At 34.5% G+C, this 126,226-nt stretch overlaps 12 protein-coding genes across 23 annotated transcripts in view; 5 read left to right on the top strand and 7 right to left on the bottom strand.

The window, feature by feature from the left end:
• The window catches only part of LOC108776442 (zinc finger protein Elbow), an 8,368-nt gene extending 3,378 nt beyond the window's left edge, over positions 1-4,990 (top strand). Inside the window, exon 2 of the mRNA XM_018543055.1 lies at positions 3,542-4,990. Within this exon, the coding sequence (XP_018398557.1) occupies positions 3,542-4,990 (1,449 nt within the window). The remainder of the gene's footprint in view (positions 1-3,541) is intronic.
• A 22,430-nt stretch (positions 4,991-27,420) lies between these two features.
• Positions 27,421-68,020, bottom strand: Tomosyn (syntaxin-binding protein tomosyn). The gene is given in 23 exon segments (XM_018543167.1): positions 27,421-28,445; positions 28,541-28,665; positions 28,796-28,891; positions 29,223-29,306; positions 31,421-31,529; positions 31,641-31,850; positions 32,000-32,125; positions 32,368-32,487; positions 32,768-32,893; positions 40,097-40,610; positions 41,036-41,338; positions 45,931-46,117; positions 46,270-46,526; positions 46,973-47,216; positions 47,420-47,705; positions 47,806-47,984; positions 48,089-48,164; positions 48,239-48,440; positions 50,157-50,220; positions 52,019-52,153; positions 52,376-52,558; positions 54,311-54,408; positions 67,511-68,020. Coding segments are annotated over 23 exon segments (4,098 nt in total). The 5' UTR covers positions 67,631-68,020; the 3' UTR covers positions 27,421-28,191.
• Positions 68,021-69,487: 1,467 nt separating this feature from the next.
• On the top strand, positions 69,488-70,120 carry Ggamma1 (guanine nucleotide-binding protein subunit gamma-1). Its single transcript, XM_018543082.1, has 2 exons — positions 69,488-69,704; positions 69,814-70,120. The coding sequence occupies exon 2, from the start codon at positions 69,819-69,821 to the stop codon at positions 70,029-70,031; it is 213 nt and encodes a 70-aa protein (XP_018398584.1). The 5' UTR covers positions 69,488-69,704; positions 69,814-69,818; the 3' UTR covers positions 70,032-70,120.
• A 778-nt stretch (positions 70,121-70,898) lies between these two features.
• LOC108776454 (ATP-dependent DNA helicase 2 subunit 1) lies at positions 70,899-74,484 on the bottom strand. Its single transcript, XM_018543070.1, has 9 exons — positions 74,383-74,484; positions 73,924-74,108; positions 73,554-73,725; positions 73,036-73,468; positions 72,838-72,946; positions 72,279-72,525; positions 71,724-71,885; positions 71,418-71,642; positions 70,899-71,055 (listed from the first exon to the last, which is right to left on the bottom strand). The coding sequence occupies exons 2-9, from the start codon at positions 74,104-74,106 to the stop codon at positions 70,946-70,948; spliced, it is 1,641 nt and encodes a 546-aa protein (XP_018398572.1). The 5' UTR covers positions 74,107-74,108; positions 74,383-74,484; the 3' UTR covers positions 70,899-70,945.
• A 604-nt stretch (positions 74,485-75,088) lies between these two features.
• Positions 75,089-78,953, bottom strand: MFS18 (major facilitator superfamily transporter 18). The gene is made up of 8 exons (XM_018543054.1): positions 78,628-78,953; positions 77,618-77,964; positions 77,376-77,549; positions 77,067-77,199; positions 76,526-76,622; positions 76,270-76,432; positions 75,285-75,443; positions 75,089-75,228 (listed from the first exon to the last, which is right to left on the bottom strand). The coding sequence occupies exons 1-8, from the start codon at positions 78,687-78,689 to the stop codon at positions 75,089-75,091; spliced, it is 1,275 nt and encodes a 424-aa protein (XP_018398556.1). The 5' UTR covers positions 78,690-78,953.
• A 154-nt stretch (positions 78,954-79,107) lies between these two features.
• Positions 79,108-81,237, top strand: LOC108776387 (uncharacterized). Its single transcript, XM_018542986.1, has 4 exons — positions 79,108-79,545; positions 80,652-80,691; positions 80,795-81,007; positions 81,086-81,237. The coding sequence occupies exons 1-4, from the start codon at positions 79,537-79,539 to the stop codon at positions 81,235-81,237; spliced, it is 414 nt and encodes a 137-aa protein (XP_018398488.1). The 5' UTR covers positions 79,108-79,536.
• A 206-nt stretch (positions 81,238-81,443) lies between these two features.
• Positions 81,444-82,754, bottom strand: LOC108776479 (uncharacterized). Of its 2 annotated transcripts, none has more exons than XM_018543097.1 (6): positions 82,666-82,754; positions 82,316-82,462; positions 82,061-82,182; positions 81,861-81,982; positions 81,714-81,790; positions 81,444-81,580 (listed from the first exon to the last, which is right to left on the bottom strand). In XM_018543097.1, exons 2-6 carry the CDS (start codon positions 82,446-82,448, stop codon positions 81,453-81,455), a joined length of 582 nt encoding a protein of 193 aa, XP_018398599.1. In that variant the 5' UTR covers positions 82,449-82,462; positions 82,666-82,754; the 3' UTR covers positions 81,444-81,452. The 2 variants fall into 2 exon arrangements, with proteins under 2 accessions (XP_018398599.1, XP_018398600.1); XM_018543098.1 differs by having other exon boundaries at positions 82,316-82,405; positions 82,666-82,753.
• Positions 82,755-83,979: 1,225 nt separating this feature from the next.
• Iru (E3 ubiquitin-protein ligase Iruka) lies at positions 83,980-88,930 on the top strand. Of its 4 annotated transcripts, XM_018543066.1 has the most exons (9): positions 83,980-84,146; positions 86,115-86,246; positions 86,338-86,513; positions 87,040-87,165; positions 87,544-87,716; positions 88,149-88,264; positions 88,355-88,479; positions 88,676-88,777; positions 88,909-88,930. In XM_018543066.1, exons 1-8 carry the CDS (start codon positions 84,063-84,065, stop codon positions 88,758-88,760), a joined length of 1,017 nt encoding a protein of 338 aa, XP_018398568.1. In that variant the 5' UTR covers positions 83,980-84,062; the 3' UTR covers positions 88,761-88,777; positions 88,909-88,930. The 4 variants fall into 4 exon arrangements, with proteins under 4 accessions (XP_018398568.1, XP_018398569.1, XP_018398571.1 ...); XM_018543067.1 differs by lacking the exon at positions 88,909-88,930 and having other exon boundaries at positions 87,043-87,165; positions 88,676-88,826; XM_018543069.1 differs by lacking the exon at positions 88,909-88,930 and having other exon boundaries at positions 87,556-87,716; positions 88,676-88,826.
• Positions 88,931-92,142: 3,212 nt separating this feature from the next.
• LOC108776408 (transcription factor Sp4) lies at positions 92,143-99,197 on the bottom strand. 3 transcript variants are annotated; one of them, XM_018543011.1, is made up of 11 exons: positions 99,151-99,197; positions 97,967-98,134; positions 97,484-97,810; positions 96,168-96,588; positions 95,669-95,853; positions 95,426-95,515; positions 94,851-95,138; positions 94,538-94,772; positions 93,717-94,215; positions 93,318-93,612; positions 92,143-93,257 (listed from the first exon to the last, which is right to left on the bottom strand). In XM_018543011.1, exons 2-11 carry the CDS (start codon positions 97,997-97,999, stop codon positions 93,096-93,098), a joined length of 2,535 nt encoding a protein of 844 aa, XP_018398513.1. In that variant the 5' UTR covers positions 98,000-98,134; positions 99,151-99,197; the 3' UTR covers positions 92,143-93,095. The 3 variants fall into 3 exon arrangements, with proteins under 3 accessions (XP_018398513.1, XP_018398515.1, XP_018398514.1); XM_018543013.1 differs by having other exon boundaries at positions 94,851-95,105; XM_018543012.1 differs by having other exon boundaries at positions 97,967-98,058; positions 99,153-99,171.
• A 2,836-nt stretch (positions 99,198-102,033) lies between these two features.
• Positions 102,034-108,785, bottom strand: Gpo1 (glycerophosphate oxidase 1). Of its 3 annotated transcripts, none has more exons than XM_018543005.1 (12): positions 108,684-108,785; positions 106,671-106,795; positions 106,073-106,229; positions 105,780-106,002; positions 105,536-105,699; positions 105,335-105,447; positions 105,065-105,258; positions 104,142-104,530; positions 103,832-104,082; positions 103,096-103,443; positions 102,893-102,991; positions 102,034-102,377 (listed from the first exon to the last, which is right to left on the bottom strand). In XM_018543005.1, the coding sequence occupies exons 2-12, from the start codon at positions 106,755-106,757 to the stop codon at positions 102,243-102,245; spliced, it is 2,160 nt and encodes a 719-aa protein (XP_018398507.1). In that variant the 5' UTR covers positions 106,758-106,795; positions 108,684-108,785; the 3' UTR covers positions 102,034-102,242. The 3 variants fall into 3 exon arrangements, with proteins under 3 accessions (XP_018398507.1, XP_018398505.1, XP_018398506.1); XM_018543003.1 differs by lacking the exon at positions 102,893-102,991 and adding an exon at positions 102,745-102,846; XM_018543004.1 differs by lacking the exons at positions 102,893-102,991; positions 108,684-108,785 and adding exons at positions 102,745-102,846; positions 108,160-108,181.
• A 1,112-nt stretch (positions 108,786-109,897) lies between these two features.
• Positions 109,898-116,723, bottom strand: coro (protein coronin). Of its 2 annotated transcripts, none has more exons than XM_018543032.1 (6): positions 116,666-116,723; positions 114,115-114,325; positions 113,271-113,752; positions 110,934-111,312; positions 110,597-110,839; positions 109,898-110,505 (listed from the first exon to the last, which is right to left on the bottom strand). In XM_018543032.1, the coding sequence occupies exons 2-6, from the start codon at positions 114,310-114,312 to the stop codon at positions 110,317-110,319; spliced, it is 1,491 nt and encodes a 496-aa protein (XP_018398534.1). In that variant the 5' UTR covers positions 114,313-114,325; positions 116,666-116,723; the 3' UTR covers positions 109,898-110,316. The 2 variants fall into 2 exon arrangements, with proteins under 2 accessions (XP_018398534.1, XP_018398535.1); XM_018543033.1 differs by having other exon boundaries at positions 114,115-114,320; positions 116,666-116,690.
• Positions 116,724-117,804: 1,081 nt separating this feature from the next.
• Positions 117,805-118,405, top strand: LOC108776482 (uncharacterized). Of its 3 annotated transcripts, none has more exons than XM_018543101.1 (3): positions 117,805-117,852; positions 117,944-118,123; positions 118,306-118,405. In XM_018543101.1, the coding sequence occupies exons 2-3, from the start codon at positions 117,952-117,954 to the stop codon at positions 118,374-118,376; spliced, it is 243 nt and encodes an 80-aa protein (XP_018398603.1). In that variant the 5' UTR covers positions 117,805-117,852; positions 117,944-117,951; the 3' UTR covers positions 118,377-118,405. The 3 variants fall into 3 exon arrangements, with proteins under 3 accessions (XP_018398603.1, XP_018398605.1, XP_018398604.1); XM_018543103.1 differs by lacking the exon at positions 117,805-117,852 and adding an exon at positions 117,859-117,910 and having other exon boundaries at positions 118,017-118,123; XM_018543102.1 differs by lacking the exon at positions 117,805-117,852 and having other exon boundaries at positions 117,919-118,123.
• Positions 118,406-126,226: the final 7,821 nt, after the last annotated feature.

Below are 126,226 nucleotides of genomic sequence, written 5' to 3'. Positions count from 1 at the left end.
GGGGGGGGGAGGGGGATGAGGGATGGAAAAGCGAGTGGAATAGAGCGTTCAATCGGCTTTTCGGTGCAGACGGCCACATTGACGGTGTTGTACTCTTATATTCAGCGGTTCAGATCTGTATAATATTTATAAGAGACGTAAAAATTTTTGTGCGCATGATTGAATTTGTAATGTAATGAATAAATAAATGAATTTGCAATTTCCGCTACGCGAAGAATATAAAGGACCGTAAAATCATTTATTATAAACTGTCTCGCGGTAGCTGGATCATTTAAATGCAGAACAAAGACAAAGCATTGCGGCGGTATTCTTCGACAGTTGGTGTAAAAAAATACCTTCTCTGGTTTTCCGTGATTATGTTTCGCGTAAGCAGTGCTTAAAATTTGTAAAAAATAATCAGGTCGACGATATAAAAAAATATGAGTCATATTCAGACGATTCGAGTCTCCCTAATGTTTATAAAAAAAAAACGTAAAAATAATGTGAATGTGTATATGTGTGTGGTGTGGTGCATGTAATTGAATTTGTAATGTAATGAATAAATAAATGAATGTGCAATCTCCGCTTCACAAAGAATATAAAAGATCATAAAATCATTTATTATAAATTGTTCCGCAGTAACTGGACTATTTAAATTCAGGAAAAGTAAAGCAGAGCGGTTATATTCGACATCTAATTTTCATGAAAGAAAAATACCTTCTGGTTTCCCATGTTGATTTTTTTCAGCATTTCGCGAAAGCAGTGCTCGCAGAAAAATCAGTTCGACAATGTAGAAAAATGCGAGCATATATTCAGACAATTTAAATCTCTAATATTTACAAGACGTAAAAGTTTTCTTGCGCCTGATTGACTTTGTAATGTAATGAATAAATAATTAAATTTGAAATATTGCTTCGCAAAGAACACAAAAGAATCGCAAAATCGTTTGTTCGTAAAATCGTTTTGTAAACTGTCCCGCAACAGCTGGACCACCGGTCAATTCAAAACAAAGGCAAAGCACCGGCTATTCTCTTCGACGTATCTAAATCTCACGAAAAAAAAATATATATATACATCTCCTGTTGTCCCACAACAATTTTTTCAGTTTTTGTGAAAGTGATGCTTCCTACTTGCAAAAAATTTGCAAGTAACTCGATCATAGAAAAAAAAAAAGGATACGCATTCGAAAGATTTCAGCAGTAGCCACGTAAAGCGTGAACAAAGGGAAGTTTCTCTTGTCTCGGAGGGCATAAATTAGCCACGACAATCAAAAGCCGGCGGGCGGAATTAGCGGATTAAAATATTACGTTCGAACGTTCCCGTTAACTTTCACGAGCGCAATTAATATATAGCCTCGCGTTGCCGTAATGGCCTGTTGCAATTCACGGCATTAATATCTGTCGGCGTCGCGCCATTAGTACAGAGACCCGACCGTGAGCGGCGACGGCGGGTTAGTGTTGCATGATCGTTGCATTTTAATTACGGCGGAACATCTGTTCGGTGGACGTATCAGTCGTCGAGAAATATCGCTTCTCTATACGTTAATTATAGCGAGTGCATCATCGTGACCACTTCGGGAGATGCGCGAAGGCGCCGATATTAAATTCCCCGCACTTACACGCTAATGACGTCTGTATCGGGCAATAGCACATTGATTATATCTCCCCCCCCCCTTCCTCTCCGGTGAATCTCGTTCTTAACAAAAAGATAAGAAAAGATTCCGCGCGGATGATCGTCGTTCCGCACCATTGACGTGTCATATTCCAGATTTATAGGAATCACGCGCACGCGAAAATATCTTCTCTTGTTTATCCGCTGATCATTAATATTTTTATTATAGAATTAACTTCAGTAGATGATTAAAACTAGTAAAATTAAAAATTAGTAAGCTATTAATAAAGTAGAAAATCACTTTAATCTCGGTATAATTTACTTTTTATCCTTTTCTATATTTTAATAATTAAAAAAAGATAACTGAAATTGAGCCTTCTATCAATACATACGGATCGAATTTTAAGGATATTACTAAATAATCATAGATTTGTCTACATTGTATTTGAAAGTAATACAAACAGTTTAGCAGTAATTTAAAACTTAGATAAAAAAAATGCTTCAATATTAAGTAGACATGTTTTTAAATAATAATTAAAATAAAATGAAAACATTTTCATTTAAACTAGAAAATTGCGTATTAAATATAAATGAACCTTATCGAACTATTTCATATGCACATAACATTTATTTTTATACAGAAAATTTTTTATTTTCAATTTAACACACGCAGTTACTGCAGTGCCTATATATCTGATATTTAAACAATAAATATTTTTATAATATTTTTGTTATTTCGTTACGGTCCTTTAAAAACCTCACCGTTTGAATAACAAAAAAAAAAACAGTTTTGATAGCATAGATTCTTTCTGGTTTTTACTTTTACATTTTTACCTGTAAAACATAATAGTGGAAAAGTGAAAAATTATGCATTGACAAAAGGGTTAAAATTAATCTACATCGATAGAAATGGACACAATCGCGATTTCACAAGTACATAAGTTCAGAATTAATATCTACGGGATTTATCATTGTTAGTGAAAGTAATTCAATTTCAACGTTGACAGGTCGTTAGGAAAAAATCTCGGGGACACGTCGCTCGCGTAAAAAATTTCTCAATAAATCAAAAGGGCGGGCGTTTCGTGGGATAAGTTTGTCCGACGCACCCTTTATCCACGTCACTTCTCGCTCGTCGAAAGAGTGACGCGGCGCTACAGATTGCGGTTTGCGCGTCATTAATTGGACTTGCCTTCATCCAGGCGCGTCACGCGCCAAGTTTCGAGGGTTGTCAGATCGTGTATTGCGGTGTAGCAGTCGGTCGAAAATCACTTAAATTACTAACGTTACGTATTTCGAAAACAGGTCGAACTCGTCAAACGATCAGATTCACAACCGACAAATATTAATTATTGCCGAGTCAATTGATATTAACGATTGTATTATCGTGTTTATAAACATAAGAAAGTTTTACATATCAATCAACGTTGACACGCTTTTTATTATTGAATTTCGAAATAATAAAACAGAGTGTCAAAATTATTATGTTGAAAAATTCGTTCTTTTTGAAATAATTAGTTCAGTTCTAAAAGGTAGTAAAGATATTGCAGCAATACATAATAAGTTTGTAAAAGTATTAAAAGATTATATTCTACATTCTACACTAACAGAAAAATATAATAGTAGCAACTATATAAATGATACCAATACAAAAATTTTATATGTAGAATTAATGTTGATATAGTTGAGAATACACCACTTAATAGATATTACAACTATGTATGTATATTAATTGTAGATGTAACCTTGTATAATTGTCATCTATTTAATTACTACTACTATGTCGTTTTTTCTAAGTGTAAGAAAAATAATTGTTCAACATGACATTTGTATCGAAGATCAGCAGAATATTCGAAAACTCAACTTGTCATTTTTCTCAATATATGTATATAAATATCCCTTCCAGAATTGCAAAACTTTTATTTTATAAACATCCTCCGTATTTTGATTTCAGCTGGATGCGAAGAAAAGTCCACTCGCACTGCTCGCACAGACCTGTAGTCAGATAGGAGCGGATCCACCGTCCAACAAATCATTACTAAGTTCCTTGGACAAGACATCGAGTAACAGATCATCCAAAACTGCGGAGCAGTCTCGCGAGAAATCCTCGCCAACGATAACAGTGTCAGCCACGGTGCCGACGTCGGCGAGCGAGTCCACGAAGACTAGTTTCAAGCCATACGAATCGTGCCTGGGACGTGAGAAGACGTGCACGCCGGACGAGTCGCGGTCGACGTCAAGCCACTCGACGTCCGGACGATCGAGGACGCCCGGTAACGGCGGCAAACGATGCCCGAGCAATCAAAGTGCCGCGTCAACGCGCGCGGTCACGCCGCAAGGTAGAAAAACAGCAACACCAAACGGCGAGGTTACGCGGGACTCGCCGGCTTCAAGAAGCTCGGCGCCTTCGGTGCCGTCGAGTACGGCGGACGCTTGCACGAGTCAGCCAACCGTGAGTAGTCCCTCGTTACAAGTGAAACCCGCCTACAGTCCCGTCAGCGTGCTCGCTATGGCCGATCCATCAATCAAGGATCTCCCATTGGGCACGTTTAAGCCTGGCGTCAGTCTACCAGTCTCCACCGCCGCCTACTTGGGCTACAGTCCCGGTCAGCTACCCATCGACGTGATGGCCAATTCGTTCATGTCCCATCACGCCGCCCTGAAGAACGGCATCAACCCCTATCTTTACGCACGATTGAAAAGTACCGGTGGACCAGCCGACAACCTGATGCCGATATGCCGTGATCCATTCTGCACCGGTTGCCAGCTCAACTCGCACCTCCTGTCGAACCCCGCGACGGCCGCAGCGGCAGTCGCCAGCATCGCCAATGGCAAATTGCCGTCGGGTGCGAGCGCGACGCCGGTTTCCTGTCCGGCCGGGTGCGCTCAATGTGATCACAAACCCGGCAGTGTTTCGCCCTACGGCTCCCTGGTTTACGCGCATGCGCAGCTGGCGGCACTGGCCGGCACGCAGCTACCCTACGTATGCAACTGGATCGCGGGTGATACCGCGTACTGCGGTAAGAGATTCGGTACGTCTGAAGAGTTGCTGCAGCATCTCAGAAGTCACACGAACGTGTCAGCGAGCGGCGCAACCGATCCCGCGAGCGCGGCCGCCGCGCTCTCCCTACTGCCTGGACCACCCCCGGCGCTGCACCCGACTCATCCTCTGTTCGCGAGATCTTACCCTACGCCGCCTTTAAGTCCGCTCGCTACCGCGCGCTACCATCCCTATGGGAAACCCTCGCCGCTCTTGACACCGTCTCTGTCGACGCTCGGGCTGCCGCTTCCACCGCCGCCACCGCCACCGCCGCATCCACACGCGACCGCCGGACTGGCGTATTTCTCGCCGTATTCTATCTACGGGTCCCGTCTAGGCGCTACCTCCGGGATGCACCAATGAGTTCTCGGCGATGAGCGTTCTCGCGAGCCAAACGCTTCCGAGACAAGTCGGCCGGCGAACTGTGATTCTGTTACGGATTCGAGTACGTGAACGAAGAGCATCGGTTCTACTATACGCGGTGCTTTTGTCGCACGGAATCTCGTGAAGAAATCTGGAGTCATAAAACGGATATCGAAGCGGTAGGAACGTTTTCTTTTCTCGATTATTACACTTGGAGAAAAACTTGCTGATAGCAACTACCTATACAGGTGACAACTATACACGTATTGTATGTAGAATTAATGTATATAGTTGAACAAATTATTTTACAGTTGTTACAATAACTATAGAATAGTTTTTTTTCACGCAACTATACATATTTATTTTGCGTACAAAAGTTATAATTATCACTTATACAGTTGCCATCACTCTTGTCTTTTTCTCTGGGTTTACGCGATAGTATACTCGGTGCGTCTTCCGCAAGCTGTACGCTAAGCTTTTTTTACCGTATGATTGAAAATCTAATAAATAGAATTTGAAAGTAATATGCACACGAAACATCCTCTACTTATCCTTAGGTGCGAATCATTACTGTTTCGATGTTGCCACGGACAAACTCGATATATTTTATAGATATTAAAATATATTTCAATAAATACTAATTTTTTTTTAAATATAACCCGATGGTATTGAAGCATTCTACTCCACGAGTGCTATTTTCGAGAAAAAGTGTTGTAATATATCTTTTCATCTGTTTTATTCTCAAAGAAATAAAACACTGTCGTTATCGCGTATGCCTACCTCAGCTTTGCAAGAGTAATGATTCAATCTTGTCGTTACATTTGAAATACTTTTAGGACGATTAACCCTCGTTCAGCAGTATCGATAATGCATGAGAAGCAACAATGAATTTATAAAATTCATTCGTGTTTAGAATTAATTGTAAAATGTATTAGAATTATATTTTATAGTCTTAAAGTCGTTAATTTTATTTTATTTTTCTATTCAATAATTGTATTCTTATTATTTTACGTAGCAAAGTAATTTAATTTTACAATAAAATCAAAATGTAAAAGAGATATATTTAAAATGAATGAACTTGTACTATACGGTTAAGCGGAAGGACTCAGGTAGCGCATTCCATGCAATTGTAAACATTCCGCTGTCCGAGGGTTAAACGCGCCTAATGCGAACATCGCCGAGTTGACTGCTTTCGTCTGCTATTCGACACTATCTTTCAGACTCGTAATTCTCTTATACTGTTTACTGCTGAAAGCATCGAGAACAAATCCCCGCGTATCAGCTTAGACCAGAAGCGACGAATTTATGACGAAAGCCCGCATTAAACGGCAATGCCGTCGGACAGGCCGTACCTTTGGATGTGTGCAATTTAACAGTGCTATTAAACTAATAAACTCTTTCAGAGAGCCGACAAGATTTTAATTTACGATTAAAAGTTGCGTGACGCGCGAGAGAGTAAATTTTTCGATATTTTATTCGTTCTCTGTCCATCTGCTCTGTCGGACGTACCTCTCAGTATCGGATGACGAGTGCCACACCAAACGTCGAAAAACCAATGTTTAACTGTGATTTCCGAGTGAGAAAGTTGCGAGAGAAAGAGAGGGAGAGAATGCGATGAGCCTCCGCGAAAAGAGATTATACGCGTGCGAATATGTGTGCGACTAGAATTTGTTAATGAACGCGCAATTACGGGGATTTTATTTCGAACGAAAGTAATCGTCGTAATCGGATAAATATACATTTTGTCATGTGTGTTTTACTTCAATCGTTTGGGGAAACGAAAAATCTGCTGCATACAAAAAGTTACGTTAATTTGGTGCAAAACAAACTTCGTAACGAGGTTTTCTTGCGTTTATGCTCTAAAAAAAAAAGAATGTATAAAATACATTCCGTATTTCAACGCGAAATTTATTTATAAATTATGTTTGAATTATATTGTTATTAGTATTATTATTGCGAGTTGTTAATCTTCAAACGTGATATAGATTTCCAAAATCTTATGTAAATATTGTCTTTTATTCTTTCTTATATATTTTATAGTATATATTTTCTTTTTGACGAGTCAATGTGTGCAAATTAATATTTATGTTCTTTTTTTCTTATTAAAAAATACGATTAATTGTTTCAAAATGTATATTCCATAACAATCCTTGTTTAAAGTAATCATTGTATTTTGCTTGGCATTCACACAGGTACAAATATTTGGATATCGAACAAACATAGAAATGAATATATGGAATATTTTTTAACGGTTTATTCATTCGCAAAATTGGTCGAGAAACTGCAGTGCAACAAAATTAGTTTTCATCACTTTCGACTGAAGTATTCTCCGTTTTTGCGATCGTGGGAAATAAATAATTGATATAATGTATCACTATATATGTACTATTTATAAATTATATCAATGTCCTACTTCCCTTGTAATTATTGTACATTTGTTTATAGGTATATAAACTCTAACAAATCCCTAATAAGGAGGCGAATATAGTTCGGATATACATATATACATACGTATATAAATATATATATATACATATGAATATATATATAAAAATATATATATATATCTGCGTCTATTTTTGCGTAACCAAAGTTTTAGTAACTATCGATATATTGTCGATATTACGTAGCGCATCGAACTTTACGTATGTACATGACATTATATTGAAGAGCGACGTGAATGACGATTATTACGAGGTATTGTAATTTGTAAATAGCTTTATTATAACGCAACGTTGGTAGTTACAATCGAAAGACATTGTGAATGTCGAGGAATTTGCTCACAATTCTACTCTAATTCTTACGTTGACTCTATGTATTTCTGATTTTTATATGTGGTTACAAAGCTTTGTATTTACACTTGGCACGCGTCAGTGTCATTATCTACATCAACTCGTCGTTATTCTATCATTGTTTTATTCTATGTTACTCAAGAGTTTGATTCTTTTCAAAACTGAAATACAGCAAATCGTTTCTTACAAAAAATAAGATTCTCGTATTTATTAATACCATCACTGCACCGTAACGTACGTTCTAGATTAGTAAATTATTAGACAATTCGCGAAATATACTTTATTCTTCTATTTTAATATATTTATTTTATTACAATATTTTATCTTATTTACGTAGCGTATCCAATATATGCATAACATTTATTTAAAACGTGATTTTATACGTAAAATGTATTTTAATGCTTATTATATCGAACACAAGTGTAAAAAGTATCGTTTAAAATTTCACGTTAAATATAATTAAATTGGAAATTTAAAATTGTGAATTCATTAATGCATAAAATGGTAAATATATTATACAATGTTTACTCGACGATATAAAAAATATGGCTTTATTATAACGTATAAATTGATATCTCTGTTCTCGTTATTCTGATTAATATTTAAATTATTGATATTTTATAACTGTGATTATACAAATAAATTGTTCTTTATAATTTTCGAAATTCAAGATTGAAGGATTCGTTCTAAAAATTCCAATAAATATTTGCACAAAATTTATATCATAAGAATCTTTCTACGACAGTGCTTTATCGTGTGCAAAATTACTACATGCGGATGTATAATGTACGACTGTATGTAAATTCACCTAATGTTCAACCGACTGCGTAAATTAATAATGTTCAGTCAAATGCTCCACTGGGAATTATAAATTATGGTCGTCATCGTTTCTGTCGTGTTACGGCGAATCAATATTAGCGCACTCGCATTTCCAGTGTAAGCACAACCTTAATCACCGTTGCTACATTGAAATAAATCATTTGCAATATAACAAACGATCGCGTGATAAAAGCATCGATTTTCCGATGACAATTGATGACAATTTACTGTCCCCCGAGAACTTAAATTATTTAAATTACGTCATAAAATTGATTTCTGGCTGGATAGCGTTTATATGCCGACTTTACGGACGGTGAAGCGTGTAACTGTTATTATATCGGGTGGATTTGAATTTCCTCTATAGAAGTACCGCGAAAACAGCAAAATACATAAACGATATCTGCGATTTGCATGTCGCGAGTTATTATCGCTATTCCATCGCACGAACGGGCATCGATGGCATGCGACACGCGACATCACGTATGTGCCGCGTGAATATGAGGACGATAAAAAAAAAAAACGCCAGAACGACGATAATTTTGCGACAAGTTGAATAAAAGATAAAGAACGAGGGGCATGTTCCTTCCGTCGATATCACGCTACGAAACAAAAAGCGGAAGCAGATGCACGAGAAGTCGAACCGGCTTGTGCACATGGGGTGATTTCGCTTGCCCTTTAAGTGATTTATGGACAGACGCTGCGACTCCATCTACTTGACCTATTCACCTCGTTAGAAAGGATAATGTATTCATGAGTGGCCAACCTTAGCCGCGTTATAGCTGCTATCAAACTGCGCGAAGCAAAAGCGAACGTAGAAAAATGGCCTCAAAGATCCCAGCTTTGAATAACAATTACACTTGTAGGCGCTGTCTGTTTTAAAGCGCGCTTTCTTTCATACAACTTTAGTTCGAAGAGAAAGCAAGAAATTTAGGAAGAAAAATTTCCTACCCGCGCTTTGTTACCAATCTTGTAAAGTTCGTGGTTGTATAGTGTCTGTTTCCACGTGTCAATTTTTATTATAATGTACGCGCGCATAATGTTTATCATTTCCTGTCGAAGTTGCTACTCGTGGCTACTAAAGTGTGTAACGTCTGTTCTTGGCCGTGACAAGAAAGTTACGCATCAAGTGCCTAGTCAAGAGTGTGCTCTTCCGGCAATGTTTTGCATCAGGAAAGGCATCGACGGCGGTAAAAGAAAGCGGCGGCACTTGCTGAAGAGTACTTCAAACGGATTAGTTGGCGCCAGTGAATTCAATGGTTTCCGTCCGCTGGTCGGTAAACCGGTTTTATCACGTCTTTTAGACATTATCTCGTCTATATATTTCGCTTGTTTATAGACATTTTTCAATATTATACATATCTTAATCGAATATATCAATTTCATTTTCTGCCCCATCTTTGAGATTCGACAAATACAATACACACACACACACAAGTGTAAATAAAAGAATGATAATCTCAGGTTCATAAATTTCTACTTTCGAAAATTTTCTTTTCGAATTTTTTCAATTTATTTCTCTATATTTGTTTCCTGCATATATTTCTAAAAAGAAACGATTTTGTTGTAGTGTTTAAAAATTTAGATAGGTACAGATCTGAAAATATTTTATTGTATCATCAAATAATTATATGGAACGTTCGAACATAATAAATTAATTGATGAGCAATGCTGCAAAAGAGCATTCCGGCAATCAGTTTGAGCGCCCTACATAACTGTTCCGTTAAGCTAACACAAAATTTTCAGATTCATATTTAGCTAAATTATTAAGTACTTCAGCAAAACCGTTCTTTCTGTGCAATGAAAAAATTCCGAATGAACACATTGAATAAATAGACACTAGAAGAGCTAAGAGTTAATTATGTAACAAAGAACTTTTAATTTAAAACATAGAAATAAAAACGTTTCGATGTCGATCGGGTCATTGTCGATCAACAATCAATGTTATAGTGAATAAATTATAATTGTAAAATTATTGAAATCTATAAAATATGATAATTTTTTCTCAGTAATCTCCATGTCTTGAATTGTAATGTTGCATATTGAATAATATTTAAATGCGGCAATAATCGAGACAACTCTTTCTCTCTCGAAACATTAAGATTCAAAATCGTGGAGATCATCAATTTGAACGGTCAACAGGGAACAAATAGAAGATTAACTGATCACGTGTATGTAGTATAACTACACACACACACACATATACTTGTCGATGCCAAAGCGATTACTATCCTACAGATCGACAGGTTTCACAATTGGAATTAGGGCAAATCGTATAAATGGAGTTATACGGAAAAGAATCCGAGTAATCCAGTGCTTCGATAAGAACCGAAGAGGGGTTAGGCCGATACAACATTGCCGCATAAACGAATTGGACAACGTAACGCAGTTAGGCTGATTGGTCGCGCGCGATTAGGAAGCAATTACCTCCGCTAAACGAGATTATGTGGCCGCAGGCTTCGTCATTTCGCATCACTCCCTCATTTTGGACTCCTCCGAAAACTATCATACAAATTGATCTGGTTTCACGCGAGCAAAGCTATTTGTGAAAATCTTTGATATAACAATTCAAGAAATATGGCGCGTTTTAGCGAAGCAGCATTAACACACAGTACGTATTGTATTTAATAAACTCATTAATAACTATATTTTAACTGTTTTAAATTTTTAATGCTCCATATATGCATCGACAAATATGACACGCATGAATCCTGCAATAAGAGAGTAATATTAAGCGTATATTATTTTCTGTAGAATTCTCTTCTATTATCACTGCCAGCTAAGAATTTTATTAACATTTGTGCAGGAGTTTTTAGGATCTCTGTAGGAACTTTTACAGAAATTTAACTATTATAAGAATTCATTTGTCTGCACAAACAACATTTGTTTGAACAAAAAAGGTATACATATTCAACAACTGAGAAGTATAAGCCTAAGATTTATTTCTCAAGGAAAACGTTCGTGTCTCTTCTAATTCTTTACGACGTTTAGATAAATTTGTACCGGTACTTGTATCGGCAATAAATAAAGAGCACTAAAAGATGGAAAACCACATTCTTATATGTTGTACTTGAAATATGAAATCAAAAGGTAAAGCTAAAATGCGACTGCATTTTATTCTGGGAACAATTGATTCGATTCGAGACAGACAAGCCCTCCGACTAAGGCTGTAAGACTCTACCTACTCTATGTTAAGGATAAGACAAACGATGCGTCAGTGCAGGCCAAGTAGAAGAGATTAGTCTCAGAATGATGAACGGCCAACGAAAAAGTACGGTGTGTGTGCTTCAACTGTATATTACACGACCGTAAAAGGTATGGATAGCCACGCGAAGACGATATCTTGACGAGAAGAAATGAGCAACGACGTCAGCGTGGTTACTTGCAATTAGTCAAGTTTTCCCGTGTCGCGAGCGACCATGTCCGGTGACCACGCTTATTTATAGCCTCCGGGATATGTGTGAACACGAAAGCGGACACGGACAGCCGGACAGGGGACGCTGAGACCGCGTTCTCTCGTATTGGGGAACTCGGGGCTAAATCTTCAGTCACACGAACAAAGAAATCGTCGAGGCGCGAAGAACGAGCTGTCGTCTAAAGTTGTAGAGCACAAAATTATAAACGCTCGGTAAGCACGACCAAATTCATATAATTTTGTAGTATTTCATTTCTGTGTACTGTGAGAGAAGGCAAGTGTGTTTGGTACTTGTGACTGTAATTGCACGATAAAATAATTATTGTTACGACCCCATTTTTATAGTTGCTACTTTATAATGTTAGTAATAATAATTACATTTGTAGTTCTATACATTAATACATCAAAAACAACTACAAAATTATCATTTTTGGAGGATATATTCTTTTCTTATTATACAACTATATAAACATGATTATTAATATTATGGAAGTAATAACTATAAAAACTGAGCAAATAACAATATTTATTTTACCATGCAATTATGACTTTATAGTCATTTTTGAGAATCATAATTTTTTGTAATATATAAAACTTTTTTTGAAAATGCGTCTTTTTTTCAGATATTGGAGGTGATGAATAATTAAAATGAGACACTGTTGTGTGAATATATATGTATACATATGTATAAACATTATACATATACATTTAGTAGAATTTATAACGATAAATTATACTGTATGTCAATAGTCACAAATTAAAAATTATAAGTATAACGACATTATTGTCATAGGCGGAAAACGTACTAACTTGTGGAAAAATTCTGTATTTAAATCGTTCATAATACGGCTAAAAAATAAGATACTAAAATTATAATCACAAATATCAAAATCTTTCTCAGTGCGAGCAAATAACACGCTGTTTAAATACGTCGACGATTGCGACGTAGCATCGCTGTACTTCCAAATTCGTGCATATTGGATTTTCTGAATATTGCCGAGTAATTGTCTACCTAATCTCGATGACGCAGCGTATATTGAAGTTTAGGACTTCCCTACAGGTAATATCTGTCCATGTGTGTGTATGTGTGTGCGTTACGCGTAACGAATCTCTCGATGATTTTTTCTCCTTTCACTCACCGGTAATCGATTATTATACGGCGGATATTTCCTTCGAGCCGAAATGACGGAGCCGTCGTACAACCGCCATTGTGGTTCGTTGCCCCGGGGCGAGATAAATTGTGTTGTACAAATACCCCATAACGACCGCGAAAAGCTTCAGAACTCGACTAGGGTGAGAATTGGCCCGTTGTAACGACGACCAACGAAGAGTAAAACCGATAGCATACAGAATCGCTCCGGGAAGCTAACTGTCCTTTGATTTCTTTGTTCGCCGCTATTTCTATTCAATTCTCGATCGTCACCGCGATATCCCGCTATTTTTTAGCGAGTGCGGTTGATAGAGCAACTCCCTTCGGCTCATTCAAACGAATTTTTCATCGATTAATATAACGTTGAAATATTGCCAATTAAAATTAACACAACCGTACGTATAACGAGACGACGCTATTGGTATGTAATATTACATACTAGAATATTTAATCAATGTTCGTTTGCGATTGCTTATTGAGCTGCTTGCTTTGATAAACAAAAGTGTGCTACATGTTGATACCATAAGTACAAAAAATATTTATACAGAGAAGATATTCCTTTGAAAAACGTTACTTGAGAAAATAAGTATCAATTAGCAGTTTATTAACACACATACAAGTAACAGAATAAATACAATATGTTACATACTGTATATTTATTAAAAATATTTTACTTAAAAAAAATTTAGCTTCTAGAAAATCATGAATAAATACAGTGATTACTTTCGCAAGGCTCTTTTTTTGTTTGTATTAAGATCAAATATACTTGTTGTTAAGAAATTACTAATTAATATATTTATATATTTTCTATAAATAAGATTTGTTTTTACAAAAATCTTCCTGTATATTTGGATACTTTTTGCGTTCACTGTATGTTATATGCTATCTTAATGATTTGATTGATTGTGATGATTTAATTTCTATTTTTATTTCATTATGCTCACCGAATTAAACATCATCAATATTCATACGATGTACAAGTTTATAAAACTCAACGTGTACATATAATATCTTCGAGAACGACCAAGAGCACATTTATATATACGTGACTTTAATATATAAAATAGTTCTGCATTATCATCTTTCCCTGACTCAGCGTTTTGCCATTTGCCCCGCTCGACCCTTCATAAGCATGCCTCCTCATTAATCTTTTTCTGACACAATTAATACTGAATGATTTGTCTACCCGACAGCCGTCATACTTATCGAAAACCGTAAAAGCAAGGATGACGTGTAAAATTTATCGTTTTCTTGTTTCGACTATTTTTCGATAGTATATGTTAAGACATGGTATTTGAAAATTAAATTTCTGAGAATTAAAACGCGGTCATAAAAGAAAATCTAATACGATAATATAAATGATAAACATTTGTTATTGTATATATTATATCTATTCCAATATAAGTTTCGTGTAAGTTAATTTTTATAACACTTATTAGAATTGATATTTCTAAAATAATTCTATTTAACGATTATATTTTTAAATGAGAGTAACGTTTAATACATCAGCATTATTACTTTCATCAGACTAAATACGTGAAGGACGTAGGTAGACAACCCGCGACATCTAGAAACTAGAACGAAAAATATGAGCTTTCAATAAAATCAGTCGATCATTTTCTTGCGTTTATATCAGAGACAATATTAAATGTATATTTGATTATTTTTATTAACTGCTTTAAAATAATAAGATTCACAAATAAAAAATAATAGTGATAATCAAATTTTAATTACAAATTAGTAATATTATGAAAATAATTTAAAGTACGCAAAAATATCGATTTTTATGTGTTGTGTGTATATTAGATACACATATTACAAAATAATAATTTGCTTCCTGCTCTCTGTTTTTAAGCCTCTTAATTAAGCCTCTGAGTTATTATATAATTATATAATGGATTTATGCAAAATATTATGAGAGAATAAGATTTATCTTTAATATCCTTATATTCTTTTAATTTAATTTTTAATGACTTTTCATATCATATGGTTGGAAGAAAAATAAGGTAGATTCAAACTTTTAGCAAATTAATTTAAATAGTTAATAGATAACATAAAATATCTTATTATCATATTTTGTTGTATATATATTATCTTACAAATATTTTTATACTATATCATTTTTTTATTTATTTAATTTTTATTACTAATTGTCTCTAAAATATAATTATTGTTTCAGAAAAACTTTTAATATTCTTTGAGTTTTTCACATTTCTTATATATATACATACGTATAGATTTTATTTGTACCATTTGGTACAAACTTTTATATATCCAATTCACAGTTTTCATCTTCATTTAGTATAATTCGAAGAATTTTGTTATTTATCTCAAACATTGAACATTTTACATTTATATATCATTGCAAATATAAACGATTACTTTTGTAAGTAGCAAATGATAAATAAATTTTATATTTTGGATTCCATAATAATTTCAGTCATTGTCTTCTCCAGGCCTTGGCCATCTCTCAGCTCTTTCTTGCAATCACATCGCACTTACAAAAATACGGTTAATTACAATCGCACTTTGTATGGCATTTTCAACATTAATTGCGCTTTATTATATCATGACAAAAGAGTAATGATACGAAAAAGATTAAAAGATATGATCGCACAAAGTTAATGATCCGCTCGAAATCCGCGATTTCTCGTAAATTAGCACAACAACAAAATATAATATAACAAAACGCAATAACATAAAGAATTAAAAAACTATACAAACTGCAGGCGTTACTAGTATTGTTTTCCATTCGGAATAACGAATATACTCGCGTTCCAAACCGATTATTATTTCGTATTGTAAAATAAAGAAAAAACAAATATAAAAGCTAAGCTGAAGATAAATGTGAAATGTATTATCTGAAAATATCTGAGAAATGGTTATATTGCCTTGCCGACTGCTCGCGCGATACATTTTATCCAAACGAATATTCAATATCGAAATACTTCCCGTATTATTAACTAACGATCGACATATCGGGGTTATTTGTATCGCTCGATTTATCTATTACTTCGCATTCTCGATTCAAAATTGGTAGTCGAACAATCTAGACCAGCGGAAAGGTTAAAGCGCGTGCAAAATATATGTATTCGAATCTCGCGGAAGTTATCTGGGATTTTACTCTACTACAGTATTTTCACGATATTTTTCGAGAATAATACTCCTGATCGTGCAAGCAGATCATCGCCAAATATTCATATAGCAGCACACAGGTCTTTTCTACCGTGAAATGCTCGTTTTGACTGTGTCTCGAAGGATAATAAGGCTAATGTTTTATTTGTTACATGAAAAATTTATCAAGCGTGTTTTTTTTTTTTCGAAAAACATCGCATACAATACTATACATATAGTATATCTCTAATAGAAATGTACACAGTTTTCCTATAGATATATATCCAACAATGACTGTAACTAATATTATTATCTTCTCATTAACTGTAACAATATTGTAACAAAATGGACAAAGAACTCGATAGAGTTTTATCCACTGATGACCGAAAAACAGTTTTTCTGGTAAAAATATGTATAATTTGCTCGAGAGACCATGATTACCACTTTCTGCCTTCCTTATTATCATTATCTTGCCGGAGATCGATTGCCTATCAAAATTGTATATTATAAAAAATGGAAGTCTTGATGACTTTCTTTTTTTAAAGAACACCCTATAAAGTACAATTTTGATAGGCAATCAATCTCCAACAAGATCTCCAACAGAAAAGTGGCAATCGTGTTAGAGATCTGCTCGGTTATTGTCTCGGTTATATAACTAATATATTAATTCTTGGTTATAGTAACACAATTGTTTATCTCTGTGCAATCGAACGTAATATTTTTAATGTGTTTAGAATTTATAAAAAGATTGTTAGACTCACTGATACAAGAGTCGGATTTTTTTTTTTATAATAAAAACGCAAACGTACGATTACAATGACGTTTCACAAAAAGCTTATTACTTTGCTGCCAATCTATCGACATTGTGAAATATTTCTAAGATTTGTGTGCAAGTCGGATCGAGTTGATCAAGTAAATCAAGCGTGATGGTTGAATAGCGTAACGAAAAATAGCCACGGCAAAAATGATTTATCATAACAGGCTTATAATTCTATAATCTATAATCTGATCGCGTAATGAGCATCATTATCATAATGCTTGTCTTCGAACCGAGCTGATCACACTGCCCTGAAATCTGTGATCATTTCCGACAACCCTCCCAGAGTATCCCGGCGCAGCGTGATTGCACGTTTATATGATTCCTGTTATTTTCAATCATTACTCTTTCGCCGGTTTCCTTCGCATACTCCACCCTGTTGCCCCGCCATCAACAGGTAATTGTTATAATGAACAGCGAAATAATAGGCTTAAATCCGTGTTGGTTTCATGCTTTGTTTCGAGAGGCGCAGCCGATACAATAGCCTGACAGAATGATTCACTAAATGTATTCAACCGAAAAATATCCCCGTTTTGTTACATTCGCGCACCCATCTGCAGTTATCTGCAGAAATTATTTACTGCATACTTTCCCTTATTTTTATTCATTTATTCATTGTTATCAATTCTCGTATATTTCCATCCGTACTATGGGAATTATGGATATATATTTTTCATTAATTACGTAAAAACTGTATCATTTGCAATGTAAAATGGTACGTGAATATAGTACACGAAAAGAATAATTTTATTGAATTATCTCAAAATTTAGTTCGATACAGATCTAGAAATAATTATCTATAATGTTGCCCCATCAAAATAATTATGTACGACGCTCAAGCGTGATGCTGTAAAAAGTTTGAAATTCTAACCGACCGATTGCAACGCGTCTAACATAATTATTTAAATGATACGGCATAATTATTTTCAGATTTGTATCTGTAGCTAAATTTTTATACGCTCGAAGAACCATTTTTTTTCCACGATGTAGGAAGAACTTCTATATCGGACGTACTTAAACTGCACGCCGATCAATTGACCAATCAACTAGTCTTCAAAATTAATTAAGGCTTTTAATTTCACAGTCGCTAAAATCCGTCATCCGCTGCATTTGTATTAAATATAAATTGCGCGCCATTGCACGCAGACCGTTTATTGAAACCGAATGCAGGCATTGTTAAAAAGGGAATACGATTAAAATAACATATCGCTACAGTATATTGCTCGAATATTCCGCTTTTACATTCGTTTTATTTTCTGATACGAACACGAGATATTTCCTGCACAATGCAGAATATCGTGTTGCTTGGAGAGGAAGATACTGGTAAATGATTTCGCAGTTTCATCGATACGTATTTAATTTGATAAACATTGTGATTATTAAATGAATAAAGCAATTAGTCGCTTACCGGTCGAAGCGTCGCCGTTGTTTCCCTGCTTCGTGATATTTCGGGCCCTCGTCGGGCAGAAGTCGAATTAACATGATAATCATCCGTTTCGGCACTCTCCATGCTCATTGCACTCACTATGATTCGCTGCACCCATTGCGATTCACTACGCTGCACGCGAATAAATAAACCCGGCGCAATATACAGCGATTGCTTGTTGCTTCGTGCAACACACTGATTACGATCGCGCGTGGGTTACTTAATTTTTGTCGACACTCGCGTCCGTCGCCTTTCACGGCGCTCCTGAAACACATTTTTGCCGCGCACGACGAGTAAATTAACGCGAAACACGGCTCGACACGGTTTTTTCTTTTTTTTTTTTCGCGTACACGAAGAAGTTGAGATGCACGATGACGCTTTCGTTGCTTCGTTACTCCACACACGCGTCAGTCGGGGGGAAAAAAGCGCGACCAATTACGATCCCGCGGGGATAATCAAGGTTTGTTGCGAGTCGCATGCTCCAACGAGTTCCCGCACCTCCTCTACTCCCTCCGACGAGCGTGTTGAAGTGAGCCGGAGCTATATCTATGGCAGGAGCATGTCGAAGCATGTTGGAGCACGCGACGCGAACAAACCGTCAATTCGTATCTGAATACTTATTACAGTTGTGACGCACTTGAATTGAGTAAATCGACGGCGAGAGTTTACTAAAACTGACAGCACTCGTGGTATATTAAAGATTCCCTCTTTCATCAACATCGGATTTCAATTGACGCCAACCGACGGTTAACTCGATCATCGCACGATTGCCAATGTGAGAACTGAACACGGTTTAAAGTCTTAAAAGAGGAAGAGATAATTTACCAGAACGTCTGTAAATTTAATTACTGTTGGCACTCTTCCGCGAGTTGATTGTCGATTAATCATTTAATAAAAAGTTGACGAGAGTGATCCTGGGCCCGTAAATTCTAATACCGCAAGGACGCGAGTCGCGGGTGGCAAGCTTGTCTCGTCAGCCAATCCGATGCGTCAATTTTAAAAATGTCTCTATAGGCTTTATTTACAATAATCGCATAGACTGTGTCGCGAGTAGCAGTGCCGTAGGAAAATTTGTCGCGTGTCGCGAGAGTGACTGTAAAAGCGGAATTAACAACAGTCGCAAGTACTGTTTGCACGCAATTCGATTGCAATTTTTACCGTCAAATTTACTGTGCTGTGATTGGCTGAGCTCATGCGACATGCGACAAATTTCGGAATCGCGGAAAATTGAAGTTTGAAAATTGGCTCAACTGTTTTTTTGTGACTGAATTATGCCCATTTCCACCAATGCAGATTAATTTTAATCTCGGTCCAATTTGCTTTTCATCTTTTTTTAATTCTAAAAATTAGAAAAAGATTAACAGCAAGTTAAACCGAGATTAAAGTTAACCTACATTGGTGGAAACAGGCATTGGTGTGCGCTTTTAAAACTTAGGTTTTCCCAACGTTAATCGGCTAATTAAATTTAAAAGTTGCCAATTGCTAAACTAAATTTCTTGACAACAAATCTGTGCCGAAATATGTATTGTAAAAATGTTGAAAATATTTTTATTTTTTTAAATCTACTTTATTGACACTAATTTTTTCTTATTTACGAATAAATTAAAAATTGAGACAGACTTCAAAGCTTTGCCGTTAACAATTCTGATTTAAGTTAATCCGTCGATCAAGTAACTTTCCTGGTGAAACTAATTTTTTATTAAAGCGAGATAGGTATATTTTTTATATTTCTCGAAAGCGCGAAAAGAAGCGTTCTAGTGCAGTTTATTTTACGTACTTTTGTACAAATTGCTAGATTACTTGACCTATTTCCTGTATGTGACGCGGTTTTATTCTGCGCATCCACTTTGCGCACAGGCAACACTTTTACATAAGGAATAAGGCTGCCTTCGAGGAGACTATTAGCACTATTCTATCTTTTATTCTATCTTCATCGTTCATTAAACGTAAAACAAGGATAGTATAAACGAGTAGCTTAAAACTGATAAAACGCGCTCCCCGAATGCAGCCTAATTCGGCCGCAGAAAACAGACCTCTATTATTATAATAACCGAATTTAACGATTTAACCTGGACTGAAAGAAGCTGAGTCACAAATCTAAGAAAAAGCCACTCATTTGTTACGTTCTCTATATTGTTTCCGAGTATATATTCGCGAATGTCATCTTCGCACGCAAGCTTCCGTACTTTATGAGATATTTTCAGCTTTCTAGATAAATGTACGGCCGCAACGTAAACGAAGCGGTGAAATAGCTTTATTGGGGTGCGAAGGGGGTAGGTGAGTATTCGGGACACGGGTTAACCTCGAGCGCGCGATAAAAGCTGCTCTAAATAAAGCGGAGTATACCGTCGACATGTAAAATTTGGGAGGTGGGGCTGCAGCATCGTCGCAACGACGACGACGACGTCGAACATATTCTATCAGTCTGATAGCTCTCGGCGGGATACTCGAAGGCGGAAGGTTAAGTCGGGTGGTTTGATATCTAATATCGGCCGCGCGCTTTTACGTCCTCGGTATCGTTTTATGTTGCCCGGGGTAATCTTCGCCTCCCTCGGCGGCGTCCTGGCTAAACTTTCTGCACGTAAGTGCCACGTGCCGCGATAAATAAAGGGGAAAGAGAGAAAAACGGAGAAGTAAACGGCAAAAGAGCCGCGCCAACTCAGCATGACGTTGTCTCTCTTTAGTTTAGAAAAATTAATTAACGGTAATATATGAACAAACTCGCGAGCAACTCCACGAGGATAGATACGGAAAAGCGCGTCAGGTTTCTAAATCAATCCGAGACAATGGAATTTGTATGTATAACAGAGAGTACAGAATGTTTCAAAATTTATCGCAGCAATGATGTAATATCTTGCAAGTCGCAATATGTGATATTATGAAAACATTACAGAAACATGCAATCGTAACATTTTATAAGAAATGTTATACAATAACATTTCGGAAACATTACAAAATAAAATCGTCACTCCGTTTCTTTATTTAAAAGATTTCTTATTCATGTATGTATTTATACACACACATATAATACAGTTACATAAGTATAACTATAGTATTACAGTATTACATTAATCTTACAATTTCCCACTCAACGATATAAATGTAATACAATAATTCACGTGATATTATACATAAAAATGTTACACCGTCTAGTAAATTATAACACCAATGTAATAATATGTTTCTGTGTTACTTTCGTGTTTACTGGAGTAGAATCGTCTCGCGGGTGATTTTCGCGTACAGTTTTAGGACCACCTGAAAGAGACGAGACGGGCTATTTAACATTCCGCCTCATTTCCCACACCGTTTCTCGCCTTCTCCGCCGCCACCGCGTCGTCCCCGTAGTTCCGAGGAAACGTTCGCGCTCGATGCGAAAATTGCCTTGGCAAGAATTATTGACTATAAATTACTCGTCTCGCTACCCCTTAGCCTCACCGTTCCGGGCGCTCTCCGCCGTTACTCATGCAAATGACGGTGAAGCCCGCGGGCTCCGAGAACGCCCCGCGCCGGCACTCGCCACTTACTCACCGTTACACAGGGATCTCGGGGAACGACGGAGGAACGGCGAGAAAAGGAGCGTCCGGGTGCCGATACCGGGAGGCGGGGAGGGTGAGGCGCGAATTGCCGCGAATTTACATTTTATTGCGCGCGCCCGAGACAGACTGCCGTGCCGGGGCTCCTTCGCGCTCGGATCTTTATTCGTTTTCCTATTTACTGGCGTTGCCGACGCGACGTTCGTCCGACACAAACGGCGTGCGCTTGCCAAGCCGTCATTGTCATTCGAACAGCGCGAGAACGGCCCTCGATCTTCAGGACGTCGATCACTGTAACAATCGAGAAGAGCGATATACAGTCTTACGATGTTCCTCGAGATCCATTCATAATATCCATGCATTTCGTGTGCCAGAAATAATTTTTTTTTTTTTGCGGTGGATGATCATGAGCGGCCATCACTTCAGCTAACGCTAAATATTCTGGAAATATTCGCAAAATAATCCTAAAATTCTAAAATATATATCTAACGTTCCAAGAATACTTTGGAATATTCCGAAACATTTATCAAATGTAAAAGAAACATTTAAATAATCGCGGCGAAGCTGTATTACTCAAGATCGATCCAAATAAGATGGAATAAAAGGTGCAATTTTTAGCCCGTAACGTCTCGCTAAATTAGGCTTTTCAGATAAAAAATAATAAAACGTGTTTTTTTTTTTATTCAAGGATTAGCGCCGGAGTTCTGTAACTCTTAATGATAGCGTCGGTGTCGTTGATCCAATCAATCATATTCAATTGCTCGACGATTATCAGACTGCTTCGTCTGGTTTGAATGGTCAATATTTCGGGAATATACCGGAATATTCTTGAGATGTTACTTCAAAGCTTGAAGATCATTTGACGAATATTTCAGGAATATTTAGCGCTAACTGGATCTAAGGGCGGTCGCTCGTGTACATCTTATTCGTGAAACTGCGATGTGGATAAATAGCTGGGACAAATAAATTTCGATCCATTGTCCCCTTTATGGCGAGAAAAGTCGCGTCGCGTCACGACGCGAGTCGGCGGCTATGCGGTATACCCGAGGCTAAATTGAATTTTTTTTCAATTCATTCCACTTTGCGCGCGGCCGAGACGCCAGTGCAGTCAATGGGTATCTGTGCGCGACAGCCTCACCTATTCGCGGTAGATTCTCATTATTTTTAAATTGGAAATGAGAAGTGTGCGCGAGAGTACGGTCGAGAGCACCTTCGCCGACGCCGGGCGTCGCAACGCGTCGCGCCGGTGCATTATTCCATGCCGATGCCTATATAACTGGCGAAGGTGGAGGCGCAGAAATTAATTTAATTACAGATCGGGTGTCGATAGCAGTCACCGTTCCTTCTGGTTAAGGAGCGGGGCAAAAAAAGGACGAGGTTCTCGAAGAGAGCTTTGACCTATGCGGTTTCTGCCTTAAAATTCATGAGCGGCAAGTTTATTATGCGACGCAATCTTTTCATTTTGCCCCGCCAAACATTTCGAGATAGTCAAAAATAAAGTTTTTCTTTAAGAGAAACATAAAGGAAAAGATTATTCTACTTGTGACATTGAAACTCGATCCTCGAAGGTCATTCATATAACTTAACGTATCAAGGCAGTCAAGTGAAATGCAGCGCAAAATTCAGACATTGAGATCAACTGACATGTTAATAATCATCATAGTTGGCAAGGCACTTCTTTCATTGTGAAACCAGACGACCAGAATACCCTGTTCATAAACCTTCCTTAGGCTGGGATCCCACTCACATCTTACACTACTCTGCGTCCGACAGCAATTTCCTTTCAGAGCAACTGCCTTTCAGATTCTTCTTCGGTATCCCGATTCTGTAACTCTTAACGACACAGTTCGGTATCGTTATGTTGCCATTGCAACCTTTTTACCATGTATATCTGCACAATGGCAATATTACGATATCGATACTGTCGTTAAAAGTTATACAGACTCGGGGTATAGATCTCCAAAGATATAGAAATCGCATAGCGACACAGTTTCGCTGTGAAAAATCTAAAAGACAGGAAATTTCTGTCGGACGCCGTAATGCAGAAGGCATGTTTGCAAATATATTTGATCCCAGCCTAAAGAATTTTATGAACAGAGCATCCGTCATAATCTGGTTTCACAATGAAAGAATTTTTCATTCGCTGCATTTCATTTTACTGTCCTCTAATGCGAAATTAAATAATTAAAACTTAGATATCTAAGATAATCAAATCGACTGCAAAAGAGGAAAATAAAATTTAATCATTTACAAAAGTCAGGAAAATTCTTGACTTCAAATATATATATATATATATTACATTAAATTATAAATATAAATAATTTTTAAAAATATATACATAAACAATCATTGACTGTGTTATTAGTGTTAAATCACTCGTTATAATAAAACCGTATATATATGCAAATACATAAATCAAAAAACACAGTGGATGTTTTTTATTTAGTGACATAAATATTTTATCTTTCTTGGCATTCAGAGAATAACAAAAATAGAAATATACTTATGTTGACTTGTGTCACCAAATGGAATGCACCCAATTTCTGTAATAATTCAGAAAAGAGTAAGTTTGACAATCATGTTTCTTTTAAGATAGAAAGTAATCATGCAAAATTAATTATATTTGATATAAAGTGACATTACAATTATATAGAGATGATACGTCATTTTGGAACTTTGAGTAAAACTCATTTATTAAATTGGAGCCAAGATACAGTCTGTAGTCGAGGCAGTACTCTTACAATTATAAGAAGATACCTATATCGTCTATCTGTTGAAAAATAAAAACTCTACTAGATTGTTAATAGTTAATAGTCAATAGTTAATAGTATAAATCGAGAATATTAGATATTTCGACGCTTAAAGATAGACTTCTTTCGTTTGTAATATTGAATTTAGTAGCGCACTACTTGCACTCAAAACTAGTGTGTGTGAATAAAAAATTATATGCAACAATATCAAAGCCTTTTATAAGACATGATATCATAATTTAAAAAAAGAGAGAGAGAGGAACATGATACATATACTGATAAAATCGGTCTTGAGTTTATGAAAAAATCTCTCCCGTTTTTTTATTCATGTCTAATTAATGATTTAAAAAATTATATGTCGATGTACAAAAATTGATTAAATACATGATAAAGGTAACTGTTATATCTCTATTTGCAGATGTCTACAAGAGGACTTTAAGATGTATACATTCCGTTTATCTCTGTCCAGCCCAACAATAATCTCTCTAGCATTGTAGATCATGTTTAAAATTAATTAATATCGTGTATGTATGTGAGCTATATATTTACCTGTAGTTTAGACATATGTATCTGTACATTCTACGATTCTAAAATTGTTGTACGCTATTATTTATACAATATATTATTAATCAGATATAATAATGAAAAATAAGATAGAAAACAAAAGTTTTCTTCTATCCCAATAATTTGATTATTAGAATAAATATGGGCTAGAAAGAGAGAGTTAAAACTTTGCTTTATAAATAGCATTTGCTTCAAGACTATATTACAAAAAAATACAAGTGGTGGAACTAAAGCGGCAAGCAAATCGATTAATTACAGTCGAGTAATTGCGTTTCTGACCTCATATCGTTCTCGAGGCTTTTTTATGCACTATGGCTTGTAAAGTAGTTGATTATTATTATCAGAATTTTTTCTTTAAGTTATGATTAAACTCTTTGATAAATAATGAAAAACTATATCGACGAATATATATAATCTTTGTGCAACAAATGTTAGAATATATTACTGCAACATTTAAATAATAATATAATATGCTTGTTCTCTGTAACTAGCTCACATTAAATCTATGTATTCTATTATTATAACGGTAAACGATCCTTCACTGAAAGAACATCTCTCTCCTCTAATTTGTATACCGGCATTCGTAACTCGGGCATTAACAAATCTCTCCGCTGCTTAGGATACTTTATATTTTATTTTGAATGTATATCTTATCTACCATTGAACTGCTTACATACTGAGTGTCGGGTATTCGAGGAATAATAATTCTAGATAGTAAGATAGTGGAACGTTTGTCAGAGTTAGCAGTTTAGATAAAACGGGATCGAAACTTTAGATTCGACACTAATCTGCGCACTCTCACGAACGTATTACAAATTTAGCATCAATATACGGATTTCAACTACAGTTCGCACACTACAATTCGACGAACGAGCTCGCGCTCTTTTGTACTAGTAATCAATAGTGAAGACATCCCGTGATAAGAGTGTGTAATGGGACAACGGATTTCTATACGTGTATATTGTCCATGGGAAATTATACCATGAGCTCGAGTCAATTCGAAAAATGCATTCTAAGTAATCTTCTGCGGGCACATTATTAAGTATACGAGTGATTAGTACCATAAACATCAACTATACAGTTATTGCTATGGAAGCAGTACGACGATTCAGAGCCCCGATAAATTCAAACGAACTTATCGCATATATATGTATAAACATATACATGTTTATATGTTCAAACATATACATATACATATGACCAAATATATATGTATACATATATCTTCTTGTATATACACATGTATGCATACCATATTTGGTTATTTATATGTATATGTATATTTTATATCTTATATATTGTCTTTAATTAATCTAAACTATATGTGTACTGCTAAAATTACAATAATTCATCTGTCACGTCAGTTAGATGTGTCATCGTAAATCCAGTTGAATTTATCGTCGGCATCAAAATAGCGTAACTCATAATACATTGTTATATAAACAGCTTTATAACGCGAAATCTGTCCTACTTGTATTCATCTCTTTGTATATATACATAGCATGTCTAGCGATAACTACAATCGATAACAACTAATACATTCTTATCAGTGTGGCGAGTATAGCAGCTTTTGCGGCCTGCGCAACACCCGCCATTCTGGATAAAATATATTTCATTGCATTCAACTTTTATTCAGAACTTTTATTCAGAACTCTTTCTCACCGAGTAATTAACTACATTTATTGTCAATGCATTCGGAATGATGTCGCTGTGCCGTCTTGCCTGCGTTCGTAACTTTCATGAAGTATCCACAAAATTGTTTCTGTCGAGCCTAACAAATTTCTCATTTGCATCTGTGTAACTCGATAGATTTACTAATCTTAAGAATCGCATTGGTCATTTATTCTATCTCTTAACGCATATTTAAGAAAATGCCTACAATTGTGTAACGATAAATATTTAAATACAAGTCAGCTCTTACAATGTACACGATTATTATAAAATTTACATCGCGAAATAAGAATTATTAGTCAATAACAATTCTTCTTAAGAATGTGTTTTATACTACACTGTAAGAGTTTGCAATGGCATTATTGATATATGAGTAGCCATGTGTATTTTGTTCCAATAATATATGTTCTCTTTTTATAATACATATATAATATTAATTTAATGTACGAGAACTCATGTAATATATATAAGTACTATTTTTTTTTTATTTATAACTAATGCGATTCTTAATGTTTCACTCGATTCCATCTACCCAAAAGTGCATAAACTCTGCAACAATGTGACGTTCTTAAATACTTATTGGCAATTCTTTGCTGAGAAGCAAACAAGGCAAGGCGCCATTAAACACGTTCACAGGACGTCCGAATGAATTAACGAGTGCCACCGGTTAAAAGGCGAATTATTACATAATTGCTTATATTGACTCGCGTATATTTCTGTCGCATCTTTGCGTATATAAGTACTTTATATTTTAAATAATTATACGTACATGTGTATGTGTCACATCCGCGCAAATGCATCACGGTGTATAAGTCGCGACTTTTATCTCGCTGACGTCTCTCTTTTATTTATTCATACGCAAAGATTTACACATTTGAGAGATCGCCGCAGTACTTATCCGCTTTGAAATATATGTTTTTTTGTTTCTCGTTTACAGCATGTGCGTGTGTACCGTGTGCGTCGCACAGATGATCGCATGTACATATATCTGCTTTATCTCTCTCCCTTTGTGTAGAAGTTACCCATGTGTGCGTGAGGATCGTAGTATAGCTAGCTTTTAGTTTCTTAATACGACAAAACTCAGACGAAACACGAATGCTAAGTAACTAAAGAAACGTGCGTCGTCCCATTGGGCTCGGACCGAATGGCGTTCTCATAGCTGGTACCATTTCTTATCTTTGTACTTGAGCATCAGTCCATGAGCGCTTTGCGAAAAATTCTCAGCCTCCGACATCATGCGTGCGGTCCGCTCTTCGAGCTGCGACAGCTTCTCGCCGCGCTCCACCACCATCTGATGTGCCATATTTACTTCGCCCGTTGCGCTAGAGACTCGTTCTCGGAGAGCCTCATTTGGTCCTGGAATATGTTTCGCCACTGTGCGCGACGCACGACCGCTGGATTCACCGACTGTAATCAGCATCATTATAAGCATTAGCTTGCTTCAAATTATTCATTTCTATTATTTTCAATTTGTTAATCCTGCAGTAAAGATGTCTGCTTACATAATTCTTCCCGATCGAGACTCCTCGCACCACCACCGAATAAACCTTTGAAGAAACTCTCTTTAGGCGGTTCTGGCATATCGTGGCCAATAAACAAATCACCCATCATCTCCGTCAACTCGGCACTAATCAAATAAAAATATAATTTACATTTTCGTTCAAATTCGACGTTAAATAAAAGAATGTATGAAAATTCAGTAAATTCGGTATAAAAGATATTTTATAGAACTAAATAGAAGTGTGATAGAACAATACCAGAATTCATTCGAAACGGAGAATTTTTGTATTTCCATCGGTGATGAGAGATATAAACCATGACCTCGATTGCTGAAGCAAAACGTCTTTGCGATCCTGCAAAAAACATGCACAAGGCAGCTTTACTACAATGCGTTGTTTCATAGATAATAGATTGCATATAAAATGACAATATCAGGGTACAACTGTAAAAGAGTGTCAAGTGTACGTTCTTATATACATAGCATAAAGCTCTGGTAGGTGATAAAAATCAGGTTTATAGAGGTTTCAAGTGACGGGAGGAACGCTTTCCTATGTGAAACATTATGAAGCTGAAAAAAAATCATGAAATTGAAAGGAGATAGTACATTGCACGCAAGGCACTCGTGTTGTGTTGTGTCAAGGTTTACGTGTGGTTAGCTGTACTTTATACTCGTAGATGACTTACTGATCGGTATCGCCATTAACAAAGAGTTGATGACCCCATATGGTCAACATGGGGTCTACAATGCCGTGTTTTGTGGTCTGAAAACTGTTAGAGATTTTAGAGACAGGAGAAAAGTGAGCGCTCGACCGTACACGGGTTAATATAAGATTTATCGTTAATTAGCATTAACCCTTAAAACAGCCAGCCCAATATTTATTTTAATTTCAAGGAGACTCTTTATATAATATGTTTGCACGATCTTATTTTCTGTACATGTAGAAAAATTTGTAAGTGAAATAGACGATATAATATGGTAAATGTTGCCTGAAAGTTCGTAGTGTAGTGCCAGATTTTGTTAAATAGATATGATACATATATAATGAGATAGAAAAATTTCAAAATAAAAGTTAAAATTTGCAAATGAAGAATTGCTACAGATAGACAATTTCATATCGCGTGATTGTGAAACATTATGAGATAGAACATAGATAAGTTTGAATTAAGACCGAAAATATCTTTAATTTTTATTTTAAGAAGCAAATCCGCATTTTCATTCGTTTCACAATGCTGCATTCTCTGAAATCTAGCGTATATGCTTTGAGATAAAGAGTGCAGTAATAGATCGAAGTGCTCGTAAAAATGCTACAAATGACGCATGCTCTAATTGTGTTAAGGGTTAACGAGTGCATTTATTGCATAGAGAAAGTCACATGCTAATATTATTTTTTAATTAATTTCTTGATAAATTTTCATATAAATATAGAACAATATGTCTAGATATTTTACATGTATAAGTTATCGTCAACTCTTCATATATTTTTTAGGCGATTTCACAAATAGCAAAGTTATTGAACACCAAGAAGAAGATAAGCTGTTATGAATTTATTAACTCCTAAACATTCGCGTAATATCCTTAATATAAAAAGAATTTTCTAGAAGTGTGCCATATCCATTTCTAAATTGTTTATAATTATAAACTTATGCTTCTAAAATTGTATAATTATAAATAGATAAATCTTTAAATTATATTACATAGAACGTTTGATAATTGCACACTTCTAGAGGATATTATACATATATAAATAGCATAATATATTATTATAAAGAATTTGATAGAAAATATAATTGATAAATCGAAATACTTTTGAGAATAAGTACCTGATAGCCAACTATAATATCGTTTACGTGCCAGTAGTGCATATATCTCTGGCTTCGGTACCTTATCTAGATCTATTTGATGATGCTAGTCGATGGATTTAAAATTTGTGTTTATTATTGTTCTACTGCGAATAAATATAAAATTTAAACGATGATAAAATAAACAAAATTTTTAATAAGATTAATCAATTTCATGCGCCGTAATAATAAAATGTTAAAAAAATAACTTGTAATAATCAATTATACAAATGTAGAAGAAAATGTAAATTTTGCTACGAAAGTTTATTTAAAACATAATCAATTTAAAAAATATACCGATTTAAAAATATTTTAATGCAGCAGGTAAGCCTTCGCTTGTAAACGATAAAAGATTCGCGCCGCTGTTTTGATTTAAACAAGAATTTCTGAACTTCTCCCTTTACCTTTTAAAAGCTAGCTCCTATTTTCTGTTTTCTAATAAGAGGCAATAATTACGCATAAGATATCACATTTAAAAGATGTGTTTAGTATAATATCAGTCGTCTTCCAATCTATCAAGTGTAATTTTCTGTAAAGCATTAGTTAGCAAATAGCTTCATTGGCAATGATACTTACATCAAAAAAATGTATACATTTTTTTCTCTGATAGCCTTGATGCAAGATTAATGATAAAAATAATTTCTATGCAAGCTTAGTGTGTCTCTTGAAAGGCTAATTTTATCGATTTTAAATATATTTGAGGAAATATATCAAATTATTTTATAAACATTTACATTACCTGCATAGTATTGCGAAGTTACGACTGCATCATAATTAATATATTTATACATAATATGTATATGCAGTATACAATCTTTTGCTCTATGTATAATGTTTGTAGATCATTCTGAATTATGCAGTATGTAATTTTTAACATTTTAAAAACTATATAAATATATGTATTATATTAAGAATTAGAAGTATAGAAATTTTTTGCGATATTACAATAGCGTATAGTGCAACGCATCATGTGCAAATATTGCCACTATTATATTGCCTTGATAGGTAAAATAAAAGAGTTAGAAAGGAATTACTTTTCTTACCTCAAATCTGTAAGAGGCAGAAAATCAATGTCTATCAGTGGTCTCAGGCTGGGCAAACTATACGTTGTGATGTGACCAGTCGAAACATAACATACCAGGCAGATATTATCTAAACAGAAATGTTTTGTGAAGAAGAATTTCAAAAGGCATATTTTTAAAATAATCAGGTGACAAATATAATAAGTAAAAATTAGAATGTAAAATAAAATGTGGATTATACCTTTGAGTGAGGTAACTTCAGCCTTAATTACGGGATAATTACTTTCCGCTAGCTGTTGCCTATATACACAGTTTTGGGAAGGTAACGCCACAACTCTCGCTTGTCTCTCCGATACAAGCACGACAAATTGTCTGTCCTCGAAGTTGTCTCCGCCGACTTGCGTGTTCGCCGACGGTGACATTCGACTATTTGTACATTTTCCTTGACTCTCTTTAACAAAAATCCATATCGTTAGTGCAATATACTCTATGCGATACACATGCAAAAAATCTTCAAAGAAGCGCAAAAATCACGGAATATACGAGAGCTATATCTATCTTCTATTCACGCGTTTATACGTAATAAGAAGTAAAGCCTACTGTTTCGTTCTTTGCCATCCGTGTTCTCGTCTTTCCAGGACTCATATAAATACGGAATCAGAGCGCCGTTGCAGTCTAAGAATGACATCAATAAAATACAACCCTTGAGTTTGAAAGTAGATCCATCTGTACACACAAAACATATGTTAAACCACATGTTACGTACGACTTAAAATAGAAAAAAATTACAGCTATATAAATACAGCTTTGGCCATAAATATTAAGCACCCTCCATTAATTTTTTTTTAATTTATTCTCCGTTAGACATAGAATTTATTTATCAATTTTTGTGGGAGAGCTCATACTTTATGATCAAGACTGTACAATTTTAAAATTTATAAAGTACTAGATAAGAAAAATTCACTTACTACAAGTAGACACAACCACTGGGTGAGCATGACGTTCGCTGTGGGTAGGCGTGTTGAATACAACAGTCTGTACAGATCCCAGAGACGTGCCAATCCATAACGTCGGCATGCCGTTTATATCTTGAAGAAATAATTGAATATAGCATAAATAATCCACGTGTAACTCGTTATCCAAGAACTTTTAATATAATCAACTGTTTTGTATTCATACGATTTTTAAAATGTGTTTTTTTACTGTTCAATATTTTAAACGAGATATCTCATCCATAAGAATAAAAGAATCAATAATAATCAAGCTAGTAATATTAATAAAGAGAACCACGATATGTACATTTCATGCGGATATGCGGAAAAGCAATTTATGACTTTTAAAAGTCAAAGTTTATGCTCATTTACGTACCGTTTTTTTTCGTATAAGAATCCGCAAATGTAAGGCAGCTTATGGTTTCGGTGGTGATATTTTCGAGGGACGACATACTCGAGCTCCTTGATCGTTGGAAGGAGCCGTCGAATTTGTCTATCCGACCAGCGGTCCCAAAAAAAGATTATCGATTATTTATGGAATAAGGCGCGCCACTTCTTTCCGGACTACTAAGAAGCATGCACAATGACTATCAAAATTATTTTTCGAAATGTTTACATCGTCTTTACGTAGTGTATATCACAAAGTGTAATTAGCAAAGTCAGAACACTTATCAGAGAGACAGCGTAGCTTCAAGAGGACAGTAATAATAATGATTGTGACAATGTGTATGAGAATGCTGATTATGGCAACGATGACGATGATGATGACAATAATAATAATAATAATAACAGCGACAGCAACAACAATAACTATCACGATCAAGATATTTCGACTGCAGTTCACAGTATTGATTGTCCTTCATACACTTTCAGACTTATCAGGACTTATGAAAATATCAAATCAGTCATAAATTTACACAGACACATACAAAGACGTACATTCACACACGTATGTACATACGTATACACGTACGCATAAAATCATGTCCAGTTAGAGCAGAATTAGAGAAGTTCACAGACTAAGTCAATCTTGACCAAATAAGCTAGACGAGTGACACGAAGAAGAACCACTCTTGCATGCACGCGTAAAATATCCGGACGATTACCGGATTGTGTAGTGACGAAAGTGTCGTCGATATCGATTAAGTTTTTTACGTTATGTAAATATAAATCGGACCAAATCAATATGTCTTGTGTAGCCTAGTAAGGTTCGTATAAAATGAGACAAACAATTTTATAAAATAATCAAACGTATCATTTGAACATAGTATAATGTTACCTAATATGTACGTAGTACACAATGGACTGATTCTTGAATTTAATTTACAAATGTATAATTATCGTGTTCTATACAGTCCCGACCAAAAATTTGAAAAAATTTTTAACAAATTGAAATCTTTGGCACGATTTTCAAGTATTCGTAACAATATTTTTCAATAATAATTCTACATCCGATAACAATTATTGAATCTAAAGAATTATTATAAAAGAACATACTGTTATTTGAGTAATCTCAAAAATTTTTCATTAATTTAAAAAAATTTGTTTCTAAACTTTTAATCTGTAGTGAATATATATAAAATAAATTTAACTATATTGTTTAACATAATCGTTAACTCTATGCATCCTATAAATTAAAGTCAAATAAGCACTACAAATATATAAAATATTTAAAATATCGCAAAATCCAACGCAAAATAAGGTAACATTATTTTTCTAACAAAAAGACTTTGAAATTTGGCCGATGACTCTTAGAAAATTATAAACAAATTAATACGTAACACAAATAAATTATCACGGTATCGATAATATCAGAGTCGGTTTTAGAGGAGTTGCGTGAGAATCGTCCTAGTTCTCGTGTAATAACACGATAGAAGATAACATTAATGTGCAAAAGGATCGTTTTGCAAACGCGGACAGAACGATAAGCTTTATGATAAAGACGTGTGTTGTTCAGGACGAGAAGATGTTAACCGGTGATATTCGGTCCCACCGATATGTTTGCACATTCACCGTGCACCATCCTATTGTCAATATGTTCACATAAGGTGCATCTTAGATTGTGCATCGAGCTGAGAGGTAGTTATCCGAGAGATGCAACGTTATAGACCACATCTATAAAAGAAGCAGAAATCAAAAGTTTGCCGCAAAGGCGAAAACGGAAAGAACAGGAAAAGAGTATCTCTTTTCAAGAGTGCAGTGTGACAACTAGAGATCACGCAGTCTAGACGGTGTGCCATTTCGTGTTTATTTAGGAAAGATCCACTAAAGAGCATGTACAAGTCAGAAGGAAAGAGATGCAGCGTAGTGAGAACTACCGAAATCATTTTTACATTTAGATCAAGTAAAGACCAGACAGTATCTATTGAGTTTAGACAATAGAAAAACGTATGTTGTGCTGAAAAAATCTCGGGGACAACGTTGCTCACGGTAACATTTAAAAAATCAACTTTATAACCATGAAAGAAAAGAAACAAGTTATTGAAAAAAATAATATTAAAAATCTATTTTAAAATCAATTCTTATTTTACAATGAGAGGGAAGAGTAAAGGTATCGTAGTTATAAATATATGACATGATATCAAAGAATTAATATCGCAAAAATGTATATATACACATGAATTATCCATGTGAAAAATTAAATAATGAAGTTAATAAATTATTTAATTTTTTGAATTGTGTGTGCAACTTGTAATATGTAGCAACATTGTTCAGAGATCCGCACTCTCCGAGCTTAAAAAAAAAAAAACCCGATTCAAGAAGAATCGCTGTATAGTTACAATGAAATCAAACTAAAGGTCAAGCGATCAAAGAGAAGTATAGCTTTCCCATTCGGTGTCATAGAAAGAACAATATATCGGTGGTCTACGTAAGGCCATACATAAATAAAGTGGGCTGTATCGGTAATACTACCAAAGCTGCTATACTGTCTGGTGTTGGTGAGGATATTCTGGTAGTTCAAAGACGTTTGAGCGACGGCTGAGGGGTAGCTTCTCATCTCCGTACTACGCTGAGCGTAGAATAGTGAGACTGTCGGAAAAGCGGCGGCAGCACCCGTGGCGGAGTCCACTTCGAAGTGGCTGGTAGTGGTGCTCAGACACTTCTGGAGCTTCCTTATGCCCTGGGTGCGCGGGTGACGTTGATCTAACGTGACACCCTTGCGAGACATCGTATTAATTTCCTCGTCGGTACCGCTAATCGCGCCGGCAGCGGCACTACGAGTACCCGAGCGAGTTATGTTAACACCAGCACTAGAGCCTCCACCACCATCACTATTGTAGGCGCCGTTGCTGCCGCTGCCACCGGTGCTACAACCATCACTATTATCACCATTGTCACCTCTCTCACCACCAACACCCACTGTACTTCTTCCCGTCACCGGCAATACGCACATCCCGTTCATCTACAAATCAGGCGACAAGTCAAACGTGAAGGCAAACATACGACTCGGTCAATGCTTTAGTTTATAAAGCAAATTTGTGTGTGGACTGAACTCTTTACATGGAAATGTAATGAAAACGCGGATTTTCTATCAAGCTTTTAAAGGAAATAACAAAGGCGCATGGAAAATGAATTTTCATGTTTGTTTTTAATTTTTGCTCTTGTTGGATTATTGTACCGTACAGACAAATGTTATATTTGCACATTATTTTATCATTTATATTCACTCTCTATAATAAAACATATATGATGTACGTCAAACCATTACAGCTTGTTTCGAATGTAATTGTATAACGGTAAAAATATTCTTTTATTATAATTTTTTAATATTTAATTTTTCAATTATTTACAATAATTTTTAATTAATTGAAAAAGTAAATGGAACTAAGACGACCATATAAGCTTAATAGAAATATTAAAAATATTAAATGCCAAATAATATCAAACGAAACAGCGTAGAAATTTATTATAATATGTAAAATTATCATGTTTAAAAATATTTAAGCAAATTTATTTAAATATCACAATTATTATCGATGTGTAGTAAAGCAAAATGTGCTAAAACGTGAATTATTTAAATTTCATAAAATCTCTTTGTATGCATATATATATATATATTTTTTTTAATTCCCACCCTAAAATCGAAGAGGTTCTTAAGCTGTAAATAATGAATAATGTAACAATGAAACTGAAGTAATGAGCTGGAAATTGCTAGTGGAAAAAATGTTGATTAACAATACGATTACTTCCTCCATGTTTGCCTCAATTATTAATTGATGTATGTATGCATATACGCGAAAACATTTCAATAAAGAATTTGCCTCTTCGTTGAAAAGTTCTCATAAATCGAAAACGTTCTTCTCACATTGTTTCGAAATAATGACACGAAACAGATCTTCATTTTGAACAGATGCTGCGTATACTGCACTATTTGAGAAAAATAACTCATCAGAACCGATTATCGGATCTGAGTAACGTGATAAAAGTTTATGTAGACATTTGGAATCGTGGCATCGGAAGCTTCATTAAACAGGAAAATCGAGAGATCGAAACCCTTTTCTTCCACCTCACGACTCTGCGTTCCGTCATGCGGAAACAAATGACAGAGATCACTTGATAAAGATGGACCGAAAAACACTTCCGTTCAATTCGATTGGATGACTTTGTCTCAACTATTCGAGACTTGTCGAGTAAGTTCGATACAATGGTTCATTGTTGCTGTCTGCACTGAGGCTGACGTTACAGAAGATTTCGCAAGAGGAAAACGTAACGATAAACGCCCGCACGTGTTGCACACCTCGTGCTTGGTTGCTCGCTATGTGGAATATCAGCATATTATGCAGAGTCCTCTATAGCAGTCAGTCAATGTCGAGATAAAAATTTGAAATAAAATCTGAAGTAATATAATTCGCAAAGCATTCTGTCGGGAGCGTCTATATAACACGCAACAATTTCGCGCCTTAATTATAATTCAATAAAATATAGAGATGGCTTTTTTGTCTCATTGTCATTAATATGATGCCACGACCATCAGTGTTATTATTATTACTATTACTATTTGCGTGCAAATCATCGAAAAAATTTCCAAAAGCTTTGAAAGCAATATATGTACCGAGAGAAAGGTGTTTGGATAATGTAAGAGTTGGAAAATCAGAAGAGAGAAACCAAATAGTGATTCTACATGTAGATTTGAAGGCAAGTAGATGTACTGCTTGATGTTAATAATTCACAAATGGAATCCGATCTCTTGGATTACCGTGACCGAGCTATAGAACGACAAGAACTCTGCCTATTAATTTGTATCGTGGTAATCATATATATATCTTGACTTGAGATTTCAGTGTCAAGAAGTGTACTTTTCTCTCGGTGATAAGAACAACTGCCAAAATATGAAAAACCTTATTTTTTTACCTGAATCGACCTTGCTGTCGGGGAAGACCGCAAAATTGATTTGAACCTGAAAAAGTGTTAAAGTAGAATCTCTTCAAATTCGTATCGCAGTGTAAATTGTATGAATGGAGGACTTGGCGTCGATACAAACAGGGTTTGCGTTAATCTCCTGTTGATATATCCTGCGAGGGTGAGAGGGCGGGGAGGGATCTTTCCCACATTTTGCGAGCATAAGAACAATGTTTACAAGTAGCCATAAAACTTGAAATGGAGTTGACACAAATGGATATACCACGACCAAACGGGAGGCGATGCATTTTCAAAATATCTACTATGCATTCCAGGTACTGGTAACCTAAGGGGTGGGAATATACTAGAAATCTTAAGTGTACGGCTTTTTCCCGACCTATTGACCTATCAACCATCACAGAGCAGACAAATTGCAAACTAAGAATGATTTGACAAGATAATGGCTTTAAGAAAAGGCAATTGATGCGGTTTAGTGAAGCATTGACATATCTTTTAAAATGTATTCTTCCAAAAATAGTATATCAGAGACACACTTTTTTACGGATATAAATTTAACATACAATAATATAGATATGTGTTTACGCCGGAAGAACTTTTTTGTCCGCACATCTTAGACGTAATTTATCACAACAATTGAATTCTTTGCAGTTTAGAGTCTAACAAGCATCCTCTGATCCACACAAATCAGGAATGCATTTTAAAGAATTATCATTTTCAACATAGATCGCGCGTATTGTTTTGTTCTTTAGCAAAGAATTGTCTGCACTCTTCTATTAATTAAAAGGCCTTGTCTTCATGATCGAAGAAACGTCGACACACTTCGGACATGCCTAATCGTAATGTATCAATGAACTTATTGACTGACCATTATATTAGACTCTACATTTTGCGTGATCAGATTTCACAGCAGTCTCTTATTCCACATAACTATAAAATATTTGCATTACAAGAAATATCTATCAACCAATTTTTTAATTTTGTGTTTTAATCTCATGATGGATGATATCTACGATGTGCTTCTGCTATTAAGTTCTTATACAAAAACCTTGAAAGAGCTACCGTCGTCAATTCACCTTCATTTCTAACGATATCTAATACGTTGAAAATAAATTAATATATAAATAAATGTGTATATAATAATTTTGAATAAATCATCATTTGCATACTGCATTAAAATATATGCAACACATGCTGCTTAAATATACACAATAAACACAAAATAAATTGCTACCGTCAATCATTTTCTTCTGTTTAATGACGTATAGAAATGTGTATCAACAGTATTGCATTATAATTGTGTTGCTATTTTATCAATATGCACTGTATTGAACATGCAATATGTAAAGAATACTAACGGATAACTATGGAAATTTGCGGGCTATATTACTCAATTTTATGTTTTTACGAGCATATTAGATTTATGTGATAATATAGAATCTGAAAAGCTGTAAAAATAATTAATTTACTATTTATTTGTGTTCAACAAAAACTAATCTATCTTTTATAAAGTTTAAAGTTGTCAAAGGAAATTGCAAAAGTTTTGCAAGAGTATATATGTCAAAGAAGCTTATTATTATCACCTATATATTGACCAATTTACCCTAAACATTAAATGTTTCACATAAACCTTTGATAGTGACATGTTATAATGAAAGCCAATATTGGGTAACAAAATTAGAATTATTTCATATATTTTATGAAGAAAAAAAATTATATAACTACAAAATCTCTACTAATTGTTTCTATAATTAAAACTCAAATTAGAAAGTTTCGTATATTTAATATGTCAACAATATACAAGTATATGATTCGATGATAACTTTCAATTTAAACTTTTAATTTAAATTTTGAAAAAATAATAAAAAAGATATTATATATATACTCTATTTTGGCTTGATTAAATTAAACAAATTTAAACGTACAAAATTATTGATATTTGAATAATTTATTTTAGATTAATTTATTATATGATCAAATTTACCCAATCTTGACAAAGATGTAATTAATATGAGTTGTGTTAACGTTTCCTCTGGAAAAAATTTTTAACGCATCTAAGAGCATCCTAGGCTTTGTGTAAAAAAAAAAAGAGGCAGAAGCACGTCCAGGACCAGCCGAGCTCTCTCTCTATGGTTAGTCTACACCCACCACATGTTCTCAACCACAAATACAAATGCAATTTCATTGTTAATCGCACGCTTCCCGATCGATGAAGATTTCGATCGTTAGTAAGATTAATTACACGCATACATTCACATTTAACGTGAAAATCTAACGAAGTAATATATCTCTAAGGACACACGGACGACACATAACGCTCTTCTACGTTAAATGTATAAAAACTTACTGAATCTTCTTATAAAATTGCCGGTGAACGATTCTGAGGTAGCACTCTCCTCGCATCTTAGGTCACAAACGGTTGTCTCGTTCTTGGAAAATTTTAGATTTGGCACCGAGAGTAAACGGCCTTCTCTCTTTGCTTGTTTGATCTTGGCAATATATTTCAATCTCGGTGGTTTTGCATCGTGTTCGGGCAAAGACAAGTTCATCGGTCTTACCGCTTCAGTTTTCGCACCAATATTGTCATTGCTTATTATCGTTTTCTCATTCTCGTTCTCCGTCGGGCTTCTAGCCTCTTGGATCTCTTGCTTCTTGTCATCGGTCTGAGGACTCTCGTGTCCAGGAGATTGACTCTCCGGCGATAACGAGGACTCAGAGTCAACACTTTCGACTGGCGACAGCGAACGACTTGTGCTGGTCGCTTCGTTGATATTGCAGTAAAACGTGGAAGACTTTTGACTGTCAGTATCGCTGCTTATCTGCTGGCATTGAGGTACTTGCATGAGCCCCGACGACGAGCTCTTTCGGAAACATAAATATGTACATTGTAAAACAATATTAAAATTATATAAAAGAGCAGGAATATACTTTCACTAATAAAAAAGTAAGTTCCGAGACGTAAACACTCGAGACTAATTTCTCTAAATTTGTATAATTATTCTGTATAATTTAAAATTAAATATTTCTTTCATAAACTTATAAGTCAAATAAGAAAAAAAACTTTATATTGTACTAAACTTATAAGATACACATATTACATTGCAGAGGTATAAAAATGTAATGTAAATGTGTGTTGTAGGTTAACAACTAAAATGTTTTAAGATATTTTGCGTAAATGTAAACCGCACAAACAATAATGATAGAAACACGAAAAACTTAACATTATTGACAATATATAAAATAATGATAAAAAAAATAAAGCACGTATTAAAAAACATACAAGTACCCCATCATTCTGAGACGACACCGAGGACGGTGTAAAAGTATTTTTAATCTTCAGATCAACCTTGCTTAGTTGTCTTTTGAGACTAAATCCCTTCCAACCTTGGCTTTTCTGACACTCGTCGCCGTTAGGAGTGTTACTCGCTTTATTGGATTCATTCATGGTTTCCTCCGCATTCGGTTTATCGCTACTGTTTCCAGTCAGACTCTCATTGCGAGAACACTGTTGTTGTTGCTGTACTTGTTGGATCGAATCCGCTATCCTTGTAACTATCGGCTCGGATTCCATCACGGATTCTCGCTGACTCTGATGGATTTAAGATGTTGGGCTTTGCACAATCAATCAGTTCGTAGATAAAAAAAAAAGGTATATATATTGGACCTAATTCTAAAAACGGATTTTAAAAAGGATTTTATGCAATTTTCGCGTTCGTGTTCCGTAAGTGTCCACTAATAGTGGTGTAGACTAATCCCTTATCGTGCTACCGTACGATCTGCCGTGTCTGTAAAAACGCGTGAAGTAGAAACATGCCTACTAAAGAAAAAGCACAATATAAAATTTAAACTGAAAGCTACTACAAACGTATGGTCACTTGTCACTTCCCAGGCTCGTGAAAAAACTTGAATTGAAGAGTGCAGACAGGACAATGATTAGATTCGAGATTTTTTTATTAAATCTGTCTGCCTACTCTTGATAGATGCCTAAGATGCTCGTAGAGACGTAGGCCTTCGATATTGCTAGTCAATGAAATATTGTAATGTATCATTGTATAAATGACGATTATTATGTCTCACTTTTTTAATGATTATTCGTAATGTTGAATAAACTTTCAGAGCATGAAGAGTATTGTTTGACAACTTCTTCTCGCTATTGAATCATTTTGAGAATTGAATTAATAAATTCTAGATAATGAACGATCAGATTAAATATTATAAATATATTATCGTATGTGTATATAGGAGTATTTAAAAATATCGCACATTATCATTATGCTTGATATGATTCATAAATGAAAAGAATACGATTAATTGTGCTGGCACCTTTATACATGAATTATTAATAGTTTTTGTCGAGGGTGTCTATAATTTTCTCTCAAAGAGAATAATATGAAATAGCAATCATTGAATCTCAATGACATTACAAATCCCTGGAAAGAAAAATCCCTAATTTATGAAAAATATAATTTGAAACCAGGTTATACGTTACTGAATTAACATATACATTTCATATTTGTGCAGTAATTAAGTTACAAGTCTTATCTACACTGTTCATGGAAAATAAACAAAAAGAAAATCAACAAAATTACATACATATGTACTAACGAACATGCGAGTACATTTATAGAAATACTGCTGGAAGATAACTGGATACTGGCTTCATAAAATAGCTGCGAACAGTTGTACCATTTGTTTGATAACAATTCTCATTTGATTTGTCTTAAGCGTACATGATGATCTTAAACAATGTGATATATATAATGTATGCATTACATCAGTAAGATGACAGTACTAAGCGCTGGTAAAAGTAGAGCAAGCATATACAAAAATGTCACGTCTATCTAATTATTTAATGAATTGAATATCATAAATTTATATGGTTCAATAAACTTTACTTTCACAACCAAAGTAGGAAATAAATTGTAATTTTTAGCAATAGTCACAAAATTTTAGACTTTAAAAAAAAATATACAATGATTTAATTTAATTTCACATATGTATAAAAATTTGAATGTCACTTGATAAAATCTCATAATGTTGTTCATTTATTAGCAGTTAATTTAATTTCTTCATTAAAAATGATTACATACAATAAAATAAATGACAAAGCTTCTATAATACTTCAATATTAGAAAAAAAAGATATAAAATATTATTAGTATTACATAATTGTACGAAACATCATAAAATGTTTTATCTTACTTGTAACATTTCTATATCGATATATCTTTAATCACCTGCTAAATATTTCATCAATAATTGTGCAATGCTGACATTTACTGATGTGATGTACATATATAGCTGAAACATGTTATAATTATTATTACACAAACACATTTTGTTTGTACTAATAAATTATTGTACATAAACTAAAAATATTTCTTTATAAGAACATTTGTTTTATTATCTACAATCTCCAAATTTTTATTTTCTAACATTATACTACACCACCAATGTTACGTTAAGAAAAATATATAACAAATAGTTTTTAAAATTCTGTTACTAAGTTAACATAATTGTTAACATAACAGTATAGCAAACATCAATTAGTATACACTGCTACTAATCACGTACACAAAGAAAAAAACACCCATTTAAAAACATAATTTAGTAATTAGACATCATTTTTAAGTTCTTATTTCTTTTAACTTCTCAAACATAAAACTTTTCTAAATACTTGATATGCATATGATGCTTTTGTTATCTGAAACGATCTTTTAAATTTAATGTACTTAACAAAATTTTTTGTTCTATAATACATCATACATAAATTACGTGAGCACTGCTAATGTCTCGCGTAAAATTTATGTTGCACATTTATATTTCTCATGCATTATTGTATTTTATATTAATTTCTAATGATCTATGTTATACAATAAAAAATTTATGAGCAATGTTGTAAATTTTTATAAATAATGTAACATATGCACGTACATATATATTGTATACATTTTTACAAAATAACATTTAGTTTTCGAAGCAAATTAATTAGAAATTATAACGTCAATATTATTTCTATAATAATAGTTATAAGTACAAGTACTTTGCATTTAAATTTTTCATATGAAGTCTATGCACATGCACAGATCCCACCAAAAGTTTATATATAAAAACGTTGCTATACTTATTACGGACTAAGTAACTAATGTTTTTAATACTGCTTTTCTATATTATTTCTACTTTCTCATTTGTTTATTTGTACTCATTTACTACATTCAACATTTTATTATCCAATTATAGATTAAATAATAAAAACCGAATTCGTATCACCAATTGCTAGCTACTCAAAAATAACATAATAATATAAACAATAATACTGATAATAGAACAACATTGTACAACAAAAAAAAAACATAACAATTTCTTCAACAAAAATATATTTGATCTTACTTGCTTCAATGGTAGACACATAGTAGTTAGCTAAACATTAAATGCAAAATATATGTGAATACAATGGAAAAAAGCGTTATGTTATATATAAAATTACATTAACAAAATTTTTTTATGATGAAATATAATAAAACACTAATATTTTTTTATAATATTTTATATGTATGTACTGAGATGTACACTTTCTTAAATAACTTTAACACTTTGCCATAACAATAAAGAAACAAGAAAAGCCTATCGTTATAATCTATAAAGAAAATCTTCTCCACATGGAAAATGACAAGATTGACCAATAGTTGTCGATATAAAATCCTTCTTTATGATACGAAAATTTTTTAAAATAAATTTTTTAAAAACATGTTTTTATTAAACTTAACAAAGATTACGTTGTTTAAGTCATCTTTAAATATATTAAAAATTAGAGATTATTCTTCTTAAGGTACAACTGCTCGAATTTTGTCAGATATATTTAAAATCACAGTTGTTTTATTTTTCTAATATTATATGTTATTGTCTAATATTATCCGAAAATTTACTAAGCAGAAAGTTTAGAACTCTCTTGGATATTTTTATTACTAATAAATTTATTTAACATTACATATATTAAAATAAAATAAAAATAAAGTATAAGAAACATCCTGTGTGTAATTTATTTATTGTAACATATGGAGAGAGAAACTGTCACTAAAGAATTTTATAGATGAATAAGTATATATATAATAAATTAAATATTTAATATTCCATTTAATATAATTATATATTGAATGGTTTAAACGTATTTCAAAGTAATTGCAAGTATTATCTTTTTACTCTATTCAAATTTAAATGCAAATAAAATACATATAATATACTTTTAAAACACTTAAAGAAATATTCTTAGCAATAAGAAAATGAAAAATTAAAGAATTAAATAATATGATAAAATTAATTTCTACATACTAAGAAATACCTAATAACATATCTTAAAATCACACTTGTAGCGACTGTAAACATAATAGCAACTTAGTATCCTTAAAATTCGATGAAACACCGTTTGTTTCCATATTTCCTAATTTAAAAACAATGTTTAATTACTTATTAAAAGACAGTTTTATTATCTTTATTAGATGTTATTAAAATATTGTATATTTTAAATTTTAATTAAAATATCTTTTACTTATATAATCATCTTTGATTAAAAAAATATATTATTCGCGTGTACTTAAATGAAAATGAATACTTTGCCTTTTTGTTGCCAACATTTATTTTAGCTTTACAATATATTTAAAACAGTTTTTTAAAAAGATGAGATTATGTAATTTTTAGCAAATTATGCTGTAATGTACAAAATTACAAGAATTTTAGAGCATAATAAAGAACAAAATTGTAGGAAGATTCCTCAGACAAAAGTAGACTAGTAAATTACAATAAAAATCTTTAGGTCATTACTTTTTATTAACAAAATATGTACCTGTGCAAGTAAACAAAATTTAGATAGATTTTTTATACGCATCCGTGTAATGATAATTTTTTAAACATTATATTGAGATAGTAATTTATATTTACCGAATTAAAAAAACATTTCAATCATAAAACTTTAAACTGCGATATTCTTTTTAAACTCTTTTACGTAGTTATAGCAATTTATTTATGTAAACATTTTGTAATCATGCAATAAAAAATAATGTTGGCACTTAGAGAAAGCGGAATGCAAAATGTAAAAGTTCTAGGTCCTTCTAGATAAAATCAAGGGTAAGAACTGGGAAAATTTCAAAATGTACACAAAATTCTAGTAGAAAAAAAAACATTTTACCTGATCTGTACTTGGACTTCGTGCCTTATCTTCATTTTCTCGTTTTAATTCGTCCTGCCGTTTGGGACTTCGCAAGACGCGTTGATAAGGATCGCCACCACCAAGATCACTGGTGTTCAATACGACTAAAGAAATCTTCTGCACGATGTCCACTATCACTAACCCTGACTCATTTCCATAGGCCAATCTAAACATTAAAATATTGTGTTGCATACTCTCTGTCTGATATGCAATGACATTTTTGAAAATTTATGCCTGATAATATATGACAATGTCAATTCAATTACGAAATTCTCATATACATTAATGGCTAATGCAATCCTATAAATTTACACTCACAGGCCGTATGAGGAATTTAAATTAAGGGATGTTATATTTTCGGGTAATTCTCCAGGAGGTGCAGTTGTCAAACAAATCAATGTCGCTTGAAAACCGGCTGGCCTTTTCTGCAGACCCGTTTTGACTTTGAGCGGATGATTGAATTCTATAGTCTTCGTTTCTACATTTCCTACGGTGTTTCCGGTTGCAGGAGACTCACGATCTGGTGAATTGTCCGCTTCTTTTAATGGATCCACCGATAAGCATATTTCCAAAGTCTGTGATATCGAAAAAGACACGAAAAATAAACAAAGAGAATACTGTTCTTGTGTAAGTAAGATTTAATGAAGTGATATAATAGATTAAAAAAGAATATTAATAGTTTCATTTTAAGTTTATTAATAACAAGGCTGGGTATGTATTTTAAATATGTAATCTTTTTTTAACACATTTATAATGCAATTGTATCTCAGCGGAGTATATAAAAATATTTTGTATTTTATATTTTAAATCAAAAGAATAAAAATATTTTATATTTTGTAGTTCAAACAATAAAATTGATTGTCAATCTTAGTATTCGAAATACAAAATACTTGTGCAGAAAGATAAAATATAATTGTATTATTAATACTCTCTCTCTGTATTAAAAAAAAAATTTGACATGTCCAGCCCTGACTAATAGATAGTAACGGAAAGAAGTAATATATTAGTAAATGACACTTACCACTACTTCAGACATACTTTCAATCTTTTTAAATTTGAACAACACGACATGCTTGCCATTTCCTGCAATAGCTAATTTTCGACTTTCAGGACAAAGGAAGATAAGTTGAATCGCTAACGGATCTTCTTCGGAATCTACACTACGCGTTCTAGTTTTTTCAAAAAGCTTCGCCGTCTTTAGTTTGTAAAGGACTTGTAATGTTCCCGCAGAAGCGTCCCAAAATTTTATACTTCCATCGGCATGCCTGCGGACAACATACGTAGTGTTATAGCAATTTAAGTAACTTATTGATTATTGCTTAACTTGTGATAGGCTGTAACATATATGTAAGTACATAGTAGCATGTACATCATGATCGTGCATGTATTTTAATTTATCAATACTATCATGATTAATAAAAAAATCAATTTATTTATTGGTACAAAGTTGTATCTATGATAATATTACCCCGTAAGAATAATTTCGTTATAACTGCTAGAACTGGAGCTCCATTCGCCACCGGAGATAGGCCATTCTTTCTCGCTAAAACCAGTCTTTTTCTGTGACTTCGAACCAACGGAATAAAACGCAGGTACTAGATCTGAAGGGCAATCCGCAAAATATGCACAACATGTCACAGGAGATTCATGAATATCCATAGGATATGGATTCTCAAAACAAGGGAATCCAGTAGTTAACAAATCTATCACAACCAGATCATTTTGTATATATATATATATATATATAATTATTACTGATAAAATGTATATTGATAAATTTTTCATCATTTACACTGTAGTTGATAAAGATTACAACTGGAAGTTACAAAGAAAAGTAATATTTCACTTAAAAACATTAGAAAGCATGTTTTACTGTACCACTAGCCCATGGACTATCACACAACGTTATAAAGTCTATAACATTATGTTCCATTTCGAGCACCGTAGTAGTTTTTCCATGTATCACTGTAATGCTGGGTGTTCTCCCGGTGGTGTCCTGTGCTAATCCACCAGAGAATATCACATATGCTTCTCTGAAAGTTTATGTTTAGTCCGTATATTATTTAAGATTAATGGATAGTTATTACTTAAAACTTTAATATAATCATATAACAAAAACTATTTCATATAATTTTACCCCGATCTCGATAATTTCCATTCTACTTTTTGAATGGCTTTGCAACGTTCAGGTTCTCCATCTTTAGAGAATTTTGCTGAAAAAAAGGTATTATACAAATTTTATGATCGAATAAATAATAGAATAAATAATAGAATTATCAAATCTCACCATGTGGAAATGTTATACTCGGTTTTAATTGCCGAATAGTCCAAGTCGAAAGAGAACCATCCGAGTGGCTGCACATGAATTGTTTACCTTCATGATGCCATGTTATCGATGTTAATAAATCATCTGTTTGACATCTATAGTCAGCAATCTTGGTTTTTAAATCCCATAAAACAATTTGCCCTGACGAATATCCTATAAGCATCTGAAAACAAAGCATTCACGCATATAAGAGAAATGCGCTTTCTCATATTAAAAGTTCCTTGAAACAAGACACGTGGATATATATATGTATATAAATGTGTATATATATAGGTGACGAGAAATGTTCTTTTACAATAAGTCTCGATTCTGTTGTCACGACAATACATTTAGTATATACTAGAGAGACCAGGTATAAAAATGTTGTGAACAATGGTTTCTACAAGATTTGTGCAAAGGGCACAGATAAAACTTAGAGATACGATGATTGCGCATGATGTTAATTATCGACTGCTAAAGAAGAACGAATGAGATGGACGAAAGATTTTCATAATCGAAGACAAATTAATCAACAAAGCAGATTATTATAAACGCGATCGAAAAAATTTATTTGTAATAAGCAAAACTAATTATATACAAAATAATTTAATTATATCAATTTTAATTTTGTCGTTAAATATGAAATTAAAATACCTTCCATTTGAAAGACTTAAATTTCTCAAATTTCGTTCACTTAAATTTCTCATATTAAATTTCAGTTTCATAATTATAATCCTTTATGGTATTTTACGTAACATCACTGTTTAAAGGTAAGAATGTTTTAATGTGTTTTGATACTCTTAGAGACAGAAAATGGATATAATTGACGGGTATCGCTTAAAATGTGTACATCCTCAGTAATTCATTTATCTATACGATTTTAAAAAGCACTTTTCTATAACAAATAATATTATCGTAAAGAAAATAGTATACACTTCCTTACACAGTTATAATGGAGAAAAAAATAGTATATTTATACAATATTACATATATAATATCAAATTTTAATAAAAATATGTATAAAGGACTCTTGTTAATAAATAAATTTTAAAATGAATAAAGGGCATAAGAATCAAAAATTAAAACTAATCTTAAATGTCAATTCTATTTTTCATTTCTTATATGTTGAAAATCTGAAGATGGCTTGATATAGAAACCGAAACATGTAATTATTTAAATGTCAAGATCATATTTGGTATAAAAACATATTGTTAATAATAATCTTCTTTTTTTATCTTTGTAATATATCTTTAAATTTGACATTTAAGATTAGTTTTAATTTTTTACTCTTATGCCCTTTATTCATTTTTAAATTTATTAAATTTTAAATTTATCGATATCAAAGACACAGAGAGTTGCAAACGCAACCCAAACACACAAACACTCATCACACACTCATGACTGCACAATTATATAGTAAGTAAATAGAAGATATATATTGCATAAAGTCCGTAACAGAACTCCGTTGTTAGAAGTTGAACTAACAGTAAATTCACATATCAAATGTGTAAAAAGATGAGTGATCATGACCGCGGAATGACTCTTCTATCGATTCATAAAATTTAAATTCATTTTGAAATATTAAACAATATGGATATTCTCCTTCTTTTTCTTTCTTAATGAAATAGGCGTTTAGATTCTCTTTCGTTTGTATACACAACAGTGACAGCATGCACGCATGCACACATACAACATGCAAGCACACACTTGCACTTAGCTTGGATCTAGATAAATAATCCAAGTTTGTACAAAAATATATTAAATAAACGCCAATCACGCGCGTTAACGTTTCTTCTTCTTTTTTTTACGCGTCACGATAAAATTGAATAATGTTAATAATGAAATTATGATAAGGATGGAATAATAATGCAAAAAAAACGTACTCAAAAAACGCGCGTACCTTGCTCAAATCTAAAGGATTATCACTCAAGTGTACTACAGCACCAGGGTGAGTCTTTCTAGATCTGAAAAATATATATATGTATATACACACACATGTATAAGAGAACCATTATTTTTGTGTTATTGTGAAACATATATAAAACTCGTGTGCGGTCTTTAACCGGTGTGTTTTATTGTAGTTTTACCGTTGTGTTCAGCTTATAAGTGTTACATTATTTAATGTGTGCCGATAATATCTTTATATATTAATTGGCACTGTGTTATATATTTCAAGAAAATACGATAAGAAAATCGTAGTTAATTAGTATACAAAGAATAAATAACAAAGCATTCCTAAATAGATATAATAAATAGTTAAAGATTTTGTAGCGTATTAATGCCAATAAATCAAACGTACAAGTATTAATAGGCTTTGTCGATAGTAATGAATTTTCGGAAAGTAGAAAGAAATCACAGGATTTGCTTATATAAGTTATTTTAAGTGTCTCGCTATTGGGAATTATTCGTAACTAATTATTCATTAACATCTGGTATAGCCACGTTTGTTCGTGACTTATTTACTAGTGAAATGAATATTCTCTGACGCAAGTCCTATCGCGTAAGGTATATATCTATGTCAAAAATAAAAATAAGTCAATACTCTTTTGACTGTCAGACAATTTTGAACTGGACTAATTTAGATTAGCTAATTTCGATATCAGTCGACAACTGATTAATTAATAACCTTTCATTTATATTATGGATATATTAAGTCCCAATGGTGGTACACTTATAATGAGCACCCTTATACCATCACTGTCACATTCACATCTATGTGTCTACAGTCAGGCACAATAAAGAACTACTAAGGTCTCTGACGTCTGTTCCTTCCAGTGTTAATAAGGTATAGGTACATAGTACTAGTAGAGCTTTTTATTGGGGAAATAACCTCCACAAACGAACGTAATCCGTCCACCAAAATTTAATTGACCCATACATTCACACATTTAGGACACAATCTCGAACGACACATCCGTTATAGGAATTAGTGGAAACGGGATTTGAAAATACATCTTACTTTTCACTCATCTTTTTGAAAAATATTTTCAAAAGACATTCTTTCTCGAGACAGCAAGTGCTAATCTGTTATGTAAACGTCTTATAAGGATTACACAAATAACTAAATATATACCCCTTTTAAGATGAAATATTCTTTAAGCCACCACATAATTCCTTACTTAATGTTATAAATACAGATTTATTAAAGTAATAAATTTTTAAAGACGTGCACATGAGACGCGTATTTTATATCAATTAACAAAACAGCGAAGAGGAAATTACAGCGGCTTGGAAAATGTTTATCAAATTAAAAGAAGTATCCGCAAACATACCTGAGATATTTTGCCATAATACAAACTTAAAGTGCCAATATTGTAAAAATTTTAAATAAATTTTTTATCAAGTTAACATTGTTGTTTTTGCGGAATGTCTTTCCGTTTGCTTTCAGAAAATTTCATTAAAACAATGCCTAATTAATCAAGCGCTAAACGTTCAGAGGAAATTCACATCGTATTATTGCCCTTTGTACCGAAGATCCTATCGCTGAAATCAATCATGTTAAGTGGCAGTTTGCTTCAAAATACTTACCTTAATGTAACAAAAATATTAAATGTGTTTATATGCTGACAATTCATGAAAATAAAAATTACAGAAATTGTCATTAAAATTTATTATGCTTTGCATGCGTTTATATCGACATACGGTTGCATTTTTTAAACGTATCAGCGTTCGTATACAGATATACACCGGTTTATGTGTTGCGCTGCGCTTCTCTTATTAAAATTACCAAATATCGTAATAGCAAAAATGTTATGTACTTACACTTCAATAGCCTTGTTCCAATTAATTACATATCCGGATAGAACAAACGTTTCAATGTGCAGTATATGAATATTTCCTCGATCGGTCCCAATGTACAACCATTTACTTTGCAGTGGTAAATGTATGCAAGTGATTCTGTCGAAAACGAATATTACACGTTTCGATTAATACTCGACGGCCGAAAAGTTCAAAGTAGTTTAGTCAGCGCTTGCGAAATGTGAAATCTTTCAAGTATATCACATTCCACTCGTGCAATGTATGATTAAAAGCCGTTAAGGTGTATACCGCAAAAGAGCGAAGCTCAAAGCTTAAAATTAAGGAAAGTAACGTTAGCCCCGTCGCGTGTTAATGACTGACCTGTCTCTCTGAAACTTGAGGCTATGTACCACCTGCGGTATCTTCTGACGGAAGTTCCACAAATGCAAGGTGTCGTCCTCCGTAGCGGACACCAACGCTCCTTCGTTGATCAGGAACTGCAGTCGTAACACGGGCGAACATTCTTCGTGTTTAACGTGTGCATCCACGCCCGGTCTACCCAAACTGTATTTTTTTTTCATCCCATCAAATTAATTAAGAAAAATTATCTGTATAGATTACGAGTTGCGATTATTAAATATCGTCGCGCGTTAACACTTTGATTGTTAAGTTGATTTTGGCATGAAGCATAAATCTAGTATATTATTATTTTAATACTTTATTTCAGTATACTTAGGTAATTTATATTGGTTTTTTTAAATATATCTTAAATAGATAATAATAAAATCATTCTTATGTTCATTTCTATCAATGTAGATAAACTGAAATTAAAGTTAATTTATATTGATAGAAATAAACACGAATCAGATAAATAAAACCATTACTTATAAGAAATAAGTGACAACATTATTACACATATTGATACGGTTTTGCTAAAGTCTCTAAAAATTTAACTATGTAAGTGTATAGCTGAAAATAATTTTATTAAATTATCAAAATAATTATGTAAGATGCTTAAGCTGGTTATTAGAATATCAAAATTAAAAAAAAATTGCTCATCATACTTCAGTTTCCTACATAATTATTTTGATTCATCAAAATTATTTTCAAAGATCTAACTAAATTTATTTAAGTTCTTAAAATTTTGTATATGCACACGAAAATGTTATAACACGCGAGATTCAAATATGAGCAACATGGCAGTCAAAGTGTTAATCACAAATCCACACATACAATAGAACGTCCTCTATTATTTCACCACGCAATAGCCTATTAAAAGCTTGCGTATATAAAATAGCATAAAGACACAAAAGTCGAGGGAAAGAGATATTGTTGGAAAAATCCGGTCGATACCAATCCAATCGTATCGCACAAATTCGTTAACTCCCGCAAGCCAGTAAAGTCTCTTAAATACGTGAAACCGTATAAAAATTTTCATTTACAGCGAAATCGACAGCGAAGATGGGAACTCTTCCGTTTATAGTTCATCGCGATAGTTGGTAATGCCCACCGAACTGCGATGAACATCTATTACACTTTGGCCATGATAGATCAATGAAATCGCTGACGTGTAAAAACACACGGTCGAAGAGCCACGAACCGACAGGACCGTGTAATTAATCCGCTAAAATTGTACAAACCCGTTGTATATCCGAAATTTTTTATAACGATCACAAAAGCAGGGATGAGTATCTACAGTTTTTACTTCCGCCAGTACAACAATTCTCGATACAAGCGTTGTTTTGCTATACAATAACCGAATAACACGAGTATATACGCGGAAAGAACGATTTTGCTGAAGTATTTAAAAATTTAGTTAGATACAGATCTGAAAATAATTTCGTTGGAACATCAAAATAATTACGTAGGAAATTTAAGCATGATAAGTATGCTGTAAAAAGTTTTGACATTCTAGCAACCTGACAGTTCTAAGCGTTCTACATAATTATTCTGATAGTTTCACGTTAAAAATAAGAAATTATTTTCAGTGCATCTAATTAAATTTTTTAATACTTCAACAAAACCGTCCTCTCTATACTGTGCCAGTATATTTACTGGTGACACACGCGGTCAAGAAAAAAATTTGACATTCACTCAACGCTACGCAGTAGCAAACATATAGTGCATTAAAAAAAAAAAAGAGAAAAAAAGAGAAAGAAAAAAGCGAAAATTGTATCACGTTGCTGGTATCAACGGGTCGATCCGACTTTCGCGTCTCTTTAATCGCCACGCGCATTCTCTTCTCCCGTCGGCAAGAAAAAAAAAACGTTTAATTGCGGAATGCCGCCCCATATTAACGATAACGTCAAAGGATACATCCTGAGGGATCCTGATTTAGTGCCAATAGCTAGGAGCCTTTGAACTGGGTCGAATGCCAACGCTGTCGGTTGATGCGGGAAGCCGTGTCTGAATGTCTGTAACATAAAAGGTATCCGTTTCATGTGCCATCTTTCCTGCTTTAGCCGCCTGGAAGTGACTATTCATCTCCGTAAGGGTTGCGAAGATATATCAGACGAGCCGAGGGAATGGTATTGTTTCATCGACTTCTATTGTGTGCACCTCGTGGACAACCTGCAGGCTACTGTTAATTCTATACCTTTGTTGCCTGTAAATGTTAGCGATACGTATTGTTCATCGCGGGTATTTAAAGTCGGCTTCATCGGGCATTATCCTCGATTTTCCATAAAAAGCCGCTCCCTCTTCGTCGTCATTAGGATGGACCGTTACCGAAGGTATAGGAACAAAGTATGTACATCTCACCCTCAACTCTAAACTTTCTAAAGAAGTTTTTCCCTCACGCTGTAAAAGTAGGTATTTTTATGGGACGAAACTTACGTCACGTAAAGTAACGCGACATGCGACACGGGGGCCGTATATGCCGATATAGAACGTCATGACTTACACCGTTCTCCGCTCAAGAAACTTGGCTTAAAACTTTGCTCCGCTCAGCTTTACTGTGCGAAGCGAGGGGGTGAGGTAATCTTATGAAATAGAAGATGCGCCTCGCTGCGCGCTTTTCGCGGAACTTGCACTCGCGATCGTCTCCGTTGCGACGCACATCAACGACTATCAAAGTCAGTGTAAAAGAAAAAGGAAAGAAAATGAGAGAGTGGATGTCTCGAAAAAATTCGGAAGATGTACGTCGTACAAATCGGCGATCACGTGAACAAGCTGCGGAAAACCTTATACCTATTCTTTTTAACTTCTTGCACAGTTCATCTTTCTTCTTTTTCTGTTCACGTTGGCGGGAAAAAGAGGAAAAGATGAACCATGCAAAAAGTTAAGCTGAAAAGAACCTCTTGTTTTAGGACTAACCGCGAGCGCGATCGGTGGAGGAGGTGGAAAGCACACACGGGCGACGTGCATGCTTTCGAGGTCGATTTTGGTGCAACGGGACTCCGCCAACCGCTTTTCGCCGCTGGTGAAAACTGCCCTCGTTCCATTTCACCGGCCGCATCACCACTGGTATAGGCGCCGGGGGAAGTGGGTTAAAATACAACGATACGAAAGTTACGATCGCCCACAGGAGGAACCTCCCCTCTCCCCCTCCCTCTCCGCTCTACCTTCCGCCACGGGTTCCCCGATTTCGCCAATGTCCCCGAGGGAGGCTCGCCCACGCGCAATTTCCGCCGAGCCGGCTTGCCGGGTCGCTGATGGACCCGTCGTTAGCGCAAAGTATCTTGCACGAAAAATTACCCGTGTAGAATAAAAAGATTGCAGAGGATTTTAGAAGCTATGGAGTAGGCGGAATAATTCAAGTAGCACAATTAATCGTATCATTTCATTAACGATATACTTATATCAAAGATATTTATTTGCGATATATTCCACTAGAGATAATTCAATGTTGCTGTAATATCAAGATTGATCGATATTTCGTTACGTTGATAAAAGTAACACAATAATTAAAAGTTTGTATTTTTTAATAAATAAAGAAAGAAAATTGACTTTAAGACTAATATACTTTAGGCCAAAAGTTTGAAACACTTTTAAAAAATTGACATTTTTGGGATTACTTATTCAAGTATCTACAATGCATCTTCAGACAAAGCAACTTTTTCTGAGCGCAGCCATTATTCTGGATATTTAAGTAATTCTAAAAATGTCAACTTTTAAAAAGTGTTTCCAAACGTTTGGCCTGGATGTATTTTTATGGAAAAACACATTTGTAGTTCATTTGCTTGTATGGAAAATGTCACAATTCTTATAAGAGACGAAGTTTACGCTATACTAGTCTCTACAACATGAAATATTACAGCAACATTGCAGTAATATTACTTTAAAAGATTGCAATATTTCATAAAACATCGCTACAATATTGTATGATATGGACATGTTCCAATGTCCATAAAGTAAAATATCACTGCAGTATTCGTGCTGTAGGAGGAGAAGGAGTTATACAATGTGTTCAAATTTTGAAAACTTATGACATTATAGTTTTAAAAAATATATTATATATAATTAAAAGTATATAACATAGAAAGAAAGTGAAATTAAAATGTTGCTCCAATTTTAAGAAAGAATTTTTTAAATGCTCTACTTAAAAGATTGCTAAGTTTGAGATGTGTCACTTTTTCTATCAACGCAGCGATATCGAGGATTTTTTACACGGTTCGTTTATACCTTCATCGCTTCATTGCGTGCGAATAAAATCAGGTCAGAAATCGCATCGGTCAAATGGACGCGATCCTTACAATGCTTATCATAACGTAGCATCGATGGACTTCGAAATTGTTAAATTTCTAATTTGCGAGCAAACGTTGGAAGTTGTTAGTCGTTCTCGTGCGAGGAAAGTGTTGTTCTGCATGGAAACGCTGACGCGAAACTATTGACCTAATTCTAAAAAGATACGTTGTGTTTAAACAAATTTCCTTAATCTGTTTGTTTGAAAATTTACACTTTTGCATTCTAGGAAGAAATTCGAATTAAGTATAATGCAAAACGAGCGATGGATGGATATAGATAGGTGTAGATAGACAAATATAGATACCGTCATTTATCGAACGCTCTAGGAACGCATTCTCTCAAGCGCTAAACAAAACAATTGATCAAATAAACTTTATTATAAAGAAATAAGAACCAAAATAACAGTAGAAAAAAAAAACGGAAAAAAATACAGAGAGAGAAGGAGAAAAAGAAATTTCCCGTGACAGATGTAATTTCGCGACCGCAGAAATTAATCCGCTCACGCGGCACGGCGGGTATACGGATTATCGTCAGGCAGAAAGCGTTTCACTCGATCGTATTATAGCGTGACGATTGTATTGTAATTTGCGGCGACAGGACGGGGCTTACCCGACGCCCTGCAGGCGCGACAATCCGCGAGCAAACACACATACACGCACGATGTCGGGCCACGTATGTACTCTCTCAACAATGCGAATAAAAATTTCCCTGAGCCACGCTAGCCACAATATGGCAGCACATTCAAACGCCTCCGATCCGAGAATACACAAATTCACCGATTGATCACAGCTTCGTTTCTATATCCGTTTTGGCAAACGCGAAATGTACATATAACCGTAAGAAAGCACATATTTACATACGCTTATAGACAATTATAAAGGTCTTTTAGGATCAGCAGCCTATTTTCAGAAGATTGAGTCGGGTATAGCGAAAGATTCTTGCTAACTAAACGGCTATGCAAAAAGAACAGTTTTGCTGAAGTATCTAAAAATTCAGCTATAGATACAGACCTGAAAATGATTTTGTTGAATATTAAAATAATTATGTAGGATACTCGATCTCTCGTTCAACCTGATTGTTAAAATATAAAAATTTATTGTAGCGTTGCTTACTGTGCTTGTGAGATTTTTATATAAATATTTTTATGTTTTTTATAATATTATATAAATATTTTAATCTATATATTAATATTTTAAATTTCCAACAAAATTAGTTCAGATCTGTGTCTAGTTAAATTTTTGAAATTTCCGCAAAATCATTGTCTCTGTATAAAGATTGGATTAACGTAAAATGCATTCTGCTTCCTGGCAACCTCTAATTTTCATCAACCAAACGAAATGAATGAAACAATGAAATCATATAGCATTCAACAAATTAAATTTGCGGTCAAACAGATGCTGTATTATGAAACTTTAAACACGAGACGGCGTAAATTTGTAAGCAAAAACGACATTTATCTTTATACAGCTCCGCAATTAATAATCAATTAATTCTACCTCCTATACGATATAGTTATATCAGCTTCCTAACGCTCGTTCGCGGTATTACACAGCGCGAGATATGTTTATATCGTTTATGTTACCGAGATAATATTTAATTAACTGTTCTCCGCGTGTTGTCGATACAATCGTAAAAGAGAACTATAATAGTTTGATTTTGTTACACGGAAAGAATATTTTTGTTCGAGCACCTAAAAATTTAAATAACTGCCGATCTCAATAATTATATTGGACCATCAAAATAATTAAATTGGACACTTTTCAAGCTGACCGCTACAATTCAAGAAAAAATAGCATCGACAATTGTATAAGTGACAAATGTACAAGTTTTATATTATGTATAATTAAAGTATGTCATTAGATAAACTATTTTAAAGTCGCGATAATGTGTATTAGTTAAATGAATTATTTTACAATTATGATGATTATACGATAAAATCTTTTATCTATACGTACATTAATTCTACATATAAAACTTGTGCAGTTGTTATCTTATAGTTTATTTTTATTATTATATTACTTTATCTTCTTCTCTGAGCAAATGGCAAAAAATTTTTTGGAATATTATCATCTAATAAAATTATTTTAATAATCCAATATACAAACAAAAATTTTTTAATTTATATCTACCTAAATATTTAAATAATTCAGCAAGATCATTCTTCTCGTGTAAACGAAAAATCAATAAGATCGATGAATCTCGGGGATCCTTGGTAGAATTTTCTTCACATAAATTTCATATATTGGTACGTGACGCTTTTTAAGAATATTCGACATCGCTTGAAATTCCTTGAAATCCGGATCGCTGTTCGTTCGAGCGGCAATTCGTTCGGCCTTGAACGCATCCTCGATTATTCGCGTTGTCTTCGAGGTACGAAGAACAAAATTGATGTCTGCGGTCTGGTCCAGGAGTTACGACGTTGCGCATATAGGAGATATAGCGAAATGATAGATACGCGGCGAAATGTACACGAGTAGTCTACGACAACGTCAGCTCAATATCAAGGTTGCTATCAATTTTCCGCTAGTGAAAACTTTGACGCGCGTGCATCAGCTACACGTCCGTTTTTTCCATTCCATTTTTTTTTAGTTTTCATAAAACCGTGCAAAACGGCGCGGGATAAAAAAGTGTCGTTTACTCCAAAATTGCATGGAAAGAACGATTTTGCTGAAGGGTCTAAAAAGGTAGGTAGATACAAATCTGAAAATAATTTTATCGAGCTACCAAAATAAAGTCCTTCATAATTACTTTGACAAAAATTATTTTCAAACTTGTATCTCGCTTTTACTTCAGGCAAAGCCGTTCTTTCCGTATGCAAGCAGTATACCGGAAGAGTGCAGATAAATAAATCGTCCTCTAAATAATGAAATTATTTACATAAAGGAAGTAATTATTCATACGATTCCTACATTGTGAGGAGTAATGAAAAATATGCGGGGTACGCAGAATCGGATCATGGGGAAACCACCGGAAATTCCGCTCTTCAAGACTGGATCTCGGTCCGTTTTCGAGCCACGTGAGATTCCCGATAATACCCTCTTTTCGGGGTAGAGCCGAACAAAGGGTAGTATACCGTCGATCATAATGGATTCTTTCTGGGTGAAGTAATATCTGCCTCGTGGTTCTATCTGGAAGAAAAATTAAAAGGTACGTGCGCCTTGCACGTATCTGACACGGTATATCGTCGCTTTTGCATCGCGAGCTGAAATTTATTCATTTCTGCATTTTCTATTATACGACCTGCTAGCGCAGCTGCAACGCCAGGGGCCATTATTTCCGCCTTGCTGACAGATTCAGATACGCGCGTGCTCAAATGAATGTACGTCGCGGCGTAATTTCTAATTTCTCGCAAGGTAGTACACGCACCTACTACTTGCCCTCCCTGTTTCTCTCTGTGCTATATATATATATTTTTTTTTTTTCATTTTATCTTTGCTCTCGTCGCCTTTTATATTCGCGTTTTTTTCGGAAAAAGATTACGAAGAGCGAGTCGTGCGATAAACGACCGAAAAGAGTTATCTTTTAACGGGGAAAATCTCGCTCTTTTTCGCAGATTTATACACGCGCCATGCTCATCTCATACTTTTATCGCGGCGAGTTCTCCGACGTGAAAAGGATCACCGTGGGTAAAAAAAATTTGGAAGTACGATCGCTTTATTGCCGTATAGACAGAGAGCTGTAGTAATTGTAAATAATTGAAGATCGAGTCCCTGCGCCGAGTTGCGCGAGAGGTCGTTATTTATCAATGTGCTCGAACGTCGGCAGGTAGTTCTGCGTACATCACACAATACGATTCCTTATTGACGATATTGCCTGTAGCTGCGAGTCCACGAGAGGGCGAGTCATCATAACTCGCGACGTATTGACAGATCTGTCACATGTGTCTCCTATAAATTGCCTTTATTGGGAGTACAAATGATACTCCCCCGCGTTTTATTGCCCGTGGAATTTATGTACGAAAAATTAAACGATGAATTAAAATATGTAATAATAAAATATGTAATAATAACGACAGGCGTCGATCGCGTTCAATGATACTCACGTCAATCTCGCGTTCCTGTAATGTGTCGAAAAATGAGATACGAGAAATATCGAGGTAGATAAGATAAAGTGCGACGCTCGCAAACGCGAGTAGACGATTTTTCAACTTCCGCCTGCTTTTCTCGTCATTTTATCGATGCCTGTCGAACGCTAAATGTAACGGAGATTTACGTATACGGTTCTCCGATAGGAATTTCAGAATTTAAGCTAAAGACCCTTAAAAGTGAAATAAATATAAAATTTAAACGGAGCTAAAAGACGAGTGCTGATAGAGTGCGCAGTTATTTGATAAAGCGATAAATAATTAATACAGAAGAAAGCTGAACGTTTTATGGCTCGGACCAAAACTTTCAACTTTCTTACGCATTAATTATTTTCACTCTTACGTAGAAAGAACGATTTTGCTGAAGTATCTAAAAATTTATAGCGAATTCGATTGGACGTACTAATGCACTGCATTATTAAAGTGTCGTTGTACACTGAGTAATCTTAATTGAAGTATAAAAGTGAAAAAGTTCGAATTATGCCATACATATTTTACCTATAAATATATTTCGCGGTTTAACCATGCATTTCTATATTTAACACCTCTTTACGTCAATTTGTGTATGATGGTCAGTGTGCGTGCACTGAATGCATCATATTAAATTCGTTATTATTACAATTACACACAGATGTGAAAATAATTTTATTAAACCATTTTAAAACAATTATGTAAGGACGTTATGGCTGGTTGCTAAAATGTCAAAACTTTTGACGTCATAAATTTAAAAAAAGGATCATATTTGATTAAACGAGCCTTGGTGGCTAATAATATTTTTGTATGAATTTTATATCTAATACAATTTTCAGTTCAAGCAAACTGCACGCCGATTATTTGTCGGTCTTGAAACATAAACAATTCTAAATTAAAGCAGAAGTATATCATATAACAAATTAAATTGACGAGAGCAACTTAATATTACTGATACTATAAATAAGCATCTTTAAAACATTATAGAGAATTTATTATTATGAAAAATATCCAGTTTCAGTTTGACTATGTTTCAAGATCCATGAATATAATCGGTGGATAGTTTGCTTGAATTGCGGAAATTCACATAAAAATATTAAGCACTAAGACCCGCTTTTACAGAATTCATGTATTTGTGTTAAACATTTCTCAATTGATTTTTAGTTAATATTCAAATCTTCTACAAACACTAAATTTTTTGGAGTAAAATCTCATTCCAAGAAATTTAGAGTGTAATTATCTCCTACATAATTACTTTAATAATCTAACATAATTATTTTCAGATCTTATCTAACTAAATATTTAGATATTTACATACATTGAGAAAATTTTCTAGTTGGAAATGAAGAAATCAGAAGATTCTGATCAATCAGAATTCTAATCACCTCAATTAGAATTAATAGATTCAACAGAAATTCCGATTTGTCTATATTTTCAATCAGAATTCCATAATGCAACTATAGACTCTTTTTACAGCATAGATACAAAATCGTTTTTTCCCGTGTATTAGCTTTATTCTAATTTTGTATTTATTTTCATAAGAGTTTCCTTCGAGAAAGAGAGAAATTGCTCTTTGACTTTATAATCTGTTATACTGACCGAAGCAAATTTGTGCATGACGCTAACGATAAGTCAAATGTTCCCTTCTGTTAGAACTGCGATCAATATTCATTAGGATGTTCCCAAATGTATCAGCATTGCACCGAAATTTTAGCGGAGCATTTCCATGGGATGTATGCAAATGTCAGGTCGGGCGATAAACCGCCGAGCGCTCAGGATGAAACTGTTAGCAATTATGCAACGCATGCAAGCGTATCATCGTTTCCGAGAAAGAACGCGGCAATTTTATGTCGCGGAATAATGCATGGCTACTTCAAATGCACGCCGTTATTCGCCGATGCATAAATGAGAAAACGAATGCGAGATAAGCGCAGATTTGCGTGTTTTATTCCTCCAGAAGCAAAAACACTACAGGCCACGTTTATAATCGACTGCCCTGAGTCTGCATCTCCGTCTCGTGTGGAGAACATCGAATGGAAAATTGCATGTCGAATCAGCGCGCGCATTGAAAAAAAAGTCTGGCAGCTACCAAATGTATTTTATTTAGCATGTGACGTAATATTTAGTAAATACCAAACATTCTGTTAAATATCGAAGGATCAGTGGTAATCCGATCTCTTATATTAAATAACATTTTGTTATTTTCAGCTTTGTGTATGTCAAAATGTATTTAAATCAATCTAATTGATATCAAAGTAAACAACTATATTAGCGTATTTTAGTAAATAATAAACTAAATTTGAGTCAAATTTCAAACATTTTTTTTAAGTTAAATTGTTTAACCCCATATATTGTATAACTTATTTAGTTAAATTAACGACACATGTTAGAAGCAGTAACGACTTATAGAAATAATTAAAATAATTGGGTATAATTTAACAGTATATAATAAAAAGTAGTAACCGACTGTTTAGATATAATAATTAGAAAAGTAAGATAATATTTAGAAAAATAAAGTTAACATTTAGTTGATTTTCGTTATATTAACCGAATACTTGATTGAAATGATTTCACCAAAGCTCTCATAATTATCATCTGAACTTAATTATTATTCAAACAATAAAAAACGACTATTAAAGGCTCTTTAATTAATTGTAAGCCAAGCTGCAGGGTTTTAATGCTAGTTAAGTAATTACATTAAATTATAATGGAATCATGTCGAAGGAGAAAATGTTGCAATAATAAAATATAAAATATGATTATTATTATCGCACGGAAAATAGTCTGGTTGCTCCAAATTAGAAGGTTCTGATTAAATCTACATATTCTAATTCTAGTTGAGACGATCAGAATTTGGATTGATATGATTAGAATCTTCCAGTTCGTTCATTTTCAACGAGAAATCTTTCGCAGTGCAGTGCTTTTTTTCAATACGCCAAGAAAGGTACATGAAGCTCGAATGTCATCATCCTCGCCTCGAGCGAGAAAATTAAAATAATAGTGGTGACTATATATGATCGCCTACGCGCGATCGAGCGATGATTTCAGCGCGAGTAAATGTGCAATGCAGCGCGCGTTGCGTCGTTCAAGTTCGACTCGCCGTGAAAATCGCAATCGTGACCTCGTTTATAACGGCGATCTACTTGGCGATTTTCGATGTGCTTCGTGAGGACAAATGCGCGAAAGGTAAACGCGTGAAAGGTGTCGGTCTGAATTGATCATCGCCGAGGCGACACGACGCGCGTCCCACGAGCGATCGAATTAAAATTGCAATGCTCGGTGAGATCGCGAAGGCCGAGAAACGGAATCGGGAGATCGATCGGGGTTGAAAGGCGTGTAAGAAAAGGTCTGTTTTCTATAGCTGGACTGGCATACAGTTTTGGAACTTGAAATTATATGCTTGATATTCGACGAAAGCAAGAAAGACAGTTCTAGTGCAATCTAAATACAAAAATAATAAACGGATCTAAAGATAGCGACGCACAAACGTACACTGACAATAAGATAAATATCCACTTAAAAATGGACGAACCAGAGAAGATTCTGATCATATCAATCTCGTTATCTCAAAACTAGAATAGTATAGATTCAACCAGAAAATTCTAGATACAGGATTCCAATTAATCAGACTTGTTTTCCAATAGGAAAAACTCATCTCCTTTAATCGTTCGCTTGTGTTTTTTCTCGCTTATTTGCCGCATTCGTATATCAGCCTGTTATCTGTTCCTCGACCGCGTAACGGATATTCGCACGAACGGTATACCGCGAAGCGCGATAGTCGATATCAGCTTCACCGACAGTTACTCGCCGGAGTAAGTAAATAGACGAGGACAGTTTCGGTGCACGAAAGCCAGACAAACCCAGACAAGCTGGAGATACCTCGTGCGACGTGAAACAAGTATCGACAGCCGCCGGGATGTTTACGCTCCTCGGGTTTATATACTCCCGAAGTTAGACAAACTGAGCTAGACCTCGACGAGCTTCACGAATCCGCCTTGCTCAGCTCGCGTTCGCGTGTCTCGCGAGTGTATTTAATCCCGAGGCACTATTTCAGAATTATTTAACGTAGAAACTGGACACGGACGCGAGCATGTGGCACGAATCGGACTCTCGCTTAGAGGGATCCCTCTTCTAAAGAACCAAGGACTCCAGGTAGAATACAGAAGTTATAATGATATCGCAGAACGTCATCATGACCTATTTGTCACTTATAATTTCACTTTATGACTCTGTGTTCTACCCAGAACGGGAAATTACAAAATTGAGATATACATTTATTTTCTTCAGGGAAAAATGGTTTTACTGAAGTATCTAATTTAAACTAGATACAGATCTGAAAACAATTTTGTTTGACTCATCAGAATAAATGTATATGGGACGCTCTCAAGCTGACTGTTAGAATCTTCCAAAATAGAAATTTTTTTCATTACGCTCGAATTTCCTATATAATTATTTTTATGGACCAACGAAAATATTTTCAAATCCGTATCTATCGTATAGATCCAAAGTAATTTTGTCAGAGCTAAATTTTTAAATATTTCAAAAAAATCGTTATTTCCGTGTTCAGCCTTCTCTTTCTTCACAGAATACATGCACTTGTAGACGAGGACTCGATATCTCTTCTAGATCTAGTGAAGCAAGTTCAAAAGGTACTTACTTTGTTCTCCTACAAGAATTATGTATGTCAAAGTCATATTACGTGTTTGTTTTACAATACCCGATACGTGACTTTCACATATATCATTTTTGTAATAGAACAAAATACCCAGTAGACACCAACTAACACACGCGTAACATCAATGTTACAATTTCACGTTTAACAATTCCATCCAACACAAATCATTCCAGCAATATTGCAAATGTTACAGTAATGTTGCTTTTATTTTGTATGGGATATAACTGTTATGTACAACATGTGTTATATTACATTTAGGTCGCGGTCCAATTCACGCTTACATCCCTTAAGAATCATTTCAGCCTTGTTTATGAAACGTTAAACAAGGGCAAATGATGCTCACGAGCATTGTGAACTTGAATCGGTTATATTGCGTGTGAAATGATAACATTGATGTTATGCCACGATCCGCTGGTGTTTACTGACGATGAGTAGGCACCGTTTGTGAACTTGCCTCACTAGATCTAGGAATCAATAGATTACTAGATCATGGGTGTACTCGCAAAAAAATGGAGTACTCGATAGAGTTAACGGATAGCGCGATGCAATTGATATGAATTTATTCAGCGATATGAATGCCAACGAGTTCAGATTACGTAAGCTTTTGATATTGACTCGGCGCATTTACTGGCACACCGGGGTTGTTTACACAAAGCAAAGAGCAGAAAGCTCGAGAGCCGGGACGAGATGATGGTCTCAAGGAGAACAGGCTTTTATCCGAACGATCCTCCGAGCGGTGCACTTAAGATAAATGACGAATAAAACGCGAATGAGACTGAATCCCTCCAATCGTTGAATCCACTTTGGATCTAATTATCTCGCTTCTTCCTCCTTTCCTTCCTTGTCCATTATATAATGTAACGAACGGGTTTTACGTGTTCCATTATAATTAATGTCGCAGGTACTTTCCAAGCAAGAGACACAAATGAGTCATTTGAAATGACATGCATGGAAAGAATGCTTTTGTTAAAGTATTTAAAAATTTAGGTAGATATTAAGTTACGCTGAGAAAAATGTCTGGTTGGATTAATTGGGGAATTCTGATTGAAAATGGACAAATCAGAATTGTCTGGTTAAAACTACTAAATTCTAGTTGAGATAATTGGAATTCGAATTGATACAATCAAAATTTTCTATAGTTGTCTATTTTCAATCAGATGTTTTTTCAGTGTGAAAATAATTTTGTTGAATCATCAAAATATAATTATGTATACATAAATCTAAGGCATGATGAGCAATACTGCAAAAAGTTTGTACATTCTAGCAACCAATTTGAGTATTCTACATAATTATTTTGGTTTAATTGAATTATTTTTAGATTTGTGTCCAGCTAAATTTTTAGATACTTGAGCAAAACTATCTTTTCCATGCAGTAAATTCATCCTTGTTTAATATTGATAAACAACAGGATGTAATTATATAATTCACTATATTTAAGATCATCAGCCATTCTTGTTCGACAATGACATGTACTCTCTTTAAGATTGTAAAATTTGATTAATTAAAACTTTACATTTATAAAATTATATTAATACAAATTATTAGTAAAAAATATTATATGTTTTAGAAATTTTACTTTATTAAATACTCATATTTAATGCATAAAATTATACTCCCTTCTTCCGTTCTCGGATTATTATCTTTTTCTCGTCTTATCATACGTATGTACCCTCTCTTCTTGTGATTCAGATATGATAACTCTATGTTGCACCATGTCATTTGTGTCTCTCTCTGACAAACAGTCGCTATCTACTTCGCCCGCCGGTAGCATATACTTTCCCTTACATTACGAGTTACGACTGACCCCATAAAATTTCTAATTGCGCGACTTGCGTCGTTCAGTCAATCGTTAAACACCGCGGGGGAGGAAAAAACCCCGCAGTAGATCTCATTTCGCGCGATAGTTGGAAATTTACGGCAGATTCATACGTCGTCGGATCTCTCTGAAAGTTTTCCAGGCATTGGCGAAGGTCTGTGAAAAATACACCTATAGGACGGCATGTTATCGACAGGTCCACTTTAATTAGGGCGAACGGGGAAAGGGGATGAAGTGGGGCTGGGAGAGATGGAGGGATGCCAGGATGAACCTTCTCGTACTGACCTTCTTAACTTGAAAGTGCTCCGGCTTGAGATTCTCGATGATCTCCTGGTCAGGCTTGGTGGGCTGCGGGACCGACGACCGGAACCCGTCGAGTACACCCTTGATCGTGAACTTCTTCATCGCGTCTGCCAAATAGGGTCGGCTACTCAGAGAGGATCACATGTGCAACCGCCGACGTCCGTCTACGAGATCACGGCCAGGAATTTGAAGATCTGGCTCGTCGTGGCTCCTCTCTCTCTTTCTCTTTCTTTGATCCGGGTTCATTCGCGGAAATCCAGTGACATGTTTTCTCTCCTTCGTGGACGCGATCAACTTCTCGACGTTGAAAACCCTGCCGTCGCTGTCGATGTCGAGCCTCTCTACATTTTGACAGTACGTGTCAGCAGACGTGTCAGTGGAGCCGCGCCGCACCGCGCCGCGTCGCGCCGCGCCACAGACGGGGTGCCGCGATCGTGCGTCGTCCGCTTCTCTCGCGTCGCGCACCAGCGGTTTACTCCGGGGATACGATGGTGATCGTCAAGACACTCTGGGAGGAACGATAACCGTCGGTCGATCCACACGGCCTTTCCCGACGCTTTTACGCCGTACGCTGGGAACACCGAGCGCAGGCCGAGACGTGGCGAAGCAGTGTGTTTTCGTTACTTGACAGCAATGCGGTGTTGTTTAATCGCGCCAGGATCAATAACTGGCAACAGGCTCATGTGGAGTTTCGCACGGCCGCGAGCGCCGTGCTGCGCGGGCGCGATGCGCGCCACGGCTCGCTGCGCAATCGCGAGCGGCGAGCGATCCCGATTGGCCGAATTCGCGCAATGACGTGCGACGCGTCCGGGGATCACGGGCGCTTACGGGCGGCCTGGGGCCCCTCGGGGCACAGCGCATATTCGAGTCTGCGAACTTCTCCGACTTCTCCTCTAATGCCCATTTTCACTAATACAGATTAACTTTAATCTCGGTTCGATTTGCTCTTCGTCTTTTTCTAATTTTAAAAATTAAAAAAAGAGATGAACAGTAAGTTAAACCGAGATTAAAGTTAATTTACATTGATGGAAACGGGCATTAGGCCCAATTCCACCACTCACGGTTAATCCTTAACCGAGATTCTACTTACTCCGATTCTAGAATTGGAAAGAGATAAAATATACTGCGTTTAAGGCCGCAGTGGTCAAAGTTTCGCTACAAAATGTTTCGAATCGTTTGATGGACCAATCGGAAAAAAGAACTTTATAAATTAACCGATCAAAAATGGTACGTTTCGTGATTGGCTGTTTATAAAAAAGAGGAAGTTCGACTTTCTCGAGGATTGTTCTATTTTTCTATTTTGTTATGTATTTGTCTTCATAAAAAAATATCTTAATAATAACGCTCAAAATGAATACACTATGCGTGAAATAAAGTTAATATGATCCTTATACAATTCACATCATTACGAAATCACTATTACGCTTATTTCAATCATTTAAAAATTAATTCAAAGTTGGATTACAACTCTCAATTATTAATTCTTGATAAGTTGAAATTAATATTTATATCTTACAAACATAAGCCCTCTTTAACTGTAAACTGTAACGATTTTGATGATTTTTTAAATACTAATTTTTTCGAATTATGACATTTTTAAGGAAGCGATACATTAAAGCAAAGATTTAATAATTTTAGATCCTGTTGCGGGATTCTCTAAACGTTTTATCGATGATTGTTGCTATCGTTAACTAGCGACAGCCAATGGCAGGACAATTCTAAAAAAAGCGCGGCTCTCATTGGTTGTCGCTAGTTAACGATAACAACAATTATCGAAAAAACGTTTAGAGAATCCCGCAACTGCTCACCAACTCCGATTAACTTGATCAATCGATATGTTATCGATTGTTATATTGGAACTAACCAATCGCATTTGCTGTTTAGCAAAATTGACCAATCACGGTTGACATTTAATCGGCCGATTAGGCTAATCGGGTTGGTGAGATCGGGCCTTATTTGTTACACATGTGAATATACGTTAAGGGATAGGCATCAATTGGTAGTTGTACAGGAAGGATAAATCATAAACTGTGAGGAGATTAAAGCCGGATCGCGAGAGCGTGAATAAAGTGAATCTACGGATTACTTTTCACAGTGAAAAAAGAAATCGGATTCGAGTTGTCGAGAGTTCTTTGCGATCTGTAAGAACGGGATTCGAGCATCGTACGAGGTTCAGGTTAGCTTTAAATTCGTGGTATATTTCTCCTTTTACATGTTCTTCCGTTTTCTCGTTTTTTGTGAGAATTCTAGTTTGACACTTTCTGATTTATCTCTCACGCATATAGCTGTTATGGACATGGTGATGACGAATTTGCAACAGCAACGCCAAGTGACGGAGCAGCTGCGTCGCGAAGCAGCCTTGAAGCGGATCACGGTGAGCAAAGCCGTCGAAGATATCATGAAGTACATCACCGAGCATGAGCAGGAGGATTGCCTGTTGGTGGGCTTCTCATCGCAGAAGTCTAATCCCTTTCGTGAGAAAAGCACCTGTATCATACTTTAAACCAACATGCTTGAAATGAGGAAGAATGACACAGGAGAGACTAACGATAATATCACTTTTGCATCTTTGTAATTGCGCATTAGTTCGTTAGAACAATAAGTATTCGAGATTGTATGGTTTAAGCAATTTTCTATTTAAATTATTTTATGATATATATTTATATGAGATTGTTGAAAGTGTACAAAAATTTGAATTTTATACCTAAACATTTACCGTTAGAAATACATATTTTGCATAAAATCTATAAGATTTTTCAAAACATAGTTAAACAATTTTGTGTGAGTTAAACAGAAATTTACATTATCCTTTTACGGTCTAATCAAAATGACTGTAACTGTAACAGATATATTTTAAATACAACATAGTAAAACACTATATTTTGATATACATGTATAAATGGAGATATTGTTAAACATTCATATGCATTTAAATTGTCAGAATATCTTGGTGCTAAGAATAAGTTTATCTTCCTATATTCATAATACTAGCATTGTTCTAATAAAATGTATTAAAAGAATAACAATGTTATATATTGTCAAATAAAACTGACAGTTCTTATTATATAACTTTTTTATGGTGTTATACAGTTTCTAATGCCTATATCTAAGTTCAAGACTGACAGCAATAAAATTATATAACAAAATTGAAATATTATAAAACAAGATTTTCATATACAATTTCACAGGTATATACATGTATAAGTGCATATTTTTGTGAAATAAAATATAGTATTTTAAAACAAACAGTATTTCTATCTTTTATGTAGTAAGATACTACCTATTTTTGTTAAAGTCTTTAAAATACAAGTGACTTTTAGGAAACAAAATGCAATTTCCATTTATTATTAAAAATATTTTTATCGTACAATATAATGTTCCACATACATAATCACACACATTTTAATAATTATGTTCCTAATTTTTTCTAGCCCTTTTTGCTTTTGTTGGACCAACATTGATCATATCAGGATACATATTATAAAATTCAGGTATTAAATCACTTACTTTCTTTTTGGCCATTAAATCTGAAAAAGCCATTAATCTATAATTTGATATAAATTTATTTTTTCTGTCCAAGTAGTAAGTATCTTTAACTCTCTGTATACTACAGGTCAAAAGTTTGGGAACACTTTTCTTTTCAATTTTTTAAATTGACATTGTTTACTTAAATATCCATAACAATATATTTTCTCATAATTTTTTTAGATATAACTATTACAATTGTTAAAATACTTTTCCAAAGAATTATTGTTAAAAAACAATGTTATGGATATATTTGAATAAGTAATCCTATATATCAAATTATTATTATATAAATATTTTAAAAAGTGTTTCCAAACTCTTAGCTTGAAATGTCTTTTTTTATATCTCGATACATATTGCTTACATGATTTCTCGATGGAATCAATCGGTGGAGGGCCAGGTTCTTTATCCAGAGCTAACTTCTCCACCATTTGTATCTGACACTCCAATTTGTAAGATCTGTAATTATATGGATGGTAGTCCATATTAAGTCTGTCGATTGTTTCTTTCCACAGCAAAACTTCCTCGTCAGTTACAGACTTCTGCATGTCATAATGTAGCAACGCTTCGCTCTTGTCTCCTATGTTCCCTAATATAAAATTAAGTTCATCAAGTAAAGAATTTCTTGAGTTTTTCTCTGATAGTGTAATTATGTGAAATGTAAACATACCTTGAAATGCGACTTTCGATAGATAAAAGCCGCCTAATTCAGTATTTGGAATCATGTAGCAAAGATTAGTTTGTGTATTCATCCGCATTGTGAACGCGCACACTATCATTTTATTTTTAGCCCCGCATTTATTTAATAAAGCGCTGAAGAACAATAGATTGTCTGTAAGAAGAAAATTATCACATTTAACATTATTTTTGAAGCTGATTTATTCTTTACTTCCGGTTTCTTACTTTTTACCTCTTGCCTTTGTACTTTTTATTCTCTATATGTATATTTCTTCATTTTCTTTCATTCGATATAAAAGTTGATAAACTTCGGAAGAAACATTATTATCAATAAAATAATCGTAAAAAGAAAACAGCAAGAAATAAAAACAAAAAGAGGAAGCAAAGAGTATATTGTATAGAGATTAGCCATTATATAGTAACTAGACGTTGCTTTATCATAAATCGAGTATTATCACGTTTCACGTATGTATAATTTTATTGATACACAATAAATTAATTAAATTTCGCGCATTAATTTTTCTATTGTGCATTATATATGTATTACCTTTACGAGTGCTACCATAATCCGCTCTAACAAAATACTTCCGTTTAACATGGTATCTGAAAAAGTCACTAGGCATAGGTCTTACACCGATTATCTTGATAGCTGGTGGATATAAATGCTTTATCCGCAAAAGCTCCTTTTGCGTGAAACGCAGCTTCTTGTTACCGATTAAGTCCTTAGTTTCCAAGTTAACTTCGTCTGGTATCATATAAGGTAATTCAGATTCCTCAGATTCATCATCGTTTTCCTATAATAGATTAAACAAATCGAATATAAGAAATAAAGATATTTTGCGTGTAGTTTAATCTTAACCGGAACTCATACATGTGTCCAGAGTCTTTAAATTAATATATTTTTACTCAAAGTAATTAAGTTTTTTTTCATATTTTGAAGATTAAAATTATGTAACTTAGGAATAAAATTATGGAACTTAAAATTATATAAAATTGTATATTTCTTATAAACAATTTTTCATAACATAGGTGAATTTGTTCATTGGGCTCACGAATATAACCGATTAAGATTAAGCAAACTTTTACGTTAAGCGAGAGATGTACACCTCATTGTACTCGTTATTGAGAAAATTGATACCCTTGAAATAGGTTGATCTCGACAAAACTTGATTGGTCGCTTTACTTAGTGGCTTCGTTTGCAAGCAGCGACGTTTTCTATAAAATGATACTTGCGTTTTTAAGTGTACAAAATTTAACGATAATAATGTTACAAAATTTAATATTATTCTCACACGGAGACCTACCTGCCCAGAGTACGCACCACTATATCAATTTCCACACCATCAGATATCTGGAAGGATATACGTGCGATATTTTTGGACGGCGCTTTAATCTGTTGTACCAAATCCACAAGCGATGTTCTTCTGTAAATACCTGTATCTATCTTACTTGACAGCATTTCTAAATCTTTATAGAAATCATTGAGTGGCCAATTATTTCTCATATCAATCACATGCAGATTAATGCCCAACTCCTTCAAAGACTTTGCTTTTGCTCTGATGCGATGTTTTTCGTCGTCCGGATAGTCAGGGTCATAACAAGTAATCAAAACTATCCTACGTTTAGTGAGGACTGTTTTTATTTTCAAGAAGATATCTGTAATATATGTCAACGCATCAAGAAGAAGAACATCATTTTTTAATTTCATACTCTCGTAACCCTTCATCTTGCTTTTAGCTGTAAAGATCAGAAAAAACCAATAAATGAAAGTTGTAGCTCATATTTTTGGGGAATGTTCGGCATCAATTATAATTATACTTGCTTAGTTTTCTGATCTGTTGTAAATCATCCAAAGTAACAACTCTGAGTTCTTGCAGAGTCTGAATATTTGTCCATGGTAAATTTGTGTCACTCTTTTCAGTACCAAATAGTACCATGCCCATCCAATCTTGCATACTCCATGCTAGCTTTTGCCGAAGAATTTGTTTGTATAGCTGAAAGAATAATGAATGACAATCAGTTATATGTAACTCTTTAACTAAGAAGGTCCTTTCTTAGTTGAACTCTTTGTACATATTTAGCTTTTCTTTTTTTCTTTCCAATGTGAAAAGAAAAAGAGGAAAAATGTACTGTGCAAGAAGTTTATTTAAAAAAAAACAAGTTTCAAACTAGTATGCAATATTATAACTAACCTTAAAAAACTTTTCAATGTAAGTGATATTTTTGTCGCCAATATCCGATGAAAGCATAAACATTTTCTCTGTACAATCGACGAGAAACAATGTAGCTTCTCGTACTCCGTACCATTGACTCGTTTGCGAATCTATTTCTTCGTCTTCTTTTCCATTGTAATCCCCACGTATGTTAAGTGACATTTCTGTTATCAGCATAATTTATAACTATTAATTTTGTAGTTAAATAATATCTCAAAGAACACATATGAACATCTTGAAATTATCCAAAAGATGTTACGAAAATGTTTTGTAATTATTAATAAAAACAGATCTAAATACTTAAGTTATTTTAATACTGCTGTAAATCTGTATAACAAATTCATAGACAATACATCTCTCCATTTTTAACGCACTACTGACATTTTAGATCAATAAATTAATTGGAAAATATAATAAAAAATATAATATTATACTCACTTATGAAGAAATAAAAAATCGATCGATGTGACAAAAGCTAAAATTCTATGAATTTTTGTCTCTTTTCTTCTTCTTGGTTAATGGTTCCTCTAGCACTAGCTGCGTTCGGCAACGCAAATCTGAGGGTGCAAACACAGTATATACTGTGGTGCAAACCCATGCAGCGGAATAGCGTAAAGCGGGGAGCACAGACTTTTGCATAACGCATAAAGGTACAATTTCATGTTGACGCTTGACGCTTAAGCGGGGAGCACAGACTTTTGCATAACGCATAATACACATACATAAAGAATTTGATTGGTCCATTGACTCATGCATAAGAAAATGGACCAATGAAATTCCTTATGCACATGCTTTATGCGTTATGCAAAAGTCTGTGCTCCCTGTTTTAAAGGCTTGAAACTTTATGTAGATCCGGGGTAAAGGCCGCAGCAAAATTAGAATAAAAAATTAGATCGAACAGGAATTAAAATAAAACTACATAGAGCTAGAAGTGAAAATAAATGCAAAAAATGCAAGCAACATTAATAAATCTAATATTTTCTATCGATTGACGTATGTCCATTCTTTGAACATGACACACGCGAGATCTAATTTTTTGTGAACGATTTTCAGAATAATTTGATAAAAATTTGTTCTTCAAATTTGTTCAATACACATTTATTTTTAAAATTTATTTAACAGAAATTTATTTTTATTTTACAACTTATATGATTGCTTCGCCGGAGCCAAACAATAAAAACATTATACATCCTACTACATCAATAACAGCTATAAGTAAAAAGACAGCGGACCAACTATGTGTCATATGTAGAATGTGTCCAGAAAAATATACACCAAGAAAACCTGAAAAAAAGAAAATATATTAGCTGTTCATGCAACTGTTTCCATCAATTACTTACCAGGTACCGCGCCAACAGTATTCATCAGACCGAATACGCTGCCGGAATGTTTTGGTGCAAGATCCGAAGGATTAACAGCAATAGCGTTATTGTGGAAACCTGAGCCACCGATAATCAACGCGAGACAAAGTATGGCAGTTTCAAAATATTCCACTTTTGCTATAGGGAATATGTGCATAATATAAATTATACGCGTGTAATATACATTTAACTTCAGGCCAAAAATTTGGAAATACTTATAAAAATTGATATTACTTTTAAGACTTCCATGAGTACTAAATAAGAAGCTAAATTTTAAATAGAAGCTATATATTTTGTGGATTATACTGTATCTATATCAGATGTACAAGGTAATAACGAAAGCCATGGCACCATGTTTACAATTCAGTCCTGTTAATTAAAATTTATTCAACATAATATAGTAACAAAAAATTACTGTTATTTTCAATTACTTACACAAGTTATTACTACAAATTACTTAATTATTATTTAGCTTTTCCTTAGCTGTGAATATGAGATATTATTTACTATCTTTATTATAGAATACTTCTTATATCATTTCCTTTTTATATGTTTTCATATACTTTTCATAGACTTACTAAGCAATATTATTGTGTGAATAAAAATTAAATAATAACATTCTTCTTTCACTGATGAAATGAACTGCAATGTTCACAAAATATGGGTTTTTCAAAAATAGGTATAGATACAGAGATAATCCGTGAAATACATAACTTTTATATAAAAATTTGTTTGGGTTACTTAAATGTCCATTACAATATGTTTTTTTAAAGAATAATTCTTTAGTTTGCATTAAAATGTGTCAAATAATTTAATATTGAAGCAAAGGCTAAACATTAAATATAATTACTTTATTAAAAAAAGGACTTGTTATGGATATTTAAATAATCTAAAAATGTTAACTTTTAACAAGTTTTTCCAAACTTTTATTGCACAAATCTTGATAACTAAGTGTCAAACTTACTCAAAAATATCAGACTTCCAATTTGAATGACAAAACAAATCGTTTGAATTGTTTTGCGTGTTACAGTAACAGAAAAATTAGTTCTAATTATCTCTGACAAAGCTTTCCCCAAGAATGTACAAGGTAATATCGATAGCCATGGCACCATGTTTACAATCCAGCCCTGTTAATTAAAATTATAAAAATTAAATAACAATAATAATAAAATTAAATAAAAATTAAATATAATAACATTAAAATTAAATAATAACATTACCTTGGCTCCAGGAAAATTATCATGGAAATATGTAGGCATCCACGAAAGTAGTACAAAAAAACAGTTATTTTGGCAAGCATGTCCAATAACACAGGACCTGAAAATCATAAAAATTAACAATCACAAAGATAGATGAAAAATTTGATCTATAAAACAGGGTATATTTATCTTATAAATCTTATGTTTATAAATTTGTGTAATTTTTACAATTGAATGTTTAAAAGCATTTGTGTAAATTAAAGTATATGTATAATTTAAACTTTTATTATTTTTAGGCAATCATAAGTTTTCGAAATCAACAAAGTATCAAAAAAATCTAGTAAAGAAGTTACTAAATTCCACGAATTTTCCATATTTTAAGAATTACTATTTCTAGAATTCGAGATTTAAAACGCGAAAATCAAAAACATCATAAATCAATAGTTTTAGAAAAGTACAATCTAATTGCAACAACTGATTATAAAAATTTCTCTTTGTATCTTTAGCTTGTATAAATATAAAATATATTTCTAAAATATTAAAGCCCATGTATCATAATTACCAGAAAGGAGGTTGTGATAGAAGTTTAAACACAGGTAGTCTGTAGCCAGAGGTGGATTTGGTAGAAACTGTTTTTTTTTTTAAAGACAAGCTGTGGTAGCTTAATAAAGCTGTCCATGCCAAACTCATGCTCCCTACATAAGTAAATTAGTGAGCATCACAAATGTATCTCATTTCTGTTTGAAAATAAAATTAACAAAGAGATGCGTTCAACTATGAAATTATTCTTACATGACATATCTCAAAAACTATCATCATTTATCTGTGTTTTCAATTAATTTGACATCGATTTACATAAGCTACATTGTACCTAACGCTCGAAAGACAGTGATCCAGTTATAATTTTCCAAAAGATATGAGCCTAAAGATCCAGTGAGTAAAGTGCCCAAAGCAGATCCTGATGTTAATAAGCTAAAGAAAGAGGCTCTTTCTGCCTTGTGCAAGCGTTGACTGATCAAGCTAATCATGCTAGGAAAATGCATTCCTGCAAATAACAAGTATCATATTATCCTCCATTATTTGTAGTATAACTACGTAATGTTTGAAAATTACCTTGGAATGCTCCGTTTATCACTCTCACTACTGCAACAAGCAAAACAGATGTCCCGTCTCCAGAAAAGAATTGTATAACTTCTGGCATGAGGAAGGTTGTTGCTGACCAACCAAGAGCAGATATCCATATTACTCTCTGCCCACCGATTTTGTCGCTAATGTAACCACTAGCTAATTGTGTCAATGTATATCCCCAGAAAAAACTTGCCAGTATTATGCCTGAGTCCGACTTTGACCAATTCTTCTCTTGACTAATAACAGGTATCAATAGAGGGACAGATGTACGTGTAGCATATATCAGACATGTACCACACAGCAATGACAGGAACCATTTCTGTCTCTCTTTCCTGAATGAAAGAAACTTCTTATAATACAACCTTGCCAATGCTTGTAATAGTAATGGTAAGGATAATTTTGACCAAATTGTGATTAATTGACAATTTAAAACATATTTTAATTATAATTTGTTATGCCTGTCTAATCTGTTCTAGAAATTAAATATTAAAAATTTAGTAACTTTATGTATTAATAAAATTAATTCAACTATTGCTCAATAATTATATTAATTACTAATTAAGTGAATTAAAATTAACTTAATAAGGATTTTGATCAAATTTTGATTAATGTACTTGAATTGTTTAAAACAAACTTTCTGATTAAGTTGTCTCTACAATCTAATTAATTTTTTTATAAAGTAATTATATGTTAAAATATATACAGGCATTGCTTGACAAGTTAATCAATGATTAATTAAAATTTAATTAAAGTAAATAATGAGAACTAACTTCGACTCATTTAATAATTTACAATTCTTCGTTTCTAATCTAATTTGCTCATAAATTAAACAAAAACTATTTATGTACACATAAACAAAGAAAGTACAGATAGTGTAATCACTGATTAAATTAAGTCGGAGTTTAGTTAAAGTCATAAATAATTAATGGATCAACGACTCCTTCGTTCAGAAGATTGGTGATCGCCTATAAATTGTCGAGTCTTGCCGATCATACCTCGACCAGGACAAAGCGGTCTCGTCATCAAACGGACTGCCCAGCGTAATCTGTAACTGCATTGTTTGCGAATTTATTTAGCTTATTGACTTCAACATCCGTGTTAGAGCCTGGGCTCTCGTTAACATCCCGTCAGAGCACGAAAATTTTCACGCGCATATTTAACATTTATTAACTCGCAGTTGATCTGTCCACCGTGTATATCAGTCACGCTAACCTGCGCCTCCATGTCCTCCGCGCGTAACGCGTTTTCATTTTAATTTGGATTATTTAGAAAGCTTGATCTCAGAAGCTTTCGATGAAAACCTATAGACTACGTGAGCGCTGCAGAGTTATATATATATATATGCCTATGTCAGATTTTTGCCATCGGATTGGTTGCGGTACTGGCGCTGTTAGCACTGCAGCCAATACGGTGGCAAGATTCTAAATCCAGCTAGATTGCGTTCAGAGAATCGTTGTCCCGGATGCACCCAGGTATTGTTTTATCCTTGTTATTCGCGAATGATAAACAAGGATAATCGATATTCTGAACGCAGCTCTAGTAATCCAGCAGGAAAATATTCGTATGAATCGTATGTCGTCGGCTTAATAGACGTATTGATTTGATGCGTATCGCTTTTGCGCAAATCTGGACTGGCCTGGACTTCGACATTTTTCGCTGATAGGAGAAAGAAGGAGAGGAAATAGAGAAACACTGGCACATATGTATACGATGCAATAAGATGTGATTTAATAACGACATCGCTTCTGGATTTGGATTAACATCTATCTTTTCGGAAACACTATATATGTGCAAAAGCTACATACCTATATTTATTTTTTTCCGAATTACATTGTGCAAGTTTTGCACATGATATACATGAAGTGTTTGGCATTCAAGAATTGCTTTGAAGAATTTTAACGAAAATGACAGAGGTAAATTAAATGTATAAAGGATAGACAAAGTAATGTCAACACACTTGAAAATATATTATTTTTTAGCACTTGTTTTAATAACAAGTCTGTCATTTATACACATTCTACTTTTGAAATAGTTATTCTCCACAGAACATAAATAGTAAAAACTAAATTTTGTACTCAACAATATAAATTAATATATATATTCGCTTCAGCTACATAAAGCCAAAAGATTGAATTACAAATGAATTTTTATCACATTTATCCATTCTCTACTATACTGTTACAATTAAGTCTAGCCTTAAATTTTATTTCTAACTATACTTAAAAATATTCAAAATATGAATATATGAAGACGAACTTGTTAATAAAACAAGTAGCAGGGAAATAACTCATTACTTGTAATAAAGTTGTAATTTATAATGTTGTTCCTTTTTTCTCATTTATAACTGTAACTTTGTTATATTTTTTGTAACTATAATTTAATAGCTACTTTTATAATTGCTTTTTATATTTTAAACTTATTCAATATATTGACTGATCAAAATGAAATACTCGGTGAATAATCTATGATTATTTTTTGGATTGGAATACACCTTTATTTCTAATAATTATTCTTCTTAAATGTCTATATAAAAATTAAAAATTAAACTAAGAGTCTTTTAGTATACAAATAAATGTAATTTCATATTAATCCCATCAGATTCTTCAACCTAAGTAATACTAATTTGTTATAAATGAAGCTGCATAAGATCAAATATTTTTTATATATAAAATTAACAAAATAATTTAGTATTATTAGAAGTGTACAATAAGTCTTGTATTTAAATCAAAAGTATACAAAATTACAAAAAAGTAACTAAAAAAAGTACAAAAATACTTTTCAGAATTAACTTGTAATAGTAACGAATTACTTTTTAAGAAAAAAAAAACTGTTTATACTTTTACAAAATAACTTTCATAATACTGACAAGTAGATCGAATATTTCTCAAGTGTTCATATTATTGTGTCCATTCTCTATACAGTAATGTTATTCTATAATGTTGCCTAATATGACTTTTTTTTATCTTACCTTATATATTTGCCAATTTAAGACAAATAAACATAGATTGTTTTATTTCAGACACAAAACGACAGCATATATGATTCAATAATCATGTATTGTAAGTATATTTACTTTGTGCAACACTTTACTAGTTTTGTCACATTATTTATTCTATCGTTTTGAAAGAAGAGAGAGAATAAAGGATTCATGTTTAATTCTAGACGAAAAACAGGCTAAACAATGCCAAACGTTTTTACATCATCCTAACATTCACAAGTTTATCCTCAGATTTAAGGAGCAATTAGCCCATAATCCGTTTCTACAGGTGGCTATCTTCATTGCAATAGCAGCATTATTGGCACCTATCCTTTTATTTATTATATTTGCTATTATCAGTACTACATTCGTATTTATTGGTTTTATGATAATTCAAGGTAAGGAACTCTACATTTCTTATTCTTGATCATAGAGTTACCACTGCTAGATGCTAAACAAGCATGTATTATTTTCAGCAACAGTATTGGCTATTGGTGCGAGTATTTTAAGCTTTGTACTTTTCTGTATCATAAGTACTATTGTAATAGCAGGATTATTTATCCTTTCTGTTTATTACATGATAGATTATACAAATCGTGCGTTTAATCTTTTGATGTCCAAAACTTAATAACTATACATAAAGGTGGTTATATAATAAGAGTTTTTAATAATAAAATAACTTAAAAAAAAAAAATAAAAAGATGTACCTCGAAATAATTGTATAAAAAATTTTATTTCCTTACCCTAAATCAATATTTTTACATATTTGTTTTCAAAAGTAATTAAATATCAAAATTACAATTTCATTTAAGTATAATATTTATATCAGTTTGGTGAAAGATTCTAATCTCTGACTTTAGCTTCGCTTGTAGACAAATATATTTCATGCCACAGTGAATCAGTTAAATTTTTGTCATTTTCTGGTGTTTCATAACAGAAGTGGTGAATATAGTCGCATCTATTTGAGACATCTGTGTCAAGAATTAAGGGTACATTTATCTGCTATTTTTTGACAAAAGAAATAGTGTAAAATATAGAATCATGCTTGGCATATATTTTATATTAGTTAAATTCATATATATAAATATTTGGAAAAAAGGATACAGCCTTGAATGTTATGCTTCATAGCTTCATAATCCCACTGTATTCCTGTTAAATCCTTATACAATTTCATCTTTTTCCTATAAAACAAACAAAATTATGACAACATCAATAAAAAAGAATGCATTAATATGCAATGCTATTACATGCCTTCCTTGCTCCAGTAATTGCTGATCTTGCAAATTTGGTTTAACAGACTTCAAATTAGTATGTTTTCTTTCCAAATGTTTGATCTCTTGTAAAAGTTTTTTGTTCTCTTCTTCTAGCTCTTTCTAATAAAGAATATTTTGTAATAATGAATTATCCATAGACTTCTCTTTATGAAAAAAATAAAAGTATATTAAACTCACTAAACAATTCTTCTCTACTGATAACTTATTATTTTTGTCCTCCAGAGTTTGAGTTTCCATATGCAGTGTCTCTTTTATAGCTACCAAGTTTGACTTTAGTTCCGTTAACTTAATTTCATCCTCTGAAAATATATAAGAATCAGTACAAAAAGAAATATAAAACAATGTATTTTATAATTCCATAAAGACTTTAAAGCAACACAGTAGCTTATTTCCCACCAAATTAAATTAGTCCACATACTCAACAAAATTTACCATGGAATTGTTGATTTTGGTATTTGTTTATTTCATTTACATTTTCCATCTTGGACTGTAACAATTCTTTGAGCATCGACGTATCCATGTCTACAAGTTCTGTTTTCAGTTTTTTTATCCAATGGTCCTCCATAATTAAATCTCTAACTAATAAATAAAACTATACTAGGTGCTTTCCATTCGGATAATACAAATCGATACAAGTATCGTTCTATCTTCATTATACTGTTTAAATACCAAGAAAGATAGAATGATATTTGTGTCAACTTGTCACCAAACAAAGCATTCACTGAAGCTAATTAATTACACGACTATCGCGTCAAAATATGAAATGTTTTTTTGTTGCTTACAAAATTTCTTTTTATTAAATAATTAACGGCTCCTGCCTCCCTAAGAGCGTTACAAAATTTGAATTGTCTGTAACAGGATTCGTAGTGGATTTCCACAATGACAGGTTAGGTTAGGTTTGGTTTGTTTGCACTTAAAACAGGATAAACATGTATCAGGCAGGTGAGGCAGGCTGCATCAGGCATTGGAAAGAGAGAGAGAGAATGAAGATGCTAAGTGCAAAAAGTGCAAGCAACACGACAAACTCATTTTACAACTGTTTTATGATTCTTTGCTGAGATAGGACTATTCCTTTAGATCTAAAATTATAATCCAATCAGCGAGACGAATCATAAAACGGTTCTAAAACTGTTGTGTCTGCTGAACGCAGCCATTGGGTGCATCCAGAAGCACGACCGCTCATTGAGCGCTCAGTGAGCTTTTTTATCTGATTGACATATTTCATTAGATCTAAAAATACAAACCAAACAGAACAAGAGCTCACTGAGCGCTCCGTGAGCAGTTGTGCTTATGGGCTGCGTTCAGAAATTACGCCTAGGTAACTCTAGGCTATAGTTTACGTTACGTATATTATATCAAAAATGCACCCAAGAGTTATCTGAGTGTAATTTCTGAACGCACCCCTGGATGCACCCATTGGTCACGTTCAGCAGACTCAACTGTTGCGGAGCGGGTCCGTGAGCATTCGCTACTATTGGTATATTCTTTTAGATCATCCAATAGCAGCGAGCGCCACAGATCCCTTCCGCAACAGTTGAGTGTTGAGTCTGCTGAACGCGATTATTGACAACCTCTCAATAGATGGCCCGTATTCAGAACGCACTTTTATCGATAAACATCGTTGTTAGCGCGTTCTGAATACGGGCCGATAGCTCTTCCTATATGTTTTATATATTTCTAAATAAATGTGCCTTTTCATGTTCACACTTGTTTTCAGTGTGCATTCAGCGAACTCAACAATTGAATGAGCGCTCGCTGTTATTATGGTATAATTCTTTTGGATTATCCGATTAGAATTTTTAATCTAGAAGAATACATCAATAGACTACGTTTACATGGCATTCTTAAAACAGTGTTCACGGTGCTAGAACTTCGTCAAAATTCTCGGACAAAGAAATATGTAGTCAATCAACTTATTTTTCCGTAAAAACTACATGTTGATTAACTACATTCTTGGATGTAAGATCAAGTTTCAACACCGTGGACACAAGTCTTTAAATTAGTTAATGTACGGATGTAAATAGAGGTCTCTAGGCTCGCTCAATACTTTGCCATCTAACGATTTCGTTGCACTTGTGACCGAAGCCCGAGCCGACCCGAGGCGCGTCGAACATAACCGAATAAATCGCCAACCGTAACCACGGCAAGTAGGGATGGAAAATTGAGAGACACGTAAAACATGGCGGAGGCCGTTGTGGATGGAAGTCCGATGTCTCGGTTTTTTTGCCACAAATGCAGCGTCGAAATCGAGCGTCTGCTGCCGGTAAGTGCGTCGTGACGTTCCTCGTCATCCTGGACCACTCGTTCGTACCGTGCGGCGCGGAATCGCCGCGATGGTACGTCTATTCCCGGGCTAACTGTCACCCCATGTCAAAAGATCCCATTTCTATCTCTTCTCTTTTCCCCCCTCGTCCCCGCAATAAATGTAGCTTGCCCAGTTCTCTTCCACGTCGAATGGCGAGGTCAGCGATAACGCTCTTTAATTTCCCCGCAGCTTCGCGATTTTTCGAAATTTTAACAACAATCGGTACGGTCGAATCGCATTTGTACACGTTTGTGCTGTACTAAAACCTTCCCTTCTCCCTCCCCTCCGCCGAGAGCATGTTACGCACGTTCTCGCGATCGTTGTTCCCGATGGAACCCCTCCGTCCACGAGACAGCGTGTTTTGAGTCAAACTACGACATACAAGGGCGTTCATCGACGACCTCAACTATTTTGGAATTCTCGCCTGATTAATCTGGCTCTTTATACGAAATTAATAAACGCACAAATATATGCACTAATTTGCTCTTCTTTCTTATACCATGTTATACTTTTTGTTTTATTTAGAATAAGATAATCTCATAGCCTTATATTCTAGAAGTAGTGTGTGTGTATATATACATACATATGTGTGTTATTTTGTTTACCTTATTATTCTTTTAAAGTATTTTTGATGTATGCAAAGATATTGCTGTCTCACTGTGATTAATATTATTATTGTTATTATTCGTGAAGACAATGGATTGCATATGTAAATCAATCAATTAGCGCTTAAAGATTCTTTGATATGATTGATTCTTGCTTTTAATTCTTTGTTGTATCTAAGTGTAGGAAATAATTATATTAAAGAATCATGAGTTAACCGATTAACTTTTTCTCTCTTGAACGCAGCTAACAACTTTCGACCAACCAAGTTGTATTCTACTTGAAGGCACAGTCGATATTTTGATTGTGAATTCTAATAGATAAATTTGAAAAAAAAACTAAAAATTTGTTAAAGTTTTTACAAGCTTTTATAAATTTTTGGAAGTATTTATTTAGACTTTTACATAATATAGAACAATGCAAAAATTTACATTGAAGTTTAAAGAGCCAGATTACTGACAAAAGGCAAATTCCACATAGGCAATGGAGAATTACAACAAATTCGGTCTTGTATTCTACTAAATTGGTGCATATTAAAAGCTGCTGCAAGATTAGCAAAATTAATATGAAAGCATATAAACATTTTAAACAATAAAATATGCAATTATGCTACTGAACAATATGTATGTATTGTTTTATTGTTGAAGTTGATTATAATATATGCCCCTGCATTTAGATACTTTATATAAAGCAGCCTTTTAAATATACACTAATCCAAAAAATTTTAATGTACACTAATCCAGTGTAAAAGTTTATTACTAAATTTATCACTAATAAGTGCAAGAGATTCCAAATAAGGTTAATATTTCATGTATTGTACAATAAAGTTTTTTAAGTCTGTTGATTAGCTACAGGACAGAAAGATTTTCGAATCTTTTTGTTATTTTAATTCTATCAATAGACTTAAAAAGTCTGTTGTACAACACATGGAACATACTTAATATATGGTGCTTTGCAACAAAAACCTCTTATTGTAACACAGTGATCATTTCATGTTTAACTTTAACAAAAATAAGAATGTAAAAATTTACTGTATTACACTGTTATCTGTATCTTTTGTTGGAAAGCATTTATAAAGTCCAAAATCGGGATATAAGACGTCTTATAAAATGTCTTTTAGACAGTTGTCAGAAAAATGTCTTTTAAGACATGTCCCGAATGTGGACTTTGATTTTCTGAGATATAGTCATTTTGTACATCCTTAAATTTGCAAGTGTTTAACTAATACAAGCTTGTACATATGTCCCAGGCAATCTGTCGAAGACAGACTTTGCAATTTACATTGCATAACTCAGACTCTCCTGACATTTCACTTCCAATTAGAATTACACGTGTCCACGATGTGCAAGTGGTTTCATCGAAGAGCTGGAGAGCAGCAGCAATGAGGGTAGCTCGGGCGTGGATATGAACAGCGAAGAACTGAGCGATGGGGATATCGATATCTTGACCTTGAATGTAAGTTTAAATTTAATTAAACTAGGGTTAAGAGAGAAATTATCCATCAGAAATGTTTAAACTCTGCATATATTTACTACAACCTTCACAGCGCTCCGACCGTGATCGTGATATAATAGAAATGATAATGGGTCTCTCGAATACATACACCAATCAACAGTTGAACACCAGTCAACAACCGGGTGGAGGCAATAGAAACTATGTGCTCGGGAGCAGAAGGAGGTCTAATTGGTCCCGTAATCCTCAAGATGGACGTCGCACCAGCAGGTATCTTTTCTGTACCAAACTGTCGCAAAGCAATGGTTACGTTAGTTTACTTTAGCAAAGAAAGCAATTTTGCAATTGTAATATTCTTTAATATAATTGATCTATATATTTAGATCCAGTGAGGAACTAAGGGGAAGATCAATCATATTAAAGAATTTTACAATAGTTGCAAAGCTGTCTCTGAACACAGCCATTATTTTACAACTATTGGAAATTTTCTTTGCTGAGATAGGACTATTATCCCAGATTTAAAAATATAATCCAATCAGCGCGAAGAAAACTTTAAAATAGTTATAAAACAAACATCGTGCTGAATGCGGCCATAGATGTTACATATAGTAATGCAATTTCCAAAGATCGCTAGGTAAATTGGATTTACCTGTTTGAATGTTTAACATTAAATTTGATAAATGGTAGATTTGATTTTTTTTTCTTCGTGCATCCTTTGTAAATGCAAAATTATATATTTGTTTCAATAAATATATAATGTCTCTTGTAAGGTAATGGTTTTATTTTTTTTATGAAGTAGCAATCGTAGAAGACAAGAGAGCCTACAGGTGCCTATAGAGAATTTCATACAAGATTTTATCTTCAATCTTTCGGGAGCAGCGAGTCTAAGCAACTCTGTGGGTCAAGATGCACAGCCATCGGTGTAAGTTGTTTTACATGATAATTACTTGTAATATTAGCCTGTGTAATTATAAATATAGATGCGATATATATTTATAGATCGATATTTATAACATTTTGAAATTACATATTCTCTAGAAACATATTTTTTTTATTTTCGCAATTATTTAATTTTTAATTAATAAATTAAATATTAATTTTTAATATTTAATCCTGCTTTTTTTCTTGTACATGTATTTTTATAAAAACTCTACATGAATTGTCATTAATTGTCAACATACTTTTCCAACAATGATGGCAATAGTAAATATTTAAAAAGTTCATTCATCCATGGGGGTACAAGTCATTAAACAATTTTATTTAATCTTTAGTGTTACTAAAATAAAACAAAATAATGTAGATTCAATGTTAGACTGTTCTTGGGAAATCCTGGAGATTATGTTTGGGGTCGTGATGGATTAGACGCTATTGTTACCCAATTATTGAATCAAATGGATGGTACTGGACCACCACCTTTGTCACGCAATCAGATCGATGAGATACCTACTACTACTATAACGCAAAGTCAAGTTGGTTAGTATCCAATGATATATATTGACATGTAGTTTGCGATATCTATGTACATCTATCATCTTTTAAGATCCTTATCATTTGGGAAGCAGAACGACGATATACATGCCAGAGAATTTAAATGGTTGATAAGGATCTAAAAGAAACACCAGAATATTTTCAAGTATAATATATTAAGCAATTATATTTTCATACATAGAAGTATCTTCACTTCTAACTATTCATCTGATTTATTTTATTGTAATAGTTTCTAAGCTCTCTCTCTATTCTTTTCAGCTAAACTTACACGATTCATCTTTCTTTCTCTTTTCTCTCTGTTAGAGAAAAAAAAGAGAAAAGATAAACAATTCAAAGAAGTTCAGCTAGAAAGAACAGTCCTACTTTTTCAAATTACACTTTTTGACAACAACCTTTCTTCCCTTTTTCTTTATGCAGATTGCAAGCTACAATGTTCCGTTTGTTGGGAAGATTTTAAGCTGTCCGAACCTGTTAGACAATTACCCTGCCAGCACGTCTATCACGCACCATGTATTGTACCTTGGCTGGAATTAGTAAGAGCTGAAAAATTTCCAAGTTTTTTAACAACTCGTGTATCAATACTAAAATAATCCTTTCTTTCTGTTTTTCTTTTCATTTTCTAGCATGGAACCTGTCCCATTTGCAGACAAAATTTGGGAGATCAAAATCAGGCAGAAGCAAACCAAGATGCTGGAGCCAATATAGCTGGATCGACTTTAGCCGGATCTAGTTTTGCTGCTTTGTTTAGGCAAGTCCTATAATAACATATTTATTACACTTTGTATTTTATTATTTAATTTTTCATGCAATAAAATAGATAACAGTTATTACAGAAAAATTTTAGATGGTCTTATTGTGCTATGTCTTGTTTTTGTCTTTGTTTTCTATTTACTAAATTGATAGCATTCGTAAATATTATGAATATATTATTATGTGCGATATAGGGCAGCAAATGAAGCGCACCGAACAGGACAGCCAATTAGCCGGACATCGTCTACTTCGTCATCTACTTCCTCTACTTCAGAGTAGCCGCAGTACTTGTTCAAGTGAGATATGAGTGATATTTTTCTTTCAACTATCCGATTTCATAATTTAGCCGAATGTATAATCTATTTTTAACACATTGATACCATTTGGCACTCTTTGCCTTTAGTAAGGCAATAATGTCTCTTTACAGATAAAACATGTCGACTACAAAATTCGAATCGTTATCGCTTAATCAGTCGATATTGACTCAATACGAAGTTCAATGAACTGTTTTGTTCTACGTTCAACAAATTGTATTAAATGGAATATCAGTCAAAATAGCAAAATCGTGTATTATATTGTTACATTTGTCTTTGCCTGTTACGCTATTGTAACATTCAACATTAAGATGTTACTTACGTTAAACTATATCTATGATCTAATGCCATTTGATTCACTATTTATAATACTTGATTGAATGATTATTGAAACGTTCCAGGCATTGACGAATTATATGCGTTGTTATATTTCAGTGCAAACAGGAGATTTTATTTTATGATTAAATTCAAGTGAAATAAAATAAAAAAGATACTCCGAGAAAAGACGCAACCTATAGACATTATTTATGCATAGGCAGTTTTATTTTGAGTAACGTTATTCAACGAAACTCGGATCAACAAATTTCCTGCTATTTATATAAAGTATAATTTTTACTTGTATCGCCGAGGCTCAGTTAAATTAATAAATATAAGCTTAAGGTAAGAATAAACGTGACAATTCGCGATTTTAAGGTAAATTAATAAATTTAAACGATACATCAAAAATTCTTAAAGATAAAAATATTTCTGTTTTCTTTAAAAATATATATATATACTTGGAATTAACATATCATGCGAATCAAGAAGGAAATGCAGCAATTAAAAGGCTAATGGAATTAATATAGAACATCTGCATATCGAAATTTCGTTTTCTTTCTGGAAATGTTCTAAAAATTACAAAAAAAGGACATTGACAATTATTACTTTCTTCTTCTTTAAATTTGATCATCTGACTGTTGTAACATGTATCTATTCAGGTATTCTGTACCTTGACTGTGACTATCTGAGTCTCGACGAATAAAGACGCATGAGTGTGTAACAAATTCGCTTTTTTCAGTTCTCTTAGTGCATAAAAACTGTTTGACACGTGCATTAATTCTTGTAAAACTGATTTTTACAACGCAAATACATATGAAGGAAACGCATTCGCGCATACATATACACTATATACTTCTATAGTAAAGATATTTCAGAGAATATGCGCACTCATGGAGATAAACCCTTGCATCCACAATTGTGTAGTTTGCAGCAATCGACGAAGTTACACCACATTGTATAAACATAAAATAGAATATAGCGTAAAGAAAACAATTAGAAATTGTATCTAAATTCTTCCGGCCGATGTTATTGCGTATCCAGTTGAAATGGAGTTACTTTCGCGCTACTTGTACATATGCAATGAGCAAGCATTCTGCTAGTATGCGCGTTAACAAAAAAATATCGCGCTACTATTAAACGTCTATTTAAATTTTATGTTTTGCACATTCTGTCGCCCGTTTTTCCTATTCACGATGATAAAAATGTTTGTTTTAAGAAAGTTAAATGTTACAATAGAAAGAGAGAAAGTTGAGTTTTGCATATGCAAGGCTATTGAATTTCTTTTTTAACGTGAGTTCAAAGTAAGAATGCCAATATGTGTAGAAAATATCATAGTTTACAGTATAACGAACTGTAATTTCACTTTGAACTTGTATTTCAAAAAAGATGATTCTTTGCACTTTTGCGAAACCTTATAAACAAGGCTCGTAAATTTTGCAATATTTGGAACAATTTTTGCTATCGGACACGTCCAAGATTCGAGATCGGACATTTTTTAAATTATGTTGTTCCTATATATATATATATTTATCTCTCTCTCTCTCTATCTCGTTAACTATTTCTGCAATCTCAAAATGGTACAGGACTTTTCGACTCAGTTCGGTCTACTCTACCTGCTCATGATAGGTGATTCGCTCGATTAATGACACCCTGTATATATATATATATATAATGAAAAACAACACTCACAATATTACATTGTGTTTGAGATTAACAATTGATTCAATTACAAAATAAACATACAAATTATAAGAATATAATTAATGAAAGAATGAATATTATCGATCTAATAACTAATAATATTTAAAGTAGCATTGATACGATATGAGGTTGCTTTCAGAAAAAAATGTATTTTTTTTTAATACTAGCTCTTTACGTTCCTTTTACGATACTTTTCAATGTGTCAATAATAAGCAGCGATATTTGTGTTTATTATATAAAATAAAATAGAATATTTTTCGTTTGTTATGTATGTATAATATAAAAATACAGAATTTAATGATGTTTATATACCTACATGCTTTCTAGCAGATAGTAATCTGTAAATTTATTAGTAGAGTAATATGGGACATATTTATTCGTCAATAAAGAGAGATCTAATATAATGTGAGATACATAGACGCATTGTTTTTCTCCAACACTTTTATTAGCATCTTATATCGGAAAAAACAGCAGAAACGCGAAAAAATATAATTATATATTTCCATTTCTAGAGACTTCGATATATCCACAGGCTCTAGCCAGATTTTGGTAACAGATAGATTCAATAAAAATGAAAATGGAGATGTGATATAACAGTGCGAAGTATGAAGCATCCATTTGATGAAGAGTACGAAACTTAAGATAGGAGAAATAATAGTCATTTAAAAAATATCTAAATTAATGAATACATAACTATGAATTTTTAATGACTATGATATGTCCTTATATATCTTAAATTCCGTACCTTTCACCACTAACTAGATACCGTGTACTCCGTATCATTTAAGTTTTTTACGTTTACATTCTTTCTTTTCATGCCCGTAATATCATATTTATTTCAAGACAGATAACTTTGCTAAGCGGCCGCATTATTTAAGATCTATGTACACGATTCAAATTCAGACAAAAACTCCTATAATAAAACTTATGTATAACGCGTGCGATATATTATGAAGCTGTGGCTGGTCAAAGTAACTAGATAAATTTAAAAAAAAAAAGGCTAAATATTTCTCGATTTCTTATAATATGAAAAAATGTTTACAAGTGTAAAATTTTCTCGTGCAAAATTGTATACACTGATTTACATTATATACATATATATATACATAACCGTAATAAAAAAATAGATTGTATGTTATGAAGTATCGCTATACCTACTATAAACTCGCTATACCATACGATGTTTATTTATTTTAAAACAAATAGGTCAATGCTCGACCAATGTAGCGCTAATTTCAATTTACATATTTTGTATAATTATATAATTTATACAATTTACGTTTATATAACTTAATGTGCTATATTATGCACATAACAATTTCCTTTTTTTCTTTCATTTTTACATTCTAAAAGCGCTAAAGTCTATTTAAGGTTTGTCTACCGAATGACATTTTCTCCTTTTTTCTCCAAAGTTTAATACTGAATATTGATCATAAAATTTGTATTATAATATTGGGCGCGTTCAATCGACAAAGCGGCTAGGTCTGTTTGCCGAGCAAATTGATCAGATCCACAGTTAGGAATCAATCATGTTCATTCGTTCGACAAGCATAGCTAGTCACTTTGCTCATAATATAAAAAGACAGGTGTACCATGCCTGTAGATGCACAGTTGTCCCTAAAGTAATCGCCAATCAGAAATCGCCCAGGAATGTTAGAATTCAATATAGGTGCGAAATGATATTACACATGTGCTATTATAAGAGGTTAAATCAGTTAAATACATTGCAAGGCATTTTTTTTTTAGAAAATGTATTAACGCGGATTACACTTAGGGTCATTGAGAGTACAATTTTTATTTCTCCTAACAAAACAATTAACACTACCGGCTGTAAATCAAAACCATTCCGTTATATAACAACCTTGGAATTTAAAGACGAATATACTCGTAACTGATCCGTAAAATATTTACAACTTTTTACTATAGCGACCTTTTACACATACGCACGCACACACACAGTCATCAAGTTTTTTAAGACACGATAGCTGGTCTTGACCATCTATCAATTTTCTTAAAATTTATAACTAAAATATCAGTTGTGCTTTAAAATCTCACTGTGTTGAAAGAGGATTAAAAAGCATAATATACAATTAATTTAACATTTGAATCTCGTTCTGCATTTATGGGCATTTCTTATTGACTCACTACACTCTTTACGTTACGACATGTGCGTTATGGTACATCATCTGTCTTTATAAAAAAAAAATACATCACGGCTTTACCGGCTTGAATTCGCCCAATGATACCGATATGCTGATTGTTATCTGATTTTATAAAACTTTTAGTCATTTGTTATATGACTCGACGAGTCGTTTTTTATGGATTCAATCGGCTCTGCTATGATGATGTCAGATTGCTCTTCTTTGTGTAGAGTTATCATGATTTTTTGCTCGGTGGAAGATTGGCTGTCAGATGAGCCTTCCTGCGTCGAAGTGGCTGCTTCCTGAAATTCAATAAGTAACAATGTCTCGCGTACGGTGCGTTGCAAATTTGCGGTACTTACCGTGCTCCGTATCTTTGTATGTGTTTTGATGTGTTTCGTTAAATGATCTGATCGCATAAATTTCTTTGTACATTCTGGGCATTGGAAACGTTTTTCACCCGTATGAGTTCTGCGATGCCTCTGGAGTTCGTCAGATCTAGTGAACTTTTTACCGCAAAATATCCAAGTACAGATGAAAGGTCGTTCTCCAGTGTGCCAACGTAAATGAGCACGTAAATGGCTCGTTTTTCCATATACTTTATTACATCCAGCAATGTGACATACATGTTGTCGTTTCCTGGTTATATCTCTATTTCTAAAGAAAAATATAGGAGTATATCAATGCATATATGTGACTATTGCTCATTTATGTCACAAACAAACGTTTGATTGATATGATTGAAAGAAGTTATCGCTCACCTATCGCCATCGCCGCAATTGGGACATGTACACGCGACTCTTCTACGGTGCTGTTTATTAGGATCGTTAGTGTCATTATTGGTGGGAGTACTGGGCGTATTCGATATTTGCTGTTGATGAGATACAGGTGTAGCGGACGTCGTCAAGGTCCCGTGCTGAAGAGTTTGGAGAATTTGCCATTTAGTAGGATCATTTGAGTCGAGTTGCACGGTTGGTGTAGTCGCGACGATAGGTGTGGCCGTGGTTTGAACAGTGGCCGGCAACGTTTGAACTGTAGCCGGCTGTAATGCGCTCGCCGGTATTACTTGCACATTGCCTAAACCAGGGATATTTTGCACGGGTATCGATTGTAAGAAACCATTGGTCGTATTCATTCCGGTAGTTGGCTGAATTTGCATTATATTTCCATTGTTCACATTCCTCATCACGTTACCTTGTTGTGTAGTCAAATTTGCTAGTGCGGACGCAGGTATAAGCGTTAACTGTTGCCCTTGTGTTCCTGTAAGGATTATCCACAATATTAATCGTTGTTTGCAAAATTAAAAATTACAATAAGGAAATGTATTAGAAAACATAGAATTTAGAACTTCTTAATATCTCTCCACAAATAAAATCTTCGTTAAGAGTGCACGCATACTTCGTAATTTTCAAATTTGATTTTCTCGGAAATAAAATATCGAACAAAAAAAAAAAATTATTCTACACTTTTGACTTATTTTTACACAAGGAATGGCCCTCCCCATCTGTTTGTACTGTAGATTTATTTACTATCTTATATTTATTAATACGATGTATATACATACATAACAATTTTCACTTACCTGTAATTGTAATAGGTTGCACTGTAGATTGAGTCGATTGTGTAGCAGGAATATGTATTACTTGCCCACTAGTTAATTGACTCGCATCGATATTAGTTACTTTGATGTCACCTTCTATCGTTTCGGGTGGCCTCGTTAAAGTAGATAACGTTTGCACGTCAATTTTTTGACCATCTTTTGTAGTAATAACGTTATTTCCCGTTATATTTCTTCCTAATGTACCTATACCAAGTACCTAAAAAATATGTATAGTATATAATTTTATATACATATTATTATGTTATTATAATATTCAAATTTAGAAGTATATTACTTGAACATTGCTGGGAGATGCAACGGTTGTGCTCCAAGTCGCTACTGTCGACGATGGAGTGGAGGATTGCTGCATCTGCTGTTGTTGCGATTGCTGTTGCTGCTGCTGGGACGATGTTGGCTGCTGTTGTATCACTTGCTGTACCACTTGTTGCACTTGCTGCTGTTGTACTTGAGCTTGGGCGACTTGTTGTTGCTGTTGCACCGACTGTACCACTTGTTGTTGAGTTTGTTGTTGGACGACTTGTTGTTGTGCCTGTTGATGTGCAACTTGTGTTACTTGCTGACTCTGTAATAGTATGTTAAATGTTTATCTAATAAGGTCATGATGAAAATAATGTATCGTTGATGGGGATAATTCGTAGTTGGTTGCGATTTGTAGTCAGCAAAATCCTAAGTTCAATTCCAACCTCTCTCAGCCTATGTATGTATTAAAAACTGACTCATATATATGTATATAGTTTTATATACGTACGATACATTACGATGTCTCTTGATTATGAATGAAGAATAGTACAAAGTGAATAATAATACAGTTCAGATTTTCATTCATTATTGAATCTGATTTATATTTACCTGAAGGTTTTGCAATTGCGGTAAACTAGCAATTTGCACTTGCTGAATTTGACCGTTCGGTGTAATAATCTGCGCCACTTGAGGTATTTGCTAAAATTTAAAATAATCAGAATATACATTTCATTCATATAATTTACAATATTTATCACATACAATTAAATATTAATTGATATCTATAATTATATATATGGTGTTCATTATAATGAAGCGTGAAACATTGTCACATGTCTTTGAATTACTTACTTGCATAATTTGTGGTATCATTTGCGTTGTAGGCATATTAAAAACGCTAGATAAGGATTGGACAGGAAGATGTACTGTCTGATAAACGGTTTGTCCGTTATTGGCAGTGACCGGTAATTGTACAGGTACTGCTTGCTGAACATGTTGCATAGGAAATTGCAGCGGTCTTACCTGTACACTTTGCCCTAAAATAATACATGTTATTCCATCTTAAATATGTTAAAATTGCTTAGACATACTTATTAATAAGCCTGTTCATTATTGCGTTGCTTGAAATTCCCACTTAAAATTGTTGCATTTAAAACGAGAGAAATATTTTAATGGTGAAAAGACAAGAAGCAAAGATTTTGAATGCAAAAAAGTACAAGCAACGCAAACGAATTTTATAACTGGGAAATGTTTATCATAAAAAGGAACGCATAAATTATATTACGCACATTACAGGATATTTTATAAAAAAAACATGCAATTTTATAAGCGATTGCAATGAAGAACATACCTGTTGGCAATTGAACTGTTTGTCCCGTAATATTTTGTATAATCGAAGTAGGAAAGACATTCGGTGATCTTATAAGACTAACTGGTTGTGGTGTGATAATAGTTTGCCCATTTGCTAGTTGGACCTGCTGACCAGTGAGTTGCATCTGTTGACCATTCGTAGTAGCAAATTGCATTGTTGGCTGCGTCTGATGGGCACCTGGACCCGACATTGCTGAGGATGGAATAAACAGAGCTTCCTGACCATCTATATTAACAGTCTGCATTTGTGGAATTACACTATAGCTGAGCTGCTGTTGTTGCGTTTGCTGCTGCTGGGCTTGCTGCTGCGTTTGCTGCTGCTGAGCTTGCTGCTGGCTTTGTTGTTGCTGTTGCTGCTGCTGAAGCGCTTGTGCCTGAGCACTGCTAATAATCTGAGCACCCTATAAAAGCGTGTTTATAAATTAAAATTAAGTAGAACCCACTTTAGACGATCTACATATAATTCACAATTAAATTCAGAACAGAATTCTATTTACAATTTTGCTGTAACATAGAAAATATTTAAAAAAGTAAAATACATACATATAGAAAGTATACTTATATGTGATATATATTTTCTATACGTCTATATATATTTTACTTCTTCAAATATTTTCCATGTTACATGATACGCAAAATTGTAAATAGAATCCTGTTCCGAATTTGATCACAAATTATAGATCATATAAAGTAAGCTTTAAGGGAATCCTAAAGTCATCTGTATTATTGATTAAACCATATAATTTTTGTATCGCAAATACTTTTTTTGTCGCTCACAGATTCGAAAATTCTTTTTCCAGGATTAAGTATACGTATTAATACGTGTCTGTGTCACGTCGTTACACATCATGACATTTACACCATACAAAAGCTATGCGATCTGTACTTACGAAATAGTAGTCTATAGGCAAGTAGTTTACATGAAAAAATAGCGTAAAATTCTTAAAATTAGATTTAGGCGTCTAATTAAAACGTACGATATGAAAATTTATGTATATGTCTGGCATGCATGAGTGAGATATTATACTGATGTGTCAATGACACGTAATCATCTGTGTGTAAGTGCTATTATTCAATATAACTAATCATCTTTAGGATCCCCTTAAAGAACAACGAATTTATAAACATGTACTGAAAATAAAAATTATTGATTTAACTACATTAGTTTAGTTCGTCTTTATTTCCTTCATTGGAGATTGTATGTATTTAAGTCAAATACATATAATGTATTAAATCTATAATTTTTTTCGAAATATGGCATTTTCTAATATAAATAATTGTAATCTTCTCATTTACTTGCAAAAATTGATGAGGTAGCGATTGGACAGAAATTGCTTGTGTTCTTTGCTGTTCGTGTTGCGGTTGTTGAGTTTGTAAAGGCACAAAGTTTTGCAGGGTAATAACTTGTGGCTGTTGCTGTTGTTGTTGCTGCTGCTGCTGCTGTTGTTGCTGCTGCTGCTGTTGTTGCTGAGCATCTTGCTGTTGCTGCAATTGCTGCAACACATTGGCGCTTAGAAAACGAATCTGTGGCTGAACAGATTGTTGCTGTTGCTCCAACTGTTGTTGATCTGCTTCATCTTGTTGCTGTTCAGATTCCAAAGGATCCTGCTCTTCGATTTCTTCCTACAAATAATTACAACATTTATTTTATGTTGTGGATATTATTATATTATAATAGCATTTATATTATAAGTTAGTTGTGTATAGATATTATGATAATATTATAAAAATGAAGTATTAATAATATAATAAAATAAAAAACTAATAATATAATTTTACCTGTGAAATATTCCTGTCTAGGTTTCGTTTCATGATGAATGATTTTGTTTTGCACTTTATGACAACAAATCTAATGCTTCATGTTGAGTATGCTAGGAATTCATAATATAACAACAACATTGACAGTCTTCTTGAACAAGAAACGAATCATCCACAGAAATGGTACTCCTACAAAGAAATATTATTTTTAGAGCATTGTATCTATTATTATATGATTGTTTAAAAAAACTTATATTAGGGAGTTATAGCAATTATAATTAAGATAATTGAATGAAAGAGATATATAGAAAGAATGTCTCGGATTCGCAAAAGTCAGGTTTGTTCGCATTGCATGCTCCATCATGCTCCTACTCACTCCAACGCATGGTTGTACGTTAAGAGGTTGTTGGAGCATGCGATAAATCTAGAAAAGGTTTGTTACAAAGGATTCTTATTTAAAGAAACGCAGAAAGAGAGAAAAATGAAAGGAGACAAAAAGGAGAAACATTGTTCAGTGCTAAATACACTCACACATTTGTGATATATCTTTTTTCTGTTAATCTGAATAAAAAATCTCAAATCAAGAAGCTAAATCTTCTCTAATAATTTGATCGGAGCACTAGAATTTAATACGGAGGTTTAAACAAGAAAGCTGTAGAAGAGGGAAGGAAGTTTACAAATCAAAAGAGTTAAGTCGGAGCCTCGGTTTCAGCACTGGGGATTTTACGCGGGGATTTACGAGTATTGGAGCACGTTGAAATCAAACTGACAGCAGCATGTGCAAAAGACGCTAACTCTCCTCTCTCTCTCTTTCTCTCTCGGTTTGTCTCTCTCCCTCTCTCTTTCTCTTTCCCCGACGAGGGAACAAAGAAGGCCGGTCGCCGGCAACGGGCACCCAAGGAGGACGCCCGAGAACCCGATCGAGGACCGCCTCCTTACGCCCCTGTTTCCCCACCGCCCCGACCTGATTCATAAATGTGGCACGCGCACGCGGCTCGACATGATGGCAAGGTGAGCCTCGTGTCGTCATTACCGCCCACTCGGTCATCCGCCGCTCGTTCGCGCTCTCGCGGCGGCGCGAGCGACCCGCGATAACGGGGAAGGCACGACTCGCGATGCCCAGCCTCCACCCACTTCGCCACACCGGGACTCCACCTAACATGGAAACAAACACGTGTTGCCCTCGCGGAGGGCTGCCTACTCACACTGCCAGATCATGAAAAACACCAGGTGCCAAACGTCATATGAACATCACTGCTTCAACACTAACGCGCCAATGTCCCAACTTTTGGTCCGACACGTTTCTCCGATTTGCACGACTGTACGAAAGCATGCGTCGCCACCCCTTTGAATGAGATGCGACGCGTTCGTTCACCCTATCCCGTTACTCGGCAACCAATAACTGAACAAATAACGTACCACCCGCGTCTTGTCGTACGCGAGAACGTTGCGAGCAATCGGAACGGCATCATTTACAGGTATTCAGCACCGACGTGTACCCCGCACGTCCTCGCCCCCGCATACCGAATACCCCAGTGGGAGTCGAGCGCGCGCGCGCGCGCACACCCAGACATCCGCACGTGCCACGCGACGCGCGCCGTCCGCGTCCGAGCACTATGCCGTGTAGCAACGCTATCGGTCCGCGGATCGTTTCGTGTCGTTTGATTAGTCAACGACCGAAACTCGATTCCGCTGGATATCCACGTGAGCGAGCGAAGATTATAAAGCGTCCCCAACAAGTACCCTGCCGCCACGGCCACCGTCGAACCACGAAAGCTCCAACGCTACCGTCGAACAAATTCTAGCCGACGAGTTTCCCAAACGCCACTCATCAAATCCACTGGCACGTGCACGCGTGATATACGACCACTGCTCGTGTCCCGCGTTGTCCACTTTAATTGTCCATTCGCGCTCGAACAAACACTCCACAACGAACACCAACAAATATACCGTCCTAAACGAGTGGCTAGTTCGAGAAAACACGGATGCAGTGCCAATGGGCGGTGCACAGACGGCAACGTCGCCGTTTCGCTCGACACGATGGCACGGGCTCGCAGATTGGTCGGCCGTAGCACGCGCGACCGGTCGACCAACACCACCGGCCAATCAATTCGGGCGGCAGCTCGCCGGGGCGTCGTTCGACAGGGGCGTACGCGGGAACGCTCGCGGCGGACGCCCACCCTATTAAAGGGGGCTAAACCACGCGTACCTCCTACTTTCTCTAGTCTTCCGCTTCCTCCCACCTTTCACCTAGCGTAACCGACCGCGGATGAACAACTCGTGTGATAGGGCACGTGTCGCTAATGTGATTCGCGATTTTTCGGGGGTGTTCCTTGATAATTGATGATCCTCGAATTAATAACCCGTAATAGGAACATATGGTCTTTGGAGTACATTTTTTATGTTATCAATTTTAAATTAAAAAATTTTCAACTATGTATAAAAAAATTACATTTGAATTTGACATAGACATTCTTCTGTAATGTTGGACTTTAAAGACAGTCAACTTTTTTATTTTAGATAAATTTTTAAATCTACAAACAATGAATAAAATACAATCCAATTTTTATGATAATAAAAACTCATTGTTGAGGATTTCACAAGTATATAAGAATCTTTTTATACTTTTTTACACAGCCCGGAATAAAATCTGCACTGAAGTTTGAAGACTTAAATTGTGAATAAAGAAAATTTCACATTTCTGATTGAGATACAGCACAACAATTAATTAGCCTACATGAATAGAACAAAATTAAAAAAGAAGATTGTAAAAAACATGAAATTATTCTAAATAATTATTATTTGAAAATTAGAAAAATGGGTCCCAGGATATCCAAAATCCATATGTTCCGAGTACAGCGTAAAGCGTTTTTTATTTCTAGGAAAGCCTCGCAGTGTTGTTAGGCGAACAGCTGCTTTATTCCCTTCCTTGCATAAAGAATTCAACTTCATACAGATATAACACGAAATTCCAAAATCTAGACTTATTCTAAAAAAGAATAACTGAAATATTAAATTCTTATAAAATTCCTTCCCTCGAATCACATGACGATAGAGTTATTAGGAAATTCATTTCTCGATATGTCATACGTTGTCTGAGATACACTGACCGATTAGTGTTAACAAGATGCGATATAATTTGTAGCACGTTACCAATACTTGACAAAAAAATTGGAAGAACAGTACTACAAATTATTCATTTGCTATTGATTTTATTGATGATAATGATAATGATGATGAAGATGAGATAAATTACAAGTGCCTGTTACTGTGTCATATTACAGTGATAATAAATTAGACGATTTCTCACAATATATCTATAGTTTGTACAATTTTAGCATATGTTAGTAATAATATAAAGATAGTGAATGTAGTTCGCACTACTACCAGTTTAATTTCAGAAACCAGATGACACAATTTTTTTTAAATAACATATTACAAGCGTATCTTACAGCAATGCTATATTCACAATTTTGCAGAAAATAAACGTCTAGTACTAGCAAAAAAGCCAGTAATTAAATAATACATAATGTACAATTGTAATGCTAATAAATACTATGAATGTCGAGGCAATTTAGGATGCTAAAGTCCCAACATTACATAAATTAGATTCCTACACTGAGAAAAATATTCTGATTGTACCAACAAGTACAAATAAAATAGATTATATATACATATATATATAATCATATATATATATATATATATATATATATAAATCAGAATTCTGGTTACATCGAGTAAAATGTTCGATTTAATTGTGTCCTATTCGTATTTCTCTAATATACCAGAATTTCAATTAACTCAACGAAATTTTTTTTAATGCGGCAAGAATATACAATTATTATAGTAATGTCGTATTATAGTAATGTAGTATTGACTGTATATACAAATAGAAAGAATGCGAATGTATTGCATTTTGTACATAATATAGATATTATGTACAAAATTATTATACATAATGCATGTCAAAATTGTGAAAAGAGAAACTATGCAGAGATTAAAATTTTTCCTTGTAATTGACTTTAATTACTTACTGATAAGAATTTACGCGACGGACGTGCGTACATAAACTCGTATGTGGTGAATTATTCAATACGAGACATTTGTAGATTATAATATACTTTTTTAAAGATATTATTCGTAATAGAGTTTCGTTTCGTAAGAGATTGTTTGATTCTTTTCGTTTCGATCGTATAAACTGATTCTTAGATATAAATACGCGACATCTGAAATCTGTCAAATAAAATATGAGATTAAAATATTCCAAAATTCCAATTCCTAAAGGTGAACTTTTTTATAATCCTCCCCCTGATCTCTCAACGCTTATTTGTTTCTTGAGTATTTCCTTTTCGTGCTGCGCTTCTTCCATTTCAGCCATCCGCGCAAAACGTGAATATGCCACATGGCCAGATTTTATAGCCGACATCATCTATATATAAAAAGTAATACAAGTTTATATATGTATATGTAGCATACAAAAATAATTTACGCAAATGTTAAAAGAACATTCAAAAAGATAGTATAAAATAACTTTGATTACATCATAACGCATGCAATAAATATAAAAAAAGAACACAAGGCATTGCAACAAACTAATAATTTTGCTAATTGCTAATTGTTAATTTTTGTCAATTCAGAAATTATTATCAAGAATTACTACACATAATCATATTAAAAAAGAAATGAGATCATTCTGAAAATTATTACACTGTGTAATGCACTACGAAAAGCAAAAACAAGTATGCGAAAAAAAAAATCCGACTGTGACTGTGTGCACTATGCCCAATGTCACAGACCTGAAGATATTCATCCAATTCAACTTGACCGTTCATATTGGTGTCGATTTCACGCAGAATTTCGTGAAGTTCATCACCCGGTACTTCCTTATCTCCAAAGAGCTGTGAAGAGAAAGAATGTATGTTAAGTATATGTTTGACGATTTACCTGCAAGTAGTCTTGCAATTCCATTTGGCCATTGTAAGCAACATCAATTTCACTCAATAAGCTGTGCATCTCGTCTTGGTTCATATGTATACCTAATACCTGCGTATTGGCGACGTTAATGGATATCGATAATTAAAGAAAGCGGAAGTAGATGCAAAATATCAGATACTGGAGAGGTGCCGAAATACAATATATATGCAAACCTTTAGTCCTCGTCTAATGTCATTGATAGACACATATCCTTTCTTGTCCTTGTCTATAATTCGGAAGCGTTTGATGTAGAGTTGGATCTCATCCTTGGTGAGATTAATAGGAATTTTGTCGCGGGAAGCACGGTTCACCATCTGACCCATCTCTTGGGCGAGGAACTCGCTGGCCTCACGATGCTGCTTCTTCTTCTCCTCTGCCGTCCAATGTAATTCCTCGGCCATGATATCTATGATACCTGGTAGTGCCTCTTGAGCCGCTTGGACATTGAGGAAAGCGAGTCGTAATCGACGCGCAATCATGTCGATCGCGGTTCTAGCGTATTCTCGTACGCCGTAGCGTATCTGAAATATACATTTAAGATATTTTACGGGAAGACATACTTGTCGATCAAAAAATCCTGTATTAATTATATGAAAAATGGGATTCCGGTGAAATGATTTAGTTTTTACATACAATGTAGTTTGTAATATAGTGAACAAAAGATGTAGACAAAATAATATACAAAGCTTAATAATGGATAATTGAACTATGGTGTACCAAAGATGTAAACTTGTGCTTATGATACATCATAACTAAAAAGTATCTATTATTAAACCTTATGTCTAAGAGACATCCTTTGTTCACCACATTATAAACTATATTACATGTAAAAAATAAATTATTTTACTGGGATTCTATCTTCTATATGATTAGTATGGTGCCCATTAAACAATTCAGAGAGACAATTACTTCGGCATCGATGTATGGAAATTCCGGATGAATTTTCTTTCCAATGATAGGCCATCGTTTCCCTGTAAGCGAGGCCATTTTAGCTACGGCAAATGCACGATCTCCATAGCTCTTGGACAAATGTTGCGCGACCTCGCATTCCAGACCGAAATCTTGCACCAATCTAATATACATTGTAGGGCTCCAGCCCTGAGCGCCTTCCAGAAGAAAGCCGTCAGTCTGGCAGGGTCTTTCTGGTTCTAGGTTGCAAGCTTTAAACAAACACTTATGAGTCTTTTATAACATCTTACATTTAATTCTGCCGATATACCTTTTATAGCCTCGTCAATGGTTTCTTGAGCCATCGCTCGATAAGTCGTCCATTTGCCTCCTGCTATCGTGATGAGATTCGTAGGACTGACGTGCACAATGTGATTCCTAGCGAGTGACTGCGTATTTGGTTTATTTGGGTCGGAAACGAGCGGCCTGATACCGCTCCAGGCAGAAAGAACGTCTCCACGGCGTACTTCAACATCTGGATTCAGATAGTTTTTCACTTCTTGCAAAATGAACATGATCTCGTCTTCTGTGGGCCGTGGATTGTGCGTTACCTCGCAAGGCAAATCGGTTGTTCCTGCAATTGTTTGCTTTTGCCATGGCAAAAAGAAAATTACTCGGCCATCACTCGTTGCTGGATCAAGTAGACCCATTTGGTCGGGACTGAAAATGTCATTAAAAAAATATCGGTATATTAATTATAAAAAATTAAATAATATGTTACTAAGCCTCCAAAGCTGATAGTGAATCTATTAAATTCTGTGTGCAGTAATTGTTCGTAATGCAACAAAGATTCTACTGAGTAAACATAATTTGCATTTTCTCTGAAGTAACGTGAAAAAATAAAAAAAACTATTATTATATAATATATGATTTTATATTAGTTCTCAATTCTTGTATTATTTGTTATTATAGCAATTGCCTTTTTACATAAAAATAGTTAATTGTATATAAAATATAAAAATTTAATTTTCTACATGTTACATTTGCAAATTTGGATTAGCCTTATATTAATATAAAGTATTTATTCTTTCTTTATACAAATTAAAATTACGTCATTTTGGTTCCTTACAATTAATTAGTGTCTTTTAATCAATATATATTAAATGGATCTCACAGAACAATGTCAGTAATTGTGTAATAGATTTTGACATCAGCTCCAGAAGGTTAATGTCAACAATATATTGTTCTTTTTACCTGTAATATCCTGGCAGTACTATGTGAACACCAGAAGATGGACAACAGATAGATGGGACATTCTGATCGTCCATCTTTCTAATATGATCGGTGAAGGGACCGGTTGCATTAATTATTGCCTTAGCCTTTACATCCCATTCCTCTCCCGTGAGTTCGTCTTTAAGGTGAGCTCCCACAAGGACTCGTTTGCCATCCTTTTCGGACAGAGAAAGATATTTTTACAAAATATTCACTCATTTTTACAAATGTTTGCAAATACTTGGTACCTACCTTGTCGAGACCTTTCAATAAATTGACTACTTTAACATGATTTACGACTGTTGCACCATGTCTCGAAGCTGTTAGAGCAATGGCCAGATTCATCCTGGCATCATCTTGTTGGCCTGTCAAATAGCACATTTATTCAATAGATAGATAGCTTGGCTATGTAAAAATTGTAAGAGATAAAAAGAAGAATAGCAAAATGACTACCGTCATAATAGACAATAGCTCCCGTTAGTTTGTCGCCTTTCAGCATCGGAAAAAGTTCCAGAGCGTTCGATTTACTCAAGTAATACGACGATTTGACAGTTTTGCTACCCGCTACCAGATCGTACATCTTAATGCCGAACCAATAATAAGGTATTTGCCACCATCTAACGAAAGTAGTAGAAATATAACGTGAAAAAGAACGTGCAATATTAAAAGTTTATACTTTATTCGTGCATAAACGTACGTGTAAACCGGCAGCATAATAGGCAATGGATGTGCCAGATGTGGTGCGCTTTCCAACATTGATGCACGTTCGTGAAGTGCTTCTTTCACCATTCTATATTGCTCGATATCCAGTTGCATAATCGCTTTCTGCAGATATCGTACGCCACCGTGAATTAACTTCGTGCTGCGGGACGACGTGCCAGATGCAAAGTCATCGGCTTCAACCAACGCAGTTTTTAGACCTTCAAAAAGAAGAAGTGGAAGTGCAGGGCTTTACTTGAGTAAATAGAAAAAGAGATTTGGCAATCGTACCTCGTGTGCAAGCGTCGAGAGCGCATCCTGCTCCCGTTGCACCACCTCCAATTATCAAAACGTCGTAGTCCTGCGATTTTAAAGTTTTCACTTGATCTTCTCGTGTCGGTAAGGTCCGTCGAGGAGGCCTTGGTTTCCATTTCATATCAGCGTGTACCTACAATTAAGTACGTAGATATATTTAATTTAATTTTTTAATTTTAATATTTTACTCATTTGATATAACACAATAATTTAAAAAATTGTCATTTATTTCATTGCTTGCAAAAAGAAAAACAGAAAAGAAACAAAATTCTGAAAGAAAAAAAGAAAAACAAAGAAACATACATTTATGCTTTTACAATCAAATATTAAGTAAAAATTGCATTGTAAAATTAATATTGCAAAATTTTAATAATTTAGAACATTTAAATGTATTTTCTGAAAAACTTTGTTTCCTGAATTGTGTATTGTTGTTGTCTCAAATGAATAATATGTATATGATACATCAGATATCTAAACAAGCACATTGCGTTATATAACGCATAATAGTAAGTGGACGTGCGGGATCTATGAAGGGTCTCAGCATCTTAGGTCTCATCTCGAATTATGTACTAACCGTGGTATCTGACAAAAGAAAGTATGAAGTGAGGGTACCAGCACCCACAGCACTTGCTCCAGCAACAAACCACCTGAGCGACGCCATCGTCTATCACTAGCTTCTCTCGATTTTCTCGAGGAAACCTGAAATCAAGAAAAAAGTATGATAATACAATGATGAATACAAAATCTAGACAATAGAATTCTCTTCCCCCCCCCTCTCTCTATATATCTATATATTACATAATATAATATATAATTTATCCAATCAAAAAATTATGCAATATAAATTACAAAAGGCTTATGAATTTTAATAGATTGACAATTTTCTACATAAATGTAAAGTACATGCTGTTAAATGTTGAGTACTTGTAACTTGTTGATGTAAAAGTACGTTTTTTTTTCACCAAAGCACGGAAAGTTAACAAAAAATATTTTAATTTCTAAAAATAAAAAAAATATACAAGGAAATGGTCTTGTTCTTGTGATGTTGATTAAATACTCTGATACTCGTTTAGACCAATTTTTGAATTGTAAATTTTAAATTAAACTTGCTTAATAGAAGTTTATAGCTAAAAGAAATAACCAAAACGATATCAACCTAAAAGTATTGGTTACATTCAGTAGAAAAAAAAACAACTGTTGTAAGATTTTTTGGTATAAATAGTAATTTATACATTTTGATTTATACTATTAAATTTACGTAATTTAATGTATATTTATATAAATTAATGTCAAATTATACTCAATTTGAATTATTTTTGTAATCATATCTATAGTATTCAATTGGACTCAAATTTAATCTATCATTTATTAAATTAATATAAATATTGTTTATTTTAAAACTAACCACAGAAGTGGATTAATTTACATTTTGACACACATAAAATATAAAAAATAACAAAATTATTAGAGTGCAAAAAAAAATAAGAAAATTATAAACTTTTAAATTTATTTAACTCAAGAGATTGGGTTGCCGTTGCTCCTTTGATATGTAACACTGTAGTGAGCAGCAAGATTTAATTATATAAAACAATTTTATAATAGCAAAGCTGTTTCTTTTTAACTGAATACAGTTGAGAAAAGCAAGAACTGGAGCATTTTATAGAGTCTCATAAGCTGCGCATTCAACATACACAATCTATAAATAATTTAAAGATTGTGCACTGTGTCGTGAAATGTCCGCGACATAAAGCTGCGGGATTCATTATTATTATCATCACTAACACAGCGACAAGTGATCTATTTGACGACTCTGATAAGATGCCGAAAACCGTAACACGTGGGATTGCGTGACATTCGACGTGATTCGGCGTGATTATGCCCACGCGGATGCAAAGGATAGATGTAGTATAATTCTAATCGCATATAATCGACTCGTGCATAGAAATCTGGATATCGACGGTTGGTCATCCCAATTGGCGGGATGCTATCTTGATCTTCAAAATCTCATTTCTACATTAGGTATGAATCATACAGACCTGAAAAAAGGATCAAGAGAGACATACCATTCGTATGACTCACGTCCCCGGAAGATAACGAATCGTTACGAAATTCTCCTATCTTTCCACGCGGTGCTCGATAGCGGTCGAGTTATAACCGGCGATTCGGGCTCGTCTTGGAAAGGGAGATCTCACGAGACAAACCACCTTGAAACGTGTGCATGAAGTATAACACACGAGAACACAATGCTAGGCAGGGTGTCGCAAGGTCAGGCTAAAATAGCGCCCGCGAGCGCTCACAGGCATACATCTGTGCCAAGTATATCAAATAAAGTGTCATTTGCGTTCCCCATTACACGTAACGCATTATTTATCTCACACGTTGTTCAATCCTCGTCTCGAGGTCGTTCGTGATTCAGCGTCATCGTTTCCAAACTGCGCTTGAATGAATGCAAGTCAACTGTCTCGAAAGAAAAAACGCTCGCTAAGAAGGTACTAAAACGTGACATTGCTAGTTGATGTCGAGATCGCAAGACAATTGGTGAACTGGAGTAAATTAGGAGCCGGTTTTTGACGAATGGCATACTCACTGCGAGCTAAAGGGACGCGACTCTCGCTCACACCAAACGAGTAGTAGGTCTGACACTAGGATTCCGCGTGGCACATTATCTTCAATTTTCTTCCAGTAGTTGCCAGATACTCGCAGCAAACAAACGTACCCACTACCGACGACCAATGTCGACCAATGTCGACTGCGGCAACTCAACGTCTCGACGACGACCGTCAAAATACAATAGCTATAACACCGTAAGCTATAGAGCGATTCATTTGTTAGGCTTCCGACGATGACCGGTAGAGAGTGTCAGTTAACGTCGTATCGGCCGCAATTTTCTCGTAGATCTCTTCATTAGCGATCTACGAACATGTCGATTCAAGACGTGTCGAGAACAAGGACGTGTAAAAAAAAATATCCATCAAATTCTGTATCTTTTTCTAATGTTAATTTCTATCAATAAAAATTAGCTTTATTACTTGTTTCCATTAATGCAAATTAACTCGGTTTACTATTTTCTTTCTAAAACAAAAGTTCTAAGAATTATATGTCTGCTTCAATACAGATTAACTTTAATCTCAGTTTAACTTTGTATTTTTTTCTAATACCGAAAGTTAAATACAAAAGTAAATTAAAAATCAAGATTATATATATATATATATAATTAATCTATATATATATATATTTATACAACATTCTTAGAATTATAAAGAAATAAAAAGCTAGCGAACCGAAATTAAAGTCAATCCTACTTTGGTAAAAATAATCATAAAAATAACTAAGGAGACTTTGATTAGCTTAATCAGTAATCAATTCGCCAATATCTGTATTATTTTGTTTAATGTAGATAGAATTATTTAACACATGGAAACATTGCATGTGTGTGCGCGCGCGCGCAGAAAACAACAAATTATATCCTGATAAAAAAAATCGTTATACTTATAAGAATTTTTCACGTTTTAAATATATGAAGATTTCTGAAAATATCTTAAACTTGAGATTTGCTAAATTTTCTTTAAAATTTTAAAATATTTCAAAATTCATATTATGTATATAAAAACTATAAAATTATATACGGAAACTTCGAAAAATTATATAAAGAATTATAAGAAAAACTTCCAAGGGCAAGTTGGAAATTTTGCTCAAAGCAAATTCTGCCGCTTGAATTAATCATCGATCAAGTTAATTAAAGTCACCTATAGGTTGCAATATCGCATAAGTACATATCACGTTGAAACAAAATAATACTCTTTGTTATTTAACAGCAAATATCTGTACAAGTTAGGCACTCGCGTCACGAATTATCATTCGTATAAAGGTTCATATACATAAAAGTCTCGTACGCTGGGTGTGTTATATCGATCGAAAACTTAACTCTAACGACATACATTGTCATGTATGGCTATACGCCTGTAAAATATATATATATATATAATAATAAAACATGTAAACATAATACAAATGCAGAGAATGTACGATGAATGGATGTACAATAAATAGCAAAGATCGTTGCAGAGAGTCAGGGGCACATGGTGTCGCTAAAAACCTACTATTTACACAAGTTGTTATATCAAAATATACGATCATTCTTATTAAACGACATATTAGTGAAAAATATTCTCGTTAGAAGTACGTCACGCTGGAGTCGTCGAGAACGAAAGTCGACGTTTCTACACCTCATCGGAAGCAAGTGTTTCTTTACCATCGGGAGACGCTGACTTTTCCTTCCTCTCTTTCCTCTCTTCCTCCTTCATTTGAAGAGCGACCGCCGACTCCAGCACTCGTATCCTTCCCTCGTGTTTAACGATTACTGCTTTTAATTTTCTTATTTCTTCTCTGCATTCCTTTAATAATTCCTCCTGTAATGGTAAAGAATTTAGTTTTATTTATAGTTTCCATTTTTTTTTTGCTCGATCGAAAAAACAGAGAAAATTAATTCCCGATACGTACGCAAACTCCTGGCAAAACTTCCGTAGCGTTTTGCGCAGCATTAGATGCGACCTTCGCGCCTTTACTCAATATATTGGATTTCTTTTGTACTTTAAGTTCATTCTTAGAGGCGGATGGCTGATAGCCATCCCTGAGGGATATTAGTACAGGCTCTGCGTCAGTCCCACCCTCCCATTCTTCTGCTGAGATCGCAGCAGTATCACCGGCAGTATCGGGATACAAATCTTCTTGGAAGAGCTCAGACTGAAACACAATTATATAGCACAATCGTTACTTCTCCAATAGATTATCTCAATTTTTCGATTTTTACTTTCAAATTGGAGTAATGTTTTCTCACCTTTCTCGGCACTGTCATAGATACTACTTGGCAAAAGCCCGAATTGTTTAATCGATAGAATCTGGTTATTTCACAGCTATTAACGTCACAGCCCCGTTTTGGCATCATTCCTATACCCCGTTGAGGATCGGGAGTTTGAAAAGTATTGATGTAATGAACAAACGGTGGTTCGGGCGTAATTTCAAAGTATCGGATCACAGAATCGCCCTTGCCACACAGGTATACTAAATTTGTATCGGGATCATATAGAGGAAACATAACTCCGTTGCTCGTATCTAACTCTACCATAACAATGGGCTCGCCCAACATATCGGGAGCTCGTAATGAATATTGTCTTTCCGACATTTTACTAAAACCCGTCGTAAAGATCAAGCCACCCCTGAAAATATAATACAAATAATTCTCTCAATCAGTATGCACGACAATTTCACCATTATCTAATGTGGTAGCCTTTTATGTGATCTAACATGTTAATTTTTTTACATATATAGTATATACACATTATACATAATACATATATATTATAATTATAATAAAAAATATATTTACATTGCATTACTTTGTAATATCTTATTATAATATTTTACATACCGATATTAATCATCTTTTACTACATCCACCTTATTACCACCTCATTACACAGAGCTTATCTTTTTTACAATATTTTACACAAGTATCTTTCATGAACGTTGTCTTACCACAAACAAGACACATATTGCAATATAAGAAATACAATTACAATACACAAATTATATACAATATATACTTGCTTGCACAGACTTGTACAAATACAAATTTTGATGAATCCTTTCTTTTATAAGCGTAAACAATAATTATTATCACATTATTTTATAAAGACATTTCTAACGAAATTGATGTTCGTTGTAATTTATATAATTATTTTTAAGCATTCTAACATTTACAATTACAGTTTAAATTAATAACTTGGTGCACAATACTTACTGGAGTATTTATGGAGAATTACAGAGCACACACATCTTGACATTCGTATATATTAAGTTGGCATCTTCGTCATTGTCGAAAATTCAGTCTGGCGATCTTTCCATTAAAAATTATCAGAATCTTGCACTACACAAATCGGAAATACAAGATGATAAAAACAAGTGTACTTTTACGTACGCTAACATGTTTGTCTTATAAACTCTAAAACACTCGTGAACAAAAGTACGAAAAGTATCGTGTATATATCGATGCGAATATATATATATATATATAGTCACGTCAAGTTAGTCGAAAATAGTATCACAAAAAGAAAAGACAAAAAAGGAGTAACAATACAGAAAGGAAGAGCTCCAATATTGCGGCTATATCTAAAAAAATTATCTCTAAACAATTTCTACCAACACATAAATTATTTATATTGAATTATTACTAATATATATAGTTGTGTAAAAAGGTGGATGTATTCCATTTGATGATTATGTTTTATAAACACGTTTTACACTTGTTCCCTTATGAACGTTTAAATTCAAGTACCTAATATATAAAAAGTAAAGAAGTTATAACTTTGTACAATTATATATAATATTATTCACACATTCTTTTTTGTTTAATATTTATCTACATCCACACTCTCATGCAAATTCGCTCGTTAGTTTAATGCACTCTTCCTCTTACGAAATCATAGCCATAAAGATTATTATTTTGATATTTAATTATCGACAATATAGCATTCTGAAATATATATAATATATATATATATATATATAATATATATATATATATATATAACATATAGACATTAGAAAAATAGTAAAAAAAATGTTTCGTCATGTTAATAATGCATTTAAATTAAACGTCTTTTGATCAAAAAGAATGGAAAGAATTTCAGAATTAAATATTTACATTAAGAAAATAATATTATAACATTTATTTGGACGATATGTGTTGTATCTGAGATAAGACTGATGCAACTGGAAATATATATATATCCATTTTTGAGAAAAATTTAAAAAGATTTTCAGGAATATGATGTCCTCTATTTGCTGTTCCTATACTTCAAGAATTATGCTTGTTTCCACTCTAATGTAGATTAATTTAATCTTGATTTAACTTATTCTCTTCATATTTTTCTGATTCTTAGAACTAGAAGAAGATAAAGTATTTAAATCGAAATTAAAGTTAAACTACCATTGTGATAGAAACATTAGAATTTAATCTGTTTTACAAAATATGTTTACATTTTCTTACATTTTCCACTCTTTTCCTTGTTGCACCAATCTGACTTTTTATACAATATACAAATACATGTGAATAATATATAGCAATAAGAAGAAGCGGTAAAATGCTGAAGAATAAAATACATGGAGTACGTACCTAAGGAAGATGGCACGCGTTGCCTTGCTTCCCTCATGTGCTATAGCTTCTTCTAATATTTCACCCGACCTTGGATCTAGGATTCTAATTTTTTTATCTTTGCACGTAGTGACTAATCGAGATCCATCCCAGTTCCAGCACGCGGAATAAACCACGTCTGGATGGCAGTCGATGCGCATCAGGGCTTCTCCTGTCCCGACGTTCCAAATGAGAACAAGATTGTCTGAACCAGCCGTGAGCAGCACATTTAACGCGGTGGGATGCCATAGCACTAGACCAACTCTGCGTTGATGCAATTGCAGATCTACTATCGACTCGGTCAACGTCCTAGAAATGCCTCCGTCGGGTATCTGCCATACTTTGACAACACAGTCCTCAGAACCGGAGGCTATGACATTATCATTATGAGGGCACCAAGCGATGTCCAGTACAGGTCCCTTGTGTCCACCTACTAAAGGATAGTCCGCCGGTATTCTTCCTACCTACAAACGTTTCAACGACAAAGATCAGCTACCAATTATGGTGTGGTCAAGGAACTTGAAACGGATATTGCAAACTGTCATTTGGAAAGCTATGCCATTACTGCTGTTGTCACTATAATAATACATATATACGACACACCACTCCGGCTGTGTTAGCCAATGAAAGGGGAGAAACTCGGCGACGAAATTGGGGCAGGCAGAAATGTAAAGAGGTCTGTTTTTTTTTACACGTAGTCTGTGGACTGCACTAGGACTTTCTCACTTTTGTCGAATACCAAACGTACGTATAAAGCACATATAAAAACAGACCTGAGGGAAGAGAAACAAAACAAAACAAAAAAAAAAAAATAAAGAAAGCCTACCTTGTTGTGCGGTAGGACGATGAAGGCACCGCCGCCTGCCGATTCCACGATGATGGCGAGAAACTTGGGATTCACGGCGCAGAACGTCGAGTCCCACGACGACTTGGACACCCTGATGTTGTCGTAGCATTGCTCGCGCTTCAGCGGAGTTCCGTACACGTGGCGGAACTTGCTGGTGCGCACCACGCGGAAAGACATGTCTGCACCTGCTCTGCAATCAACGGAGCGGAGACAACGGTGAAAGAGAGCGGGCCGGGCGAGGTGGAGCGATCTCACCGCGGGGGTCGCCGACGAGCGCCGGTCTTTCTGCCGCGATTATTTTTAATAAATTATCGTCGTACACGCGTCCGCGACACGGGCGTGGGCGTCGCGTGGAACATCCCCGCTCTTTATAAATAGATTCCCCACTCTCGCCCCATCCCTCTCTCTCTCTCTCTCTCTCACACGCCTTCTCTCTCTCTCTCTGTCCTCTCTCGTACACACAAACGGACACGACCGCAATAAGAATATATTTCGAACACTCGGTCGCTTTGCATCTACGTGTTTCGGCGCGACCGCCGCGGCATGCGTAATGAACAGTTTTGCGAGCTTTGCCGATTATCGCGGCGAACGGATGAAGGGAGAGAGATTAAGAGAGAGAGAGCAAGGGGGAGAAAGAGAGAAAGAGAGCGCTTCCCGCGCTCCTTACATGGTGCATCGAAAAATGATTTCGATTCACCGAAATAGACGGGGTCGCGCGAGCGCGGCCGCGCCCGAGCGAGAAAGAGAGAGAGAGCGCGCGACAGATCGTGATTCACGAATGATTCGAAATAATACGCGCTCCGCATATGTGTCATTCTCATCCTGACCATAGCCTGACCTACTCGCGCGACACGCGAGCACGAACACTCCGTATGAGATCCTCACCGTGTGTCTCTCTCTCTCGAACGGAGCGAAGGATTCGAAAATCGCGGCTGATTCTTCGATCCGCCGCTTTGCGCGACGATCAGATGGGAAGCACCCGGGGATGCGACGGCTGTGCTTTCCATTCGTGACAATTATCACACAAACGTCATTCTGCCTACTGATCCTTATTAATCGCCGAGAAAGATACAATGTTTGTATCGACTTGCCTCGCCGCTTTTCTACCAATATATAGATTCTTTAATCTCGCGGAGCTTAATTATTTACTCTTTATCTCTTTCTAACTCTTGGAACTAGAAAAAGAAATAAGTCAAAAAACAAGATTAAAGTTAATCTGTATACATTGACAAGAATGTCTAGATTCCACCAATGCGAGATTAACTCTTTTAATCTCATTGTCAGATTAATTTATTTTTTAACTTTTTCTGATTCTCAGACCAAGTTCCATCGGTGTGTAAGATTAATTTTAATCTTGATTTAATTTACTGTGTTTATCTTTTCTAATTCTTAGAATTGGAAAAAGAATAGTCCGTTGTGAGCCAAGATTAAAGTTGATCTTACATCAGAAGAACTGAGTTTCAATAGAAATTAAGCATCTAGCTTATATTAGGTTTGTTTTTTATTGAACTGGATTACACTAAAATTTTTCTTCTCGCTTTTGTCGAATATCAAACGTATGCATATTCACTTTAAATGCAAAGGGAGTACATTAAGGTCGGTATTTTTTTAAACTCATCTTAAGTGATAAAGTATGTCTTAATCGAAATGCTAATTAAATAAACGATTTTGTGATAGATATCCAACACCTTGTACTGTACATAAATATAAGAACCGTCTATGAATACCGGTTTACTGCGGCTATAAAAAAAAAAAAGGTCTATTTGTTCTCTTTTTGTTTTTGCTCGACGCTTTCGCCTGACTTGCGAACGTCCAACGGAAAACGGCAGCGATAAGAGCTGCTTGCGGTTATCATTATCCAACCGCGCGTTATCGCGGCGCGATATCTCGCGCCGGAATATATTTTCAAGGTGGTTAGTCAACGGCGTTGAACGATCAAAAAAGAAAAAAAAGGAACAGCAGAACGAAAAACAAAAAAAAAAAACACGACAGAACGAAGATCGCAGCGCGATAACTCGCGCCAGAATGTATTTCCAAGGTGGTTAGTCACCGGCGTTGAACGATCGAAGGGAAAGAAGCCGAATGGAGAGAAAAAAAAAGAAGACGATAGAACGGAGGAGCGAAAAAACGAGATTCGTATTCCCGCCACACGTCGCGGGAACAGACCGCGCGAATGTGCGACGACGTGCGATTCGTTGGCGGACGAAAGCAGCGCTGCGGAAAAAACACACGAGGGCTCCCGCAAAGCATTCGGGAACACCTTATTTGGTAACGTACACCCTGCCGATTCGAACAGTCACCCCCGGCGAGACACGGCGAGTTTAGCGATGCCGCACCGGCTTTTATCTTTCGCTCTTCTTTTGTTTCCCATTCTCTCTTTCTCTCTCTCTCTCTCTCTCTTTCTCGTATAGACTCGTCCATCTCTCGTTCGCAATTTTATTTTATCCTCGGATGATTTTCATCGAACAGAAAAATATTTTCCCGTTAATAAAGGGAATTATCGATATGTCACGAGAAAAAGGGTCGATACCTCTGGCGAATGTTGCGCCGCGCACCACCACTATATTACACGCGCGTACGAGCAGAACTTGCGAACTGATTTCTCCCTCTCCCGACTACCAACTGTGACAGAAGATGCACGCTTTTGGAAGTGGACTCTTCTCCCCGCCGCTAACCTCCACGAGCGCTGACGACGACCGACGTATAGTACACAAGTATACACGCGGATTCGCAACCTCCCAGTTTCGATTCGAAGTGAGGAACACTATTCGAAGCAGGTTTGCCAAAAATTTCTGAAACACAGACCTGCCAACTTTCACGTCCGAAGCGCCACAGTGCGTCAACTATTGTAAACGGATAAAAAAGAAAATTTCACAATTTTTCTTGTTTTACACCTTTTTTGTTTGCATTCGTTGCGTGCGATCATTCCATTATATATTTATGATTTTTCAAATATCTAATTAGACAGCACAATAATTAAGGGGCGCAAAAACTCGCATAACGCGTAAGCGAATTAACCAATCAAAATTCTTCTTCGTGAAATAGGAAAAGAAGGATTTTGATCGATTGATTTGCTTAGGCCAGAATCAGACTATTTGAAGATTGAGATTCGAGATTAAAGATTGGAAATTTTACTACTGAGGACAAAGAATTTTGGCTCTTTTTGTTTTGATTGGTCCAATTTCAATCTTTAATCTCGTTCTTCAATGCGTAGTCTGATCCCAGCCTCATGCACTATGTATTATACAAAGGTGTGTGTTGCGGCCTTAAGCTACAATCCACTTGATGCTACAAATGCTTCGAAGCATTTTTTTCATTGATCAGTTAGTAAAGTTCTTTCTTTTGATTGGTCAACAAGCGACACAGGTGACAGGGTATCATGACACCTTGTTGTTCGCCAATGTTAAACAAGAATGAGATGATTACGGTATCATTCATGTCACTTATTGGAAGACATAATGTCTCTATTGCTTTTTAAGATATAAAATATATCTAATTTTAACTTTAACTTGAAATGGCAGTGAATTCTAAACCGATCTTTAGCATGGATAATGCAGAGACTGATCTTAAGAATTATGAACATGATATAGAGATGGCGCCACAAACACATGAAAAAAGAGACACTTCGATCATCGTGTATGAAGTGAAGTTTTCGTTTCTAGATATATAATTACATCGATGATTGAATAACTGACAAGGTGACAAGTGTATATACAGGTGAGACGTTGCACGATTCCATTTCTAACCTCTTTGAAAAGTCGTTTCGTCGTATGAGGTACTTTTATTACTTTCGTAAACTGTGTTTAAGATCCAGATATGACGAACATACACACAGTAAACAGTATGATCAGCAACAGAAACCGCGACTGTTTCGAATGCAGATTGCTGAGCGGTTGCGGCCTCGTCGCTGCTGGTTTATACGTCTGTCATCACTCCAAACAATACCAGAAGCAAGTAGGAAAAGCAGCAATGTATTCGGTTGCCTCTGGTACGTCGGTTCGAGCATAATACATTGCTTTGTGGCTTTATCTGCTTTATTAAAAGCAGATAACGCTTGCACTTTGTACACGCTCAAAAAATTATAATAATAATAAATAAATTTTATTAATAGAATATTGATAACGCGACGAATCTTTACTCAATATTTATATGCAACAATTTTGTTTCCAGTGTTAGTACTCCTTGGTACAGCCAGGATTTTTGATTTGCCACCCTTCCATAATAAATTTAAACGCAGCTGAGAAATAACTTATTTAAACAAGCATAAATTCACGGCATTTTGTAGGAATTCCATATGAAGGTGTGTTTGATGTGAAAATAATATGTATATCTATTATGTTTTTTCTTTACTTGTGGTCTTTATCCTAGCATAAGATTTGTCTATGCAGTCTATTGTATCTCTTTCACAAATATGATTGAAATAATTCATGCTTTCAACAATTTTAGAATGTTTCCGGAAATGTTATTGTATCGTTAAGATTTTACATTAAAATTGTACATATTTTTTGTTATATAATTACTTTGATATCTTTCCCATAAACATTAAATTAAAACTATAAATGCGAGAGAGAAAGAGATTAAAGCATCTCGAAAATTGTTTACCTTTATGTAATACCTTTGCCATTCAAGTTTTACATGACAGATTCTCATTTAATGTAAATTGTCAGTACTTATATTACTTTAAAATATACAAAATATAATCTTATTTCATGCTCCAAAATGATAAAAAGAGCAAAATAAAATATATCTTGCTTTACATGTACAAAATATTGTAGACCAGTTGCTTTTTTCCTGAAATATAGAAATTTTTATTTTCTGTCTTCAAATCTTTTGATTTTCACGATTTTAGAATATGAAGTGAAGCGTATTATTTGCTTCTATTCCGCGAAACGCTATTGAGGATTGAGGCTGATGCGGTGTGAACATCGATGCGCGCGCGCGTGCGTGTTGCACGTGTTGCAAAATACAAAGGCGTGTGCAGCGCGGAGAGCGAGCCGTAAACGCTTTCGTGGTGCGCGCCCGCTCGTTAATATTCGCACCGCGTTACTTCCTGTTACGTACTCGACGATACACTTACAGGACACGCTGGCCATTGCGTAGCGATGTAAACTTGTGTATACTCACTGTGCGAGTCTCGACACGGATCGATCGCCTACGCGACCCGAAACGTATCCCATAGGAAAACTGTAAATATCGGAGAATACATATCAAATAGTTACAAGAATTTTTGAATCGTAATAATTTTTGGACATTTAGACAAATTTAACAACCATATAAAGATCGTTTAAATTCCGTTATTCTTGAAAAGTGAATACGCTATAATTGTCAAGGGAAAATTATTTAATGAAATTTATTTTATCAATTACTACCAATAATAAAAAAAATGATATCCTAGTTTTTGGTATTATATTATTATAGTATAATCAATTCAGTGTCATCGATAAAAAAAAATATGACAGTTGTAGAGAATGTTTTAAAAAGACATATGCGATTTTACCTTCTGCGCAATCTGTAGCAGATCGATCGGCAATCAATAACAAATGGAATAAGCTTTTGTCCTCCCGATACTTGTTCAGCTGCCGAAACCGAAGGTGGGACCGACGCGACTTTTGTTAGTCTCAGACGAGGTCGTGTCTAAGGTCGTTCTCCGAGTTCTGGCGCCACACCCTGGCGTTCCTGGTGAAGGTGGCACTCGAAGAAGAGGCCGTGTGCCCTGGCACACACGGCCTCTTGCCGTATCGGCAGTCTTGACACGCAGGAGATCGCTCTTGTAATACTTGGAACACGGAGCGATCCATCCGGTACACGTTCGGCGTGCCTGTTACGTGTGCTGCCTGTGCCCCGTTTGCGATGGACAGACAATCAGGCCCGTGTCCCGCGACCCGCCTCATCCACCTCGTGCATCTTTAATGGAAGAAAGACAGAATTATTAGAAATAAAAATCAAAGGTCCTTTCCTTCGAGAGGCAAGAAAAAAATCGAAAGGAAGTCTTGAGGATTTTATTTCGAATTTCAACATTTTTAATTTAAATCGTCTGCATCTCCGAAATCGGAAAATGTGCGAAAAAGAGTTGCGTTTCGGAAAGAGAGAGAGAGAGAGAGAGAAGAGAGTACTTAAAAAAATTAGAAATATATTGCAGAATAGAATACTGCAATTTCGTCGTATTGTCAAATCTTGCCTGGACCCCCGAGAGGTCGAGGACACCCTCGCCTATTTTTCTTTCCAGAAAAATGGACACAGCCGCAAACAAGACGTAAAACATACTCTCCGGAAGCGCCGTCGATGTGGTTTTGCAGCGTGTTCGGTTTTTTCTCCTTTGACGAGCGCTACGAGAGTCGCGCACGACCGCAGAAACGAGCACGTCGCATATCCGTACGCGTATCCCGGCGATCCGACGCGGTTCACCAGGCTGTGGAAGCCGGGAATTTTGTTGTTAACCCCGCCTTACGTAACACGTTCATAGCTCACGGAGAAAAACCGAGCGACGTCCATCATCGCACGCTTCGGATGACGGAGCGAGGAAGAGGAAAAAATAACCACGGAGAAAGGAAGGGAAAACGGTGAGAAGATCGGTGTCGTGGGGAAGGATCAAGGTCCTTCTCGTTCCGTCTCCGTTCGATAAGTCCAACGTTCCAGCCGCTCGATCGTTCGGAAGATGAGAGAAAGCGAGAACCCGGAGCGCGTGGTGTGCCCCTCGCACTATTGCGTCAACGCGTAATTGCAAGACCGTTCCTTCGTTCGTTTCAAAGGCCCCAGGGAGCTTTATGCATGTAACGCAGCCTCTCCTGGATTTCATCAGTTTCTTGTTCTCGCCCAGTAACGTTTCCCGACTATTTTCTCCCTCTCTCTCTAATAAAATTAATTAATTTAAATGTCACATTCTGTAAAAATAAATAATTATTATATTTTACTATGATATACGACTTCGTTATCTTTCTATCATTGGTTTTAGTATATTACAAATATTTTACATTTTACAATCGTTATTAAATGGCAATTAAAATTTAATCTTTGTTTTCAGCTTCGGTCAGCATTATTGTCTCTCTTTTCTCTTATCCTCAATTTCCAATCTGAAATCAAATATTCGCGGTGAGATAGCGTTGTTTATTTCTAATAATAAAATTTGGATGGTTAGAAATTTAAGCTCGACCTAGCCAGGTATATTTTTGCCATATGTCTCTATACGATGAGCGAGCAAGCAAGTTCGCTGAAATTAGAGCAATGATTTGATTCCTTCGTGTGTAATATGAAATTTATTATCAAATTATGTCATACCAAAAGCGAGACTCAGGAATAACCGTCTGCGCGTATCGATCGAATTATTTCGAGATATAATATTTGCGTCCCGGGCAACTAGGTTCTACGAATTCATCAAATTGCCGCTGTTTTCGTTTAAAGCTTCATGTTTTATCCATAACGAAAAATTCGACGTGTCAAGATTGTTTTCGACGCTTTTGTGTTATTTTTAATTGCGTTTGAATTGTTTTCGATTTCAAAGTTTTTTCGACGTAATATAAGATAAAATAAGCTCGTATCGTGAGGAATAGCTTCCATCGACGACAAAATACAAGTACGAAATGTTGGTGAAAGATGAAATTATGCAATTTATTGCCTCAACTTCCGCTTCAGTTTAATGGGACGGTTCATGTGCTCGTTTAGGATTATATTCGCTTGTGAATCCGATTAGTGCAAATATCAACTCGACGGTAATTCGCTTCCTGCGTCTTTGGAAGCCTCGTATCTAACCGCTTTGATTACGTCAAGAGAGCATACCCTGCGGAAAATGAGCGCATTCAAAGGAATTCATAGAGATTTCTATTCCGTAAATTCACAAGTCTTTAAATCTTCAAAAATCACAAACTGAAATTACACAAAGAAATTAATTTTTTTATTTCAAATTAACATCTTAAAAAGAGAGAAATTCTTTTAATCGAATATTTTCTCATAAGGCAAAATTCGTTCTCAATTTAATTCAATATTTATTTTTTCTGAGTATTATCAGTGCGCATTTATAAAATTTATTATAAATGTATTGTCCGCACACTTTTTCGCGATAGAAATTTTATTTAAACTTCGAACGCGAAAGATTCTCCGGCGTGAGGTGTTCTACTGGCCAAAAAGTTTCGCTATCGATATCGACGATTACACGATTAAGGTATATGTGTCACACCCAAAAACAATATCATAACTATTTCATGTACATATTCTATTATTACGTTTGAATATCTGTGTAAAATTTGAGAGAGCACGATTCTTTTATTAGTAAAAAGATATTTAATTTTGTTTGTCTCGATTTTTAAGATCGCATTTTATAATATTTATTTGTAAAGTTCACGAAGAAGAAACATTAAAAATTAAATCAAATTACACATATACTGATTAACATAATAATAAATAGTCGCAATATTTTTTTAATCTCTTTACTCGTTTTAAAAATTACTGACCCCTGAAACTGGAGAAAAATATGGTCATTAATTGTTGCATAAAATCGTTATAAGCTAAATTATTTATTTGTTTTGTTTCCTGCAGTTGATGGTTCACGAATAAATGACATGAAAATTTCTTAAATGAAATTAGCTGATATTAGCTTATTTTGACTGATCGTTTGCCTGATACTTTCAGTTGATATTATATTTATACCCAAACATCCTTAATGACACGTCCACAATAACATTATCTCGTGCCACCATCTCGATTCGCTCTTAACTACAAATTACGATAAGTTCGACAGTTCAGGAGCCGGTATTAGGTTGCCTGTAAATCAAGAAAGTCACCCGCGTGCCGAGCCCTATCTCTATCGCGCGATCTCCGCCTACCTTCGACAAGTTGCCTGCTGCTTGGGAGGCTCGCCGCGGTCGTCCCGTGTCAGAGAGATCAGAGATCCGCGCAGAAATCCGCAAATCGAGAAAGGATCGTTGCACAAGAAGGATGCAACCGCATCTCTTCTCCATTCTCGACCTTTAGGGCCGGCACGAGACACAAATCACATTACGCTGCGCGTTCACTCGGCTCTCGACTCGTCTCGACTCGCGACGGGGAATTTATTGCGAAATAAACTAGATTCTTTCCTTTTCTTTTTTCCTTCTTAAGGTCGCGACACTCTCGCGACGTGTTCTGACGCAAACCCTGCGACGCATCGCATTATTACGCGTGACCAATGAGTAAGTGCCTCTTCAGATCGATGGGACAAAGAAAATGAAGACGAACGAGACAAAGACGTAATGCTCCTTCGTACACAATTTTAATCTCAATTTAATTTATTATATCATACAAATTGTAATTCTGATTATTTTTTAAATACCTTTGATAATTCTTTAGTTCATCTAAGAAGATAATTCACGGATTGAATAATAATAATACAAATAGGTATATATTTTTGCCATAGCATTGTTTAAAAAATAGCAATATAAAAAATTTGGCTTTGTTATTATTATTAATGAATTATCGCACTAAGAATTTAATGTACGTTTCGTTTTATTATTTCTATATATATATTTGTTACAAAACAGTTGTCTTATAGCGAATTCTACTGGATACCTCAGTGGGTACTGATGTATGTACATACATTAAAACCGTCATACACAAATTGACGTAAAAATCAATCCTAAATAAAATCTGCACCTCATAATTCGAAATATTTGCATTTTACTTTTACACAGATAATTAGATCAGTGTACAACGGTTTTAATATACATCAGTGAGCATGCTACGTCCAACCGAATTCAGTGAATCCAGTTCCATCGATACAGAATTAACTTTAATTTCAGTCAAATTTACTCTTTATCTTTTCCTAATTCTAAGAATTAAGAACAAATAAACTGGTGTCAGTTAAATCAAGATTAACAATTTGGCGAAACCAGGCCTTAATCATCATTTTGTCACTGCTTTCTGATCAAAATGCGCGTTTAAAGTTTTGCGAAAATTCGCAAGGTGCTCATTGTTACATGGAAACGTTTCGTACCGCACCGCCGACCTTTGGGGGCCGAATCACACACGCGACGAGTCACGGCATCGCGTTAGCGATGCACGCACAGCTCTACGCACTGGCACGCCGCTCACGCGTGCACGTATCCTCGCCAGTACTAGCACCGTACAACCAGGCATGTAAAACTACTGGAATACTAATGTCCCGTATGGGACACGCTCGGTCTGCGTAAAATCCGTCTTTTATCCTCGTAAGGTCACACACCGGTCCGAGAAGTCAATGCTAACGAGCGATGGATGCAGTCAACCGATAGGTGTCAATAAGGGGTCCGTCGAAAAACGACATTTAGCAAATCGGGGATGATAATTTTAACGACAGAATTGTCGCTCAGATCGATAAATATTTTTTAACTCATTTCCCCAGAGTCTCACTTCTTAATTCTTTCTTTCTGGTTTTTTCTTTCGTGTTTTATTTTATTATTAAAAAAAGTCATACGATTCCAAATTAATTAGTTTTTGCGAAAATTATATTTTCGTCTTCTTTTGTAACTGTTTTTATACTCTAAAGAGGAGTTTCCTAACTATTCTAATATTAAGATTTCAACACATACAAATAGTTTAGAATTGCTAATTGAGTTGGTAAGATACCGGAAATTATCACCAGCGTCAATCTGCAACTAAAAGAAATGTATAAATGATCGATAGAAACCGAAACGAACGCAACAATCTTTCTTCATCTTTGTTCTTCTTCGTTTTGTTACTTACGCGATAGCATAAGAACCTAATGCAATTCTTCCGGGATTTATCTAACGTCAGATCGAATATCTTATTCGTTACATGATTCTTAGTTAAATAATTAATTACGCTAATAGCATTATGACTCTTTATGATTTAAGGTATTCTTATCAAGAGAAACCTTTCACTAGCACCTTCTTCCTCAATACATATTATACTTGCAAAAACATACGATGTATAGAAAATATATGTAATAATTATATTACAAAACTGATGACGGTTCGACTAAAAAATCAAAGTGTCAAATAAATTAATCTAACATATTATAAAATAATATTTCTCATCGATTAAAATAAATGAAAACTCTGCAATAATTTCTAATTCGTTTATAAAGAAAATCATGAGAAATCGTGCCAGCCGTAGGCTCAGGAGAGGAAGAATCCAGGATCTTCTTGCGCGCATATATACAGTGTTGGAAAAACTATGACATGACCTACCATCACGCCGATCATTCGGCTGTACGTGAATAAACGCGTTAATATCAGGAATTACTTGGAGAATATCATGGGGGAGACAACTTGACGTCTCAAGCTCTCGCTCTAGGCCGTCATTATCCAGTACGCAACCCTTTTTATCAGAATTAGCACATGACGCCGCCCTTTGCCGATCCCGTTATCGAAGGCTGTTTGCGCTTATCGTCGTTTCTGCAGCACACAGATATGTTTGACATAATCCTTATTATCCCGAAGTGCAATGGAAATTACAGGAGTATTACTTGGAAAGCGACGTAATTGTATAAAGCTATATTCTAAAATTTAAGAAAGTACGATGATCATAGATAAATATAGTAATATTTATACACTTAAAATAAACTGTATATGTATATTGTAAAATTGTGTTTATAATACATTAAATTTCTTCATATTTTTTAAATTATTTTAGAATATCGATCGTACACCTCCTTAAAGTAAAATCTTCATATCTATTGATGTTGTTGATTTTTTAATATTCTACTTTCAATCCTTAGGATAGATACAATAATTTTCAAGTCTTTTACTACACTCACTAGATCGTTCGTGTCTCGAATTAATTTTTATTACTTTTGCAAGTAATAAAATAGTGAAAAAAAAAAAATAGTATTTCCCTGCACATTCTAAGATTTCTTTTCATGATAAATCATTTAGAGTTTCAATCCTGCCGCACGTTACATAAATCGGTTTCTATAATTAAAGCCAAACCGATCCAATCGAGTACAGAGCGAAAGAACCCGCGAGTTTTCTCGCAATATCGCGGTCTCTTGCTCGACTTCCTAATACCGAAAGGGAGGAGTCCCCCTCTTTCTCTCTTTTGGAACGTCGGGTCCCTTCTTCGAGGTGCGGTGTGGAAGCTGGCGTGGTGCGAGTTTATATAATAAAAGAATCGAGGGAGGGCG

Source organism: Cyphomyrmex costatus, unplaced genomic scaffold (genome assembly GCF_001594065.2).
Source record: "Cyphomyrmex costatus isolate MS0001 unplaced genomic scaffold, Ccosl1.0 scaffold36, whole genome shotgun sequence".
NCBI classification, from domain to species: Eukaryota; Metazoa; Arthropoda; class Insecta; order Hymenoptera; family Formicidae; genus Cyphomyrmex; species Cyphomyrmex costatus.
The sequence above is the reverse complement of the archived record's forward strand: the minus strand, read 5'-3'. Positions and strand labels throughout refer to the sequence as shown.

Coding starts and splice junctions, on each gene's coding strand:
- LOC108776408 (XM_018543011.1), bottom strand. CDS start 97,999: ATGAAACGAAACCTAGACAGGAATATTTCACAG. Junction 95,854..96,167: donor AACAGTTCAATTGCCAACAG/GTATGTTCTTCA, acceptor GTATTATTTTAG/GGCAAAGTGTACAGGTAAGA. Junction 94,773..94,850: donor CATCTCCCAGCAATGTTCAA/GTAATATACTTC, acceptor CATATTTTTTAG/GTACTTGGTATAGGTACATT.
- Iru (XM_018543066.1), top strand. CDS start 84,063: ATGGCGGAGGCCGTTGTGGATGGAAGTCCGATGTCTCGGTTTTTTTGC. Junction 87,166..87,543: donor CAAGATGCACAGCCATCGGT/GTAAGTTGTTTT, acceptor AAAATAATGTAG/ATTCAATGTTAGACTGTTCT. Junction 88,265..88,354: donor TTGTACCTTGGCTGGAATTA/GTAAGAGCTGAA, acceptor TTCATTTTCTAG/CATGGAACCTGTCCCATTTG.
- MFS18 (XM_018543054.1), bottom strand. CDS start 78,689: ATGCAGTTACAGATTACGCTGGGCAGTCCGTTTGATGACGAGACCGCT. Junction 76,623..77,066: donor CTATCACAACCTCCTTTCTG/GTAATTATGATA, acceptor TATGATTTTCAG/GTCCTGTGTTATTGGACATG. Junction 75,229..75,284: donor TACTGTTGGCGCGGTACCTG/GTAAGTAATTGA, acceptor TCTTTTTTTCAG/GTTTTCTTGGTGTATATTTT.
- LOC108776482 (XM_018543101.1), top strand. CDS start 117,952: ATGACGAACATACACACAGTAAACAGTATGATCAGCAACAGAAACCGC. Junction 118,124..118,305: donor AATGTATTCGGTTGCCTCTG/GTACGTCGGTTC, acceptor TTTTGTTTCCAG/TGTTAGTACTCCTTGGTACA.
- Ggamma1 (XM_018543082.1), top strand. CDS start 69,819: ATGGACATGGTGATGACGAATTTGCAACAGCAACGCCAAGTGACGGAG.
- coro (XM_018543032.1), bottom strand. CDS start 114,312: ATGTCTTTCCGCGTGGTGCGCACCAGCAAGTTCCGCCACGTGTACGGA. Junction 113,753..114,114: donor TCGTCCTACCGCACAACAAG/GTAGGCTTTCTT, acceptor AAACGTTTGTAG/GTAGGAAGAATACCGGCGGA. Junction 111,313..113,270: donor ACGCGTGCCATCTTCCTTAG/GTACGTACTCCA, acceptor TTATATTTTCAG/GGGTGGCTTGATCTTTACGA.
- LOC108776454 (XM_018543070.1), bottom strand. CDS start 74,106: ATGTCACTTAACATACGTGGGGATTACAATGGAAAAGAAGACGAAGAA. Junction 73,726..73,923: donor ACATTGAAAAGTTTTTTAAG/GTTAGTTATAAT, acceptor TTATTCTTTCAG/CTATACAAACAAATTCTTCG. Junction 71,643..71,723: donor ATCGAAAGTCGCATTTCAAG/GTATGTTTACAT, acceptor ATTTTATATTAG/GGAACATAGGAGACAAGAGC.
- LOC108776479 (XM_018543097.1), bottom strand. CDS start 82,448: ATGGAGGACCATTGGATAAAAAAACTGAAAACAGAACTTGTAGACATG. Junction 81,983..82,060: donor CAGTAGAGAAGAATTGTTTA/GTGAGTTTAATA, acceptor ATTCTTTATTAG/AAAGAGCTAGAAGAAGAGAA. Junction 81,581..81,713: donor GAAGCATAACATTCAAGGCT/GTATCCTTTTTT, acceptor TTCTTGACACAG/ATGTCTCAAATAGATGCGAC.
- Gpo1 (XM_018543003.1), bottom strand. CDS start 106,757: ATGGCGTCGCTCAGGTGGTTTGTTGCTGGAGCAAGTGCTGTGGGTGCT. Junction 104,083..104,141: donor CATTGACGAGGCTATAAAAG/GTATATCGGCAG, acceptor GTTTGTTTAAAG/CTTGCAACCTAGAACCAGAA. Junction 103,444..103,831: donor TTCCATACATCGATGCCGAA/GTAATTGTCTCT, acceptor TGTATATTTCAG/ATACGCTACGGCGTACGAGA.
- LOC108776387 (XM_018542986.1), top strand. Junction 80,692..80,794: donor TGATTCAATAATCATGTATT/GTAAGTATATTT, acceptor GTTTAATTCTAG/ACGAAAAACAGGCTAAACAA. Junction 81,008..81,085: donor TGGTTTTATGATAATTCAAG/GTAAGGAACTCT, acceptor TATTATTTTCAG/CAACAGTATTGGCTATTGGT.